The sequence below is a fragment of the Porites lutea genome, chromosome 10 (assembly GCF_958299795.1).
Source record: "Porites lutea chromosome 10, jaPorLute2.1, whole genome shotgun sequence".
NCBI lineage: Eukaryota > Metazoa > Cnidaria > Anthozoa > Scleractinia > Poritidae > Porites > Porites lutea.
In genome coordinates, this window is record NC_133210.1 from 1966192 (window position 1) to 2109501 (window position 143310).

The window sequence follows — 143310 nt, forward strand, 5'->3', positions numbered from 1 at the left end:
TAAAAGCGAAGCTAATGATTTATAGTTTGCTCATACTAAATATAAAATATATCGTGTAATTCTAAGCGGAGAAGGCAACGAGACAGGGCCACCCAACGACTGTTTCCTCAAATACTTTCAATTGAAAACACTTCTGTAGCTATTCATAAAGTACTTTTAGCTCTATAGAAATGCATTCTAAGTGGCGCTATAAAATTTGCATCTCAGTGTTCGGCCATTCTAGAGGAACTTGAGTCTTTTCGAAATTACGAGGAATTCAGAATTATTTTCCCGAAAATTTTAGATGCAATTTAACGTATTACGAAGGAGATAATTTTTCAGATACCTTCTTTCATCACATCACCAGAACTGTGAAAAACAACAATAGGTCTAATTGCAGCACACTCTCTTGTACATTTCCTTGCCGTTGATTTGCATGACTGCAACGTGAAACGTCCAGAAAACTTCCTGGTTTCCACTTTTTATGGAGAAAATGTGGTACATGTTCTTGTTCACTTTTTCCACTGCCGCTCATTTTTTTTAGCTCCGCTATAAGATTCGTATCTGTTCGGTGCTCCTTGGGCAAATTGGATCTTTTTAAAAATTACAAGGGCTTCAATATTATTTTCCCGTTTGATTGACCTGGAAGCAATAGTACCATCCCTCCCATAGCAAGTGCTGCATTGTTGCGCGAAGGCGGTCGCTAAGCTTGAATATTCACGCCGCGTATTAAACCTGGTCGTTTGCAGTCATATCGAAGCGTAAAGGTCAGCAGTGGTTGTTGATGAGCGAGCAATTATTGTGCAGTTGCGATGGGTTTTGTGGAGCAAGCGAGCCAGAAGCAGGAGCACACGTTACCTGCAGATTAGCCGATGGTTATTTGGAGCGGATTCGTCGATTATTCTCGAATTTATAGCGCTTCGTGTGAAGGCGCGTGGAGATGGTCTGTTTGTTTTGTAGCCAGCATTTAATTCTTCTTTAGTGGATAGTACCTACAATTTCAAAACTCAACAAAATGCCACTTAAACCGGCCAGGAAAGACAAGGATACGTTCAGTTGAAGGTATCTTAGCTTTGTTTTGTTATATTTTGACTTTTAGACTATTTTAGTCCATGGGAGTTTCGACGACTCATCGCATTAATTTGTCCATGTGGATATTAATATATTCATTCAGTGACACATACTACGTCTGGGCCGCCTGTGTTCAAAACACTATTTACAATTCCTGTCGATTTAAAAAGCACTTAATTTAGCTTAGAAAGAGTTAATTTAACTAAGAAAAATTTATTCGAATTAAAAACATTTCATTTCAATAAAAAAAACTGTCAGCCTCTAAAATTCAAAAGTTTCTTTCAAGTTTATTGTAATTAGTGTTATTATTATCAGTAATAATAATAATGACGTCATATAGCTTTATATGTTGAAGGAGACGTTGTACTGACCTGACTGATAGCTGCTTCAAACAGGTTACTTGGAAAACAATTCCTAAAAGATATAACCAGGAAATCATGACAGTCAACCCCTTGAAATCGGACAAACCTGGTGTCCACTAGCCGATTATTGGGGTATCTCACAATGATCTCAATCTGTTCGGTATGTCCGGTAGTGTTATCGTGTCACACGATAACTAGCGAAAGAAGCAGTAAGCGAAAATAAAAACGAGTGGCGTAAGGGTGTAGTCCAGTTAAGGACCAATTGCAAGTAGATGACCAAACTGTCCCTAAACTCGCTATGTCAGTTCAACAGGGTAAAGAACCGCTTTGACAACAACAACAAAAACAACTTTATTTGATGAAAGCAATGAAATACATTAAACGTACACACTACCTTCATTTAGCTAAAGCTCTTCGAGGCAGGCATTATGGGTACTCTACATACGTGAACTGATACATTTTAAGACATTTTACAGGGAAAACAGTAGAGATTTACAACATCAAGGAAAAGGAGGTTAAAAAGAATATTAATACGAACGAATAAATGTGTAAATAAGTAGATAAATATAGGTTACTATGCATTGGATTAAGATAATACTTTTTTAATTTCATTAATAAGTGTGTTTATATCAGCATAACTATCCTGTCTTTGATGATTAAGTAGTGATAGATTGTGTATTTGTTTCTTAAAGCCATGCTTTTGGAGTTTTCTCAAACTCCCAGGGATACGGTAACTCATCACGTTGCTGTTAATTATCTCTGCTTTAGACTTTAGTAAGCTTATGTACTGCTCTACTGTCTGGTCGAGAACGTCATCCTCAAACATCAAGAGACTTCAAGCTACGCAGAACTTTGCATTTGCACACAAGGAAATTTTAGCACATCACGCCAATCCTACACTCACTTAAATGGTTACCTCACTCTCTCAATTTGACCAAGTTCTCACGTGGTCCTTCATGAAAGGAATGTTTATTAATACTCTTGTGACTAAGACTTTGCTCGTCTCCAGTCGTTAATATGGATACATTTGAACCTAGTAAGAAATAATATTCAAGATTGTGGAGCACTATTCCTGAAACCGTTGGAAAAAGAACTCCTTCGGTATATTTTAAGCAAACAGTTTATGCATAAATATATGAATGTTAATGAATTTAGTTTTTCATATGTAAAAAAGTCTCACAAAGTCGATTTAAATTTTTAATTCCAATCGGCATAGTTATTTGTATAGCCATTTATCACCCCGAAAAGAGAATCCAAGACAGTCTTGGATTTTGGATTCCACCTCGTGGATTCCCGATTCCAGGAACTGGATTCCAATCTTTCTCAGTGGAACTTGGATTCTGGATTCTAATCTTTATTGGGATTCTGGATTCCAAAGTTCAGTATTCCGGATTCAACCTGAAAAATTTTCTTGGATTCCGGATTCCTCAAGCAAATATTTACCAGATTCCGCAATTCGGATTTCCGACATGGGGCAATATTTGGTGCAGTTGAGGATCGAAGACTGTGAGACTAACGTAAACTGAGTACAAACTGACCTTTTTTTGTAACAGATGTTAATAAATTTAATTCATTTATGTCTACGTGGAGTTTTAAAAACCGGGTTGCCTGAAATCTTAAGTCAAGTCCAGCACATTGCAGGCAATCTTTCAAAGCTTAATTTGCTAAAAGCCGCGATGCTTTTAGTGTAAAAATAAAAATCTCTCTTCAGGACTACCCACCCCCAGCTCTTAATCTTGGGCTCCAAATAACCTGCTGAAGATTGACAGAAATCAGTGAAAATTTCAGAAAAAATGCATCAGGGGAGCAATGTTTCTATCAAATGGAAACTCGTGTATTCAAGAATTTTTTTTGAGGTGAGATTTTACTTTTCCAGTAAGAAGGGGCATTAAATTACCAATCAGTACGAGAGGCTGACATGTTTTAGTAGCCCGGCTTTCAAAAAACCAGGTATATGTATTTATAATTTTTTTGGAAGAGAGCAGAATTATTCCTTCAGTATATTGAAATGTTCATTCAGTATATTTTTAGACTGTTTTAAGCAAACATAACGCTCGCATGAATATATGAAAGTTAATGAATCTAGATTTTCGTGTGTAAAAAGTCTCACAAAGTCGATTTTAATTTTTATATCCAATCGGTACAGTCATTTGTATAGCCATTTAGTGCAGTTAAAGGATCGAAGGCTGAGAGTTTATCACTGAGTGCAAACTGGCCTGTGTAACTGATGTTAATTAATTTTATTCATTTATGTATTTAATATAAAATTTTTGGAAGAGAGCAGAATTGTTCCTAGAGACCCTGTCCTCTCTCTTGCAAAGATTATACGTGTAACGTGTGAATATCATCCATGATATTCTAGCATGGTTTTCCTTGACTTTAAAAATTCGAAACGGCAACGAGACCTACTTAAGCGGACCCCATATCAAATGCCTGCCCAGTATTAAGAAGTCACACGCTTCAGTGGTTGCGAAACTTTTCATTCAGTTTATCTTTGGCTTTTTCGCCTCAAGCCTGCATTTTATTTCTTGCATTGACAGGCAACACCTGAAACTTTCACCTGAGCCTGAGCTTCACATGGCACCGGGACATTTAAAATCACAACTCGTTTTGGATATAGCTCATTAGCTTTCGATGTCAGATTATTATTTTCTGCTAAATCTGCTGTTTCTTTGGTTGATCGATAAATTAAAGCTGAGGAATGTTTCTGCCACCTTGGACTTCTCAACGCCTTATCCAGTTTTGCAAAGGCTGTTGTTTCTGTTTTGCTCTTATTAGAAACGGGACCTATACTTGTCTAATTTTTTTTAACGTTTTGGGCTTCTTCAGTGCACAACAAATTTATATCTATTAATATCTATCTTTTACATATCTTATACAGATAAGCTTAAATCAGGTCGTTGTATGCAGCAGCTGATTAATATTTTATTTAACTTACCTTATCATGTCCAACAGCGAGTCCAGATTTCTATGTTTCAAATTCCTCTCACCATTTTCTTGAGTGCCGTGGTGACCCCTTAAACCAGGACGAATTGCCATCACTAATGTTAAACCCAACAAGGCGGCTAACAACATAGTTGATATGTAATAAATCATTGTACGTCGACCAATTCTTCCCGCAACGTCTGGATTCAAAGTCGATACGGCAGTTATCAGACTGGCAACAACCAAAGGTATGATGATCATCTTCAGCATGTTCATAAACAGCTCTCCTGGAAAGTTTATAAGCATCAGAACAGTAGCCTTTTCCTCAGGGTCAGTGATGCGATTCACTGGATCATTGATTATTGCGCCGATTGCAAAACCCACGACAGCTCCAAAAACCAACAAAACAAGCAAAAGATTTCGCTTGACCATGCGGGAAAGTCTTGCACAACGTCCTTGACGATTCCAAACGCCGAAGACTGGCCTGCGAGAAATTTCAAAACCCATGTTTTATACCCCTTTTGAATTATTTCTCTATGGCCAAGCTTTGCTGTCTCTCATCGAAAAACTAAAAAATCAATTACCATGTATGAAAATTTATTACAGACTTTATTTTATTCATTCTCTTATTAGTCTCGCTCGCGTAAGCGGGTTTTTCGGCCCGGGGGTAGTCCCTTATATAGGCTGTATAGGTATGTCAACGCTAAAGATATGGTTTTTTAGCCGTTTTGGTCTGAAATGGCGTATCAATCTCAACCATTTTGGTCTGAAATAGGATATGGTTTGTGCACTCTAGTCTTGAATTGGGTATGTTTTTTTAGAAGAATTAGGTACTTCTTCATCATTCAGGGGCACCCAACAACTGTTTTCTGTAAGGTACCTGTTCGGAGAAGCAAAAATTGTCTACAATTTTGTATTACTTGAGGAAGGCTAAAAATTACTAGATGGCCGTTCCATTCATGTACAGTTTTTGTAGCTTATCTAATAAATTCCCTACGATTTTCTAAAGTTTAGTTTTTCGCAGAAAAAGAAAATCTAAAATTTTCGGATTCGAAAATGCAATGGAGAGAGGAATCAGAAAAATTCTCACTTCCGTAAAACCTAAAATTGCATCTAAAATTTTCGGAAAAATAATACTGAGGCCCTAAGTAATTTCGAAAAGATTCAAGTTGCCCTAGGACTACCGAACAGGTACAACTTTTATAGCGCCGCGTAGAATGCAATTCTAGAGATTTGAAAGTACTCTGCATAGGCGAAAAAGTGTGTTCAATGCATTTAGGAGGAAACCGTCGTTGGGTGCCCCTGATCATTTGGCGATAAGACCATTTCCCTTTTAATGGTCAACATGACGAGCTTTGCAGCGCGAAAAAATTTTATGCAAATAAGCTGGCTGCACATTAATGAGCAGCCAGCTAATTTGCATAAGTAATTCAAAACCAAGGTCTGACAGCTCTAGGCTCTTGAGGCTGAATACCGTTGGACTTCCGTAAATTGCCCACAAAAGAGTAACTCAAGCTACCATAAACTGAAATGAAAGTAACCGCAATATCCGATTAAAGCAAGGTTTTTAATCTTTTTCTGGGCTGCCTCGCTAACCGCTCTACCGAGGCACTTACTATTTCGGTAATGATAAAACGGCATAAACATTTTACATAGCGCCTTTTTCAGTCTCGGACAGTAAGATAGTATGAAATGGAGGTAAACTCAAGAATTCAGTTTTGAGATAGACTGCAAACAGTCCGTATTTTTTGGTATTCAAGTACGCGCGAGCAGTCAAAAAAAAAGGTCTGGAACGAGGCTGAAAACAGAGAGCGAGACTGGGGAGAGACACTGATTTTTTTCTTGACTTTCAAGACTCCTACGCCACGCTTTACCGATTTCTTTACTGATTTTGAGAAAAAAACTGACTGTTTTGCAGTCTAGTTTTGAGACTGCACTGCAACTTTGCAACTATTTGATCCGCTTCCTGAGAGGCCGGGAAAATGTTTTTCGTAAAATTCGTAAAAGTAGCTCCTTATACTCTAATTTAGCATTACCAGAAACCCATAAGGGGTTTCTGACATTACCAAATTTAACAAACGCGCTAACTACTGTATGGTCCTGTATCAGTATGTAAAGGCATCAAATCCTTGTAAAGCCGACAGAAACAATTAACAGACAAGTACCGATATGATTTAAGATTTTTTTGTACTGTACTGTGTCCTAGCGATATGTCACCATCGCAAAATCGCCAAATTCTGAGGCTCCTAGATCACTAACACAAAATACTACAATGACTTTTCTTATACTGCTCTTTTACTCCGCTTTGTTCAAGGCAACATTCGTGCCAAAATCAATTTCGAGTGGGTGCTGAAAAAATAAGATGGAGTGAGAGAGAACTCTAAATTGGCCATGATGTTAAAAAAGGTTAAGAGCTGAATAAGATTATCACCTTCATAAGTCAAATAAGTCAATGTTATGCATTTTTTAGGTATACATTCAGTGTACATGAGCCGGGATACTACAGCATTGATTAGAGCATTTTTGCGAGTTAACCGTGTTGATTTCAGGTATACACTACCCAGGATACTACAGGAATGATTAGAGCATTTTTGCAAGTTAACCGTAGATTTCAGGTATACACTACCCAGGATACTACAGGTTAATACTATGCAAGGCAGATAACAATAGCTCAGGAAACAAGGGGACCCAGCATGACCCAGCGAGGTTAATTGTATGCGATATTTTTTTGAGAAAACAGTTGACTCTCTCGAGTGTTGACCTAGAATAGAATAATCCGGACTAATAATTTTTAACATGAAATGCTACTGATATAATTATTAAGTGTTCTTACCTGTCTGGAGTCTCTTCCTTTTTCCTTGATTACTGATGTCACTGATCTGGGCGCCAAACAAAACACGCGCGGTACTTATTTCCCGCCAGAAAAAATTAAAAGCGCTGGCATGAGACGGTGATCAAAATACAAAAGGAAAGGGCCAAAGGCCTCTAGGCTAGCGATCGTTTGTTGTGAGAGTAAAATTGATAAAATATCGAGAGTAATACATTATCAAAAATTATGTGAAATACATCATCAGAGAACACGTGCGAAAAAAAATAATTTCCGCTCGATATTTTTCTCTGTATTTCTCATCAACAAAAAACCGAAATATTAAAAATCACGACTTACCAGCAATTGCTCGGCTAAACAAAGCTAAACTTGCCAAAGTCGATAACCAAGTAAGGATTTCCTACAGAAATAATCTCGTTTAGTTTTCGCAAGGGCACCCAACGAGAATATAGTTCAAAACCACTTAAACATAGCATTGTTCAACGTGTTTTAGTATTTAAATGGTAGACATAGGCATATTTTCTCCCCTAAAAATTTTTTATCTGTTCAGATTTCCTAGCTGAAAGTCTAGTGATCCGAAAATGTTAGGGATCAAAACTCACCTTTTCGAAAATTTCGGCCAGAAAAAAGGCTCCCGAAAATTCCAGTTGACCTTTTTAGGGTAAAAATCCGTTAAAAATGGGCAATTACACCAGTTTTTAGATGTTCGAAAATCCTAGGAGAGGCAGGAAAACAAGAAATTTTACAACAAATGTTCCGAAAATTCTAGATCTCAAATCGTCTTTCAAACAGACATTTTCCGAAAATTGACGCTGGGTGCCCCTGTTTTCGGGAGCCCTTTTTTCTGGCTGAAATGTTCGAAAAGGTAAGTTTTGATCCCTATAATTTTCGCATCTCTAGACTTTCAGCTAGGAAATCCCAAGAGATGAAAAATTTTGGAGGATAAAAATATGCCTACATCTACCGTTTAAATACTAAAATACGTTTAACAATTCTCGTTGGGTGCCCCTGATGTTTTGCGAAGAAAGCTAAGGAAAGATTAAATTTAGAGCTTTTCCGAAACGTGTCGGTCCACGAACTCTATCGCTTGAAAGCGTTGATTACTTTGGAACAAGTGAACGCTACTGAGTGGTCGGAAAAAAAATAAGAATCTTAATTAGCAAAACTGCGATGGTCGGGTGTTGTAAACTATAGGTCTTGTGATGAGCATGCGATTTATTTTCGGCGATGAGTGAAATGACGAGCCATGTAAATCACTTCTTTGATATCTGCAATGATGTAATTTCTCTGGAATCGAGGCCCCTGAATTTTCGTGTATTTATACACTCGTATAGCCTGCTACCGCAGAGGTATTTCTGGTCGTCGCTAACACGAGGACTAAATCAATTTAGAAACAAATAAAAAGTATCATAAACGTTGATAAGGTAGGAAGTAAACAACATTTAGCGAGTAAATCATGTTTCTTGTAGAATTAATCGCCTCCTCATTTCTCGATCTAATCTTCAAGCAGGCGAGACTGATACCGTTGTAAGCACGTTCTTGTTATTCACTCAAAAAAATTTAATAGTTCTTAACAACCCGTTACCTCCTGGTAAAATTTCCTCAAAATATTTTTTCGTTTCTCGGCACAGTTTCGTAATACAGATATTTTTTCTCCAGATACTCCTTAAAAATAAGCAATATTTTCTTTTTTTCGGACTGTTGCATTTGTTCCGCCCAGTAATAATCATAGGGTAGACGGGAACTCTGTCATTTTCTTGAGTTCCTTTAGGCCATGACGGCCCTGCCGCGCTGCTGCTTGAATTTGACGAATCTATAAATTGGGGCAATATAAAATCGTGTAAAGGTATATTGCCCTTATATGGAATAGCATCTTGGTAATATGGCATGAGCCTGCTAGTATAAAGCCAGTCAGAAACGGTGAAATCTTTTCAATAAATAATAATCCTATTTCCTACAATATTAACCCAATAAAACTCCGATACACAAGGCTTCTGATGAAAAACAACTGGTGTTTTATGCTCCATGTTCCTTTAGATAGTATTATTGAATCAGTTATTGCTGTTGGTGGAGTCTTGCTTTGGGTGAGCTCTGTTTGCTGGGATACCCAATAATGACATTTCCAGTTTGGGATAAATTTGGCCACAAGAGTGGCCGTTTATTTCATTTAAGCATATCAAGCTAGGAAAGTCCAGATACACAAGAAGATTAATCCCAGCAAAGGTGAGGGCACACCCGCCATCCGGGAGATGAAAATGGAGCAAAACGGGAGGGAAGGGAGGGAAAAATGTTTTCCAACTTTCTTGTTGCCGTGAGCAGAGAGGCCATGTGCCTCGCTTTCATGTCTTAAAAACACAATATATAATGTCCCGGATGGCAGGAACGTCCCCTCCCCAGTAACTGGAGAAATGACACATTAATCAGTCACATTAAGCATAAAACCATTTATTTCTTTCAGAAATAAATCTCCTTTATTTAGAAAAAAAAGCTTGTACAAAGTTCTGGTTCAAAATAGCCCCCGATATCCACAATATCGATGTATTTTACGGCTACCAACCTACAGAGTAGTACTGCCTACATGCAGGAGATTTAAAAAGCAAACATAACAAACTCAAAGGCTATTTGCAGTCAGTCCCTCACGCTGTACAAAACCACCAGACTGGAGAGCAAGATACCCACTGGGAAAAGACAAACAACGGGGTTTTTTCTGAGAGTCCTAGTGCGTCATGGCGGTTTTGTACCACGTGAATGAGTGGCTGCGAAAGGCCTATCGTAGGGTTCCGAACTAACCACAAGGTTTTTTTTTTCATGTTAACATGCGTTGAAAGGACAGTTTCTCAGTGTCTAATCAGACATTCTCCTTCTTAGATCTTCATCCTAGCAAATATATATGGTCCCTGTAAAAACTATGGCTTACGTGAAGGGCCCTGTTACAAAAGCAACTTAAGATCACCTGCGAATTTTCTACCACCATTTTTTTCATCCCGGGCGAGTTTCTTGCACTGTATAACGGATAACTCGGCCGAACGCTGATAAACGAGTTTAGGAAAAACAAACAGAGCACGAGAAGTTTCCTAGGTACCAAGGAATGAGCACCAAGGCCCGATTGTAGCTCCTAAGGCATCCAGTCCTTGCAACCGGTCCCAGGACCTTAGAAAATCAAAAGCGGTATTTACAGTTCGCAAAATTTGATTTGGTGTAGGGCTCTTCAGTTACTAAATTCTCTGGAGTGGTTTTTCTGAGTTTTTCCCAAACTTGTTCCCAACGTCTCTCATCTCTTAAGGAAAGAGAGGTGCCCTGGGAACAAGGCTGGAGCCTGACCATACTAATGAAAACACCGAGGAAACTGTCCTTTTAACTAAAGTGTACAGTTCATACGTTTATCGCAAAAAAAAATTTAAACCTATAACGTTTTACAACTAACTACATGTGCACTGGCCGGTAAGTTAGCACTCTAAGGCTATGGCCCCACATGAGTATAATCAGTAAGTTTCCACGGATTTTGTGGATGGCTGAAAACTGATGTGGACGCAAAGTACCACAGGTCACCCATTGGAGTGTCCTGAACTGCAGTCCTGTAGCCACAGCTACAATCCAGTAAGTTATCCAAACAACCAACCACTAACTACATGTGCACTACAACGTCGTATCAAAATAACACTCCTTAGAGGAAGACCCAAAACAATGACCGTGTTCTACGAACTCTTCTGGTCGCCTGTTATTCATCAACGCAAATAAATGTTTAAAATATTCAAACTAGCATTACTATTACAACAACAAAAGACGTTTACTATTTCCCAGAACTGGTGGCAGCCTGAGTAGGTCTGACTGTAAGGAAAAAATCATGTTTCCTTTTGAACGAATTACCAATTTAGATCGTAGTATTGATGAACACCCTATTCACAAACTTGCCAGTCCAGTCAATCACTTATGGCAAATGGCAAGCTTCCTGTTTAATAAAACGGGCAATAAAAACGAGCAACCTTTTTTACAATAGTGCTGTACAACGAGTTGAAATAGCTACGTTACGCGACATTCAAACTTATCTTGTAACAAATCGGGTTTGCTGAAACAAATTTCATGTTCTTGTTGCCTGTTTTACCTTACGTTTAGCTGCCAGACACGAATAATACCCTATGTAAAATACTAAATTACCAAAATCCTACAAAATATATCCTTGCATATAGACTATAAAATACAAATACGATATAATACAAGTGATCGACGGGAATCACGACTACTAAAAAAAATTACCTTGACAGTGATTATTAATATAAACGAATACAATATCTTCGTGATATCTAAGCATTGCAACTATCAAAAAATATATGCTGTCAAAGTGGACGGTGGTACGGGGGGAACATGGAGAGCCTTCAACATCACATATAGTTTCTCACATCATCAACAGTTCTTGAAGGAATTCAAAGCTAACTTTTCAAAAATGTCATCATGTCATGGTAATAAGAATCCATTATGCTAGCCCTCTTCACGAAAGTGAAAGGTGTTTGGATATCTGCTGAATAACTTTCTTGTCTTCGATATATCTCTATCAAACACGAGAAGTGCTTCAACTGATATCCTAACTCTGAGGGGGGTTATCAAACACGAGAAGGAGTTTCCTGTCTATAGCCAAACAAAATACACGTAAGGGTCAGCAAACCCTTCCCCCGCACCCCCCTATAATAAAACAAAATAAAAAAAAATACAATTGGCATAGGCTCTTCAGACAAGCAGTAAGGGCAAAAGAAAAAAGTGAATTATAGACGGGAAGTGGCCTCCATGTTTAGATCATTTTCCGCCTTATCCTGATTTCCATTGTGACTAAGCGGCAAAGTATCATCTACGGCGCCATTACAAGAGTCATACTTGCGCAGATCATCACGTGACAGGTGCTCTACTACGCCTGCGCCAATGGAATCTCCCAGCACGTTAACGGTGGTACGGAAGCGATCCCTGCGTAAAACGAAAAAGGAAGATAGTAATAATAATAATAATAATAATAATAATAATAATAATAATAATAATAATAATAATAATAATAATAATAATGACTTTTATTTTAAGAGGGTGACACCAACTACTATGAAAAGTCTCCTCCCTAGTGGCCCTTTAAAAACAAAATTTACAAAAATCAATTACAACAGTCGTGATAAAAAGCCTATTCAAACTTATGATGATAATACAGTGGAACCCTACTAACTCAAACGCTGAAGGGAAACAAAAAATACTTCGAGTTAGCGGGGGTTCGAGTTATCGGGATCGACTGAATGTTCAGTTATGTAAATAATTAAAATGTTCTGATCTTTCAGCGCTTCACTGTATATTAACGTGCAAATTTAACTTATTTCATCAAAAGCGGTAACATGATTATGCATTTTTAGGATAAATCGTTATGTTTTCGCTACATCAATTACAATTAACTTGCTATAGTGTTAGTTTTACTGTTTTTACCGATTAAATAACAAGAAGAGTTAACAGGATGACATCCGAGTGGTGTTACAAGAACCAGAATCCGAGTCATGTATCCGAGTGAATTTCAGTGAAATTTTGATCACGGGAAAGAAAAGTTCAAGTAAACCAAGTAAGAAAGGCTGAAAAGTGGGTTGAAATCCAAGGGAAACAAATTGATCTTAAGACGAGTAAGCGCTGAGTACGAGTTATCCGAGTTCGAGTGATAGGGGTTCCGCCCACCAGTCTGTAGTTTTTTTTCTGTTGTTGCTGTTTTGTTTTGTTTTGTTTTTTATGGTTTTCTGAGTTGACACTACAATTTTCAAGGGAATACTACTTACAGGAACCAATCGACAGCCATGATAAGACCAATATCATCCAATGGTAGGTTGACAGCTTGAAGAACAATAATGGTGGTTACAGAGCCTGCAGATGGAATGCCAGCGGCACCAATGGCAATAGCAGTTGCTGTAATGCTGAACAGTAAAAACAGCAACATTGTATTGTGAATATTATTTACTTGCTATTGCAAGACCTTTTCGTCAGTTGACTACCTTGACAGAATATAGCCGCCTCTAACCGCTCCACGCCGCTTGGAACGACTTACGTCATCGGTATGACACTACAGTGTATTTCAGGCTAACACGCCAACGTCTCTCAGCTTTCGAAAAGTCTCCAGCGGTAGACTACGAGTAGTCCCCCATTTTTCCTCAGAGATAGTAGAGCGTGCTAAACGCGAGCGCGCGTGAAAATCACCCCACGTGAGAAAAGGCGACACGCGGTAGGGAGAGAGAAAAATAAGGGACTACAGACAAAGCCCAAGCTTTTGAACTAATGCGTTGCTCTCACAACGCAAAACTCTGATTGGCTCTTCCATGGAAATCTGTCAACATCTGTCAAAAACGCGTCAGCCGCTATCAACACTCGACATAATCACAATTTACAGAACAAACAACTAGAGCAGAACAAATAACAGCACAGAACAATTAACTAGAGTTGCTCTTGTAGAAGCAACTAAGCAGAGAGCCAACCCGGCAACTGGTGAGGTTCGCGTGGGGAACCGAAACCATGGTCTTGCGTGATCACGAAGTGGGAATAACAGAACAGTCGCAAGGCTGTTAAGCTAATTCAAAAGTTATCACCAAGGGAGGAACTACGTGCTTCAGTCCAAAGACTCACATTATCTCCAGAAAAACAAGCGGCAGTTAAAATTCATGAGCAGTCATGACTGAGTCACATCGCAATTCTCTATAGTTAATGTAGTTTTAGTTTAAGCTGCAATCCATTCTTTGAGATTTGGATATCACCATCCGTCCTGCTAAAAACGCTAATGAGCTGGGCCCAGCGTGACAAAACATTGCAGAAAACCGTCACATTCACGGCCAAAAAGAAAATCGCTTAAAATTATTCAGATCCAGGAGGCAATCGCCGGAGAAATTAAACAACCCAAAACCCTTATTTAGCCGCGTTGAAGAACTCTACTTTTCAAAAGAGGTCAAAGAAAATGCTCCTGCATCAGAGGGCAAATCATGCCAACCATAAACAATGACCTCAGAAAATTAATATGCGTGTCACGACCTCTCAGTATGAAATAAGCGGCAAAAAGCACATTTGCTCAGTCAAAACGTTTTCCTCCAGAGCAGAATCTACCCGTCAGAGAAAAAAAAATTCATTGGAACAAGCAGCGTTGTGGCATGAGTTAGAGTCCTGTGTTGCCTACACTATCAAGTTCTTCTCGCGAAACAGCCATGAAGAAAATTAGTATCTGGGTTTTCTTTTGCTTGCAATAAATATCCCCCGCAGTTTACCGATGACAAGAGCAATGACAGCTCAATAAGGGAAGGAATCCCATTGGATCTGCTTAATTGATTTGGAAGGGGATACGAACTTCACACTCCAAAATCAGTCGGCCGTGAAGGGTCAAAAGCTTGGGCTTTGTCTGTAGTCCCTCATTTTTCTCTCTCCCCGCCGCGCGTCGCCTTTTCTCGCGTGGGGTGATTTTCACGCGCCCTCGCGTTTCGCACGCTCTACTATCCCTGAGGAAAAATGGGGGACTACTCGTAGTCTACTCCAGCGGCGGAGAGAGCAATAAGAAAGCCGCTGTATTCGCAGGATTTGATGTTATGAATTACTAGATAAGATAGCCAGGAATACGACCGCCTGTCGTCTCTACTTGTCACGAGGAATGTTTCAGAGACGGAGAGCAATGAGAATCGGCGGTATTCACAGGCTAACTAATACGCTGTAACAAGATTCGGTGGGCAAAGCGATAAAAAGCCACTGGTTTTTCTGGTTACGTCTTGCACACGACGACACGGCTTTATACCGCCAACGTGACTAGACAGCTTTTTGGCTGAGCGGTGTCGTGGTCTTTGTCATCCCCGTAGGAACTCTTTTAAGAAGAGACCATGAGGGTTAAATAATCTTCATCCTTGTTCTATATGCAGATAGAGGAAGATTTTAAACACTGGACGAAAAAAATCAGACATGCGAAGCCTGTATTTGAGCAGCTTCTGGCTAATAAATTACTAACACTCACCAAATGGCGATAATTTTTCCTCCAGACAGGTCATATCCGTTGAGCTGCGCAATAAAAATGGCTGCAATGGCTTCATACAAAGCTGCACCGTCCATATTCACTGTGGCGCCAAGCGGCAAAACAAATTTGCTGATGCGAGGGTCCACCCCGTTGTTTTCTTCAAGGCAGCGTATAGTGGTTGGCAGAGTTGCCGCACTGATGAAAAAACGGAAATTTTGAAACAATCAAAATGACAAATTAAGGGCGTTTTCAGAGTGAGAAAAGTCGGTAAGATCAAAATAACTCTACAACTAATAAGGAGTTAGTGTAAACCCAAGTCTTTTTTAAAGACATTCAAGGAGTCGCGGAAAAGAAACTAATATTGCAACTCAATCAATTCTTAGCCTGTTCCAGGCTTTCATGTTGTGGCACAGGGCGCCCACACAATCTGTTTGTGCAGCCGATTGTTATTTTATAGTAAATGTACTGGATTTACCGTTTGCTTCGCCTATAGCGATATATCGCTAACTATGTATATAAATCAATGATAAGTAAACGTTGAATTACCTTGCCTGTGGTGTATAGTCGTCCTTTTGCCTCAAAAGCGGTTTTTTGAGCGATTTTGAGTGAATTTGAGTTCGCCGTTGACTGTTCCATATAATAGAAGGACAAGGGAGGAATCCTTGTTTTGAAAGGGTTCCAGCGCCGGAGCAATTTTTTCCCCCAAAATTGCATTGCCCCGCTTTCAAACTTCGCAGCATAAAGGTCAAAAGATTCACGATTCTTCTCGTACCTTCCAAACGAAAATCCATCCAAACGGCCCGGAGCTAGCCCTCGAAGAAAATCAAAATCCCACAGTATTCGAGCGACTGGAATACGTAGCAAGATTCATACGTGCCAGCCAGAAACCGTCCCGCTGATTGCCTCTTTTTGATTGGATGTCGTTAAACAACAAACGCTTGCCAAGTCTTCTTCATCAGTTATTATTTAACCATTTGTTTAACTTCATCCAATAAAAAAAAGGCAATCAGCGGGACGGTTTCTGGCTGGCACGTATGGATCTTGCTACGTATTCCAGTCGCTCGAATACTGTGGGATTTTGATTTTCTTCGAGGGCTAGCTCCGGGCCGTTTGGATGGATTTTCGATTGGAAGGTACGAGAAGAATCGTGAATCTTTTGACCTTTATGCTGCGAAGTTTGAAAGCGGGGCAATGCAATTTTGGGGGAAAAAATTGCTCCGGCGCTGGAACCCTTTCAAAACAAGGATTCCTCCCTTGTCCTTCTATTATATGGAACAGTCAACGGCGAACTCAAATTCACTCACAATCGCTCAAAAAACCGCTTTTGAGGCAAAAGGACTTCTATACACCACAGGCAAGGTAATTCAACGTTTATTTATCATTGATTTATATACATAGTTAGCGATATATCGCTATAGGTGAAGCAAACGGTAAATCCAGTACATTTACTATAAAATAACAATCGGCTACACAAACAGATTGTGTGGGCCCCCTGTGGTTGTGGGAAGGACAGTGCAAAGAGATGGAGATATGTCCAGGATCGATCTTGTTAGCAAAAATTTGCTAGCAAATGTTTTTCGCAATTGTCGCAAAAGAAATAATTAAGAAAAAATTATGTCAGAAAATCACTAACAAATATCGCAAAAATCGCAAGAATAACAAATCTAACAAGAATCAAGACTTAGAAAAAAAAGACGCCAAAGAAGGGCCCCGAAATGTCCGCAAATATCGCAAAAATCGCAAATATAACAAGGATTTTTCTTCCTAGCTACAAACACCCATGACAAATATCGCAAAAATCGCAAACATAACAAATCTAACAAGAGACAAGACTTAGAAAAAGAAGAAGCCAAGGAGGGCCCCGAAATGTCCGCAAATATCGCAAAAATCGCAAATATAACAAGGATTTTTCTTGCCAGCTAAACACACCCATGACAAATATCGCAAAAATCGCAGAAATAACAAATGTAACAAAATTGCTGACTTAGAAAGTAAAGAACCAAAGAGGGGCCCCGAAATGTCCGCAAATATCGCAAAAATCGCAAATATAACAAGGATTTTTCTTGCTAGCTACAAACGCCCATGACCGAATATCGCAAAAATAACAAATCTAACAAGAATCAAGACTTAGAAAAAGAAGAAGCCAAGAAGGGCCCCGAAATGTCCGCAAATATCGCAAAAATCGCAAATATAACAAGGATTTTTCTTGCTAGGTAAAAACACCCATGACAAATATCGCAAAAATCGCAAAAGTAACAAATCTAACAAGATTCTAGACTTAGAAAAAGAAGAAGCAAGGGAAGGCCCCGAAATGTCCGCAAATATCGCAAAACTCGCAAATATAACAAGGATTTTTCTTGCTAGCTACAAACGCCCATGACAAATATCGCAAAAATCGCAAAAATAACAAATGTAACAAAATTCCTGACTTAGAAAGCAAAGAAGCCAAGAGGGGCCCCGAAATCTCCGCAAATATCGCAAAAATCGCAAATATAACAAGGATTTTTCTTGCTAGCTACAAACACCCATAACAAATATCGCAAAAATCGCAAAAATAACAAATCTGACAAGAATCAAGACTTAGAAAAAGAAGAAGCCAAGGAGGGCCCCGAAATGTCCGCAAATATCGCAAAAATCGCAAATATAACAAGGATTTTTCTTGCTAGCTACAAACACCCATAACAAATATCGCAAAAATCGCAAAAATAACAAATCTGACAAGAATCAAGACTTAGAAAAAGAAGAAGCCAAGGAGGGCCCCGAAATGTCCGCAAATATCGCAAAAATCGCAAATATAACAAGGATTTTTCTTGCTAGCTACAAACGCCCATGACCGAATATCGCAAAAATAACAAATCTAACAAGAATCAAGACTTAGAAAAAGAAGAAGCCAAGAAGGGCCCCGAAATGTCCGCAAATATCGCAAAAATCGCAAATATAACAAGGATTTTTATTGCTAGCTAAAAACACCCATGACAAATATCGCAAAAATCGCAAAAGTAACAAATCTAACAAGATTCTAGACTTAGAAAAAGAAGAAGCAAGGGAAGGCCCCGAAATGTCCGCAAATATCGCAAAAATCGCAAATATAACAAGGATTTTTCTTGCTAGCTACAAACGCCCATGACAAATATCGCAAAAATCGCAAAAGTAACAAATCTAACAAGATTCTAGACTTAGAAAAAGAAGAAGCCAAGGAAGGCCCCGAAATGTCCGCAAATATCGCAAAAATCGCAAATATAACAAGGATTTTTCTTGCTAGCTACAAACGCCCATGACCGAATATCGCAAAAATCGCAAAAATAACAAATCTAACAAGAATCAAGACTTAGAAAAAGAAGAAGCCAAGGAGGGCCCCGAAATGTCCGCAAATATCGCAAAAATCGCAAATATAACAAGGATTTTTCTTGCTAGCTAAAAACACCCATGACAAATATCGCAGAAATCGCAAAAGTAACAAATCTAACAAGATTCTAAACTTAGAAAAAGAAGAAGCCAAGGAAGGCCCCGAAATGTCCGCAAATATCGCAAAAATCGCAAATATAACAAGGATTTTTCTTGCTAGCTAAAAACACCCATGACAAATATCGCAAAAATCGCAGAAATAACAAATGTAACAAAATTGCTGACTTAGAAAGCAAAGAAGCCAAGAGGGGCCCCGAAATGTCCGCAAATATCGAAAAACTCGCAAATATAACAAGGATTTTTCTTGCTAGCTACAAACGCCCATGACCGAATATCGCAAAAATCGCAAAAATAACAAATCTAACAAGAATCAAGACTTAGAAAAAGAAGAAGCCAAGGAGGGCCCCGAAATGTCCGCAAATATCGCAAAAATCGCAAATATAACAAGGATTTTTCTTGCTAGCTAAAAACACCCATGACAAATATCGCAAAAATCGCAAAAGTAACATATCTAACAAGATTCTAGACTTAGAAAAAGAAGAAGCCAAGAAGGGCCCCGAAATGTCCGCAAATATCGCAAAAATCGCAAATATAACAAGGATTTTTCTTGCTAGGTAAAAACACCCATGACAAATATCGCAAATATCGCAAAAGTAACAAATCTAACAAGATTCTAGACTTAGAAAAAGAAGAAGCCAAGGAAGGCCCCGAAATGTCCGCAAATATCGCAAAAATCGCAAATATAACAAGGATTTTTCTTGCTAGCTAATTCCTGACTTAGAAAGAAAAGAAGCCAAGAGGGGCCCCGAAATGTCCGCAAATATCGGAAATATAACAAGGATTTTTCTAGATGGCTTAAAACACCCGTGACAAATATCGCAAAAATCGCAAATTCAAAGGGAACGGAGGGAGGGGAACGGTGGATTAGTGTCAGGGTTTCGTTTCAAACACCGATAGTAAGGTCTTTATTGGGGTTGTCACGGTATATCTAACAGCAGTGGCGAGTACCCTTAGTTACCCCGGTTCAATAAAATTTACCCATGGAGATTTGTGATAAAGCAATGACCAAGTATTTGAATTTTATGGTAATTCTTTATTACTAATTACCGACTCAATTTAAAATATAAGGTGGGAAATTTTGTGTTTACGCATTTTCTAACAGGAACTATGAATGTTAGGCCTGTATGAATGTATAACAAGAGTGTTTGATCACATTAATTACAGGCATGATTAGTTTGAAATATGCATAAGGTAAAATATTCCATGCTTAACTGGGATATATCTTAAAATGGCTAAATTTAGTTGCATGACTTCTTATTTGTTCTGGGAGAAGAAAAGATCCACGATAATCGAATAAATTGTTGTGTACGTACAAATTAATCCCTTAGAAAGGTATGGCTTATCTTCCACACTGATTTTCATACATCTCTTTAAGAATAGTTGAACTTAGCTTAAGATCAAAGCATAACCCTTTGGTAATCAATTTAGTAACTCCGATAATCTTACTATTAATGATATGCTGTTGTTGTTGGCAGGAAATAGTTTGTGACCAGGAAGGAAATATTTGTGATTTGTAATATTTGGGACCTTAAGGGTTGCTTCATTCCAAATTATACTAAATTCCATTCAATTGGTAATGTTAATACTTTGTTTAACCCGTTCACTGCCAGAGTACCTGACGGAGTTTTGTAATGTGACTCTAACTTTTGAGTCTGTGGACGAAATCCTGTGATGTGACCATTCATGAAACGTCTCTGCCTGTACTTACACATGGTGCTATTTTTTGGTGCTATTCTTTCCCCCAATGTGCTCTTCTTGATATTTTGAACGATGGTTGCGGTGGGTTCTTGGGCATGAAAGTTCTGCTACCACCCCCTTTTATTGCTTAAAATTTGCCCCCTTCTGTGCGCGGCACTCCTTTTTATGCGTTATAGCTGTATGTTGATGGAAGAACGAAGCATACACAGATTGATATGACAGTATTTTGCTACTGTCAGTAATTTCGGGGTCCTTCTTGCCTTCCTTTTTTTTCTAAGTCTGGAATTTTATTACATTTGTTATTTTTGCGATATTTGTCACGGGTGTGTGTTAAGCTAGCGGGAAAAATCCTTGTTACTTTTGCGATTTTTGCGATATTTGCGGACATTTCAGGGCCCTTCTTGGCTTCTTCTGTTTCCAAGTCTTGATTCTTGTTAGATTTGTTATTTTTGCGATATTTGTCACGGGTGTTTTTACCTAGCAAAAAAAAAAAATCCTTGTTACTTTTGCGATTTTTGCGATATTTGCGGACATTTCGGGGCCCTTCATGGGTGTTTTTAGGGAACATGAAAAATCCTTGTTACTTTTGCGATTTTTGCGATATTTGCGGACATTTCGGGGTCCTTCTTGGCTTCTTCTGTTTCCAAAAAAAAATCCTTGTTACTTTTGCGATTTTTGCGATATTTGCGGACATTTCGGGGCCCTTCATGGGTGTTTTTAGGGAACATGAAAAATCCTTGTTACTTTTGCGATTTTTGCGATATTTGCGGACATTTCGGGGTCCTTCTTGGCTTCTTCTGTTTCCAAGTCTTGATTCTTGTTAGATTTGTTATTTTTGCGATATTTGTCACGGGTGTTTTTGGCACATTTCGGGGCCCTTCTTGGGTGTTTTTAGGTAACATGAAAAATCCTTGTTACTTTTGCGATTTTTGCGATATTTGCGGACATTACAGGGCCCTTCTTGGCTTCTTCTGTTTCCAAGTCTTGATTTCTTGTTAGATTTGTTATTTTTGCGACTTTTGCGATGTTTGTCACCGGTGTTTTCACCTAGCAAGAAAGATCCTTGTTACTTTTGCGATATTTGCGGACATTTCGGGGTCCTTCTTGGCTTCTTTTTTTTCTTAGTCTTGATTTTTGTTAGATTTGTTATTTTTGCGATTTTTGCGATATTTGTAAGTCATTTTCTGACATAATATTTTCTCAATTATTTCTTTTGCGACAATTGCGAAAGCAATTTGCTAGCAAATTTTTGCTAACAAGATCGATCCTGGACATAAGTGAAGAGATGTGGGCAGTAAAACAGCGAGGGCTGAAGGGGGGGGGGGGGGGTAGGGGGTACTAACTGAACGCCTGGAACAGGCTATCTACTTATCAACCTCCTTCTCAGGGTCGCCCCCAACTCGTCCTCCGGAGGACGCGTAGAAGGGGACCCTGGGAACGAGATAACTACTTCTTCTTTCTGTTCAGTAAATCCATCCATTAGAGTTGATACGGTTTCAAGCTTAATATATAAAAAAAAAAAACATCATAACCAGTCCGGGTTGTTATTTTTTCCACGTCAATAAACAGAACTTTGAGCTTTGAGTAGTAGTTCTGGTTGGGGACAAAAACACCTTCGTGTGCATTAAAGAAAAGCTTAAACGCTACGGGTTTAAAACAAGTACATTCATTTCATGATTTTTTTTGTGCTTACAGCTGTTTGGGATAACACGCGACCTGCGTCATCAAACACGTTTCAGAATGTGGAGTTTTTCTTTGACGTCAATCAAACCGTTATCATAGCATTAACCTGAGATCAGGCTCTATTGTCGTTTCGCTTTGTAAATAACATTCCGGCGGGCATGGCGAAACGAAAAGAGAATTTTGGCGGTAGCCGTTAGAGAGAATGTATGAGAACCGCTTAAATGGGGCCTGATCTCAGGTTACCATAGCATCCAGTTCTTGCTTATCAAATCAGGGGCGGATCTAGGGGGAGGGTGCAGGGGGTGCGCATCCTTCCCTGAGATGACCTGCGGTTTTCTAATACAACTGGTATTCTGCAAAAAGGAAAAAACTATGTGGTTTATGGGTGTTGAAGTAGAGCAAGAGACGAGTGCACCCCCTCCTAAAAAAAATCCTGGATCCGCCCCTGCAAATAAAGGCGGAAATAACGAGCAGAAGCGGCAAAATTAAATGTTGGCGGGAACATGCCGATTCATTTTCACCCTCCCATATCCGTGTTTCTTGCGGATTTGGGAGCTCTGTAGGAACAATTTCACCTTGGGAATCTAAACTTGTCACGTTTCAGTAAGAAGGTAAAAAAACTTGAGAGCTAAAACGTGAAAAGATTACATCACACAACAGAACATCAAAGTACAAATCCTCCCGATCGACAAGGCCCGGAGCGGGAAAACTTACCGCGCTTTTCCAAAAACACGCGAACTCTGCTGAAGTTTAAAAGCAACGAACACACACAAAACTGCTCAAAATCAACCAATCACAAATCACAAATCACAACCATGATCTTTTGAAACCCGTTGAAGTAAACCTCTGTTTCCTAAGACGTCCGCTATGGTTAAGGTGCAGAAAGCACCGAGCCGCTAGATTTTGATTGACGTCGCAAAAAAAAAATCCAAAGACGTTTTTGACATCGCAGGTCGCGTGTTATCCCAAACAGCTGTAAGAAAAAAAGATAGGATATTGTGCTCACTAAAACTAGAATGATCTTTGGAACGGGAGGGTGGACAATTCTCAGTTACAGGTACCTTGAACTTATGCCAAAGGCAGTCATGAAGGCGTCCTTCATCCCATACATGAACTTAAAGGGATTGGTTCTTCGTACCACGAAGAAAATGAGAGGCAAAATGATAAACGCATGGATAATCAAGCCAACCATTACTGTCACAATGAACAAGGCAAGCCTGCTCATTTCACCACCGATATCTTCCATGCTGGCAACTCGCTGTGCTATGAGACTGCACACACCTAATGGAGCATACCTAACAAAAAACGGAGAATAAGATGGCTGATGTGAGATAAATGATCATTCTTAATCTCTTCAAAAAATGTCACTTAATGAACGCAAAAGTCGGAATTTTTGTACCCCACTACAATAACAAATATTGTGAAGTACGTAAATGAGAATTTCTGACATATAAAATATTGAATAAGCACGTATTGGCGAAAATGCAGTAAACCTTTGCTTCATCAGTCTTTCACGACAAAAAGAAACACTAGGGAAAAAATTGGGTATAATAAAAGCTGTATTAACCCTGCATTAAGCAGCTGCAGACACCCGGTATTTGGTAGAAACAAAAGTAGCTACAGACACCCAGTATTTGGTGGAAACAAAAGTTAGACCCCACTTCATTATATCGAGGGTTAGCGTCAGCCCCCTGTCCCAGCTATCCTGGACCAGCCAACTTTTCATACATTTCCTAACAAAACGTAGAGAACTGTTTACGTAAGCAGTGGCGGATCCAAACCCTCAGATAAGGGGGGGGGGCGGTCATCCAGATCCTGAGATAAGGGGGGGCCCAGTCTCCAAAAAAATTTTTTTTAGCCTTTTGGGCCTCAGTTTGGTCCAAAAATAAGGGGGGGCGGGCCCCTCTCCTAGATCTGCCACTGGTAAGAAACAAAAAGTTGCTTCAGCTAGAGGGATGATCTAGCTGGGTCACCTCTTTGGGATGGTAGGGTCACCCTCCAGGCCATTCCAACTTTTCTCCATATTAACACTTTGGCTCACCCAGCCAGGCCAACTCAGTCCATCATAGGGGTCAAACTTTTTTCTCATATAGACGCTTACTCAGGTTGACTCAGCTGGGAAGGTACCTGACCCTTCTATCTGGGTCAGTTTTCCCCATATTAATGGAGCCTACGTGAATCTAAAACTTGTCTTAAGTTCAAGTTTATTAAAAACACTTTTGATACATGCCATAACTGATCCTTGCCCGCACAGTGGCCTACAGCTAATCCAGGCGGGAAGGAAAAGTAAAAAAGGTACAATAATAGGGTTGAATCATTCCCACATCTTTTTGTAAACGGAGCCAGTAAATACATTGTATTTAAATAAACCTTTCACTCGCACATGTGAACAAAGTCAAAAGTTCACTAAATTTCCAAATTTCATTTTGTCTTAAACAAATAGTACTATTTAAAAGTACTGCCACAAAGGTTCAATTTGAATGATTACACCAAACTTTCAAGCGTCCATCATTTTCTCTAGCAGTAAATGGAAGAAAGACATTAGTATGTGTTAGATAGGTACATGTATATGCTAAGATTTCAAGTCCAAGGGTGACTAAAGTCTACTGCCTCCTAAGAACACATTTATAATCAGGAGAAAAAGTAGTGAGAAATTTTCCTCTAAGCAAAAATGCTTTGATCTTATATCATATTCAGCTCATAATTTATCTTTTAAGAAATGTGTGGACATCTTTCTGGAGAATTTAAATGAGGATATCAGGGCTTGATGGGCTCATCAGGACTAATATCCACATACAAATTCTCCATAATGGTCTCCATACATTTTCATAAAGAATGGGTTGAGAGAATTTAATCAAAGCACTTTAAATTCAGTGATTATTTCATTAATTCTCATAACCTCTTCTCTTGATTATGTAATGATCTTTTAAGGAGAAAATTGATGTTGGTCACTCAGAATTTAGGGTTACATAATGTAATTAAAACTAAACAGATTCAATTGCATCTGTGCCACCTACCACATGATAAGTGTTACTAAAATCATAACAGCATCATTGAGTGCAGAAAAGAAGGATGTCAGAGGTTTGGCTTTGGGTCCCATTCTTCCCAGTATAATTCCAAAAACGATCGAAAACACAGCCAAGCCAAGAATATTCATTCCTCCAGTGGGGTTAGTCCCAACTCCGACAGGTATTGTGTCTGAGCTGGGGTATTCCTCCCGCGATATAGTTGTGATGTTGACTGTGGCATTGATAACTATGGTTTTGATGATCTCTTCATCGTCTCCAATTTTTACTGGGGAGTTGCCTGTTACATTGTACACTTCGTATTTTCCAGGATCAGATCTATACTGTGTTCTTTTCTGCAGGGAAGATAAAAAACAGAGGAAACTAGTCAGACTTTCTCAACTTTCTCTTTTGTAAAGAATAAACCTTTGCCATAACAAGTCCGGTGATACCTTCAGTACCCTCTCAGTCCACTGGAGAACACTGTCATAAAGTCTTTGATTGTTTTTCAGGCGTCATCTCTTTTCAGCTTGTTTTTAATTCTTTTCTTATTTTATTTTTGTTTTTATCTTTCTTTTTTTGCTTACATTTACAAATTAAGATCTCCCTGTGCACCTCATGCCATTCACACACTTGCCACTTACCCAAAACGACCATCACACCCAATATTTCTTTCAGGGAATTGTAAAACAAAATTCTTGTCATGTAAAAATCACTGTTCTGGAAGTAATCTAAATGAGTGTTTTGGATGAAATGAAAGTGTGCAGGATTTTTAATGTAACTGTGACTAAGTGGAATAACTTACTCAAGCTAAATCTCAAAGTTTCTGATTTACAAAAGTAATATTGAACCTACTGTACATCTTGCAACCCTGTTGGAGGCCGATCAGAGTCTGAATCACTCCCGAGACAGAGGTACAGTGATAACAGGACTTTACATAATTTACATGTTGTTAACTAGTTCAAGTTGTGATATTAGCACTTAAAATTAATGGCAATTTTTGTTTAGCTGCATGACCAGCATCATTGAAAGCTTCACAATATTATTGTCATCACCTGACATGCACATGTAGCTGCATTACTTTAGTACTTATGCAATATTGCACACAGCTCATCCTTTTTTATCATTACTGCAAATATAGCAATCCAGGTTACTCTTCTCGATGAAGAAGAAATTAAGAATTAAGTTCCTTTCAAACAGTGAAAACATTTTACTGAACATCAACTACCAAAATATACCGCAGTCATGAATTATAACAAACTAAATGCAAAGATTTTTATTTAGTTCCTGTTAATAAGTTCCTGAAGATATGAATAATATTGTAAACACGTTATAATGGACATCCAAAAACATCAAACTTAATCTTACAGTGTACATACATGTAACAAAAAACGTTCAAATCTACAATTATATTAAAATTGACAATTTCCTTTCTTTTAAAAAATAATGCAGTCTGAAATCTAGAAAAAGAATTTATTTCCATCAGCTGTTTAATTTAACTGTTTCTAAAGCCAAACAAATAAATGAAAGAATTCACCAAAAAAAAACACAAATTTGTTTGCAAAAAAAGCTAGAGAAACAATGTGTGCATGATCCTCTCTGAAGTTGAAAACATACCACATCAAGAAAGTAATAACAAGAAATAAAAACCACACTGTAATTCTTCCATAACAAGAAAAAAAAATTTCAGTGCAAAATAATTTTGTTGTTCAGTTTAAAAATGTTCAGTAAAATTATTTTCCTTCAGTTTGAAAGGCACCTGATTCTTCACACACAACCAACCAACCTGACGAAAGGTCGCCTCAACAAGGTTGCTCGGAAAACAGCTCCTGGAAATATTTAACTATCAGTGTATGACAGGATACATGTATAAAGCAATCACTTACAAAATATGTAAAGAAATACAAAATAGGGTAACCCTGATATCAATAACACCATGTATGGTCTGTCGTTTTTACAAAAAACAGGAGTTTCTTAAACAATAAAGTCTGTCATTATCATTGTCATTAAAATTATAGATCAGATTGCAAAAATTGGAATGTCAGCTGATCTGATCTAAGATAACACATTAATTATCTTACAGGTCAAAATTGACAGCACTGTGTTATATATATTTTAGGTGAAGTAAATCAGAATTGTTGTTGTTGTTAACTTACAAGTTACAAATAAATTTTGTTGAATAAACTGTGTTGAAATTAATGAATTCAGATTGAAATTTTTTAACCTAGGTTGATTCTCAATTTCCATTGTGTCTTAGCCCTAATTCAAAGGTAATTGAGAACCAACCGTGGTTAAAAAATTTAACCTGGATTAAATTTTGAACTGTATACATGCACTTGCAGTGTAGAACAAGGAAAGGACTTAAAGGGAAGGGAAGGACACAATCAAGAGGGAGAGTGAGAACAGACATATGATTTTTGGCTAGCATTTAAGTGGGCAATAGGGAGCAAGTTCAAAACATTTTGCAAATCTGTGTAAGACATTTTGCAGAAGAAATTGTGCAAAAGGAGTTGCTGGGAAATGCAGGGCAGGTAAGGACAAGGAAACAGGAATATAAAATTTCAGGATAAGGAGTAACCATGGGTACCTCCTTTCCCATTGTAGCCCGTGAACAGGCTCCCAGGTGGAGCCAGGTGAAAATAAAGTCGATGAGCAAAGCAAGCTGAGTGTGGCCTGAGGGAGAAAAAACAGCAGAGAAGCCTGAAGCCTTTGTTTTGATGCCGCCCCAACCATACCAGATTCTGGTATCATGATTTGATTGGTTAGATCACTGACTGTCATGCAATGCTCAATGCCCCCAGGCCCCGCCTGAGCGCCTGCAAAGGAGACAACAAAGCTACCAGATCATGGCAATTTCTGAAAAAGGGGTACAATTTAAGGCCTCTATTATCCCTGTTCAGGTATTTTCCCCTCCCTCCTTATGAGAGCAGGGTCCGAAATTAACTTTTTAATACGAGCGCCAACTGACGATCAAGTATAAATTTTTGGTCGCCAGAGGGCAAATTGTGGTCGCCAAAAATTCCCCCTCCCTTTTTTTCAAATAAAAGTTTAAACACGAATAAAAAATGCATGGTATGGACGTTTTTGTGCTTAAAAATTGCAATACTTCCGCTTCCGATACCAGAAAGAAACCGTACGTGTACAAGTGAAGTCTCATTTTTTCAACAAATTACTTTTTGGAGATATACATGTAAAGCCATCTGATCTAGAACGTAGGAACAGAAAGCTGTCTGCCTATGACTGCACCGGATCATATCAAAACTACTTTCTTCCGATAACTACCACGAAACAATCCACAAAACAACCACGAAACATAGCCGCCATGTTGCTCGTACCAGGCCTCATTTTTTTGTGCCACATTACTCGTAATGGTGGCTTGGAAACGTTCAACTCGTATTGATCGTAGCTGTTGCGGAGGTATTATTACAGGAAGCTTTGTTTCACTTTTAATTAAAAAATATCAGCAGGACAAAAAGTAAGACACCTTTTGGCAAATAGCTTTGAGGTTTCAATTCTCCGAACGTTTAAGTCCACAATAACAACCAGCTTTACAAGTCGCTAGCTGGCGACCAGCTAATGAAATTCTGGTCGCCAGGACTAAATTTTTAGTCACATTGGCGACCAGGAAGGCGCAATTTCGGACCCTGGAGAGGTTTGCTTATCTCATTTTCTTAGGTCCACCTACGGTGGCCCACAACTGTCATGGCAAAACCAAAAACCTCACAGCAAAAACAAAATACCCACGGCAAAACCGAAAACCTCATGACAAAAACAAAATACCTCACGGCAAAACCAAAAACCTCACGGCAAAAACAAAATACCTCACGGCAAAACCGAAACCTCACAGCAAAAACAAAAACCTCACGGCAAAAACAAAATACCTCACAACAACAACACCCTCACGGCAAAACCAAAGACCTCACAGCAAAACCAAATACTTCACACCAAAAACCAAATACCTCACGGCAAAAGCAAATACCCACGGCAAAACCAAAGCTATTTTGTTTTTGCTGTGAAGTATTTGGTTTTGCCGTGAGGTTTTTGGTTTTGCCGTGAGGTATTTTGTTTTTGCCATGAGGTTTTTGGTTTTGCCGTGAGGTTTTTGGTTTTGCCCTGACAGTTGTGGGCCACCATATCCACCAATCTATATGTTACCAAATCTTTGAGTGGAAATGAAATTTTAAAAAGCACATCACATACGAATCGTCTCCATTCCCCATCAAATAGCTTTCATTACTTTTAGGAAACCCTGGTTCTAGAGAAAGAAAAATTGTCTGAAATAATTCACTCATAAATTGGCAAATTCCATAGGCCACACCCACTCAGTCACATGGCCATCTACGGAGGGAGAGAGAATTTCAACCCAAAACCCAACTGTTAAATTACGAGATGTCGATAAATATGCTTTGAAGACTGATGGACAACATTTCACAGCGCTGAAGTCTGATAATCTCTTCTGAGAAACAATGGACAATAATAACATGAAATGAACAGTTTTTTGGCACCTGTTTAAGAACTTATTTTGTCTTCGAGGTTATATTTAATAAGTTGTTGCACACAATTTAACTTGTTGGTCTTCAGTTTCCTAGCTGACTAAATTACATTTGAATTTCAGCTACAGAATTCAATTCGCTCCTTTGAAAATCATTTTGTAAACCTCTAACTTGTGGTTGAGTGTCTTGTAACGCTCCACACCTGTTCCTATGTTCCTCTTTTTATTCTAACGAGCATAATTTTGCTGCTGTTTCGATGGGTATATGATCAAAATCGTTTGTTTATATATCTGTGCAAAACGCCTAACAACCGCGTTGAAATCTTGACCATCAATCCGATATATAAAACTTGGTGGGGATTGCGTGCCATGTGTATCTAAAGGTGTGATTGCGGAGGCGTGACCACCGTCGGCAATTGATCAGTATCTCCATGTGATTTATAGTATTTTCCCAAATTTTAGTAAACAAACAATGAATAATTATGCTTGAACCTTACCTGATCAAGTCTAAAAAGGAGTCCAAGTTTCGGTACGGTCTTGGCTTTGCAGCTGTACCAGTAGGATCATCTTTTCTGCCAGGTCTTATCGATGAAACTAGCACCATGCCCAAGATGGCGGCTGAAAGCGTGGTGGTCAGGTAAAACAACAGTGCACGCCGACCGATCTTTCCCGTTGATCTTGCGTCAAGATGAGATACAGCGGTGATGAGACTGGCAACAATGAGAGGAAGAATAATAACTTGCAGCATATTCATAAGTAACTCGCCTGGAAATCCGATAAGCATCGTGGTCGTAGCCTTCTTTTCTGGAACGGTTATGTCCTGAACTGGTTTGTTTACGAGAGCCCCGATCAGGAAGCCGACGGCAGCGCCGACAGCTAGAAGCACCATGAGCAAGTTTCGGCTGATCACACCCATAAATGACGAACAGCACCTGCTGCAAGCATTGTTGCTGCTGCGAAAACGTCCGCCAAATTTGCTCGCCATCACGTTCACTCCGTTTTGAGCGTCGCTGCGGATTGAATGAATGTTAATTTCAGCTGGTAATTTACATGCCGAGTAACACGTGAGTGATTTCCGAGACAAAGCCACAAAAATACCATTATGTAAATAACGTAGTAAGCGATCGGATGTGCATCTACGTTCTAACAGGTTGCCGTTCGATATTATATCATGGTTTCTTGTTCAAAGTCCGTTGCTGCTGTGGCCCCGCGCTGGAATACTGAATACTGAAGAACTGGACTGGACCAGAGTACATATTGAAACTGCATTTGTGATTCAACAGGACTCCCAAGCCCATTGTTGTTGGGAATCATTAAATTATAAGGGGTTCTAGCAATCACTAGTTTATAGGAGTCAAAGAGTAATGGAAAGGCAGCAGAATTCCTTACACGTCTTCTTGTGTTATCCTTTTTTCATCCGGGCATTTGAGACCGTTTCACAGCGATTCTAGCGAGTTTAGTTGAAATAATTTATGTAGAGCCATAAATATTTGGTTCAGATTAACCCTAAGGGGAAAACGGCACAACTAAAACTGACGCGGTCTCAAATGCCAGCAACACCCAATGAAGTCAATGAATGACACATGAAGACGACGTAAGGAATTCTTCTTCTTTTTTACCTGTTGAGTCGCGCAACAGCGATTGCTATAGCATCCCTATACAAACCCGCAACTACAGTTTACACTCATGTGCCTGGGCTATCTGTGGCAACTCGGTGAAAGAAGAAAAGAACAACTACCCCACCCCTCCCTCCCCTTTATCCCTTCCCACCCTAGCCTTTTCAACGCCTGTCACACAGGCTGAGAACAGCAAGCGTGAATTAAAGTTAATTTCTTGTACTGTATGTAGCGTTCATTTTTCTACGTGATCTCTTAGCTTCGAAAGACAGCAGAAGCTCTCGAAGAAGCAGACGTTAAATAATGCAAGGTCATGATGCTGCATCTGACAGGTTCGTCAGTATTGCGATATTGGCAAGTCTAAAGTTTCCTTTTTCTCTTAGTACACGTGAAAGTAATATAGCTTACTAATTCAAATGGTGATTTCTGAAACACACGCGTGTGTACAAAATGCTCTTATGTGCGGCTCCTTTGGCACCCACTCTCGAGCTCCAAGACATGATTTAGCCTGTTATCAGCTCTACTGATGTCTTGATTTGCGTGATGGGCAGAAAGCCAATCAAACTGGCAGAAGAGCCACATATACCGGCCTCATTCCTCCAGTCTAACCAATAAAATTAACCTTTCACCAAGATGTTTTGTCATTCTATCTTTAGAATCTGTGGACGAAATCCTGTGGTATTAACAATTAAATGAAACCTCTCTTTTGTCAGACTTTTTCCACAGTGCTATACTGATGTAGCAAGACAGAATGTATGTAGTTTTTAGAACTATACAAGTCTTACGATTTTTTTGTACTACATTTTCACATAAAGGTGACTTGGCTGAGGAGGACAAGAGAGGAATAGCTGATTAAACAGCATTGGATGTGATACCAAGTGAATCAGCCACATTTTTACATAGGACTCATGTGGACTGCCTCCTACCCACACGTCTTTCCGGCTCTCGATGAATATTTGTCCTTGCGTTTAATCACCAGTCACTCGTGTGTCACTCGTGTGTCACTCGCGTTTCGTGCTTGCCTCTGTACGAAAAATGAAGCGCCTGAGCGAGGCAGGCCGAGGGACATGAAAAGTAACCGGGCAACAGTAGGATATAATATACCATGTAAGAATATGGTTCACCAACAAGGAATCGATCCACGGTACGATTATAGCATACTTAGACAGACTGTGACTCACTAGGGCCATTTATACGAGAAAAAATAAGACGTGTCTTAAATAAGACGCGAACTGTACCATTTATACGAGCATGTCTTATCTAAGACGAGAACAGCTCGTATATATGGTTCGCGTCTTATTTCTGTTCTTGACTCGTTTTCATGTGAATGTTGCCCCAAGCAACGGCAATCCAACGTGGCGCGCCAAAATTAACGCATGCGTACTATGCGTTCGCGTCTTATGTAAGACGCGAAGGTCATTTTTACGAAGTTTTTCTCGCCTTAGCTAAGACGCGTCTTATCTAAGAACAGGTGTTAAGGGCTGTTCTAAAATAAGACGCGTCTTAGCTAAGCTGCGTCTTATTTTAGACGAAATGTGCCGTTTATACGGAAAGTTCGCGTCTTATTTAAGACGCGTCCTATGTAAGAGGCGTCTTATTTTTCCTCGTACAAATGGCCCGTATCGGGCTCCGGTTCCTCGCTGGTGAACGACATCTTCACGTGGTATGTTTCTTGCTTCTGCTGTTCGTTTACCGAATAGAGAGGACCCTGGGAATGAGTTTGACATGGGAGCACCAAATTGGCATCTGAAACATGCTGAAACAGTCTTATGAAAACAAGCGTGGGCTGTGTTGATTCAAGAACGTTAAAACATCTTGAATGATGATCAAAATAGACAAATAACAAAGTTGTCGCTGAAGGTCCCTCATTTACATGTTGTTTCATGACATGTATTAAGCTTCGTGTTCAGAGGTTAACTTCAAATTCTCTTCCTCACGAACATAGACCGACTAGACCTGCGATAGACTTCAACGTTTTCACCTTTTCCCGAGATTACTGCTATTTTCGTCAAAGATACTGTCACGGCAATCTTTTCTCTCTAACATCGCGCTCTAGATCTTAAGCGCCTCTATCATACAGTTATCTTCGAAACTGAGAGGCGGAAACACAGAGATAATCCTTATTTCAAACTCGCCAGTAGGTTACCGATTGTAGTGGAAAACACTTAAGATAACGCAGAAAGCAGATAAGTTTCTACACAGCATTGCCATTACTTCTCGAAATTCTAATCAATTTTGATAAAAAGATCTAAAAAGAGACTCAGGCTAACCACCTTAAAAGCAACTTAAGCTCAATTTGACTTCATAAGTCTACCTACTTCGTTAAAGCGTTGTATCCAAAGCAATTTAGGGCCGTTGCCATCCAGCCAGCCCGGCATAAATTAGGGTTGGCCGAATTGTCTTTTTGACTGAATTAAGTACTTGAAATGTCAGTCGTAATCACATTATTAATAAAGTAGATCTAGATACAATTACACAAAGCAAACCTTGTTAGTTCAAGTGAGGAGCTCATTGCAGCTTTGTATCGACAAAATTTCGTCTTGAAAACGGGCTTTTATCTTCTGCAAAGTTTTGGCACAGGACAAGTTTGGTTATAAACAGTGCAGTGTTAATGACCTCTAATGTCAATCTACTGTAACATGACATTTTAAATCCATTATAAAAGCAGCCAATTGCAACGAAGGAATGTTCTTGTTATCACAAAGAATGTTTAAAGAAAGTTATCCTTTGGGACCTATCTATCAGCGACAACCAAAATCTTGAGATCGAGTTTCGGTTAGTCTTTGAGCTTCTTTGAAATTCAATCATTTCAGACCAGAGGACAGAAATGAATGATGGCCACAGTGTTGTCACAGACTTTACCAAAACCCGGCGGACGGTAAGCAAAAAAGCCGTCCTTAATTCTGGCGTGAATTATTTGAACAAGAGTAATCCACGCCAAGTCACTTAGTGTCCTGGGCGCAACGAACTGTACAAAGTCAAACCCCATTAATAGGTGGTTTTTCACGTTACGTCATCGCCGCCGTGCTGGTGGACGGTAAACAAAAGATCGCTCATTAGCTCGTTTTGTTTGTCCACCAGCATTTGTTCATTTCACCATTGTTACTTGTGTCTCCCGAGATTGCATGAAAACCACCTATACTGCCACTAAAGAGTGCCACAGAAAGTGTCCGTATTATCCGGATGTCCGTATTAAGTGGGTTGAATTCAGAGATAATGTAAGGAAGGGCTTTCCTTGGCCCTAGGGACAAGGCAAACTACCCGAAATAACGAGGGGTACGTATTAAGCGGGTGTCCGTAGAGCGGGGCTCGACAGTACCTTGTCCGAGGTCGTTCGCGATCCCTTCACTTTCCTCGGCTAGAGGGAGGGAAGCGAAGAGACCGCGAACGACCTCGGATGTCTGAGAATCGAGAATCAGGCTAATGGACAAGTAGCCTGTTTCAGGCTCCAAGACGGTGGGAAAAGGTCTGGGGAGAGCGGGTCGAGAAAAACGCGAAAAACGCGTGGGGCTGGGGAGAGACAGAGCAGTGGAGATTCCGGAAAACCTCTTCCTGGTATACCCGATGAATTGACAGTTTACGTCAACACTACATTGTCAATCATTGGATTAAGGCACACAGAGTCTAGCAAACATGAACATGTCGAGCATGAGTAACCCTTGAAATTTTGACATTTGCTTTACAGAAAGTGGGCTGGGTGGACAGATTGAGGTATTTAAAAAGACGCTTAAAGGTTCCTCCCCTTCTCTCCCGCCATTTTTCGCACGTTCTCTGTTTCACTGCTCGCTCTGTTTTTTCGCTCGTCTGCACTGACCGAGAGCCTGACTCAGCCTAGTGCTAGTGGGCAGGCTCCCCGATCGGACTGTCGTGAGGGACGTCCCACGGGAGCCTCTACACTTCTTAGTTCTCGCCCTTTCTAGACTGCAAAACAGTCGGTTTTTTCTCTCAAAATCGGTTAAGCGTAGCTTAAGAGCCTCACACGCTCGAAGCGCGCGAGCCTCGCTCCAGATTCTTTTGTTTGACTACTCGCGCGTGACTTGAATACGCAAATATACGGAGTGGTTGGAGTCTAAGGGCTTTCTAGCTTTCTAAAATATTCCCTTCACCCTATAAACCATAAAGGGTCTGTTCAAAGGCTAAAACTAAAAATATTTACAGCTATGACGACATCCAAATCGTGCTGTTTTAACCCTTTCATACGCAATCGTACGAATTCGTACGATCGGGAGGGGTCTGCAGAAAAATGGTCAGCGTGCATTTGCTTGAGTCTTTGCATGACTTTGCTCCATGTAAAAGCTTTTATTACTTTTTTGGTATTTAATAATTCACTACTCTTGTGTAAGTTATGTCTGCTCAATAACGTATTTTACAATTCGGTAACCTGCATTACAGGCGCTTTATGAGGCAAGCAAGGCGAACGCGGCATTTTTTCGCCAAGCGCGAGTCGAGGGGAGGAAAAAAAACAAATTAATTTTTTCTCCAGCCCTCGCCTCGCCATTCGGGCTCATCTCGCGCGAGGCGCGCAATGCCGCGTTTGCCTCATTTGGTTCCTAAAGCACCTGTTATGCAGGCTAACAATTCGGTGATAAGAAGGTGCAAAATATTATTTAAGATGCATCATCACATCTTTTAGGCTGCAGTTTTTTCGGCTAGACACTGGTCATCTTCAGAGGATCCTCTTCGTCGTCTGCCTCATCTTCAAGCGCGCCGCCGTTGTGTTTCAGCGGTGTTTCGTCGTTTGCATCCAGCTCAGAAAGCTTAATGTCATCACGTGACAAATGGTCCACAATTCCAGCGCCAAGAGCATCACCCATAACGTTAACACATGTACGGAAACGATCCCTAATGAAGTAATAGGGACACATGAAAAAATGCACTTTTTATGAGTTTCAATGTATTTAGCACGAAAGTACTAACTGAAGGCACAATATATTTTTACGTCTCCTACTGGAGAAGGGACCCCCATTTTACGTGGTCATCCGAGCCACACGAAGGTCGAGCCATTTGCAGCAATACCTCCATTTCTCACAGTATTTTAAGACCTTAAGTATTGGTCCGGCCCTGGGAATCGAGCCCGCGACATCCCGCTCTGGAGTCAATCGCTAATCCGATTGAGCTAATCCTGCTAGGTGAGATGAAATAACCTCCTTTTTAAAAGTAACAATACATTTTAAAAATCCACTGGGTTCGCCTACCCAAGTGACTAACTTCATTCCGAATTGATTGTGAGCTCGACAGGGGGGTAGAAAAAAAGTGAAGTCCTCTTACACCTTTACTTTTGTCCTATATTGTCCACATCCATTCGCTTTTAGCTCATTGATTTACTGGATTGTCTACGTGTCTGACTATCGGTTTGACCTTTAAATGATTTGAATTTAATTTTTCAAATAATTCATACACCTCCATCAATTTATCATTACACTTTGGCTTTTGATAAACTTCTGACTCAACTAAAACCTAAACGACTAACTACCATTTTACGACTAACAATCGTTGTACTGAATTCCACCCATCTTTCTTTGTACCCTGACGCAGGGTCATGGAGAGACGAAATGGATATTTACTTAAAAGACTCAAAGAAACCAGTGAGACGTGATTGAACGATATCTATCTAAAAAACTTACAAAAACCAGTCAACGGCCATAATGAGGCCGATGTCCACGGTAGGAAGATTCACAGCTTGGAGAACTATGATCATGGTAACCAGACCTGCTGAAGGAATACCGGCTGCACCGATGGCTGCTGCGGTAGCCGTCATTCTGAGAAAAAAAGGTTCATAACTGAAGTCAATGATGGACAGCTAGTGATAAGCGTCCGCCAAATCCAGTGCTGACGATCGAAACTGTGCTGACGATCGAAACGCAAAACTACAATCTTGGACAGAACAAAATGGAACAGGAAACCCCAAAGTTAAATATTCAGTCGCGCGAACGCCAAAACTCGCCATTTTCCCAACCTTGATTAGGGGAAGAGCGGGAAGGGGTCTAAATTTTCCATGTATTTTTTTCCGAGATTTTAGATTATGTAGCTTACATCCTATGCAAACAAACCGTCTTCCTCCTTTCAGTTGTGGCTGCGTGAAATAAGGTGATTATGTAAAAATGGGGATCTTCTGCAATGTTCCAAGACTTTTGGTCAGGACTAACTTTGACTGAGAAAAACGCTTCGATTGTCTCAGGAAGACTTAAAGCGCTAGCCTGCGTGGCAGGCTTTCGAAAGGGAAGGGGAAGGGAATTAGGGCGCGAGACAACGCGCGAGGGAGGAGGGGAACGCGTTTTCCTCCCTCCTTCCTCGCGCGCCCCTCGCGTTTCTCTCGCGCCTAAAACTCCCTTTCCCAAAACTCCCTTTCCCTTCTCTTTCAAACGCCTGCCACGCAGGCTATTAAAGCGCAGGCTAACACTTACTGGATTGGTCTCGCTTAGGGGTGTAAATTACAGATTTTGGTCTGACTAATTTATGTTTGGGACTCACGGAAAGGTACTATATATTTGCCCATTCAGGTATCGCTTAGGGCTGAGCGTAAAAAAATTTAAAAAAATTGTCGTGATGTCTGTTTTAATATGGTCTCCTTTAGGGATATGTTAAGCTTGAGCCACACCCACATTAGTCTCCCTTTGGGGGGTTAAATTTTCAATTTCCTGACGAGCATCCCCTTCACTTTTATATGGGACTCCCCCCGGGGGGAAATAGGCAGGAACTGACCGACGCGTCCCCTGAGTAACGATCCCAGGAGTTTCTTCGAAAGCTAAATTTTCGCTTCTAAAGCGGCGAATATTCATCAAACTTACACAGTAGTAACAATCTGCCCAGGCGTAAGAGGAATACGGTTTAGTTGAGCAATCCAAATAGCGCTAACACCCTCATATAAAGCTGTTCCGTCCATGTTTACAGTGGCGCCCAAAGGAAGAACAAAACGGCTGATACGGCGATCAATACTGTTCTTTTCTTCAAGGCAACGAATGGTAGTTGGTAAAGTCGCTGAGCTACCGATAAAAGAAACGGCAACAAGAAGTTTGGAAAAATCACCGCCCTTCATCTTCAACCTCACTTATTTTCCTTGTGCCACGTTGAAAAAAAGAGCAGCCTCTATTGAGATTACCACTTTTTCTAGCTGAGGTGCTTTATTTCAGTATCCCAGTGAACGGTAAAGCCATGCCGGACTTCTTCTAGGGCCACCCATGCCTGACAGGTCGAAAGGCGGGGAGCAAACGAAGAGCAACCCCCCACCTGCTTGAACCCCAAGTTGGGCGTTTGACTGAAGCCTGATTATCCTCTTACGTAAAAAAGTACCATAACAGAAACCAGTTCAGAAAAATTAACAAACACAGAAAATTTTCTACTAACTGAAGTTATATTTTGGTGTAACAGTTGTCTAAGAGTGAGTTACATCGAAATGGTCAAAGGAACAAATAATCCCTCTACATGTGTTATAAACGCAATTTCTGCAACTACAGTGGAAGTGAGATTGAAAATGGCTTAAGGGCTGAGCTATAAAGCCACTGATGCTAGGAGCAGGCCAGTTGTTGGTTCATAAGATCTTTTTTCGACACTTAACAAATCCAGCAATACGGAGGGCTTGTAAAAGTAAAGCCGTATGAAAGAATTGGGTCGTTTTCCTTAGTCCCGCCGTTTTAATATGCTTTTAAGGGCAAAACTTTGCAAAATGCAAAATTTCGCCCCCTGGTATCCCGTCCCGATTAGCTGAACTGCTCCTTAGTATCCAAGAAAGTTGCTTTAGATTTTCTGAACACTAACCTAGAGTCTGTACCAAACGCGGTCACCATTGCCTCGCGCAGACCACTCATGAACCTGTACGGGTTTTTTCGTGTAATGGTGACGTAGATAACTGGCAACACAACAAAGACGTGGATCAAAAGGCCCACAATGACTGTCACCATGAACATTCCCAGCAGCCTTAGTGCATTCAGTATGTCGTCCATGGCGGCTAACTTGGCAGCAATCATGCTACAAATTCCAATGGGGGAGTACCTAGAGGAAGTTTTTACATCTCGTTAGAATGTAGCTGAAGAACCATGAAAATAGAACATTTTAGTAAAGCTTTTTCAAAATAACTGGGAGATCTTTTTTGAGAATATAAAATACTGCGATTGTTGATTTGCTTTTGGTGATATTAGAGCGAAAAAATTTAGAGCCCCAGTTTGTGTTTTCTTCCAGGAATCTTCATGAAACGAGGTTTCGTGCACACTTGAGGGTATCGCTCGTTTTATTACTTCAGAGAGAAACAACTTATCAGGTAGCAAAGACGTGAACAGTTTTTTTAATGCTAATTACTAAACCTAATTTTAAACGCATTCGCATGCGTTTGCATTTTTACAATGAAGCTGGTAATTTTCTCGGAAAACTATGACCTTTATTCTTGAAGTTAAAAACTGTATTTCATAAAACTTATCGGTAACATACCACATCACTAAGGTCACCATTTTCATCACAACCTCGTTCAAAGTCTCGAAGAGAGCTTTCAATGGCCTTCCCCGATGGCCCATCCTTCCAAGAACAATGCCAAACACGATCGAGAAGACAACCAAACCAAGCACATTCATTCCACCTTCGCTGGCGATTTTCTGGCCATCAGGTATGGTATCCGAGCCAGGGTAGATAAGGTCAGTGACTGTGGTATAATTGTAGGTTCCATTGTTGTAAATGATCGTGGAATCATTTGGGTTTAGGTTGCTGACATCTACTGTTTTGTTGTAGGACTTGATCTTTGCTGAAAGCGACTTGTATTTGGTGTTTTTCTGATGGAAAAACCAAACGTGCGAAAAGACACCTGATTGGTAAGCCGAAGTGACTGTGCCTATCACTTTTGGCCTGACTGACTGACAGTGACGGTGACTGACTTACTTCCTGACTGAATAGTGACTGACCCAGAACACCCGACCAACTACTGAACTGACTAGCTAGCTGGCCGACTGAATCAGACTGACTATGTTACTGACTGACTGACTACCAGACTGATTGACTGACTGCTTGACTGACTACCAGACTGATTGACTGACTGCCTGACTGACTTCCTGGCTGAATGAATAACTGAACGACTGCCTGCCTGTCTGCATGCCTGCCTGCCTGACTCTTGACTACCTGACTGACTGAATGACTGAACACTGACTGGTCCAGATCGCTCGATCAACTAACTGACTGACTGATTGATGATACGAAAGACTTTTAAATGCCTGATTTCAGTGATTAGCTAAAGTAATTGACTAATTGAAAGAATTGAAATCTGCGGAAGGCATATCTTACCTGGCGAAAGGTTGCTTCGACTATATTCTTTGGAAAACAGCTTCTACAATAAATAAACACAAAATAAAAAAAACCGTAAGACCCGTCTCACAAATCTTTCATTGTTCTGAATCTTGTGGTTCGCAACAGAATCGACACTCGGCTGTTCGCAAAGAGTAGCGGACTCAGACGCGGGTACTGTGGTCAATTTCCACATCAGATTTCATGCAGCCTAATGTAATAATTAACTTTATCAAATAGAAAAGTAATGATAAGAAGATAACAATACTTGAACCGGTGCATGAGAAGTTTCCCTGGTTAGTGAAAACAAGGTGTATGTGTACTGTTAGTATATACATATATATATATACAGCTAGTAATCGGAGGTCGGAGCTCAATCGTCTCAGTAAAGCGATCACACGTTAGTCATACAGGCCGCAGCACATGAGTCTGTGACCAAGCTAAAATGATGAATCTCTTTTGAAGAGGAAATTCTAAGAATTCATAATTACCACCTTTCCCCTTATTACAGCAAGTCTGATTTCACATATTTTGGTACGTAAATTGATAGTCGGCCCTCTACCTCTCTCCTCTTCCCTTAGTTTACAGAGTTAGAATGAAAAATTAATTCACATTTACAAATACGAACGATAATTCATATTAAATCACGGACAAAATATGTTTCAAACTTCAGTATAGTGCTCTCAAACAACTAAAAAATGTTAGTTTTCCAAGAATGCGGGACAGGACAAAAAATGAAACATTTCATTAGTTTTAGGTTAAGATGTAGTTAAATATGTTTCTGTTCTTTTCAGCCTTAAAAGTTTGATATTACTGATATTGAAACTGCGAAAACATCGGTAAAGTTCGAATCTCTATTTTTATACAAAAAAGGTTCATAAAAAGATTTACTTTCTTTTTGTGTGTGAAAAACCGCTTTACTAACAGCTGCTTCACAACACGAGATCTAGGCTCTCCCAGGGAGAAGATTTTAAAATTCTTTCATAAACATCGACATTTACCATGATTTCATTATTTCGTTGTTAAGGTACTTACGCATGTTACAAAAATTTAAATTGAAAGTTCGATTACAACATGACTTCTTCTACTAAGAGAAACGAAGTAGTTAATAACCCTGTTTTCCACCCGCCCTGCAAACATGTCTTTGGTTTTAGGCAAAAAAAAAAAGTAAGCCTTGATCTTTTTATTAGGTCAATGCTTCAATTGAGAACTAGTAGTTAAATATTTAATATTTTACCGGAGCATTACCGAATTATGTAACAAACCAGTCAACTAAGTTACGGCGGATGTTGTACCACTTACAATAAACTTCAAAAACCTAAACTCCTATTTCTTTTCTGAACTATCTATAATGCTTGTACAAGAAAAATTTAGTTATCACTATAACTTTGAGACCATTAAACATGAAAGTTATCAAAAAGTGTTTTCTTGCGGTTCCTGTTTTTCTATATACAAGTGGTGTGCATTGTTCGCTGGCAAAATAAATACTTCAAACTTAAGCTACTAAGCAAAACTTCTGGGCCTTGCTGTTCTTTAAAGTACTATAGACGGGCGAAAGTGTGAAGATTAAAGAAAGTAAATGGTCCACCTTATCAGATCGAGGAATGAATCCAAATTACGATGTGGCTCATTTGCATCTTTTTGTTTGACTTCCCCTTTGTCCCCGGAATCTCCCGGTCGGATACTAACCACCAGAACTATTCCTAGGACTACAGCCAGTAAGGTTGTTGTAAGATAGTAGAGTATTGTACGTCGACCGATTTTTCCCGTTGCTTTCGAGTCCAGCGTAGCTAGCGCACAGATCAAGCTAGCTACAATCAATGGCAGGATCAACATCTTCAGCATATTCATAAACAGCTCGCCAGGAAAACCAATCAATATGATAGTCGTCGCTTTTTGCTCTGGATGCACGATCTCGTTGACGTAGGGGTTCGCCGCGGCTCCGATTATAAACCCGACGACCACGCCGATTATGATCATGAAAAGCAAGATGTCTTGCTTCAGAGCTCGCCAAATTCTCACCCAACACGAGCAGCATTTTCTTGGAAATTCGCCAGTCCCTTTGCGCCTTAAACGAGCCATCTTCTTTTTTGAGACGCTGTCTTTAAGCGATTCGTAATCAACAGATCGAACTGTGGCGTCTCTCCTCGGCTGTATACGAAAGGGCGGATGAGAAACTGTTTTTCAGACCAAGCTAAAATCCAGCTGAGATGGATTAAGCTTTTGTGATTTAAGTGTTTAAAACACGGCTTGTGCCTTTTATTCTACTAACTACGGGTTCTTCATTAAATTTTAAAGCCGGTCTCTGTGACCTAGACACGTGTATATTTTATTGAATGAAAACCTGAAGCCTTCAAAATCTAATGAGGTCTCTAACTGTTAGGATTTAATTATTTCCTAAATCTTTCAAAACAAGTTAGTAAGATAACACATACAAGCTATTATAATTACAATTATAATTATTAAAAATTGTTAACAGGTGACTTGCACGCAAATAGCGAAAATCGAAACAAAATTCATGGGGCTGCAGTGTCATGGCCGTCTAGTTCATGTTGATAATTTGCTAATCAAGCTTCCTTGTTGGTTATGGAACTGAACTAAACTTTAAAAACAAAAAAAATTCAACTTCGTGTCAGACACTAAATTTTTCTCCCAGCGTCATATCAAACCGGTGCAAAACATCAAAAAAGAACTTTGAAAAACTGTTAGGCTAACATGTTTTCAAAAACCGCAATTCACAAAACAAAACAAAAATTCAGGAAAACTACTTCAAAAGCAATTTAATTCCTAGCGATTATTTGTAGTTTTATATTTCTTCTAGATATCATGAGATATGTCACTCCTATTTCAAAAGAACTTTGTTCCCAGGTTTCTCTCCTAGAACCCGACCTGGGAATGAGGTTGGTGACATCCAAACACTTTTTTTCGCGTCAGCTCAGATAAAAAAGTTTTATTGTGGCAATTAACTTTTGATATATTTACTCTTAAATGAATTTTTTTAAAATCCAATAATCGAACTAACCTTTTCAACACGTGGAATTAACGTAGGTGACAAAAGAAAACGCCACGGGAATCGTCAACCAATTGAAAATCAATAATTCAACGAAAAACAGACCAAAAGTAAATAATATATCGTCTTACCTCACGTGATCAGAGCCCTATGTAAATTTCTCAAGGTTTCCGTAAAATTCCGAAAATAAGCCCCTCCATGTATAAACTCCTCAAAATGCAGCTATTTCGAGAAAGAATGTCGGAAAAAAAGTGCACGCGACAATCCCGAAAGGTAATATCGGATATGATCAATACACTGTTCCTGACGACTGTAGCTGTCGAACCTACTTTTGTTGCTTTGCTTTAGCACTCGAAACACATTTCCATGGCCTTTCGTGCCAATTCTTTCAAATTTCTTTGAAAAAAAGAGAACTCAAAACCACCCACAATACCTTTCAGGATTGTCGGGTGCACTTTTCCCGACAACCTTTCTGGAAATAGCCGTATAAGCCTCCCAAACCGGTAACGCAAAAAACCCTCCGTTAAATCGCCCCTCCAAATATAAGCCCGCCGGGGGCTTGTACTTGGAAAATTGCCCTCAAATACAAAGTAAAACAAAGCAAAAACGGTAAATTTAATTCCAACCATAAGGCAAGCCCAATCAATTTTGAAACGCAAATAAGCCCCTTCAAAACTGAGCCCCTCAAAAAGGGCCTTTGATAAATATAAGCCCTGGGGCTTATTTTCGAAATTTTACGGTATTTTTACATCAATCCCCACAGAATTTTCTAGCTACACATACATGGCCGCCATTTCATTGTCACTAATAACGGCCGCCGTGATGTCACGTGAAAACGATCCAAACTTCAACCCGCCGCCGCGCCGGCCATGGCATAAAAGCAAAAGTCATTCATTGAAAGTCTTGTACGGGGATTCTCCGCGCTGAGGTTGAAAGCCTCGATCGATCTCCCCTTTGCATATCACTTTTTATTAAGAGGCACTCATTACATACACCTTCTATAAAGCTAGAAGGGTAACATACCCACAGGCGAACATACAGCAGTGGCGGATCCAGGGGAGGGGCGGGGGGGGGGGGGGGGGCGCCCCCCTTATTTTTCGACCAAAATGAGGCCTGAAGGGCCAAACAAAATTTTTTGGGAGACCGCCCCCCCCCCCCCCCCCCCCCCTTATCTGGAGGGCTGGATCCACCACTGTGCAGTGAAAAGAGAGGACAAAAGAAGCGTACGTTTTGATCAACAACTGAGGACATTTACTCACTTATTTTCGAATGTCTTTTTAACATACTTAAATGTATCGCTCACAGACATTTATCGTCGAACCTTTGAGCTCGTTTATCCCAACCTTTCACTCCCTGTTCCAATTAACCAGGTGATTGTGATGGAGATTTCATTGCTAGCGCTGTGACTGGGATGATCGCTGTAAAATTCAGCCAATTTCAGCTATGAAATTCTACACCAAAGTAAAGTAAAGTAAAAGCTTTATGTGTCGATGTATTTAGTTTTCACAACTAATTGGGGACGCAAAAATAAAAATTATTTACAAATAATAAATTAAAATAATAATGTATATACAATTAAAATATGTAGCATGTATAAATTGTATAATAAAACAGTAGGTATATAAAGGGTAGTCTCTAAAAATTGCAAAGGTTACAGCAGCTATTGTTGTTGTTTAAGAGTGACGTTAGGTCTTTTTTCCTAACGTTTTTTTTGAAAGATTCAATATTCGAGGAGCCTTTCAATTTAATATCTAGTTTCGACCCTATATGAGGTCCTTGATATCTAAGAGAATGCTTTCCATAGTTAATAGTGTTAAAAGTCGGAATATCAAAATCACATCAGACCTCTTCTTGAAAATAAAAACGACAGGTATACAAACACCGTTGCATAAGTAAAATCAGCTGAGCTTTGATTTATAAAGCCGTACTTCTTCTCGATGTTTGGAATGTTAATGAAAGACTCTCCCCAGTGAACAAATATATTTGTTTCCACCCATTTTCAGTTAATAACATGGAACGGTTTCAAAAAAGTAGTGATAGATCTTCCGCTTTCAGAAGTGCCCCAAATAAACCACAATTTCAATTTCTTAAAAATTGAGACTAATTGTATCTTTGATTTGAAAGTGTTAGGTTTTTAAGTCTACCCTCATTCAATTCACCCCTTTTCCACCACTGACGCTGCTGGTTGTAAGTTTTAGAGACCTCTTCGTACGATATGGTCGTTTACAAAGTACATTTAATTCCAAATAGGAATAATAATAATAATAAAAACAATGATACTCAACGAAATGATGATTACGTCAATCCAAACTTTCGAAAACAAGACGTTTCTTCCAATGAAACTTTTCCTATCATGCAATAGACCATTTTACAGTTATTCCAGCCTTTGAATGAATGTGAGGCGGAGATTGACCTTGTTTTGATACAAACCTCCTTCCTTTTACGCTTGAAAAATACAAGTTAGCATAAGAACATGATTTACATAACAAAGAAGGAAGGGTTGTACCAAAACGAGGTCAACTCCAGCCTGGTTTCCACCTGTAACTGTAAAATGGACTATTCGCTCGGAAAGCTTTCTCATAAGTAGAGGGAGAGGAGGGGGGGGGGGGGGGGAGAGGAGAAGGTTTCCCAAAACTAATAACGAAAAGAGATCTTTCTATTCTCAGGTCAAACTTCTTTCTGTTGAGGCTTCAAGAAATTGGTATCCTCCCAGTTGCCTGCTTTGTATGTCTCCCAATAAAGTCCTCGTGTCCTCTTCCTTTTCGCATACCTGTCGAGAATAAAAGCATTGACAATTTTCTTTCCCCCTGAGTAACCATTAATATAGCTTCCAGGCAACAAATTTCAAGATTCCACTGCCCTAATCGAACCACGCGTGACGAAAATCCTAGTCTTTCTCGTAGCCGTTTTTGTCGAGACAGCAACGGCTGCGAGGGAGACTTCGAGAATCCCGCCTTATGTGTAAACCTCGCCACGCTCGGGTCTTCCGCCCCTTACTTCGTGAGAAAAGTGATATTTCCTCTCTGTGAGTGAGCAGGTAATGCGCCCGCCTTTGAAACTTGCCAACCAACTTAGTTTATGAAGTAATACAGTCGACTTCCGATAACTCGAACCTTCAAGGGAAATCGAAAAAAGTTCGAGTTATTGGAAGCTCGAAGAAAATAGCCAGGAGGATGGAAAACTGCACAGTCACAGTAAACATTTTAAACACATGAATAGTAGAAATGTCAAGTGAAAATTAAAAGATACTTCGAGATTATAAATCAGAACGTAACGTAACAAAACATAGCCTAAATAGAGCATGCGTTTTTACTGTTTCGAGAGGCAAACAACACCAACCTCCACTAATAAACTATATGCCTACAACACGTCAATTGGAAATTCAAAATTCAATAGAACAGACTGTTTTATTCCCGACTTTTTAAGGGCTCAAAACACGGTTCGAGTTATAGAGGGAAAAATTATATAGAAGTGATCTGAGGGGAAACAAAAACTACTTCGAGTTAGCGGGAGGTTCGAGTTACCGAGGGTAAAATTGCAGTAAATGTATGACGGAAATTCAGGGGAAATCGATTTTGGTTCGAGTTAGCGCGAGGCTCGACAGGTTCCAGTTAGCGAGGGTTCGAGTTATCGAGAGTCAACTGTATTTGAATGAAATTACTGTTAATGTTCTATCGCAGTTACTTGCACAGAGAATATCATATTTTAATAGACTTAATTCTCCCCGTACTTGGAGGGGTTAAGGTAAAAATTCGTCCAGTAGACTAATTTCCTCTGTTACCCTTTTTAATGAAGAGATGTTATAATCTTGTAAAGCCAGATTAACTTTTAATGACCTTTATCTTACCGTGGGTAGTTGTTGTCCTTGAAACATCTTTTCAAAGAAGAATTTGGTTAAACTTGCCCGAAATGCCGCGCTAAGCAACAGGAGCAAGCTATCCCAGTCGCGCGAGCCTTGCACCGTTCCTCCTTTAACCAGCGAAATACTTAAGGAAACCAGGGCTGTGTCATAGAGAAAGAAACCAAGATTGCGAACAAAGTACGCGCTCAGAACTAGGCGACAGAGAGGTTTAAACACGCGTTGGGTGTTTAACTGGCCATGGAAGCGTTTCTCAACCCAGTCTATATAGGTGTCATGGGCAATGAAATTAACGGCGCTGGCAAGTATCGTAAGAAGCAACATTTCTGCTATCAGAGCCACTGCTTGGACGTTTACTTTTCCAGTGTGATCCTTTCCATGGACGATATCCACATAGAGAATAGACAAAGCGTTGGAAACGCAAAACAGGCACCAAACCCAGAAATGTCCTACTCGAAGGACCGCGCAGAAGAACTCTTTGACGTTGAAGATCTTCCAAGAAAAGATAGCCGTTATTAGCAGAAGTGAATTTCCGTCCTCCACGAGCGTTCCTATCGCATTCACAGCATTGCTGAGTTTTTGTTGACCCAGAATATTGTGCGACGTATTGTTTACCCTACAATGCTCGATTGGGGTCGAATAGTAAAGACAGACGGCGGCTGGGACAAAATTCAAAAGATTCAGAATAAATCTTAAGAAGACTAGGAAAGCTTGAACATATCCCGCAAACCAGAGCATGGTGTTGTTCTGTCACCGCTGTTGTGTGTTCGATTACTGGATCTGTAAACATTGCCCTCAGTCGTAGCGATATTGAAATCGTGAATTCCCGGAACTGGCGAGCGTTTTGGCAGCACTAGAAGGGTAGCGCAAGGTACTACGTCTAATTCAGAAACAAAGGAGCATTTATTATATAGGTAGTCTGGCGAGTGTTCAGTACAAGCATCGAGTACTTGCAATCTTGCTATGATTTTTCAGTGAAATCTTTCAAAAACCACTGACCAATTTTCATGCACTGGTAGAGTGAAAGTGAGAGTTACTACAAAACCGAAATCCGAAAAATGTAAACAAGTTGTCCGACGGCTGTTTATATTTTTGTTACTCAGGTTACTGACCGCGCTTAGAAAACAGGTTTCGGTTTCGAGGAAACCTGGCCCAGGCTGCGACATTTCCGTTTGGACATCTTTCCATATATTCCATCGAAATCAGTACTCAGAATCAAAGAAAAAACAAAGCATAAGTGAAGGAACGTGCATCATCATATATTAGTCTAAACATTCCAATTTGCTTTGCAGTAGTATAGATGTCAGCTTGTCCTTGGCTTAGGAAGGAAGAGTCTTCTTGGAAACTTCCAGTCTCGCGCCACCGAGTTGTGTTTCACTTATGGTGCTTCTCTGCGTCGTTTGCAGTATTTTTTCTTTCTTATGGGTAATAAGAATGAGTTTCACACTTTTTTTCTTTGTACCTGCGATGGTTTGTCTTGCAAATGAAACAAATACCGAGACGTGTGGAAATAAAGTTCTCACCCAGGACGTGAAAGACAAAGTTAACATGGCGGGGACATTTGTTGAAGATGGAAGTTCATTTCTGGCAATTTTGTTGATATTTTGCTGGGATAAATTCAACGTCATTAATCTTTTACTTATAGCTCCTCGTCTGCCCGTATTCTGGTTTTGGATTGGTTTATTTTGTATAGGCACCCTCTCCACTATCAACATGGACTTCGATTCGAACAAGTGGGATTGGCTTGGAGCGAGTTTAATACTTGAAAACGCAACTCTAATTGTACTATCCCTTGCTCTTAAGTTTATCGATAAATCGACCGTAAAGACGTGGATAGAGAGAAGAGTCTCAAACCAGCATTGTGTTAAGTTTATTTACTACCTTTACATCTTAACACTTTGGATGTATTTACTACGCAATCTATCCTTGCTGTTTTACGACATGGCGGTTTTCGCGAAGAAAATCGACCGGCACGCAGGCAGCAAACAAATTGACAATATCATGAAAATTGGAGACATTGCAATAAGGGGCAGTTTTGTGCAGTTTTATTATGCTACCATATTTAGAAATCCAAACTTATCGACGGTCTGTAAAGAACATTCTGGAACACCTGATAATATATTTCCCATTGATGCTAGTGTTTCCGCTGACCAACGCCAAGCATTGGTAGCATGGGAACCGTACATTAGCTAAACGCCTTCGTGGATCTAGTACCGTAAACTGCCACTCACAAGCTCCATCTTCCAAAGGGGTTGTCGGAGGGCTTACAAATCCGAAAGGGGTCATAACCGGAATAGAAAAGGCGGCTCCAAACAGGCCACAGCAGTGCTGATCAAAATACCTTTTGCAATTACTAGTTGTTAACTAAGTAATGATCTGGGTAAGGTGGATAGCAATTTCTTTTGTTATGCGGCAACGGTGCTTTCCCCAAATAGAAATGTTCTCATTTTTACACAGAGAATGCATAAACCTACATGAAGGCTGTTTACGCAATAAAATGAATTTACACTCCACTTTGAAAGGGTGTTTTTTTGTGTTAAAAGATTTTGACCAATCACAAGAGTTGAAAACAATAGCCAAGAAAAGTTTACAATTTTACATGTTCCCCACGTAGGATTTCTTTGTTATTCAAACTGAGACCAGATTTTGTTATATGGAAGATGGTTGGAAAGTAAGGATGAATATATGTACCGCTTTATGAAGTTTTATTAACTTTTGCTGTTTAAGCCAATCAGAAGTACAGACAATAGAAAAGTGCATTCCAACATGTTCGTTGCTGTTGTTGCTATCGTTCTTACCTGGACCGTTTCTTAATCTTCAAAACGTCATAATAAATCGAATTATGAGGGATGCTTATATTCGTAGCTGGAGGGGAGCTTATACCCGGAGTGAAGTTATAGTCGGACGCACTTTTTTGTTTACGGGTAGGTAGGCCTAAAACTGAGGGGCTTTTAACTGATGGAGGGGGGGGGGGGGAGGGAGGGGCACATAAGCGGCAGGTTACGGTATTCAAGAAAGTCTCAAAGTTATTTCCTTCATGTATCTCTTTATTTAATTAAGTCAAATTTTTAAACACAGCCGATATGAGATTTCTGTCTCGTTCTTTGAATGAGGCTTTAAAGTATCCCAGCAAGACCGTTTGTACCCCGCCCCATCAAGAGGGTATCCCGACAACATCTCACTAAAATACATTCAGCTTAAATATTATAAGCGATCGGCTTCAAACAAACCCAATGGGCGATTTGTTTCAAGGGTAAAGGGATAACCTGTCCATCTTATATCAAAGGAGTTGTATCTAATTAGCCGGGGTTTTAACTCGTTTGCTGAATCTGTGGGTCAGAGGACTTCGTAGCTTTGGTTCCCTTTTTTTGTAATGCTCATTGAAGTCGAGTCTGAAACTAAGGAATCTTAAACTGACATCTTGATGGCTGGTTAACATCATTAGAAACTGCTGGACCATGTCCTACGAACAGAAAAAATAAAACGAAAAGTAAGGAAGGATACCATAGAAGGAGGCGTTTTTGTTTAACCCCCTCTACTCCCCCCACGTCCATATTCGTACACCCAAAGGGCGCTGCGCTCATCCCTCTAAAGGTGGATTACAATATTACTGCAGCGTATCTGGTTGTACATGCGTGCGCAGGTCACTTTTACGAGAGCAAATAAAATAGAGGCAATGTATGGTAGGTCGCGCGTGAAGGTAAAAGTTGAACCTCGCTCAACTTTTACATTTACGCGCGGCCTTTCATACATTGCCTCTATTTTATTTACGAGCGTTAAAATTACGCGACAGTGGAAATCCATCCTAACGCGAGGCGATATTTGTTGCAGGACATTTTGCACTAGGGACGTAATTCCGGAAGGAGAACTCTCAGTAATGACGGAGTACCTTTTTTGTTGCAGGCGAGGTTTTATACGCAAAGGAGCGTGTCGCTTTCTTTAATTAACCATGGAGACTTAACTAGCAATGGATATCTTCCGTAATGTAACATCTTGCACTAAGTATCATTACATGTAATTACATCCTTACAGGCAACGCACTCTCTTGTGAGAAGATATTTAGTTCAATAATGTGAAAATATCCGTGTTTCAGGTGTCTGTGTATTCACAACCTACCTGGTATGACTTTGATAGCACCCTTAGCTGGGCTCGGGTATCAGGAATCACATTATCAATAAACTTCACCGATCTTCTCCTCTCTTCCTCCTCATCCCATTCTGTCATACCCCATTCGCCCTGTCCGTCAGTAGGAAAAAAAAAAAAAAAACTTGCGGTTATTTCTACAATTGGCCATTTTAAGGTTACATTTTAGGACTGGGCCGAGGTTGTGACGAATTGCTTTATGGGGCTGTTCTGGGGAAGGTATTTTGACCCAGTTTCCTGTGCGCCCTTGTAATAGCCAATACAAGAAGCGATAGTGTCACCGAAACAGTCCCAGAGTGCAATTCAACACAACACCAGCCTGGTCTGCCCTCTCCATTTGAAACGATCGCTGATCGCTTTCTTTAACTTAGTAGCTCATTCCTCAAAAAGTCAACCTACGTCGCTACTTTAGTGTCTCTGTTAAAGAGAGGCGGCGACGATTTCCCTGTTTTATTAGTTTGCCGCTCATAGCTCGGTATGGACCACCGGCGCGCGCTGTGACAACACTATGAAGCAGTTTCTTCACTTGCTAAGAATCATCTAAGACCAAGATGGTTGCAACACATACAAAGCCTGCAGAAAAGGAGAGTGAGCCTACAAATCATTGCTTTAGTAATATCGGTAGTATCCTATCGGAAATATGAGTGTTGTCTGGCAAATTTAACAGATACTACCTATCTTCTTATGGGGAAAAACCCCTGTTATTCTCGTTACCTATAAGCAGATGTATGGCGTACGTTTGCATATCAGAATGCGCATTTCATAGAATTACTAATACGTATTATTCACTAGCTAAGAATCGTACTCGGTATTTGAACTTCCTAAGCACAAAATCAGATAGGTCCCTCACCTCGTCTGTTCTCAGTTCAACAGCTTTTTCTAGCCTTTGTCGTAACTGTAACTCAGTAGTTGCAGCAGAAAAGAACGACTCTTGAGCATTCTGGAACTGGATGATCAGATCAAATATGGCTCGCAGCTGTGTCAGCATTTTCTAAGAGAAAACAGGTGAAAACAGCTAATCTGAGTGTCAGGGTCTTTATTAGAACATAGGGGAGGGGAGACCGGAAAGGAAAAATTCCAAACTGGTCCCCTTTGCCGCCGTTCTTTGTGTCATCACGCAGTGTTCCTCCAGTTGGGGAGGAGCGTTGCGTGACGACACAACTGAGAATAGCTTCGAAGGAGATTAGCCTGACATAAGCTGCCGTAGTAGCCCTATTGACACTTTCACCTCTCCAAGTCTGTCACGGAGACGTGACATGATGTTCTACATGAATCTGTATTTGACAATTCAGCAGTATATTTTTTTGTTACTGTTTATTAAGCTGTACAAGGTGATTCTAACTTTTGAGTCTGTGGATGAAATCCTATGGTGTTACCATTCATATGAAAACGACTGAGCAATACTTGCCTTTGTAACTGTTTACTATACAGTAACTGTAGAAAGTGATTCTAACTATTGCGTCTGTGGACGAACTCCTTACGTGTGACCATTCAAATGAAGGCTACAGAGCAACACTTTACTATGGTACTGTTTATGCTGCTGTATAAGGTGGTTCTAACTTTTGAATCCGCAGATGAAGTCTTATGGTGTGACCATTCAAATGGACGCTACTGAGCACTTTGGTATAGTTTTCTATGCTGTACAAGGTGGTTGTAACTTTTGGAATCACATTTGAAATTTTGAAATTTTAGGGTGTGACCATTCAAATGAGACCTCTTTCCCAGTACGATGAAGTAATGCTCTTGGTGTTTTTTTAAAGACTTTACCATACGAATTCTTTTCTTTTAATAGACCTTTTTACCGATACGGCGGCCATATTGAAGTAATTCGATTTAAGGAGTATTATAGGATGCCCAGGGGTAATGAGCGCATTTCGTTTGTATTTTCGAGCGGTTTTCGGGACATTTTTTCTTAAAATTTTCTTAAAATAAGATTCTAATGGGAAAAAAGATCCTTGTGCCGTGTTTTGATGAAATAATGATCGCCTTTTTCCAGAGAAATATACAGTGAAAGACCATATTTCTAATACTAAACTAGAAAAAGGCGATCATTATTACATCCAAACACGGCACAAGGATCTTTCTTCCCATCACAATCTTATTCTAAGAAAACTTTAAGAAAAAATGTCCCGGAAAGCGCTCGAAAATACAAACAAAATGTGCTCATGGCCCTTGGGCATCCTAGAATACATCCTTAAATCGAATTAATTCAATATGGCCGCCGCATCGGTAAAAAGGTCTATTACGACTTCGCCACTTCTGGGAGAAGCCAGTCAGGACTGTACTTACTCGTGACTCAGCATCCAGCAAGCACCGGTTTAACACTTGGTCCAGGAATGTCTCATGTGCCGCTATTATATGGTCCAAATCACTGGCCTCTGTTACTTGTTTCTTAAGCTCTGCCCAGCAACACTCTAAGACCTGACAGGATCATGAGACAAACAATTGCTTTCAACTTCATTCTCCAAATTTATAGTTTGCTGCATTACTGCTCGACTCGCTTGGTGGGTAAAACGGGACAAAGAACTACCTAATCTTGTCTCGACTGCCAGAGCTCAGCTTTGAGGTCTCAAAAATGCGCTTTATTTGAGTGTCAAGGTATTTAGCACGAAAGTACTAATTGGAGACACTACTTTTACGTCTCCAGCTGGAGACGGGACCGCCAGTTTACGTGGTCATCCGAGCCGCGCGAAACGTCCAGCCGCTTGCAGTGCAAAGGTAGTACCTTCATTTCTCAGTTATTTTAAGACCCTGAGTATTGGTCCGGCCCCGGGAATCGAACCCGTGATCCCCCGCTCTGCCGTCAAGCGCTCTAACGACTGCGCTAACCCTGCCGCTCATTTTGAATTGCGTAAGTTGTTTTGGTTTTACGTTACTTCCAGGATCACACACCATCATATACCATTTTTGGCAGAAAAGGAACTCCTTTCGTGTACCTTCCTTTGAAAAACTGTAACCCTTCAACATACCTATTTATCAGAATAAATCCCCAACACAGCAAGTCCTTTTGTGTTTTTCGTGACGTGTAACGTTTTAATAAAATGACATAGCCATAAGGCACGTCTTTTCCAAGCATTTTAAATAAAGAACCTTTTAAAAGACTCTAATCTTAGAACTTCCCATCCTTTCATATACTTAAACTCGTAAATTCCCTACCATTTGATATACATAAGCCTGAAAAAGGTACCCCGTTGAGAGTACCCCCCTCGGGGCCCCCTTTCTCTAACCTCGAAAGTGATATAGGACTGCATCTGATGGATAAAGTGGATCATGTCTGTTCCCAGCATGTGACACATATGAAGTGTTGGGGACACCGGGGAACCCGTAGGGAGCACCCCACTCAGGCCCCTTGTTCTTACCTTGAAGGTGATGTAGTACTGCATCTGATGGACAAAGTGGATCATTTTTATTCCCAGCATGTGACACATGTGAAGTATGGGGGACACCGGGATACCCGTAGGGAGTACCCCCTCGGGCCCCTTGCTCTTACCTCGAAGGTGATGTAGTACTGCATCTGATGGACAAAGTGGATCATTTCTATTCCCAGCATGTGACACATGTGAAGTGTTAGGGACACTGGGGTACCCGCAGGGAGCACCCCCCCCCCCCTCAGGCCCCTTGTTCTTACCTCGAAGGTGATGTAGTACTGCATCTGATGGACAAAGTGGATCATTTCTGTTCCCAGCATGTGACACATGTGGAGTGTTGGGGACACCGGGGAACCCGTAGGGAGCACCCCCCCCCCCGCCCCTTGTTCTTACCTCGAAGGTGATGTAGTACTGCATCTGATGGACAAAGTGGATCATTTCTGTTCCCAGCATGTGACACATGTGAAGTATGGGAGACACCTCTGTTATAGATTTAAAGCATTAATATTAGAGACCTTTAGATTCTCTGAAGACGAGAACGACGACGAGTACGAGATTTTCTTAGTAGTGCGCGCGCGTGGACCAGCGTCATTTTGGCGGGAAAACGTGATAGCCGTCGTCATTCTCCTACGAGTTTTTAATAGTAAGGATAGGGAGCTTAAGCAACGACGACGGCGACGGCAACGAAAACGGCAAAAAAGAAATATAATAGTAGTATTAGGGTGGCAAAACAACAACTTTGCAAGTGCGGCACACTTTTTTGTACATTTCTTTGTCGTTGTTGCACGACTACAACGTGAAACTTCGAAGATTCACGTTTTATGTAGCCTGCGAGCAAGCTCTCCTATTTGGGCAAGCGAAGCGAGCCTTGCGAGAACGCGCGAGCGAGGGGCCGAGGGGCGAAGGGCCGCTCGCTCGCGCGTTCTCGCGAGACTCGTTTCACTCGCCCAAATAGGAGAGCTTGCTCGCAGGCTACGTTTTATGGAGAACGTGAACTCAAAAAAACAATTTTCTTTTTCTGTTTCTGAACTTAGATACAGTCATTTAGAGTTAATTCCAGAAAAACTCCCCAACATTTGAAAAATTGAATGAAATGGGATAAGAGTGGCGTAGTTTGAAATAGCGCAAATTCACTTTTAAGTGACGTTTTTGCTGCAGTTGCCGTCGTGGTTGTTTAAGCTCCCGAATGTCGCGGTGACGAAAACAACTTATCAAATGTTAGAAGTTTTATCAATTTTGCGACCGGGAGAGGGTTCATCTCTTTCAATAAAGATAGCAGTGATATCAATGATAGAAGCTTTCAAAGGGTGTCTTTTTTTTTTTAGAATACACGAAAAAAAACTTCCAGTTAAATCTCGTACTCGAAGACGTTCTCGAATAACACGAGAAAGAGTTTCTCTGGCAGATACCCTTCTCATGCCCAGATCAAATAACCAAAGTTGACATCAAAGGTTTAACATCTCTCTTGAACTAAAATGCATCTTGACAAGAGGAGCTAACATTAATGCAGGGCTACAAGATCATATATCCAAAACATTCTTAGGAAAATATATTACGCAAGTTCTCTTTTTTTTTTCTGTATAAAATAATTTCTTAGCAGTTGTCTCGTTCAATGAAATATTGTTCGTTAAATAATGCGTCTCAAACTTAAGACTCTACAGAAATCTGAGTGGACGCAAACAAGGGTTCTGAGTGCCCTATTCTTTTGGTTCGTTTTCTGCTTTTTTTCCCTAACCGCAACATAAAACGATAATAAAACAAAAGAACCATGATTGGCGACCTTAAACAAGCATTTTTTGAGGCTACAATTATTACATTAAAGAATCTCCACAACATCTTTTTTATTACAACAGATGATCTACACAGTAAGCACAATTATCTAAACAAGAGAAATTTACTGAGAAAAATATTGAAAAGGGCATCATTCATGAACATTAAATTATTCACCTGGTAATGATTTCAACATCCTCCGTGTTGTCATTTGTTGTTTCCACATCTCAGTTAAGCAGTATTCCATTCTCTTAGCTCTCCACAGGAAATTAAAGATCCTCAGATAGTGAATCATACATTCTGGTGTAAATACCTGCAAACGAAAGCCCGAACTATCAATTTGTCCATCGCAGAGTTAGTCTAGTCGGAACAGCGCTGCTAGTGGGAGATTTCAAGCGTTTTTGTAACTTCATGAAATCGTTGGCAACGTAACACTGCTACGGTTTCTGATTGGCTACAATCAATTTGGTGCCACTTTCTCAACCAATCAGAATTAAAACAAAAACCAATCGTTAATTGCGCGTTCGCGTTTTCCGCTCTTGGCAGTGGCTCACATATTTGTTTTGTGATCTGATTGGTTCATCCGATAATGTGCACGTGATGTGATTGGCTAGTGGTTTATACTTTGGACTTTGAGAACTTTTTAGCTGGTTATAACCTGGAAATAGGCCATTTGCACGATAACGTCATTTTACTACTACTACCAAAATCCTTCAGGATTTTGCTTTCTTGTGCAAATTTGGGCTTTTGTTATTCAAAACTCACCGGGATTACCCAATTTAAGTATAAAAGAAAAAACGAAATGAATTCTGGTCTTAGTAGTAAAAAGACGCCATCGAGCAAATGGCGCCTAGACTATCTGTTTATCTGTCTGTTAGTTTTATGACGCTCCATTGAAGACTGAGTTGATTTCTAATACAACCTCGTTTGCAGGACATTTCCGTCAGTTTGAGCAGTAGTACTTACTGTACTTATAGGTCCATCAACGTGATAATCCAAACTAAACACATCCCAGCCAGTATCACCAGGAGAAACCTTCAAAACATGATAATAGCGCTTATAAGTACTGATTAACAGTCAACTTTAAAACAGTTCGTCACCAGGTAGTTGTAGACTTCATGAAACAAGAATTGCCAGTTTATGAACGGCTTCAAAACTATAGCCTGCAAGCAAGCTTACCGGGGCGCTCTGGCGGCGGAGTGGGAAAAGGAAGAGAGCTTGCAACCACGTCTCTGGAATTTGAATATCTGCATCGAAAAAGTCGATGCGAAATGATGATTGGCGGAGATGACATTAGTAATGACGTCATCACCCTTGACACGTGTTTTACAATGTTTGCTTACATTCGCGCTCGTTCCGCTTGGCGCTGATCGGCGAAAATCTGACAGCTCAGTCGACAGGGAACCACAGGAGAATTGGAGGTGGAATTCAAATTCCAGAGACGTAGTTGCAAGCTCTGCTTTCTTTTCCCGCCCAGCCACCAGAGCGCCCCAGAGAGCTTGCTCACAGACTATAAAAATACAGTCAACTCTCTCTAAGACTTACACCTTTGAGACCGGCACCAAGTTGTCTGTCTTAGAGAGATATTCGTCTTATTGAGAATCAAATAAGGGAGTAAAGACAGAAAGGAACCAAGTTAAGGTGTCCGTTAACTCTTTAAGCCCCAATATCCACATGCAAATTCTCCAAAAAGGTCTCTATACATTTCCTTTAAGAATTAGTTGAGAGAATTTGTTGAAAGATCAAAGCATTTTCTCTTTGGTGATCATTTTATTAATTCTCATAACCTTTTCTTTTGCCAATGTATGGATATCGTTAGGAGAAAGTTGATGTTGATCACTATTGGGACTTAAAGGGTTAAGAGAGAGTCGACTGCACTTTGGTTTTAGAATACAGTCTACTCTGACTTAACTGACACCCCATAAGAAGGAGACCCCTGTAAAACGGACACCAAGCGTTGACCCCTGCCTTTCTTTACTGCCGTAATTGATTATCAATAACATGGGCGCCTATCTAAGACCGAGGCTTAGCGCAGGTCCCTGAGCTGTCTGTCTTAAAGAGAGTTGGCTGTAAATTTTGATAAAAAATCTGCAAACCTAAATACTCGCGATCATGCGCTGTCAACTAGATGTCTCTACTCTGGCGAAAAAAAGAACAATGTCTGATGGCAGGTTACAATCGCAGACACTCATTCAACATCCAACTTCTTTTGCACTTTTGTGATCAATAATTTACTAGTCTTTAAGGTAGTAACATTAGTAACTGTATTTTGAAGGAAAATGCTGAATACTTGTTGAATGTTTTTAACTGATAGCTGTGATTGGTCTGGTTGATCTCTATTCGAATGGGTGGTGCTTACACACATAAAAGGTAATTGCGTTATTTATTTACAATTTGATGTTGAAAGATCAAGACGAAATCCATTAGTAAATTGAGTAATTTTAATTTTCCGAACGTGGATAAAAACCTTGGACCAGAATAATTTCAAGCATCATGCATTTTTTTTCACACTTTTCAAGGGCTATTAATGTAATAAGTTATATGAAATAACTCCAACCATAAAAAGTTCTTAATGGACTCCAGAAAACAAAGTTCAAAAGCCTCAAATTTCACAAAATGGAATGGCGATTTTACTTGTGTTTTCTCAATTCCTGTGGAAGTTTGAATTTATTTTCTCAGGCTCCCGTAAGAAATGTCTTTGGTGTTATTACAGCAACTAATTACATCTACAGCCATTGAAAAGTGTAAAAAAGAAGGCGATATGGCTTAGAATATTCTGGTACAAGGTTTTTGTCCACTAAAAATTAAAATTACTTAATTTCCCAATGGATTCCGTATTAATAACTTAATTTGGTACTTAATTGAGAATATATGCTATACCTCAAGTAGTCTGCAGTCTAATCGTTCAATGATCTCTGGGTCAGCATACTGAGCGTTAGTGGCCCTGATTGCAGTCTCCAACACACCAGTTAAGTTGTGCATGTACAGTGTACTGGCTGCCTTGGCGAGATCAGACCTACACCACAACAACAAGAATGGTTAGTTACTGAAGTGAACACAAAGGAGCTCGACATATTGAGTGAGTGTTTACATAAACGAAATTGGCTGGGAGCAATAAGAGGTGGCAGTATTAGACGGCTAAACTTGCTCAATGAAGAAGGTTCCAAATAAAATGGCTGAAAAATGGCAATTTGAAGTTTTTTGCATCAACGGTTTCCTTGAGCACACAGCAGATAAATTGTCAGTACAAACAATGAAGCTACTAGGGATATGTCCAGAGAGGGCTGGGACAGGTGCCAGCTATATAGATAATGGAAATCTGGCGTGTCTCACAAACCATCGAGAAACTCAGTGTTCGTAGCACCACTTAAGTTATTCCCTGATGCGCAGGGTTAGGAACTGGATGGGCGACCAGCCACGAAAACATAATACTGTTGTTAGGAACCCCACTTCCTCTTCTTCTTTTCTTTGTATTATTGTCCCGTTTTATTCTTAATTTTGCAATATGCAATTAAAAATAAAACGGGACAATACATGCATAATGATTAATCAATAATGCTGAATATGCTTTGCAATATGCAATTATGTATTGATAGACTCAAAAACCATGAGAGCATTTCTGTTTCCATAAATCAAGGATCTACATTTTAGTGTGAGGGGGGAGAGGGTTGGGGGCGCTCTTGGACCGGCTCTGAATCCACTTATGGATCATGCACTCTTGTGGCTTAACATTGAAGCACTGTCAACAGGATAAGAAAGCAAAATTAACATTCATGTATTTTAAGCTGACAAAGTCACATCAACTTACTCAAGCAGGTCCATAAGATGCCTGATAAAGTCCCCTTGGCCAAGAAGAAGATACAATCGCAATGCCTATCAAATTAAATAAATATATAAACAAATTAATAATTAACAGTGATGGGTATTGCCATTGGTGGATAATCTATTTAGATTTAGAATTAATAAATTAACAGATAAATAAATAAATAGATGAAAATATAAATGAATAAAATAGAGTAGTAGTCAAGAATAAGATTGCTCCCTTGGACAAACAGACAGCTCTACTTAATATGCGAGTCTACTCAAGCGTCAGATTCGGAGATAGGGCAGAACTGAATGTCAGAAGAATAGAAGGTAAAATCAACATAGAAGATTTTATGAACTATCTGAGTGGTGAAGCACTCTTTATCGTTGTGACAAATAATCAAGAGGGGTTGGTCCAAGAACTATAATCTCTGACTCACCACCACCTCCACCAACGCCACAACAACAACACAGAAAAAATAATTGAAGAATGGTCTCAAGACATTTCGTACCCTCAAATGATCAAGGAACTTGTATTTAGAGAAGAAAATCTCCAGCAGCCTCTTGCTTGTTTCTCTATAGGCTATATCAACTGTTTCCTGAAGAGCTGTTCCTCCAAACTCTTCATCAGCTGTTAACTGAGCTGCAGCTGAAAAATTATAATAAATGGATCATATTAACAAATCGAAAATACTTTTCCAGGGGTCTGTACTGTAAACTTACCAACTGTTTCCACCTGCAATTTTGAGATGCAACAAGTTCATCTCTATTATTGCATGGCACGTACACCCATGTTTCTGCTGCTAAAATGGTCCACTGTTAATTATAAAAATTGTTGCTCTCTTGGGGACACAGTCCATAAGTAAATAAGTTTGTATGGCTATAGATGCATTGACAAACTAAAATAGGTTTAGGAACCGTCTTCTAGATTTTACCTGATGCCTCCTGTGACTTGTTATAATCTAATGCCTTCTCCTCTCCTCCTCTGATGGGACTACGATCTTGACAAACATGTCGAATAAAGTTGATGGATTTTCCAATGTTTAAAATCTGTTAAAAATTTTACACCAAAACTAAAATCATTTCAAGAAAAGCAAACACAAGCAACAACATTCTCCACAGAAAACACTGAGTGCAATGTGATAACTTTACGATTTATATGGTTTTAACTAGCTTTTAAAATCATTTTCTCAGTTTTTGCCCGTGAAATTTGAAGGTGTTGCCTAATTAATATACTTGGAGAAGGACAATTATCACTACTCATCAAAAAGAAAAGTGGCTTTTTGGGTTTCCATATTTCTTTTTGTTTATGTGCAATCAGAAACAAAATTGTTGAGACATTATGCTAAAGTAGGGTAACTTTCAGGGAACAAAGTTGGGGCGTTTTTTGTATCCTGCAGGTAGCTCGAACAGTGCCACACAACATTGCATAGAGGGGATAGGGAAGGAGAAGCTTTATTTTAAAATTTTAAAGTTGGCAAAATGTCAAAAAGCCCCGTTTGGGCTAAAATGTCTCGACTTATTGTGTCACCGGTTGTGGTTTTGCTGTGTTGGTTCATTCGTGTAAAGATGCAGTATTAAAAATCGGTCGCAAGGACATCCATACTTCATGTACATGTACAGCTGTAGTTACTATAAAAATGAGGAACTAGCCAAAACAACCCATTACGATCCACAACGACCTACACTGATCAACACAAAGATTCAAAACAACCAACACTAAACAACAAAAGACTCACAACAACCAAAAATCAATTTTATATGACGTTTCCAGGAAGACAGGACGTGTTTTGTCTCATTTTGGATCGTTGTCCAGGGTTCTCAAAATGCGCCGGCAACCGGCGTTATCACCGGCTCCTTTAAGGCTTTCGCCGAATGTAACCTGGGAAAACCGTATCCCTACTAATATGCGTTCTCTTGCCTGGAAAACAAATATCCCTAGTAATAGGTGTTCCCCCACCAGCGAAACACATATTCCTACTTATATGTGGTCCCTCACCTGGGAAAACTTCTCCCTAGTGATATGTGTTCCCTATCTGGCAAACATTATCCCTAACGATATGTCTTCCCCAACCTGGGAAACACGCATCCCTAGTGATATGTGTTCCCCCATGTGGAAAACACAAGTCCCTCGTGATATGTGTTCCCCCACCTGGGAAACACGTATCACTAATAATATGTGTTCCCCTCCATGGAAAATACATATCCGTAGCAATCTGTGTTCCGCTAACTGGGAAACACATATCGCTAGTGATATCTGTATCCCTACCTGGGAAACACAAATCCCTAGTGATATGTGTTCCCCCAACTGGGAAACACGTATACCTAGTGATATGTGTTCCCCTACCTGGGAAACACATATCCCTAGTGATATGTGTTCCCACACCTGGGAAACACATATCCCTTGTGATATGTGTTCCCCCACCTGGGAAACCCGTATCCGTAGTGATATGTGTTCCCCCACCTGGGAAACACATATCCATAGTGATACGTCTTCCCCCACCTGGGAAACCCGTATCCCTAGTGATATGTGTTCCCCCACCTGGGAAAACACATATCCCTAGTGATATGTGTTCCCCTACCTGGAAAACACAAATCCCTAGTGATATGTGTTCCCTCAACTGGGAAACACGTATCCCTTGTGATATCTGTATCCCTACCTGGGAAACACATATCCATAGTGATACGTCTTCCCCCACCTAGGAAACCCGTATCCGTAGTGATATGTGTTCCCGTACCTGGTAAAAACGTGTCCCTAGTGATATGTGTTCCCCTACCTGGGAAACACAAATCCCTAGTGATATGTGTTCCTCCAACTGGGAAACACGTATACCTAGTGATATGTGTTCCCCTACCTGGGAAACACATATCCCTAGTGATATGTGTTCCCCCACCTGGGAAACACATATCCCTAGTGATATGTGTTCCCCTACCTGGGAAACAGGTATCCCTGATGATGTGTGTTCCCCTACCTGGGAAACAGGTATCCCTAGTGATATGTGTTCCTCCACCTGCGAAACAGGTATCCCTAGTGATATGTGTTCCCCCACCTGGGAAACACGCATCCCTAGTGATATGTGTTCCCCCACCTGGGAAACACATATCCCTAGTGATATGTGTTCCCCCACCTGGGAAACACATATCCCTAGTGATATGTGTTCCCCCACCTGGGAAACACGTATCCCTAGTGATGTGTGTTTCCCCACACGAGAAACACGTATCCCTAATAATATGTGTTCCCCGACCTGGGAAACACAGATCCCTAGTGATATTTGTTTCCCCACCTAGGAAACACGTATCCCTAGTGATATGTGTTTTCCTACCTGGGAAACACATATCCCTCCTGATATGTGTTCCCCCACCTAGGAAACATGTATCCCTAGTGATATGTGTTCCCCTACTTGGGAAACACATATCCCTAGTTATATATGTTCCCCCACCTGGGAAACACGTATCACTAATAATATGTGTTCCCCTCCATGGAAAATACATATCCATAGCGATCTGTGTTCCGCTAACTAGGAAACACATATCCCTAGTGATATCTGTATCCCTACCCAGGAAACACATATCTATAGTGATACGTCTTCCCCCACCTGGGAAACCCGTATCCCTAGTGATATGTGTTCCCGTACCTGATAAAAACGTGTCCCTAGTGATATGTGTTCTCCCACCAGGGAAACACATATCCCTAGTGATATGTGTTCCCCTACCTGGGAAACACAAATCCCTAGTGATATGTGTTCCCCCAACTGGGAAACACGTATACCTAGTGATATGTGTTCCCCTACCTGGGAAACACATATCCCTAGTGATATGTGTTCCCACACCTGGGAAACACATATCCCTTGTGATATGTGTTCCCCTACCTGGGAAACACATATCCTTAGTGATATGTGTTCCCCCACCTAGGAAACACGTATCCCTGATGATGTGTGTTCCCCTTCCTGGGAAACACATATCCCTAGTGATATGTGTTCCCCTACCTGGGAAACACATATCCCTAGTGATATGTGTTCCCCCACCTGGGAAACAAATATCCCTAGTGATATGTGTTCCCCCACCTGGGAAACATGTATCCCTTGTGATATGTGTTCCCCCACCTGGGAAACACATATCCCTAGTGATATGTGTTCCCCCACCTGGGAAACACATATCCCTAGTGATATGTGTTTCCCCACCTGGGAAACACGTATCCCTAGTGATATGTGTTCCCCCACCTGGGAAACACGTATCCCTAGTGATATGTGTTCCCCCACCTGGGAAACACAGATCCCTAGTGATACGTGTTTCCCCACCTAGGAAACACGTATCCCTAGTGATATGTTTTCCCCTACCTGGGAAACACATATCCCTACTGATAAGTGTTCCCCCACCTAGGAAACACGTATCCGTAGTGATATGTGTTCCCCTACTTGGGAAACCAATATCCCTAGTGATATGTGTTCCCCCAGCTGGGCAACACAAATCCCTAGTGATATGTGTTCCCCCAACTGGGAAACACATATCCCTAGTGATATGTGTTTCCCCACCTGGGAAACACGTATCCGTACTGATATGTGTTCCTCTACTTGGGAAAGATATATCCTTAGTGATATGTGTTCCCCTACCTGGGAAACGTGTATTCCTAGTGATATAAAATTTTTTTGACAACCCTGGTTGTGGGACTTAGTGCGGGTCATTGTGGGTCACTTTGGGTTGTTGTGGATCACTGTGGGTCGTTTTGGCTAATTCCTTGTTTTAGTAACTATGCCATAATTCCTCACAGGCTACACTGCACATGTATGGGTTTCATAAGACCTTTTTCTGGCTAAGGTATAGAGGAAATCAGCACTGTCATATGAATCCACAACAGTCTATCTATCTACTATTAGTGATACCTTAGTGCCAAGTTCCATGGAGATGAATGATGGCAGCATGGGTTTCCTGATACTGTATTTCTCATACCACAGACGATCATATTTAGTGTCATAATCCACTGCAACAAAAAACTGAAAGACAAAGTTTAACATATAAACAGGAAAGATTAATACCAGTAGAAATGGGCTTTTACATGTGAATCCATCTGTAACAAAAAATTTAGTGATGGAAAGATATGTTGCCTCGCATGTCAAAATAATATACCAATAAGTAAGGTAAGGTGTTGTTACAAAAAAGGCTATAGGCTGATGAGATGATTTACCAACAAATAGTTGCATGCACTGCCATGTAATATGAACACATTAATTAACTATAACATACAAGGTGTAGCTGGGTAACCAACCCAAGAAGGGAAAGAAATCCTTTTGAGGAGCTTTTACATAACGACCTTACCTCATTGTACAAATCATCAAGTTCTCCTTCATAAATCCATCTATCAAGAATGACACGGATTGGACGAGCAACCTGTAATAGGAAATTACAGTTACCAGCGCCGTACAAATGACTTATTGACAAGATCAAGCAAAACTAACTACGAGAGAATGACTGGAGAACTGACAATTTGACTAACAACAGACGACTGTTTAACCGTGACGATAGACGGTTCAAAATGCACCAATCACTGAGTACAAGTCTTCAAAGCCAATAACATCACGGCTTAACTGACAGACGACCAATAACATCACGACATAATTGACCAATCAGATCAATAACCAGAGTATAATACCATCAACTGACGTGATACAACTCACTTTGACTCTGAAGATGACTACCGCACAGGTTGTCGAAACGTCAGTCACTGTCAACAACAACAGTCCTATTCAGGACTACGTTCACATCAAACTCAACCTACTTTTGAAATGACTCCTGGGTTCAAACCTTTCACAGTATAATAAAAGTAATAATGATAATGAAATAATTATAACAGTAGTAATAACGTCTCACTTCATATGGTTGAACATTCCGTTACCACCAATTCAAAATGCAAAGATTTGATGATTGCTTACAGGAGGTGCTTACTTATGAAAGATTCCAAATTTAAACAAAAAGTTTAGTAACTTTCACTGAGAAAATTTTGGTATTTTAGAAAAAAAATTTGCTTGCCTCTTACACTGGCCTACCAACCCCCCCTTTTAATTTCACTAACATTAACTTTACCCTGGCAAATGTTGCTTGGCTATCAGACAACTTGTAATATTATTATCATTTAATGATAGCCTGATGGGTAATTCCTTTAGCCCTGGTATATTGGACAGCACTTTTGCCACTAGCAGTCCTTACCAGATTAAGAATATGCCTGACAAGAGACTTGACAAAGGGATCCCCATGCTGCATGTTAGAATGAAGAGCAGACAACAAAGCTCCTCCTTTCTTTCCTGTATTAAAAAGACAATTATTAATCAATACATTTGACATTAATAAAACCATTTAAACCCATAAGGATGACAAGAATCTAACCCTTCCTAAGTTATATTATCATAGTACTTGTTAATTAAAGATAATGGTCTCAAGAATAACAGGAAAGATCATCAACTAACAAATCCTAATTTTTCACTTTTTTTATTATTATTTTTTGTCTATTGCATTGAATTATTAATTTTTTGGACCTTGTTTTTCTCAAGGGCACTGTAACAAGCCATAGTTCTTAGGCTCCTAGAGGTAAAATAAATAACATATATGTCTCTGTCTGTGTCTAAGTTCTAATTGTTGAACAAATTCTCCTCACCAGTACCTCAGAAAATGAATACATATGGAGTATGGAGAATATGGATGTAGATATAAGGGTTCAAATGGTTAACCAGTGGATCAGTACCTAGAGGAATTTAAAGATTAAGTTTTGGGCCTGTGAATATTTTCAAACATTGTTGTGCATGTGTATTTGCGAAAATCTGCACTAAACCAAAACTGTTTTGACTACTACTCTTAGCCTCGGAAAGCATGCCCTCCACATAAGATTTGTATAGGTAATAGCATGATTTGTAGTGATATTTGGCATAAATACTACGAGTGATATTTCGAAATTGTTGTATGTAAATTCACGAGCTGTTAGGCGAGTGAAATTTGAGACAATTTTGAAATATCACCAGTGGTATTTATTCCAAATATCACCTACAAATCACGCTATTATTTGTTTATACTACTACCCGCAAAAGGTTAAACTTTGTAATTTTCACATTTACGTAGGCTAAAAGAACGTAATCAAATGCAACCGCTCTTCAAATTAAGCTGGAATACCACTGCTCTAAGCCAATCAGATTGCAGAACTTTCCCATGTAGTAGTATAAAAAGTATAAAAACACTTACAAAATGTACTAGAACCATTGTCCATGTCATTTTGACAATTCACTGCACTGTCACAATTATTTCTTCCCTTTGATAGAAGTCCAAGTCCCAAATTCACAATTTCTGCTTTCCACCCACAGTATTGTGCTATTGAGTAATCACCGTACCTTTGCAGGCATCAACCAATGCAGCAAGGGTCCTTAACCTCATCATTGGATCATATGTCCACACCATCAATCGACGTAGTGTCAAACTTCCACTTGCTCCCTCTCCAACAATTCCTGCATCACCAACTTGATGTTGGCCTTCTAGCACAGCTAACAGCCTGTAGTATTCAGTGAGCTCCTGCTGCAGAGCAGCGCAAAAGCTTTGTCCTACTAATCCCATTGCCTTGTCTCCTGTGGGTAGAAATAATGTTGCAGAGGGCCTGTGAGGGTGAAACTCCAACAGCGAAGAAGACAAGTGCAAATACAATACATGTACATGTTTTAACTTTTGTGCTCCTGGGCCGAGTTGTTCAAAGCTGGGTTAAGATAACCCAGGGTTAGTTCGAAATTTGAATTCAGATATGAAAGCTTAAAAAGCAAATTCAGTTTAATTCTTTTTGTTAACAGTTTGATGATCGGCTACTCTAAAAAGAATAGAGAAAATTGTCCGAGAAAATGCTTTTGATGAAAAGAAAAGAGACCCGGGTTAAAATTTAACCCTGGGTTAGCGCTAATCCGCCTTCAAACAACTGGGCCCTGGGTGTTACATGTCTAAATAAAGGATTTGATTTGATTTGATTTGAATAGTAAAAATACAAACAGGAACATTGGCCTCATCCTCAAAATGTGAAATGATGGGTCATCAAATTAAGACTAGGGACACAACTGTAACTGTTACAGGTCAAAATTAAATTGAGGTTAAAATTTTTTAAGCTACATGTAGGTTGAATCTCAATTTCTTTTGTCTCCTAGCTCTAATTCACAAAAGCTGTAATAAATTTACCCTGCAAAGAGAGCCTCTTCACACTCTTGACACACTGTACACACAGGGTTTTTAACATATTTGGGATTTTCAGGGGTTATATAGTGTACAAATGTAAAAATTCCATACAAATACCTGCATGTGCATCTAAGTATTTCCGTATTTTGCGATACAGCCAGCCCAGCTCAGCCACCTTGTGAACAAGTTCCCGGACTGGCTTGGGAACTCCAAGTTTGGGATCAATGCGATAGGCATCATTGGCTTGGTCAAACTTGATTACTTTTCCCTCAATTCCTTGGAAGATGTAAATAATATCTCGGAGTAGAGAAGCTTCAGAAATCTCATACGAGGCTGAAAGCAAAAAAGTGTGTTCTACATGATTGTAGTTTTGAGTTAGTATGTAAAATCTACAGCACATACATAATTTTATGCACCTCGTTTACCCAAATTTTTCGCATTTTCCCCCCAAAAAAATTAACGACATAGTTAAACCACTTTTTCACTTGAAATAATTCTTTTAATCTGAAAAATGAGCATAGTAACAGTGTAGAGAAAAAAAAGGAACTAAAACAGGAACATTTTTTACAGTATATTATGCATTTTGTTCATCCAAATATGTAAATGTTAACTTTTAACGTCGTCCTGGGGTACCAGGGCCTCCTATTCCGAGACTTCTTGTGATATTTTTTTTAGCTTTTTTTTCAATCCAACCGACTGACCCAATATCAGGAAACGCATTCGACGCTAAACGAAAAAAAAGGGGATGGCCTTATGGATCAAGATCAAGATTAGTACCATGTGCACTGGCAAGGACCATGATCAAGGGGAAAATTTGGATCTAGTCTGTTAGTAACTTACTGTGTGATACAGATCAAGAAAACAACGCTAATAGGCGTAATGTGTAAGGTTGTGGATTAGACGACAACAAGACATGCCCTCTTGATATTCTATATTAACATGTTAACAGTAAGCTCAGACATCAGCATACAAGGGCGCCACTGGCAGCCACTATTAGTACATTTTATTAGGTTACTGTAACCCACCCATAGCCCATGATATATGAATGATGTGTGATGTGTGAAAGGTAGACCACACCCCCGGGGAAACTTCCCCTACTCTTTTGAAACAGTAGTGTGGGTTCTTTTACGTCCACTTTGATTTGACTAATGAAAGAGGGATGAAGGAAACAAAGCCAAAGGCTTAACCTCACTGCCCAATGACAAAATCATCTTAGCTGAGACAAACTCCAGAAAATTGTAGGGAATTTATTACAATAAGCTTCAAAAATTGTACACGAATGGAACAATCATCTAGAAATTTTTAGCTATCCTTAAGTAATAAAACAAAAAAACAGGCAATATTTGCTTCTCTCAACAGATATTTTAAAGAAAACAGCAGTTGGGTACCCAGTCTACCACTTGGGCCTTTATTTCAAGCACCCCATCATTATAACCTTCCTGTGAATGATCAAGAGAAAGAAGATGAAAAACAACAATATTTTCCTCCCCTCTAACTGACCCAGCCATCTCTGCACCATTGAGCAAAGGAAAGTAAACTGACAGAATTTCATGACAGCTTAATATACATGTACTGCCTACAAGGAAGTTTTTATTCATCTGGCACCAGTTGTTTAAAAGGTAAATCTAGTGATCCACTTGATAAATCTCTATCCATTAATCCAGTGGATAGTTCCCCTGATACTTACCCACTGGATGACCTTTATACAGTGGAAAACATTGACTCTCGAAAAACTAAGGCTAGCATGTTTACAGTGTGGTCAAAAGGCCTGTTTACGTTTTCTGAAAAGGTACAGTGTAATTGAAGCTTTGTCTGGATTATTGGTATAACAACTTACTATTCTGTGTGTCATATCCATAACTCATAAATCGCACTGCAGATGGCAATGCTGATGACTGTCCAGAAGTTGGTAACCTGTTTTGGGACACACTTAATGACTGTGCCACAAGTGTAGCCAAGCGAGATCCATCACTTCCTTCCTGCATTGAGACTTCATCAGCAAAATGAACTGACGGTGTTGGCCCATAATTTGGGGCAAATGACGCGGGGGTAGGAGTGGGATCTAAGGATCTGGACGCTACACTGCTGACACCCGAGCTGCTTTCAGTTGCATGAGTCATCGAAAGAACACCAGGCGTGTGACTAGAAGGACGCTGGGATGCCTGTGTAGAAACTGCAGGTGTGGACGTCAGGTATGTAGGTAGCCCTTGACCAAAGAAGGATGCAGCCCCGGCAGCCTAAGAAGAAAGCGACATAAACTTCACCAGCCTGTTGGATCATCACAGTTAGCATAATATGGCAATAAAAAAGTTCCTGCAACTTTTGTCCACTATCACTCTGTGAATTCAGCGTGCAAAGAAAGTAGTGTCCGATAGCCCGGGGCTAGTGGATTTTGCTATCGGGCTAGTGAATTCTGTTATTAACTTGCCCGACGGGCAAGTGAATTTTTTTGAGGAATTCAAATTACAGAAGAACTGTGAAATCAATCTGCTCATCAAAACGTTTTGTGGGCTAGTTGAAATGATATTTGGGTTAGTAAGTGTTAGCTTCAGCTTACGCGAATGACAAGCTGTAAAAATGGCTTTCTTTGCACCCTGGAATTGCATGTATGGAATTTCTTTTTTTTTGTTAAAGGAAAATTTACAGTAAATAAATACTTTTATTTGTATTAAAGTTTGGTACAGAACATCAAGGTCAAACTCCTTGGTTAAAATGTTTAACATAATTTACATGAGTGATGTAACACTGTAACCCACATAATTAATTTTATAAGAACATGATCTTGCTGGGCTAAACAGCTTCTTTTATATTTTTGGGTATTAAAACGGCAAATATCTGCCAGCAGGTTCTTGAAACCACCAATCTCTCACATGCGGGTGTTTACAGTATTTTGTTGGGTAAAGCAGGTGGAGGATGAACAGTTTGATATATTATAATGGATGGTTTGAGCTGACTATTGTAAGAAAAAGAAAACAGCAGTGTTTTATCCTTGACCTCTCTTTTGTTACTTACCTGACCATGTGAATGATCTGCCCCTGAGCTTTCGCTGACACTCAACAAAAAATAAAGAATTGCCCATCTGTTTTTAAGAACTGGCTGAAATTCAAATATAAATTAAAGAGATTATTGATGTAAACAACAGTTAAAAATACCAGTTTCCTTTGACAAAGAAAATTTTTACTGGTGAAAGCACTCACTCCCACCAATGTGCTCTGGGTTCCGTTGATCACTGTTATTACATTGTCAATCATTTCAGTTTTGTTAGTTTTATATGGATTTCATGAGTTTTTGGATATTGATGACCAGTGGCTGGTCCTGACCCCTCTACTCAAAAACCCCACATTTTTAAACTTCAGATAAGCCCAGCATGCCCAATCGATGAAAATTGATCATCGAAAACCAATCAATATATTCAATAATAATATTATTAATCAATTAATACTGATAATACTCACAATGCAAGTCGTCTTAATAGCATAAGGGTATAAGCAGATACGTTACGCATCCGTTTGCATGGACTTGAGTCAGTCTTACTGAAGTCTTACATGGGTTTCAATGGATTAGACTTTTAAGGAAGAGAAAAATGACAGTAGGTAAGACTTTCAATTACTATGAGTGCCTAGCTTAAACATATCTGAAATCATTAAACGACCACTGACAAGCAATATAATTGATGAAAATTGATACTCACAGCTCGTTCAATCTTTGATTTTCATCAATTTCCAAAAAGTGAACATCAATCAATTAGTCACTATTGATTAAAATCCGTTACTATAATTGATTTTATTGGTTATCGAATTTCATCGATTGGGCAGGCCGGGGGATAAGACATGGGTTAGGACATGGTTAGATGAGAAGTAACATATCAAAATTTATTTACAATATATAAAGCTCTTACTTGTGAGGCCAATTTACGATATAACTCAGAGAAGACAGCAATGTCCACCTCTCTTTTCTCCTTGAGTACTATTAAAACAAAACAAACACTTTAAGATTTCCTGTGTTTTCTCTTCTACAGTGTGGTAGTAATGGCTCAGTAAATTCCAAGTTCACCGACTGTTAGATAAAACAAAAACTTACATTTCCTTTTTATTCTTTCCACAACTCTGAATTCATCTGTGGCAACCGTTGGAGCAAAACGACTAAGAGAAACATGAAATTAAGTTGCTGAAATTTTTAATTTTTTTAATTTGACTGTTAATACAGGAAGTACCTACATTGAAGAACAAAACAAAGAATACCCCTTTAAACACTTGCTGTATTAAGCTACATAAAGTAGAGGGAAGGAAAATTTATACATGTAATGCATTCGTTTCCTGTTTTGATTAATTATTAACCCTTAAAGGAGCTGTGTCCTGGGGGGTGAAGACTCCCACATAAAAGTGACGGGGATGCTCTTTGTCTCACTTTGGGGTGTAAATTGCAGATTTTGGTCTCACTCAGGGTGTTTGGGACGGAAAGTCACTATATTTGGCCATTAGGGTATCACTTAGTACCGTGCATAAAGAAATTTACAAAAATGCCCTGACACTGACATACAGAAATCTCCTTTGGGAGTCAGTTTAAGCTTGAGCCACACCCACATTGGTCTGCCTTAGGGGTTTAATTTGAATTTTGACAAGTATCCCCTTCACTTTTATATGGGAGTACCCTAAATCTTCTCCCCCCTCCCAGAGGCTGTGTCACGGTGGCTGTCCAGTTCGTTCTGTTAACATTGACAAATATGCTTTCTTATGCCCTATGGAACTTAAAGAAATTACTTGAGAACGACAAAATCACAGTTTCAGCATAAAAAATTATGTTTTACTCAATTTGATGACAGTTCCTACTGTTCCCGGGGGGAGTACTCCCATACATTACCTATATCGGTATGTGCCGCCCAACGGGGTCGTGATTTTGAAGCTCCTAATTCAGAACAGGGTATCCATTTCAGAGGCGTTTTCTAGAACGGGGTATAATATTTCGAACGCACGAAAGCTCCAGTACTCCGGATAATTATGAAGAAGCATTTATTTGATGTATAAGTCGAACAAATAAAGAAATATCTTTTTAAAAAAACAGGGCTATTTCAATTTACAAACTTTCTAGAACGGAGTATAAAAAATTGGCCCATTTCTAGAACGGGGTGTCAATTTGGAGTTCCGGGCGGCACATACCCACCCAAAAAATACCCAAGTGCCCCCCCCCCCCCCCCCCGGGTTACGGTTGCAATTTTGATAATAAAATTAATTCGTTACACAGCTCCTTTAACTCCCAAATTCTAAAAGTCTAATTAAGTCAGTTAATGATTCAATTGAAAATCTGTAGAAAGATTCAGTGAAAATTAATGATTCGTGCTCTGGCTGATGTGGCGTAAAAATGCAAAAATTGATTGCCGACTGATATTGTTTTCGAACACCATCGATCATGTCAGCTGTTTACATGAAATACTAAAAGTCACAAAATTACTTAGCGAAAAAAAGCCACGGCCAAAGTTATTACATACCTTCCAACCAGTCTGAGAGCATACTGAAAATGCTCGGATATTTCTGGAGATTTGTCTGCTAAAACAGAAAAAGAGAAAATAAGTAGGCTTAGTTTCATAATTCGAAGAGCAGCCTTTGGTTCATATTTTCAAGACAATTTCGTATGCTCATACCCTTTAAATCAGTTCCTTTTCCAAGGAGACGGCAGCACAACTTGTATAGTAGGGCTGCAGGAGAATTAGGATCGTCTATCGAGCTGTCTACCGGCATATTAAACCCAAGTCACTCACTTTTTCAGCTGTTTACAAGTCGGCAGCCATCTTGAAAACAGCCCGCCAATAAACCCTCGTACCCAGTCGCTATTTATGTTACAGTTGGGGTGAGACGGGTGAGAGAAGATTGGGGTCATGTTGATATGCGCGGAGAATCATGGGAAGGGGTGAAGAGAAAAGAACTTTTTAGCGAAAACAACTTGCGTGAAATGCGTGAAAACTTTTGCCTTTGTCTTGCGGTGTGTCAAAAAACAACATTCCTCACTTCAAATGGGGCTTTTGTTAAAAAATTTCAATCTTTTGATTTAAATTTTTGAGCCTATAAATGTTTAGAGTAGTTCTTGTTAACATTGTTTTATTTCCATTGTTTTTGGACTTTATAAATATTTTTAGCACTTTTTACATTTTTACATATTTTATCACATTTTAGCGTTCACCACATTTTTATCTATTATAACTTGTTTTTAACTTATTTATGCTAATTTAGAGAACTTTTATACACTTGAAAATGACCTCGGAGAGGTCGAAACGTCGTGATTTTTTATCGCTAATATTTATCTCAAAATAAATGCATACTACTGTAAAATTTGCCATACATGATTAATGGGAGAGATGGGAAATTGGGCTATTGCTTTTAATATCGGTATCCCCCGGTTGAGGACTTACCTTTTCTTCTTATCCCAAAAGATTGGCTACAACTGTATTCACCCCTGACGAATTCCATAAAATATTTGCCTGCGTGCATCCGAGTGCAACAAAGGAAATAGGAGACATCTGAACGCAGGCAATAAATTTTGGTTCCTACCCCTGAAGAATATGGGTAAGAATTTTGTGAAAAATAAAGCTTCACCCCCAAAGAATTCCATATTTTTTAACAATACCCCTAAAGAAATCCTCAATTTTTATAACTTACCCCTGGAGAATTCCATGGTTCCTCAACCTGGGGAGGTGCAGATATTAAATGCAATAGCCCATTCTATATTTAGAGGTGAAGGGTTTGGAGAAAAAAACACATTACGAGTGTTCTACGTTTTCATGAGGTATTTTTCACATCAACGACGAGGTCTGGGAGCTGGGACTAGTAGGACTGCATGCGTGAGTAACATTCGACGGCATCGACTGAAGGAGTGGAGGACTGGAGGATAAGCGTTTAAACTTGGACGTCAGGTGCGCTGGGCATTCTGCAACCTAGCCCGGAAAAAAAGGACCTTACCATTATTCACATTCCGTTCGGAATATTCGAAATTGCTGGCTAAGTGGTAAGCAACCGTCTCTTGTACTCTGACACTCGGGTTGAGAGAGCCTTGGAAAGGTAGGAGTGGGCTAGGAACCCCCTTGGGTGTTGAATTAAATTGTTGAAAAATATTTCACTCGTTCGCCGCGCTCGCTCACGAAATGCTTTTCAATACTCGAAGAGAAATTTCGTATCTTCGCGTGTCGGAGTATTGACAACCCTTCCCCGCGCAGCCATGTAATATCCTCTAAGCACTGTATCATTATTCATTCAACAAGAACAGAAGTAGTTAAATTCAAAAAACGTTTATTAACAAGACTATTTCTTCGTTTACAAAAGCTTTACAAATTGTTTTAAATCCTACATGTTATGATTAAACTACGAAAAGCGAATTTACTTTCAATAATCGACCATTTGTATTAAGACTGTATATTCAATAAAAAAATTAAAAGCGATCCATTTAAGCTACCTATCTCATCTATCAAATTTCTCTATAGCATATATTTTTACCATTATATTTTGTAATGAATATTTTGGCACATATCAACAATAAAGAGAAACAGAACCACCCAAAAGAGCTTCCAAATTTTACAAAACTAATCTAATATTTTTGCAGTCTGATGTGTGATAATGAGGAAAGGCTGATTTGAAAAATAGATAGCTTCAGAGCGTCTGGTAGAGAACAAGTTTCTATAAGCAGAATAATCGTCTTCATGTCAGTTTCAAGCATTTTCCATTTGCTTGCAGCTAGAGATGAAGACGAAAAACAAATGAATATAAAAACTGGCTTTTCTACTGTTGTTTGCACCAAAACAAAGCCATTTCCTAAAACAGAAATTACTACACAATACCCTGTATGTAAATTCCCTTAAACTGACACGTTATCCTATTTAAGTGATGCACAGGCTTTGTGAGGAAAAAGTGAATATCATCAGACTAAAGAAAACACCTCTCTACGCGCTGTAGAGGGGTCCATGGTATAGTCGTCCTTTGAAATTATCCAAATGATTTTAAAATATGATTGTATACAAAACTAACCGAATAACCATTATACTTGCAAACCGGGGTACTGAGTGTTAAAACCAAATTTTGATATTTTCTACGCAATCTATGGTTCTCTTTTTTGAATAAAGAAAAAAATATATATACCAAATAGTGGTAAGACTATTTCTAATCTCGCACTATTGGAAGTAATTAACAACAGTCAATTAAGACAATAATGCACTCTCTTGTACAATGAGTTCAAGATATCATAGAACGTATTCTCTCTCTAAAGAATAAAAAAACATTTTAAGCTTAAAGCAAATAACAAGAATATAACGAAGAAATGAGACGTCTGTTAAACATATTTGTGCATCACAATTAAAAACTGTGCGTATTTCTTCGCATTTTGGTATCTTGTCAATGGAAAAGCTCAGTTGCTTTTTCGTTTGTTTTGATTTTGTTTATGTAATTTCATGAATTTACTCAATTCCACGATGTGCGATCATTGCGAGCGACTTTCAATCGCAGCGATCGAGTTACGATCATTGCGATCAATGTACGACTTGCGTTATAAACTGTAAGAGTGGTTTCCATTTAGGCGCTACGATCGCTTAAGATATTTTTCCACAAATAATCCGGACATAATTGCTGTTTTTTGTGGACGGTTCCTTATATGAGTTTCACTTGGCAAATCAAGGGAAATAAAGACAAAGATTTATCCAAACGCATTTTAAACTATTTTAAATAACACTCAGGATCTAGGCAGTTGTATCTTGAAACGTCATTTCCAGAAAGTGGCTCTTTAAGCGACAATCTCTTGGGACTAAAAGTCTGACTTTATCAAAACAACAATGTCGACAGTGGTACTGCAAATTCCGATATTTAAAACAATAATAATAATAATAATAATAATAATAATAATAATAATAATAATAATAATAATAATAATAATAATAATAATAATAATAAAATTAAGTCGTCCCAACAGCAGAAAGTTTGATTTCGGTATTACTGTCAACGAGCTTTTGTCAAGTCACTAAAAAAGCACTCACTATCGAACTGCCGCTTAAACTGCGAATTATGTGATCTAATTAGTGAATAAATTCTCTTTAGTTAGGTAAGTCACCCCCGCCGGGGGAGAGTGGGTCAACAACTCCTCCCCCTCCGTTACCATTTCCATTTAACGCGTTTTTCATGCAGACGGTACATCTGCTGACATGTTGGCGTTGTTCGCCTGCTTTTATGGTCTGTGGGGATGGTCTCACAAACTGGTCCTGCTCATTGACAATCGATAGCCAGAAACTATAAGTGCTTCCATAGTAATGACATGTTCCACGACCGTGGCATTCTATGAAGGGACTGGTTCGGAAGTCCTCAAGGCAGGAGCCTGGTGACGAGAGAAGCTGCCCCGCCCCGTCGTTACCGGCGCTTGTGTGCTGACGGGGAACAAAGGAGAAATTACATTAGCAACGGCGCTACCTTATTAGTTCCCTCCACGTGATTCAGTTGAAGGACGGAATTCACTCCGGCAATGTTGGACAATTTATTTTGGTATGTTTTGCACCGTTAACGCCATTTTTTTTATATGGATGAATAACTTGAGAGTTTGAATGTTTCATCATTTTAGGGACAAACTTCCTATTAACCCACCCCCGTAAAAGCCCCAAATTTTCTCGTTAACGCTAAAATTATAAGTCTGGAAGTCTAAGCTTTAATTTGATACCAAGGAAACTATGTCTCATGGGGTTGCTACGAAATTGCCTTTTTTGAACTCATGGACTAGCTGCATTTCGTAAAGGAAAAACGCTGAAAAAAATCAACGTTCGAGCGTCATAAACTCTACACAAACAAAAAACAACAATATCCAAAACAAAAAAAGAGGCGAATTGGGTGAACTTGGGTAAAGTTTTTGGTTAAATTTTTTTATTTGCGCGGGAGCAGGCTTACCATGAGGAAACTGTAACCTCTCCAAAGTGGTTCCCAGTTCTCTGGACAATCAGGTTCCACCATACTTTGGCTGTGAACTGCCATGACCATGGCGGGTGCCTCACACACTCGGCAGCGGCTGATGAAAGGCTTGATGGCTTGTTCACTTACAGGCATCATCGGTATGGGTTGAGTGGTTGATAGCCAGAAGCTGTAATCATTCCTCGAAGCTAAGTTACAGTTCTCGTTCAAGTTACAGAACAGGAAAGGCATGGTGCTAAACTTGGGTAGACACGAGCCCGGCTGTCCCAAATCTTGGCCATGAGCGCGCTCGTTACCCTGCACGTATAGCAAGCTATATCCTTCCCACAGGGATACTGTATTTTGCGGGCATGCAGGCAGGTCCGTGGTTTGACTGTGCCTTACTACGTAAAATCCAAAGTCTGCTTCACCTGGGGGTCCCGGAAGTCCGGAACTACCCGGCGGACCCGGTAGTCCCTGTTCTCCATTACTACCCGGGAGTCCAGCGAGACCATCAAACCCAGGAGCGCCTGAAGAAGAAAATGGTTAAATCAATCAATCAACTTTATTGGTACATCTAATTAAAATGGGTTTTCACATACCAATTACAATAAAATCTAATATGAACAATAGAAATCTAAAATAAACATTTGAAAGTGATAAAACATTACCATATTATTTGAAAAATATAAAATATGTATAATTACACCTATTGAGTGTCAATGGCTTAAAAACTCGTCAAGTGCAGGTCCTTTAATCGCATTCTTAAAAACATTAAATGACTCTATGTTTGCTAAACTTTCTGGAAGGTCATTCCAGAGCTGAACAGCCCAATATGAGAAAGATCGCTGACCTGTCGCTGATCTAAAAGATGGTATATGAAGTTTATCTTTATTCCTAGCATTTCTAGTATGCACCTGGCTTCTTGTCGAAAACTTATTACACAAGGATGGTGGGGCTAATCCCTTTATATAGTTGCCTCTGTACAGAATACAGAGGATACTTCAAAGGAGCAGGGATAATCCGGACCATGAAATTCTGGAATACGGGGCCAGGGTCATTTCTTCGCATGCAAATGGATTTTAGTTGTTACAAAATACAGTGGAAGCTCTCTTAACGGACACTTTTTTAAGAGGGCAGCTCTACTTATGGCCACCTTCACAAAACCCTGTTTCAAATCTAATACAAACCCAGCATTTTTACCTTCCCGTAAGCGGCTGCGGACTGGGACACTGACAGGGTTTACAAGTTCGATTTTGGTTTTGTTTTTAAGCTCCTACAAGCGGACACCACCCGAAATGAAATCCCAATCTCCCCTGAATCTTGTATAAATCAACTTCAAATTACTGTTCTTCACAATGAATTGATATCAGTTTCAGTGTATGCGTGTTTGTCCTTTTAACTAAAACATCAGCCAGGTTACACTTTGAAGGCATTTTATTCCTGTGCCGACCAAACTACAACTTTGTCAGAACAACAATATAGCCAAACACTAACAAACAGTTTTTTCGGGTAAGCTCCCATAAGCGGCCATCTATCCCATACACCTCTAGTGGCCGCATACGATAACCAGTCGTAAGTGGACAGCTCCAGGTACGGGACACCCTTTTCGCGTCCCGAGGGAGATCTCGAGGGCGTCCGCTTACGAGAGCTTTCGTTGTACGATGACATCACTGTAGGAAAATGACTATTTAAAACGTTGTGAGCTCTTCGTTTGTCCTGTCCCAGTTCGTTCCTTGCGCGTCCCGGCAAGCCAGTTTTGAACCGTCTGATAGGACTTGGACAATGGCCGTTCAACAAAAAGCTTTGTCCGGACTAAAATCCTTGAGTGACCAGACATTTTGTCCGATCGTTTACGCTGATAATAGCCTGAGAAAACAGCCCACATTTGGCGACACTACCCTTAGTCTCCCCTCCAAATGACGTCTGAGAAACGGGCGCAGAAATTCCATACTGATGACGCGTCACTACCCAGATCTAGGTAGTGCTTCTGATTGGTCGTGGCACGTGGGAAATTTGATTCAACCAATCAGAAGGACTACCCAGATCTGGGCAGTGCCGCGTCATCAGTATGGAATTTCTCTGCACGTTTCTCAGACGTCATTTCGCGGGGAAACCAGTGGTAGCGTCGCCAAATGTCGGCTGTTTTCTCAGGTTACGCTTCTAATGGAAGATTTAATTCAGAACTTCAGATTTTTTAATAAGGTTGGACATTATTGGAGTTCGATAAGAAAAAAGGGAAAAGAAAAATACGACAGACCAAGGAATTTTTATAGAGATATCCGGCCAAGAACAGGTTGTGTCCAAGTAAGAACAGGTTTGGCAGGACAACTTAACCGGTGCCAGCCGGAAAATGATATCAAGCTCTACCACCTGACCTGCCACCTGCAAAGAGCCTATTTCGTTTATAACGGGAAGCAAACTCTCCTCATAATAGCATAAGAAATATATGGAGAATAGTATCAAGAAAATGAATGTTGATATAAGTTAACACAGACAATCACGTACCTTTCTCTCCCTGGACCCCATCAACTCCCTGGTCGCCTTTCTCTCCCTTGGGTCCCGGAGGTCCTTGGGCTCCCCGAGGTCCCTCGCTACCTTGGTCCCCTTGGAGACCGCTAATTCCTTGCTGACCAATATCGCCTTTGTCACCTTTTTCACCTACGAAGGGCAATAACACACTATACATTAGAAAGACCGCTACAATGGTAGCGTCCCACACAGACGTCATTAGGGCTTCGTCACGCGTTCCTTCCTCACGAACGTTCCTCCCTCCTTTTGTTGGGGAGGATTGCGTGACAAGCCAAAAGAAGTCTGCGTACGAGGTTACTACGATGGAAACTCGGAAATTATAAAACTCTGAACGCATTATGAACACCCCGCCAGTCAGAAAATCCTGAAGTTAACATCTTAACCAGTTAAGGCTGGTTTTCACTTGCGACGGAGTCGGAGTCGTAATCAGAAGCGTTGAACTTATGATCTAGCGAAAACAGCGTTCCGATTCCGCTTATGGTCTAGTGAAAACCAGATTGTCGGAGTCGGAAGCAGAAGCGGAAGAACTAAACTAGTCACAAAGCGTGGAAACGTGCATTGTGATTGGTTTAGCATCCAACTCCGACAACCTGGTTTTTACTAGATCATAAGCGGAACGTAAGCGACGGAGTCGTAAGCGGAGTCGGAAGAAATGGAAACGTTCTGATTCTTCTGACTCCGATTCATTCACACTTATGACTCCGCTTACGACTCCGATTTTTGATATTCACTCGGTCATAAGCGCTCTTAGGTCTTCGCTTACGACTCCGACTCCGTCGCTAGTGAAAACCAGCCTTTACGGTGTCCACTCAACACTGAATTTCTCCTTGTAACAACACTGCTCATTTAAAGAACATGATCACGAGAGAAAAAAAAAAAAAAAGGGAAATGAAAAAAAAAAATGTGAAAAAAACCTCTAACCACCAATGAAATGCTAGGTGAGCATTCGCGCGAAAACATTTCATCTTCACATGTTGAAAGACTGATGACAAGCGTTAGAGCCGCTTATTCTTCATTGCACGACTGATAGGGTTTAAGCAGTACGTTACGCTAGTAATTAAGAGAAATAGTCTTGCAAACTGGTTTGGAGAAAAACGCCTCATACTTTGATAAACAATATAATACAAAAACAACTCGGAAAAACATCTTGCTAACCTAAAATATAAGTATAAGCAAGAATTGACACAAAATAAGTAAACGTAATATTTCGGTTCTTATTTCAAGACCATTATCAAACGTGAAATACAAGATGGAAAAGCGCTGAACTTATAAAGAGAGCTAGCCAGAAAGGTGTGACTGAATATTAACAAACTAATAATTGTGACAAGAATGTGGAGGAAGGAACAACAAAAATGCTGAAATTCAAATTAAACCTAAAGCTAAAACAATACAAGCTCTTTGGCAGCTTTAATGCCATAGTTAAGTTGAGGTATGTACCTCTTAATTAATAAAGATCCAAGAAAACAGGAGTGGTTATAGTTATTGTTGCATGCAATAATTGCTGCGTTATAGGAAATAGTTTGGTGAACGCGGGAAGTGAAATTAACTACATCGCCTTAAACCAATGAGGCAAATTATTCCGAGAAAACAAAAACTTAAATGCCTCGGCACTGTGTAAGCGTTGGAACATTGCAGAATTATGGTCAGAGCTGTGTTCATCTAATCTTACGCTGAGACATCTATCAGTCTTGCCCATGTATTTAGCATTACAAGCAGGACATGTCAGTTTGTAAATCACATGAGATTTAAGATGCATAGGGTTTGGATTCTTTGTTCGAGCAAAATGATGAAAGTTTCTTAGTTTGATAGAAAATTTAAAGGTAAATTTTGAAGGGTAAAGGTTTATTGATAAACAACCTTTACGGGTTGTGGGAATGGGTAGGGATGGCATCTTGCAAGGGACCTGAGTCCCGTTCGTGCACATTCACTCTGGGCAGGCCTGTGTCCAGAAAAGCTGGTAAATAAATAAAAATAAAAATAATAAAATAACAAAAAAGGAGTATCTTACCCACACCCTTTCCAGGTTCACCCTTTTGTCCTGGTGCTCCATTCGCCCCGCGTTCACCAGGATCTCCTGTAAGACCGGGTAATCCCTCATCACCCGGAGGTCCAGGATCTCCTTGCTCACCATCCCGACCATCTGCACCCCTTTCGCCGGCTTCACCCTGAAGGCCGTCGGTACCGCGATTTCCTTTAGGTCCCTGGGGACCCTGTATACCAACGGCACCGGCTACTCCTTTAGCCCCAGGTTCTCCTTGCTCCCCGGGTGGACCCATCAGTCCAGGTCGTCCCTCTGCGCCTCCTTCTCCTGGGTTTCCTTGATCGCCTGTAGTTACAAAACACAGGGATTGTCTAACCCTTGTATTCCAAACTGCAGTTACCGTAAACGTCCGTCTATACAGCGCCGTAGCTAGTATGAGGCCAACCGAGGCACTCGCCTCGGTAAAATTTTGACGAATTTCGCCGATCATTTTTATTTTACATAAGCAATCATCGGATATTTTTAACGCATCATGATATTACAAAGAATTCAACAATTCAGTCAATATACTATGAAAAAATTACCATATCATCGATCTCAAGGGGCTACGTACGTTAACTCAAATTTTTTTTGAACAAATACTGATCAAAACCATTGGCGAGGTTAACAGTCACCCAGATTATGTAGCTTGTTTCTGATTATTGCTTTTTAAATTCCACTTAAATTAACTCGAAAAAAAGTTACCGAAAGGCCCAGAAAACGCTGCAAATCACATTTCCGAGAGACTAAAGTTCAAAATTTCTCGGGGGGGGGGGGGGGGGGGCATGCCCCCGAACCCCCCTAGCAACTCCCGCCTGCCTCGGTTGGCCGTTTGGTCTGGCTACGGCACTACTATAATCCCCACCCTACATATAAGCCCCCTCCCCCTAGTTATAGCCCTATCTGCCTGGGCCCAGTTGTTCGAAGGCCGCTTAGCGCTAACACAGGGTTAAATAGAGTACTAAAGTGTGACGTCACAAAAATGAAATTTTCTGAAATTATGGGATTTGTCAGGATATTCTGAAAGAACAATGTCTAAGAGGCCTACTTGCCAAAAATGAGCATTTGGGGGCAAATTGTCTCGGAGATCGTAGCCCAGTTATGCTTACCAAACTCCATACAAACCTTTCTAAATTTTTTTGGGGTCGACCCCAAAAAAAACATTAGAAGGGTTTGTATGGAGTTTTCTGAGTATAACTGGGCTACGATCTCAGAGACAATTTGCTGCGAAATGCTCATTTTTGGCAAGAAGGCCTCTTGGACATTGTTCTTTCAGAATATCCTGACAAATCCCATAATTTCAGAAATTTCACTTTTATGACGTCACACTTTAGTACTCTATTTTAACCTAGGTTTTTTTTCCTTTTCTTCAAAAGAATTTTCCCAGATTATTTTCTCTGTTCTTTTTTGGCCATCCAATCATCAAACTGTAGACGAAAAGAATAAAACTGATTTTGCTTTGCTTTGAAATCTGAATTCAAATGTCGCACTTACGCTGGGTTATCTTAACCCTGCTTTGAACAACCCGGCCCTGTAAACAAAAATACAACCGGTATATAACTCCCCCCTCCGCCCAAGCTTGTATCGAAGTGAATTAGTATTTTACGACGACTTGAAGGTTAAAAAAGCGAGTAAATTCAAAATGTATTTCGATCAGCACTGCTGTGTAGCTTCTTTTAAAACGCCTATTTATTTTTTAATCCGGTTCTAAGCCCCCGCTCCCGGGCCTCCCGTTCATAAACCCTCCCAAAATCCCTTACGAAGTTGTATAAGCCCAGGGTTTATAAGAGCAAGTTTACTGTATAAAAGTTATTATATCGCTAGTTCGAAAAACAAATAGCTCGAAAAGCACAACAAACACACTCACAAACACACTCACACTGGTCATCCTGTTAAAACTCGGTTCCTTGAGCAGCACATTGCTTGGACACTAGAATTTTCTTAAAATTGAACCAATTCACGGGATGCAACACTGATCTCTAACGGTATGTTCCGAGTGAGTTTCATTACCGCTTCCGTCCTCCACACAAGGACGAAGTAACGATCATCGTTACCTGATATTTCCGTAAACTGTCTCCAGAGTAGATAAGTTCGTACTCTAAAAGATATTATTATTATAAAAAATATTTCTTCGTCTCCGACTGGCTTGAATCCCGCGGCTAATTTTTCATAATTAGCTAGCAAGAATTGACAAAAATACCACTTGGCGGATGACCACAGCTATATGAGGAATGAGCATATCTGATACCCAAAAACTACAGTCAATCCCGGGTTCTAGTCCCGCTCTTCCCACCAATAGGTTGAATTGTTAGATTAAGATTAATTATTTGTGATTTTTTGAGTGGAGTGCCTGGAAATTACGGCACTTTTACCATACTGAAAGCTTTTCTTTTATCCTTTGTAATTTTCCTTTGTCGGTGTCCAGGGGTGGATCTAGGGGGAGGGTACAGGGGGTGCGAACCCCCCCCCCCCCCCATGAGATGACCTGCGGTTTTCTAATACAACTGGTATTCTGCAAAAACTATGTGGTTTATTGGTGCTGAAGTAGAGCAAGAGACGAGTGCACCCCCTGCTAAAAAAATCCTGGATGCGACCCTGGTGTCTAAGCCTTTGTTGATATAGCGAAAAAAAGAATTCACCCATTTTCTTGAGTTTTGATATTCAGACAACTATCTTCTTACCCCTTTGGCCCGGTTCTCCTTTGGCACCTTCCTGGCCGATTGGTCCTTCTGATCCCTTCTCTCCCTGGTCGCCTTTATCTCCAGAATCACCCGGAAAGCCTTGAACGCCTACTTCTCCTTTTGCCCCAGGGGCCCCAGCCGCACCAGTCTCTCCAGGTGGTCCCTGGTCTCCATTAACACCTGCCGGTCCCGGATCACCCCTTGATCCGTTTACACCCCGTTCACCTCTTTCTCCGGTCGCACCTGTTGAGTAAGGAGTAAGGCCAATATTTTTTAGCCTGTTCCAGACTCTCCGCTATTGCAAGGGGGTGAGGAAAAGAGAAAATAGACGACCTCGTTCTTTCACTCCGCGCTCATGTGCTCGTCGGTTTTCGAAAAGAAAAAGATGAACAACGTCTGTGTACAGGTTACGAATTATTAGAACGCATACTTGATAAGATCAAATACATGAAGACGTTACTTTGGCTAATCATAGAAGAGCTACCGTCAACGCTCGAATTAGCCCCGACCCGCTTCAAATACGCGTCCCCCTTTTGGCTAAAAATCAAATAAGTGCCCTCCCACATGATAACTAGCCTGTTCCCCCAGATCACGCGCTCATATTTTCGCGTGCCTTTCACTTAGAAGTCATCCCTACAATCTGAGAGCCTGGAACAAGCTACATAACACCCCTCCTTGATGAATATAGCGTACAAAATAAGTTTATCGGATCAAAACCAAAACGCCCTCGCACAAGAGCCTAATATTTAGGCGCCAGGGCTTGAATGACCTTAGCTTGTCACGCAATCCTTGGAAAGATCGTTGCGTAACGAGTAAAAAAACGAAAATAAAACTTCTACGCAGGGGACCATCACCGCGAAAATGTTGGAAATTTTAGCTAGATTTATCGTTTTTTCGAAAGAGCTGTATCAAACACAGGACTCGTTTTTGTGTAACTTAGAACTTGCGACACCGCATGCAGAAGCCTCCTCTATTTTCATTCTTGTACAGCTCACCTTTATCTCCAGGTTTCCCGGGGAGACCCCCTGGTCCAGGTGGACCCAAGGCACCCTTCTGTCCATTGTTTCCATCATTGCCATCGTTGCCTCTTGGTCCGGGCTCTCCCTTAGGACCTTGTACCGTTGTTGTTTCGCCAGTAGTTCCCTTGTCACCTTTCGGACCGTTAGCGCCTATTACATTAATCAAAAACCGTAAATTAACTTCAAAGGCATTGTGTCACGAAATATATCAAAATTCAAACGATGGAAACTGCCATCAAATTTAGTAAAATAGAAAATAACTGCTCAAAACATTAAAAAAAGGAATAATAACAAAGTGAATGCAAAAGAAGTCACGGATGGACAAACTTGAAGAAGATTGAAACGGATTGCAACTGGGGTTTTTGAAAACTTGTTAGCCTAACGGTTTTTTCAAAGTTCTTTTTTGTTGTTTGCAACCTTTGATATAATGCTTGAGAGACATATTTGTTTGACACGAAGCTGTGATTTTGTCATTCACAAGTAATTTCTTAAGTTCCATAGCGAGTAAGGACGTGTGACTGGAATTATTAACAAAATGAACTAGACAGCCGTGATACAGACCCTTCAACTTCCAAGGAAATAATGTATCACAAAATTGGTCAAAATTCAAACGTTGGGAACTGCCACTAAATTGAATGAAACATAAAAACACCGCTCAAAACGTTAAAAGAAGGTATAAAATGACGCCCGGAATGACAAACGTACAGAAGAATGAAACGGATTGCATTTGTGGTTTCTGTGAACTTGTTAGCCTAACAGTCTTTCAAAGTTAATTTTTGTTACTTGTAACGTTTGAAGTAATGCTTGGGAGGCATTTGTGACATGAAGTTGTGAGTTTGCCATTCACAAGTTTTAGTAGTTTCTCAATATTCATCAGTTGATTCATAGTGAATAAGGGCGTGTAATTAGCATTAGAAAGCTTCAGATTCGAGGAAGAGGACGACTACGAGTACGAGATTTGACTTGAAGTTTTTTCGCGTATTCTCAAAATATTAACTCCCCGGAAAGCTTCATTTTACCATTTTTCACTAGAAAAGTTAGCATTGTTATCTTTAGTGAAGGAGGTTAGGCGCTCTCCCGATATCTCGTTTTCGCAACCACGACATTCACGCGAAAAGTCGTAGTAGAATGACGACGGCTACCACGTTTTCCCGCCAAAATGACGCTGGCTCACGGGCGTACACCACTTTAGAAAATCTCGTACTCGTAGACACGGCACAACTTCACATCATGCCACTATTCCGCTTTTACGATTGGTAAAAAAAACGTCATGCAAGTCCAAAACGAACGCAGGCTATGTAAGCAATAATGAAGCTTGATAGAAAGATTTTTATCAGAGCTCGACTGTTCAATTGTTGGATAGCGCTAAGCCTATCCACCGGATATATCATTATCCAGTGGAAAAGTATAACGAACCCAATTGCGTTATCCACAGGATAGAAATTCATCCAGTGGACAGCGTTATCACTTTTTGAACAATAACAGAAGAAAAATTCGACTACAGCTGTTGCTTGCATTGAATTCGTGGGTGAGAAATAAGATGTATAAACTTACCTCTTTCACCAGGGGGACCGGGATCTCCGGGACCTCCCGGTGAACCGTCCTCTCCTCTGTCTCCTTTGTCTCCCTGGGGACCTGTCTCTCCGGCATCCCCATCTACACCCTGGTTTCCCTTCTCACCTTTCACCCCAGTTGCTGCTTGTCCAGGCTCACCTTTGGGCCCTGCAACAAATACCAGTTGATGAGCACCTCACAGAGATGTAAGAGCGTTACATTGAAAACCCGAGGGTAAAACTACAGTTCATGTATGAAGGAAATCAAGGGGAAATCTATTTTGGTTCGAGTTAGCGCGAGGTTCGAGTTAACGACGGTTCGAGTAATCGGGAGTCGACTGTATTTATTTCATAGGAGTTAACAAAAAGAAATCAATTTTTCTGGCAGGACAATCTTTCTTTGGCCACCATTCGAAGTGAAGGCTCAAAACCCTAAAATATCTGGTCTGCCCCCGCCCCCCCCCCCCCCCGGGGCACTTCCTATAATGGCCTAAACGAGGAGGCGCCGCCCGAAAGGGGTACTTTTTCAGGTCTCAGGTATATGAAAGGGGAGGGATCTCACTAGAAGAAGTCTATGAAAGGGTAGGGAAATTTGTCATTTCGACCTAGGCCTCAAAGGGCTAATTAACAGATGTATTTTATAACTGTGAAGGAGTCAAGGAAACCTTCTGGTTTTGTGATCTATTCATATTTAAACTGGTTTTGTGATCTACTCATATTTAAATGACAGTGCATAAACGGCAGTTAAAAGGGATGCAAAATTCTAAAGTGAAAGGGGTACGATTTGTCAATGGAAGGTATACGAAATGAGTACCTTTTCTGTTAAAATTGATATATGAGTAAGGGGTTGGACCTCGGGGCGGAGCCCCCATATAAAACTGTATCGAGTACCCCCCTCCCCCCGGATCTGCACAATCACCTTGAGCACCCTTCTCTCCATCTTTTCCTAGAAGCCCTTGACCACCAGGAGTTCCAGGCTGGCCCTTTGCACCTTTCTCTCCATTTTCACCCGTTGGTCCTACTGGTCCTGGTTGTCCTTTTACACCTGCTTCCCCGGCGGGGCCAGGCGGACCGTTTGTACCTGCATTTCCAGGTTCACCCTTTAGGCCTCGTTCGCCTCGGGGTCCTAATTGTCCTGGCTCTCCTCTCAAGCCTGGATCACCTGTTTGACACAAGATAAGTCTCATCAATTGGGATCGTTTTACCGTCATCTCAAGCTCATATTAGGGACCTTAAGCAAGGACGACGACGACGACGACGACGGCGGCAGTGAAAACGACGGTTAGAGCGGTTTTCATTTGAGTGTCGAAAAGTAATTGGTTTTGCACTTTCTACACGATGCGATTGGCTTAAAAGATTCGCGCCACCTTTTCATCCAATCAGAAGTAAAACCAAAGCCAATTGTGACGCGCTCGCATGCATTTTCCCGCGCTTTGCGTCAGCCACACGTAATTACTTCGAGTTTTGATTGGTTCAATGTATTGTCTGTGTCCTATGTGATTGGCCAGAGTAATTACTTTGGTTTTGGTTTTACGACACTCAAACGAAAACCACTCTAAAAAAATGAATTTGCGTTCTTCCAAACTTAATCGCGTCTATTTGGATCCGCTCAATTTGTCAAATGCAGGCGACGTTTCCTGGAGTTGAATTCTTAGGATTTTATTCGGGCTCAAAAAGATGAAGGGAAATTCGTCGTAGTATGTCCACGTCCTCCATACAGCGTCAAAGTAGGAGGTTTCACGTCGTAGTCGTGTAGTGGACGTCAAAGAAATGTACTAAAAAGCGTGACGTACGTGCAGAGCTGTTGTTTTGATCATTAAACCTATTGTTTTCTTTGAAGTCGTCGTTGTGGTGGCTTAAGCTCCCTCTTCAATTCAGGAAACATGTTTTGGTGATTCAATATCTTTCAAAACCCATTCCAATACAATGCACACGTTAACAGGAAATCTTAACTGTTCTAGGATAATTATAGTTCGAACTAAACACAGACTTTCAAGTTTATTCTAATCCGGGGGGGGGGACCCCGCATACGAAAGGGGTGGGGATGCTCGTCGGAAATTTTGTATTAAACTCCTAAAGGAGACCAATCTGGGCGTGGCCCAACCTTTTTTTGACCCCTAAAAGCGATCATTTTAAACTTTGATCACATGAATCGAGTAAACAAAACGAATTGAAAATATGTAATTTTTTAATATTTCTTCGAGTGCAACCCTAAAAGAGACTTTTACGGCTAAATATAATGGTGTTTTGCCCAGAACACCCTAAGCGAGACCAAAATCCGAAATTCACACCCCTGAGCGAGACGACGAGCATCTCCACCCCTTTCATATGCGGAGTCCCCCCTCCCCCCAGATTCTCCTCCTTGGACAGACGCGATCATGTAATACCTCTCTTCATTCACGCCAACGTTTTACCCTTGAACTTTCCATATTATCAGACTATAATTATTCAACATTATACATGATGTCCATAACAATAATGTACTTACTAGCATTCTAAATCTATTTCAAAAAACAAGTAGTTGCCACTCTTACAATACAAGAGCATCGGCTTCAGGAAATTTTATGTTAACAGTTCCGAGATAGAATTATATCAACTGTCTTTCTCTTGCTTCGGGGCTAAGCTGTGGAATGAGATACCCTGTCACATTCGACAGACACTCCGCAAATTAATTTTTGATATTTCAGAAGATGACTATATTGATACGCCCACTTTTATTATTTTTTTTATAAATTTCTTAAATTAAAATTAGCCAAACATGTCGAAAAGCAAATTCTCGCTTACTCGTTTCTACTTTTATAATTTGTTATTTGATTAATTTTTTCTTCTCCATCGTGTTGTCTAGTCCTCAACTATGTTACGATTTTTATTTCCTTGATTTGTGAACTGTAAACTTTCCTTAGTTAGCCCGCTTAATCAATCACAATTTATTATTTGGCACTCACTGACCCGTCTCAAATAGCCTTGCTAGCTGCGGGCAGTGCTTCTGTTATAATTATCATCCGGCTATTAATCAAGTTTGCTGCTGTTTGTTTTTCTTTACATTACTCTCAACCATGGAACACTCATTACCAATCCATCACCACGAAGAAAAAAGATTTAATGCATGTTTTTCACCTTACTCTAAAGGCTTAACAAATGATAAAGGTTTTAAAATGGCTGAACTCAAATCCTGGCGAGCAGTCCTTCCACTCGAACGCACATTGGGGTGCCCCACAGGACTTTGGAGGGTTGATTGTTTGGCGAATGTAGCAAAGTCTGCCAGCTATTGTTATACGATCACCTATGCTGTCTAGCTTACCACAGTCACTGAAAATAGCACATACCATTTATTCCAGGCGGCCCAGCTTTGCCAGGTTCTCCTTTGTCACCTTTCGGTCCTGGTATGACTGTGGCATTGGATAATCCAGGGGCACCAACGTCTCCTTTCAGACCTCTGTCTCCTTTAATCCCTGGGAAACCTATTCGTCCTTTGGGGCCAGTCTCACCCCTTGTACCTTTAAGGCAATAGGGAAACGAAAACCATTACTGAGTATATCCTGAATGGCACAGTGGTTTTTTTATAGATACACTTTTGTCAATATTTCTTATTGTTTGGATAAAATGGTGATTTTTGCTATACATCAGAACTGGCTCTTCTCGCAATCTTTAAGTGAAAGATAACGTAGGTTAGCCAATCACAATGCGGCATTTATTTTTTGCTTGTTGACATGTAGCCTCGGAATACGGCCGCCTCTCATCGCTCACCCTCGGTTCTCCCTCATCTCACAGTCGCCTCACTCCCGGCTCATCGGCATCGTCAGCACACCGTCGCTGTTGACGTCCCCCGCAATAAGGAGAGATGCAAGATGGCTGTATTCGCAGATTATTTCACATACGACTGAATTTTTCTATGAATGCTTTTCGGCTTTGCTTACAAGAATCCTTTTGTAGGGGTAACCTTACGTTACCCCTACGTACAGGGACGACCTCAGCAGGGGGAAAATTAGTAAATAGGCCTCTTTGTGTTAAAATCCATTTATCTAACTATCTTGCTTTCTCACTGCACTCATTTCGTTCGCTAAAAAAGTGAAGCAGATGTCGCCGGGTCCAAAGGCGATAGAATAACAACAGTTTTCAATAAGCTCTACTTACCAACATTTTAGGCCTGTACGTCCTAAAAGAGTTCCATATTAGGGAGCTTAAGCAATGACGTTTTTCAGCGACGCACGTAAACCGGAAGTGAGATTTTCTTCTCTTTTAATATGCCCTGACGCCACCAAATTTGTATGGCTAAGTGTCTTTACTCTTAGAGAGACGATCTGCCCAAAAGTTTGGTTCAAAATCACGGCTCAAGTGTGCAAAAAGTCCACTTCCGGTTGACGTGCGTCCATCAAAAACATCGCTGCTTTTACTCTCTATTATTGTAGAAAAACAAACCTGGCTCTCCCTTGGGACCATCGGGTCCGGGGGGACCCGGAGGGCCTTGGTTACCATCATCTCCGCGACCACCGGGGATTCCTGGAAGTCCCTTTTCTCCGATGTCACCTGGTGCGCCCTTATCGCCTTTTATTCCTTCTGAACCCGGGGATCCTTCAGCACCGGCCTCACCCGTGTCACCTTTATCCCCTGCGGTACCTTCATCTCCACTACTTCCCTTTGGTCCTTGACTTCCTTTGGTTCCGACTTCTCCCTTTTGCCCCTGTTCACCTGATAAACAAATCATAAAAAGGGAAGGGTTAAAGGCAGACCAGCCTCAAACAAAACTGCTGGGGCACTTACAAAAGATCCCATCTTCCCAGTAACAAAGTTCACATGAAAATGTCTGAGATTTTCATAACTTCTGAATGGGGCGGAGTTCACGCGAAAATAGTGTCAAGTGTTTCCTCCACGGACTCAAAAGCTTATAAAACAACCTTACAAGACTACATCATTCACTATGGTGGTGACAGGGTTAAAGCAGTCGATATCCTCGTCAGTTTTAAGCATTACCAGTTGATAATTCAAGTGGTTGCATTACACAGTCTGGCCAATGCTAATGACTTGTTGCTCCTAACTTCATGTGTTTATAAACTAAGAACGAATGCACTCGTCCAAAATCTGGGACACGGTTTCTTCGACGGACATGTCACTATATTAGAGAGATTAAGAGTAACGTTTCCGACAAATGGCAAACGTCAGATGCAGGTTGAGAACTTCTCACAGAACATAAGCACATAAAAACAGCTCATAACAATTCTTATGGATGAAACTGGCGTGAAAATCATAAATCATTTTTTTAGAAAAGTAAGGAACATCAGACGACAAGTTAAGGTCACGTGGTACAAACTTGGTCACGTGGTACAAATTCACGTTTGCCGTTTGGCGAGGTTTTCTTTTTCAAGCCAAAGCGCTACTGCAGCGATCTACGCGTAAGTGGTTCTGACACCTGATTGATACCCTAAAGGAGTTCTCACGGCATTTATCAAAATTCTCACAGTACGAACTGTCATCAAATTGAGCGAAACATTGAAATAACCGCTCCAAACATTTGAACAGAAGAAGGCACAGATGGACAAACTTTAAGAAGATGTCAACGGATTGCAATTATGGGTTTTTGAAAACGTCTTAGCCTAAGAGTTTTTCAAAGTTCAGTTTTGTTTAAAAAGGGCATGTTTATAGTGGAAACTGTACTTATCCAGCTAGTTTACAAGAACTCCACTCGAATACTTAGAAACAAATAATTCAAATACAACATAACAGGATTAAAACCCCCAACTGACAGCAAAAAACTAGTTGGCTATTTGCAAGCGTGGCCGAGTTCAACTCGGGACGACCGAGAACAAATCCAGCAAGTGGCAAGTGGTACTCGAACCCGAGACCGCCAGACGGCGAATCAGACACACTGACCACTCTGCCACACTGCCTCCTGTTGCTTGTAACGTTTGATATAATGCTTGGGGTGTATTTGTTGGCCAAGAAGCCGTTATTTTGTCACTGATTTACAAGCAATGTCTTAAAGGCGCTTTGTCACAAAGATATTGCTGTTTCATGTCAATTCTGTGCTGGAATCATTACTTAGTGTCTTTGTCTAGATGTATGCAAAAGTGCTGCTTTAGAGTTATGAAGAAGATATAACGCAAATTGCATTGGGGAGCCTACTCCCATAATTTTATGGTCGATTTTTGCAGCCATAGCATTAAAACTTGATAAAGTTGGCCCAACTTTTTCAAGTTTCAATCCATGTCCATCCTTGCCATCCGTCCCAATGGTGACCGACATCAATTTTCTCCTAATGATACCAATACATTGTCAAGAGATTAGGTTATGAGAATTAATAAAATGATCACCAAAAAGAAAATGCTTTGATCTTTCATCAAATTCTTTGAACACATTCTTTAAGGAAATATATAGAGATCAGTTGGGAGAATTTGTTTTTGGGTGTTGGGACTTAAAGCGTTAACTAACAAAACTGGACCTTTATTTTTGGAATTCATTTGATGCGAAAAACGTTTTAGCCTGTTAAGAAAAAAAGCAAATCGCGCGACGTAAGGTGACAAAATGAGCAAGACAGTCGCGACACAGCCCCTGATTAGTTGTGACCGGTTATCTTACCAGGGGGTCCTGGAGGTCCTCGTTCTCCTTTGGGGCCCGTTATTGACTCCCCTTTCATTCCAGCCTCTCCTTTCTGTCCCTGCGGACCTGTATCGCCCTTGTCACCTGTCAATTAAAAGTTGTGACAAACTGTTGCAACAATTTTGAACATTAACTTTTGATTGTTCTTCTTCGCTTACTACAATTTTCCTACTCTTCTTAGCCTGTTCAGCTTATTTGGATTATTTGAGGCGGGTCGTTCTCCTACCAGCACGTCAAATTTTATAGTTTTATATTTATGCGTGCACAAGATCTCCACCCGGGTGGTTTGTGCAAATGGCAAGCACCCACGGTTACGTCAACCAAATTGACGGTCTTGCACACCTTATAACCAGTTTATTACAAAGATTTGGTTTCGCACTTGAAACATCAGCTTTTCTATCTCCCTCCGGTGACCAGTGTACCTAAATCTTTTTCTTCCACTTCCCCACCGAAGCAAAACCACAGTCCATTCATTCATCTGTTATAACTAGTCATAGTTTTATCTGTTGTTAGGTTAAAATTTGCTCAACGAATTACCGTTCATTTGGTTTTGGTAAACTAGCCCAGGGCTCAAAAATAACGGCCGGTCAACTGACGATGTCCAGCCAAGATGACCATTTGTGTGGACAAACTTTCAGATTGCCGGTCATTTTGACCCGTCAAGTGGATGGCTTTCAATCAGTAAACAACTGGAATTTATTAATTCTGTAAATTACAAAAACACTTTAATCATAAAATATTTTTGTTGCTTGCAGTTATAAATTTGGATAATACTTTATGAGACGCCGTCTGCAACTCGTTCTAAGGCCTAGCATTGACCGATCAGAAACGAGAAATGACCGAGCTGAAACTTGTTTGGCCCGTCAACACGCCCAGCCAGTATCCAAAATTATTTTGAGCCCTGTGGCCCCGGTTTATAAGGCACTCTGATCAGCTCCATTACCAGCCCCTGTTCGGGAAAATAAGCACGAACTCACCGACCGGACCCGGCAGACGGCGGAAATTGAGCCTAACACTCTACACTCTAGCAGTGTCGGGTGCCTATTCCCCTCCTCCCTGCCTTTTTTTCTTAGAGCACGGTAGGCCTTTGTACATTATTCTTTTGTTTCCCCACTAAAATGTTCCACCTTAATGCTCCATTTTTCCCACTAAAACGCTCGCTAGTCCCCAAAAAAAGTCACTAATATACTCAATAATGCTCACCATAGAGAGGCCTTTTTTTTTATTAATTCTAAACATTTTAAGGAGGTTTAAGGCTATAAAAAATGTAGAAGAGGTATGACAACAATGTGTACAAATAAATACTTTCTATATAGAGCGGTTTTCATTTGAGTGTCGAAAAGTAATTGGTTTTGCACTTTCTACACGATGCGATTGGCTTAAAAGATTCGCGCCACCTTTTCATCCAATCAGAAGTAAAACCAAAGCCAATTGTGACGCGCTCGCATGCATTTTCCCGCGCTTTGCGTCAGCCACATGTAATTACTTCGAGTTTTGATTGGTTCAATGTATTGTCTGTGTCCTATGTGATTGGCCAGAGTAATTACTTTGGTTTTGGTTTTACGACACTCAAACGAAAACCACTCTAGCAAAAGATCAGCTACGTAGCTGTATTAAGGTGAAATTTGAATATACTTTTTTAAACATTTTAAAAGACGTCAAATCTCTTCAAAAATGTTTCAATTTGTATTGTCTGTGAGAAAAAAAACCTTACTTAAAATGCTCGAATAATGCTGAATGCTTTTGCCTCACTAAAATGCTTAAGACAATGCTGGCATAACGTACAAAGGCCTAGAGCACGGTTCTATCAGCTCCACACTGCACATACCTGTTAATCCAATAGGACCTATTCCGCCTTCGCTTCCTGGGTTTCCAGGTAACCCATCCATTCCTTTTTCTCCTCTGTCCCCTTGGTCACCTCGTGGTCCATTGTCTCCTGGAATTCCTGGTGCCCCAGGGTTGCCTGGCGGGCCAGGGGCTCCTCTAGCACCTTTTGTACCATTTACACCAGGAGGTCCACGGGGACCTGCAGCTCCTTTTCCACCAGTTGGACCCGGGTCACCTGTTGAAAGAAACATGAGCAAAAAAAGGTGATTGTTTTATCTCTCTTTACATTTCCTTAAATAATTAGTTGAGAGAATTTGATAAAAGATCAAAGCATTTTCCCTTGGGTGATAACTTGATTAATTGCCATAACATTTTCTATGAATCATGTATTGATAGTGTTAGGGGAAAATAGATGTTGGTCACTCTTGGGACTAGGGTTAAAGTGACCAACAGATAAATGATCAACAAGTGGAGAAGGCCTGGATTCTCAGATAACAAATGTGCTCTTGTTATTTATCTTACTAGATCGATTTCGTATTTTTCGTATTTTCTTTGGCGGGAAAACAAAGAGTCCATGTTTTGATCTTTTCATCCATTGGCTGATAAAACAAATAACGAACACTTACCGAAACCATTTTTCAAGGTCATACGAAAATCGCTCTATTATCTAGTGTTCACCCTAGAGATTCTCCATGAGACACCTGCCCCATTGATTATAAAAAGTGGGAGCATATAAAGAGAGAGAACAGCTTTAACCCTTTAAGTCCCAATATCAACATACAAATTCTCCAAACTGATCTTCATACATTTCCTTAAAGAATTAGTTGAGAGAATTTAATAAAACATCAAGGCATTTTCTCTTTCGTGATCATTCTATATATTCTCACAACCTTATCTCTTGACAATGTATGGACATTGTTAGGAGAAAACTGCTGTTGGGCACTATTGGGACTGAGAGGGTTAAGTCTCCGCCTAATCTCAACTGAATGAACTAGAGGTCTTCATCACGGCCAGCGTGATCTTAAAAAACATCCTGGTCGGGGTACACAGTAGGGGTTGAACTCGACACCTCGTCCTCAATAAGCTGGCACTCTTCCAACTGTGACAACAAGGGGGTGGGGTGGGGGGTGAAAATTTATGGTAAGAGTTAACTTACCTTGAAGCCCATCCTGTCCTTTTGAACCTTGCGGTCCAACTTCTCCCTTTGGGCCTGGCAAGCTCTTACCAGGCTCGCCTTTCTGTCCTTTCTCCCCGTCAGTTCCATTGTTGCCTACCTGTCCCTTAACACCAGGCTCTCCTGTATCACCCTTTGGTCCTTGAGGTCCAACAGTTCCGTTATCTCCCTTTATTCCTTTCACTTGACCTTCAAATGACCATGGTTCACCTTTGAAAGAGTTAATTGAAGTAAGGCCAGTAAGTCAAACCGCAAATGGTACTGTAGGAACTTAAAATTCGCCGAAAATATCAAATTCTCTTTTAAAATAGCTGCATTGCAGGCACATTTTTCGGGCAAGTGAGCACTTAATATTTTCTGTAGCTTTGATAATTGGTTACGAAAACAGACAAAATCGCGGATGTTATGAAAGTGATCAAGGGGGTGAATAAAGACCACAATAAAGGTATCTGGATAAAATCCTATGGGATTACCAGGGCATATAATTGAAACTTTCTCAACAGCACTTCAGTGGTTCCATTTGTTTTTCTCTGTGTCACAAAATTAACATACCTTTTGAACCCTTAGGGCCTTCATTACCCATCTCTCCCTGCGGACCTCTGTCTCCTTTCTCTCCTTTCAGTGGCTCTGGTCCGGGTAAAAACTCTCCAGGTGGACCCTTCATTCCTTTTTCGCCTTTTTCTCCCTTAGATCCAAGAACGCCATCAGTTCCGTTATTTCCCCGTTCACCCTGTGAACAAAATTCAAACAAAGGCCATGAGCTGCACCTTTTTCTGTTCAACATAACAATTCAAACTTGTCCCCAGGGTCTCTCGTTTCTTTCTCTGGAGCACGAGTTGGGGCAAAAAAGGAAGTGGAGCGGAGACACTCTATAAAGAGGCTGCAACCATGTACTTGAAGTCTTGTCACCTGAGAAGTATTAACCACCAACGATAATCATTGTAATGGCTAAAACGAGCCTATTTAACAGGGGCACCCAACGACTGTTTTCTGTAAAATATCTGTTCGGAGACGCAAATATTGCCTAGAATTTTCTATTACTTGAGGACGGCTAAAAAATTCTATATGACCGAAGCATTCGTGTAAAAATTTTCGAAACTCATCTAATAAATTCTCTACGATTTTCTTAAGTTTAACTTTTTCATATTTCACTCCTCAGGTTAGGTTATTTTTCTTAGAAATAAGAAACCTAAAATTTTCGGATTAAAAATATTGATAGAAAGAGGAATCAGAAAAATTCTATCCTTCGTAATACGTTAAATTGCATCTAAAATTTTCGGGAATATAATACTGAAGACCTTGTAATTTCGAAAGGACTCAGGTTCCGAGAGGATGACCGAACAGATACAAATTTTACAGTGCCGCTTAGAATGCATTTCTATATATCTAAAAGTACTCTAGATAGCCTGAAAAGGGTTTTCGATGAATTTAGGAGGAAACCATCGTTGGGCACCTCTGATTTGAGATACTCATCACAAGAAATATTCCACGTTTTTGTGTTAATTCAATGGCGATTTCACAAGATGCAACACTGAAGATGACAGATGTACCGTCAAAATATGTCTGGTAAATTAAAGAAAATAGTTTTGTTTATGCAGCTATTGATTTTGTTGCGAATATCTAGACCTTTCGAATATGATCACAACTTCAATTAAACTTGTCTGAGTGCAATTCAGTCTAATCAATAACTCATAACTGAATACCGTAAAATTCCGAAAATAAGCCATGGGGCTTATATTTTTTAAAGGCCCTTTTTGAGGGGCTTATTTTTGGAGGGGCTTATATTCGGAAGGGCTTATCTACGGAAGGAAATTTGCGTTTCAAAATCGAAAGGGCTAGCCCTTTATTTGGAAGTAAATTTTACCGTTTTGATTTATTTTACTTTGTATTTGAGGGCAATTTTCCAAGTACAAGCCCCCGGGGGGAATTATATTTGGAGGGGCGATTTAACGGAGGGTTTTTTGCGTTACAGGTTTGGGGGGCTTATTTTCGGAATTTTACGGTATGTGATCTGCAGAAAGATAACCTTTTTGCCAGGTGGTCCAGCTGGTCCAGCTGGTCCGGGATCACCATCGGCACCAGTAGCACCAGGTTCACCGTTATCACCTCGCATACCATCACTACCCGGTTCACCCTTTTGTCCTTTGTCACCTACTACTCTGATGACCTCTCCCTTTTCACCTTTTGGTCCTTGTGATCCAGCATCTCCACTGTCACCCTGAGCACCCTATAGATCACACAAGAACTGGTTAGCCTATTCCAAAAAATTTCTTTGAGCAATTATTTTTGGGGGAAGAAACAAGCAGTAATACAGAAATTTTGCCCCGGGCATTCAATTTTCTTAAACACAAGATTGTTTAAGCCGTTCACTCCTATACTGTGTGCAAGCAATACTCAGGTTACGGCTAATTACACACTAATTTAAATCCTTTTTTTTTAATATCCAAAGTATCTGTCATCTACGTTCAAATTAAGATCTGAGACTCATGAATGAGGAACGCCACAAACTTCGATAAGTAGAGCAAAGTTAGCTTGACAGTCCTCTTAAAGAGCTGTCACAGTCTGGAACTCTGTTCACCAAAGTACCACTCTGATGAACTCATGCAAAAAATTTGTTTTGCTTCTGGGTGTGAACATTAAGCATAGGATCAGGATAAATTTGTCATTAGTCTTTGATCTTTTTCTTTATTTCTAACAACCTGTACGTCGACTCACCTTACAGAGAAAAATTTCATGGTATTTTTTATTGATTAAGAGTTTACAGGGTTCTCATTAAGTAATAAATTATAATAATAAATAATAATAAACTTTATTTATATAGCATCTATATAATTAACTGTTCTAGGCGCTTTACAAAAATGCATTAAAACTCTAAAAAATCTAATAACTACATATATAAGTATGAAAAATAAATAAAAATCTATTTATAAATTAAGAAAAGCTTAGTGAAATCATTAAGTGTTTTTTGAAAGAATTCAAGGAATCGGTATTCCTTAAAGATGCGGGTATGCTGTTCCATAATTTAGGTCCTGCAATAGAAAATCTTCGATCACCATAAGACTTTAGCTTAGACCTCGGGACTTGAAGTAACTTATTCGAGCAAGAATGCAAAGAGTAGGAGCTGCTACAAAAACTGAGAAAATTGGATGTATAACTTACTGATCAACACTGGGATGGAGTATCACTCAAAGATTATGAACAGAAGAGGACGCTTGAATAGTTTCACCCCCAACACGAACAAATTCCAATGAGGGACTGGGCCGATAATGTGAACCGAGTAGAAGCAGCTCGGTTTCTGTAAGTGTCAGGCAGAAGCAGCTCAGTTTTTGTAAGTGTCAGGAATGGGCTTAAAAACTGGCTGCTTCTAACTTTGAGCCATCTACTTTGGGGAAAATTGGTTAGCCGAGAAAGTGAAAGGCTAAAACTTGCCTTCAGCACTCAACTGCCAAGCCACCTACTTTTGCATCCTAGCTGTCTACTTAGAACTTAATGAGAACCCTGAGTTTAACTGTCCTTACTGGATCTCCAGGTCTTCCACTTGGTCCATTACTTCCTTTTGCTCCAGGGTCCCCTGGGGAACCTTGAGCACCTGGTTGACCTAGAGCTCCATCCTGGCCTGCCTCACCAATGTCACCTTTATCTCCCTTTGGACCTGCTTCTGGTACTGGACAAGCATCACAGGTATCTCCTTGTTCACCTCTAAGTCCTTGGGGTCCAGCATCTCCCGGTGGACCATCGCTTCCCTTTGGTCCAGGGGGACCAGGAGGCCCACTATCGCTTTTACCTGAAAATGCCACAGATGATCTACATTGACTTGCATGTTACTAGAAATACGTTATCGGAAAAACCTCGCAAGGCTGTAAAGGGTAAAGGGAAACGAGCCAAAGGGAAAAACATTAGAAAACAAAAAAAAAACAGAAAAAATAAATTGTACAACAAAGAAAAAGAAAACAGCTTCACTGACAAATCACTATATTTTGCTCCACTTCGTCCAATAATAGCGGGACTCTCATGCGCGAAGCACGCAAGCGGAGCACCATGGGTAAGAAAATGAAGTAATCTACCCATCCGAGAAAATTTGGTTATCACGTAAACGTACAACGACCGACCGACCGCCCGCCCAACCCCGCACCACAGGCATAACAACGTAAAATAACTCAATCAACAGGTATGGCAACCAAAACGTAACTCGAGGTTATTTTGGCGGGAAATCGCATAGCCACCGGCGTCTTGTAAAGCAGGGACAACTGAAGAGCCGATAAAGACGAAAACGGAAAGCGGAAATTGTTTCTGTATCCATGTTCTCTAAAGTATTTTGTTTAGATTAATTGTCATGTGCACAAATTTGGAATATAGAGCAGGAGAAAGACAGAGAAAAAGAGAAAGCAAGCGGCAGGCCAGCGAAGCTCAACGAGAAAAAGGGCGACAGAGCTGGAGGTCTAGAGCGAGAGATAAAAAAACAAAGGAGACATTTTTTTGTTGGAAGAACATGAAAATTTTGCAGCTGCGGTGACAAAATGGGAAATGCTAGCGGCCACCAATGCAAGGTGAAAATGAGCGGCAGTGAAAAAATAGTGAAGGAGAACACGTACGACATTTCCTCCATAAAACGTGCAACTAAGAAGTTTCTTGAAGTTTCACGTTGTAGTCGTCCAAAAGAACGGCAAAGAAATGTACAAAAAAAGTGTGCAAAAGTGCTTGTTTTGCTAATTAGACCTATTGTTGTTTTTCAACATTCTGCGGCGTTGCCTTCGCCGCTTAGCATTACACAATTTTATATTTTGTTTGAACAAACTATAAATATTATCGAGAGCTTCGCTTTTAGCCCTGGCTAAATCTATTTAGTATATACTAAAACAGTGGATAGTGTATTTCGCGCGCTCTGATTGGCTACTCAATCAGTGAATATCCTGCACTATTCACTGATTCACCTCCAGTTCCTCCGAGCGAGCGTCGCCAAACTCGCGTAGGTTGGGAGCAAAATGCCTTCCCGTTTGCTGCCGTAACAAACTAAGAAATTTCACAACTAATCAAGCAAGCTATTTCCGAAATACATGAAGAAAGTGACAAAGTTCGGTTTGGAAGTTTTAACAGGTAAAGCTTTGTCTTTTTTACTTGAATTTATTGATAAATCCGGTGAAAAAGTTTTTTGTTTACAAATGCAAATTAAGCTTATAAGTCTTGCGTTACTTTATTTAGTTGACTTGTTCATAAATAAGCTTAAAACTAAATTTAATAATCTTTTTTACAGAATTATTTTAAATACAAAAAGAATTCACAACTCCTTTTGAAGAACTTTCCAGCAAGAGCTAAACAAACGCCTTCAAAAGTTTTATTTGTCGCTAAGAAAAAGCAACGACCTCGGCCGTTCGGTCATCGCGCGCCAAAATAATATTGTAATCGTTGGCAACAGTAAATGAGTTAAAAATCATCATTTTTGTGCTCAATTATCTCACTGTTTTAGTATATACTAAAACAATTACTCACCTCAGTGTCGATGGCTAGTATTGGATATTTACCTCGCCGCTTCGCGGCCTCGGTAAATAGCCAATACTAGCCACCTCCACTTCGGTGAATAATTGTTATATATTATTTTTAGCCCTTTAAGTGCCAATAGTGACCAAGAACAATTTTCTCTTAATAATATCTATACATTGTCAACAGATAAAGGTATGAGAATTAATAAAATGATCACCAAAAGGAAAACGCCATGATCTTTCATCAAATTCTCTCATGTACGGAGATCAGTTTGGAGAATTTGTATGTAGATATTGGGGCTTAAAGGGTTAATTGCCTAATTGAATCCATTCCTACCTGGAGGTCCTGGAGGTCCTGGCGCACCCTTTTCACCTGTTTCTCCTCTATCACCCCTGCCTCCATCCATACCAGGAGGGCCTTGAATGGAGACGCCACGTGGCCCTTTCTCACCAGCAGGGCCTTGCTCTCCAGGTGGTCCTTGTTTACCAGGAGGGCCTTTCATGCCAGGTTCACCTGAGTACAGCAATAAGAAAATACATGAACGCACTGACGAGTCCAACCCTCAAATTTATGTTGTGTTACCTAACACATCCTGGCCTCATTTGTTTGTAAGGGGGGATTCAACAAATAAACAACAATTTTCCATGGTCTGTACTCTTATCGACAATAGAAATGAGGTCAAAATGATCTGTTGTTGTGGGTCAAAATCAAATTTTAACCTATGTCGATTCTCAATCTCCTTTGTCTCCCAACCCTTATTCTCACACACAACTGGGAGCCAAGTCAAGCCGAACCACAAATTAGGGTTGTAAAGAGGCTCTGTAAGATAAATGAAGAACCATACATGTACCTTGTATTCCAGAAGATCCAGGGGGTCCTATAGGTCCTGCATCACCTTGGGCCCCTGGGGGTCCAGGTGGACCTGCCTCACCAGTTGACCCTTGAGGTCCAATGTCACCTTTAGCTCCCTGTTTCCCAGGTAAGCCAGGGGGTCCTGTGTCACCTCTGGCTCCATCAGGTCCAGGTAGACCAGTTCCATTTTGGCCCTAAAAAGCAACCGAGATGAGTATGACAAAGACAAGCAGGGTTCATACAAAAAATTGCAACCACTTTTAAAAGACTTTTCAAGGACTTTTCAAGGGCCACCTACCACAAATGTAAATTCACAGACTTCCCAAACATACATATTCCCAGTCCATTCTAACAGGACTTTACGGCTTGAACTGTTTGCTCCGCTAACTTCTCTACATTTTTCATTTTGTCTTAAATTGATAGTTAATTATTGCATAAAACAAAAAAAGCTTTACGTAAATCACCTTTAAGTTCTCTGAGCTATGATTTATATTCTGTCTTTGACTACCAAAAAGCGTTAAAAAACACTTTTCAAGTTACTAATTTCAACGTTGAAGAAAATTCAAGGACTTTTCAAGAACTCCCGCTAAAATCATGAACTTTTCAACACTGTGCGAGCCATGGACAGGGACTGGTAGCTTGACAACCTAGCCAAGTCTAGATGTCCCGTTTAACTTTGATTTTGATTGGTGTGGAGTAGACCTATAATCAATGTAGGTTACAAAAAAAGGTTACAATTTACAGTTACAGCAAGATGATGACATTAAAGATAACAATAAAAGCAATAGATTGGTTCATGAGCAAAAAAAAAACTCTGCATTGCATAACTACATCATTAAATTCGCTTCCTTCTCTTTCTGAAGGGATGTCATTAAGTTCTGAATCAGCCGTACATCTCACAAAAAAATTAACAGTGTCATCTTGAGCTTTCCACTTTGATCACTGGTAAAATCAAATGTGGTCAGCTGTAACAGGTGTTCCAGGTTATGGCCCTCAATGACTGCTCTCCACTTTGCACAAATGTACTAAAGAAGTGATACTTTTGCTGCCACTGCTGTCACTATCAAGTTCAATCATCAATTTTTATTATTATTATTATTATTATTATTATTATTATTATTATTATTATTATTATTATTATTATTATTATTATTATTATTATTATTTTCTTCCAAATCAAAGGACATATTTTTATTTCACTTCATACTTACACGCTCTCCCTTATCCCCTTTAGGACCAGCATCCCCTGGCTCCCCAGTCTGTCCATTGGAACCTGCATTCCCAGGTGGGCCTACATCTCCTCTCGGACCAGTTGGGCCCTGTGAAATAAACACAGAAGGACATGACAAGTCTAAATAGTGCGCTACATGAACACCTCTTCCACAACTCTTTGACTCACTTGCTAAAACCAAACTTAAATGTTTCCAGTTGGGTTACACATACATAATGCAATAGATTGGCAAGTACCCCACATAAGCTCACATACGAACATCAACTCTTAATATTTAACGACTAGCAATAACTAAAAATTGGGAAGTGCATAAGAGATTAATTGAAGGTCAAAACAGTTTTGCCCCAGTACTGTGCTTTGCATTAAGTTTCACAGGATGGAAGGTCAGAATGCACACAATGAAGTAACAAGTGATAGAAGGTCCAAATGTGTGTGATCAGGTTGGGTTCTCAGGGAAAGTAAAAAACTCAAATTTCAGCTTGTCCTTTGGGTGAGCAGTTCACTCATTATGCTTGATCAGGGCCACTTATCCGTCTTATTTAATGAATCACCTGGATTAGTGCCCAGTAGGCACGTAAGCTTTAAAAGTTACTTGCCCAACAAGAAAATCTACTTGTCCCAGACTAACTTACGGGCTGGGAGCCCTGGTTCTTTGCTGTATTTCATTCACTCATTCATTAATTCAGACACAGATACAGTTACTGTTTATTAAAATGTAGGCTCTTATTTTCAAGTCTCCAAATATGGCTGGTTCTCTTCTGGCGTATAAATGCATAAGAAGTAGAACCCATGTCGCCAAATTTATCTCGATTTATGTCCTTCATGTGCTTAATTAAACAAGGAATTATTGGGCTACCTCAGACCTGAGAATTTGTTTTGTTTAACATAACAATGCCACACGAAGCAAAGCTGTAATGGTGCATAACAAAAGAAAAATCTTTCCCTGCTTGACGTGTTCGTCTGACGCATGTACGCGTCAGTGCTGACGCATCGATGCGTCTGAGCTGACGCGTCCATGCGTCTGCATCGCGTCTGCATTGTTTGCTTTATTCTGGCCTGCAATGTACATGTGAGGGTTGTGTATTCCTCTGGTCACCTGCAAAAAGACATTGTAAAGGGCAAAGGAGATTCTCAATTTTTTCATTACCTGTTCTCCTGGGCTTCCTTTTTCACCCTTAACACCAGTTTGACCTGTTTCTCCCTTTTCCCCTTGATCACCTTTGTCTCCTGTGACTCCCTGAAGACCACCTGGCCCCTGAGAAAGAAATTAAAGCTAAATTAGACAGATAACAGTCTCTTCTTTTTTAACAGTTGGTTCAGTGAATGGATTTATATGAAGACAGAGTTTCCAAGAGGTTAGAGAGCTGGACAGGAAGCCCGAAGGTTCAAGCCCCACCCTCAACACTAGATTGATTTGTTCTTGGTTGGAAGTCACAAATTTGACCAACACTTTGTTCTCTTTACATGCTATCTGCATATCAGTAATAAAACCTTAAAAAAAGTAAAGAAAGAATTAATGGTTTGGGGTAAACAGCGTGAAAAGAAAGTAGTGTCCAATAGCCCGGGGCTAGTGGATTTTGCTATTGGGCTAGTGAATTCTGTTTTTAACTTGTCTGACGGGTAAGTGATGTTTTTTGAGGAATTCGAGTGACAGAAGAACTAGGATATCAATTCTGCTAGTCAAAAAGTTTTTGGGGTTAGTTGAAAGGACATCGGGGCTAGTAAATGCTAGCTTCAGCTTGCCCGAATGGCAAGCTGTAAAAATGATTTTCTTTGCACCCTGGTAAAGCATGTACTGGTTTGTGAGGCATAGCTTTTGAGCTAACAATCACTGGATTAAATTTGTGATTAGCGTGATGACACTCAGAATTAATTTAAGGCTCCAGGACATTTTTCTTGAATTTTAGCCATTATTGAAAAAGAGCTAATAGTAAAATTGGTTTCTTTGAGTGGCAAACACAATTTTTAACTGTATTCCTCCTGAGAATTTAATTTCCAAGGCATTGCTCTAAGAAAATTCTAGGGAGCTCAATGTTCTCAACCTGTGAAATCCATGGTGCACAGCATATGATTTCAATGCAAAACCTGAGATTTCCTAGCCACCAAAGAGCAAAAGTAAGCAGGCACAGCTAGAACACAGCTCTGATTAATTTGGTACAGTGTTCAATCATACAGAATTATTATTGGACAAGGCTGGGTACCATCTGAAGAATTCTGGAGATTGAGGAGGGTGTTATCGGCTGAGGCGGATAACACCCTCCAAGATCTCCATAATTCGTAAGATGATACATGGAAAGGGTTGTTCAGTTCTGGAAAGAATCTCCAAATAGCAGATGTCGTCCATCGAGTTGTCTTGCTATGTTTTTAGCCAATAGTTCACCTATTTCTTCCTCATGAAATGATTGAAATGTTCCGCCATTTTGTACTCACTAACAAAACAACTCAACCTTGTCCCCAGGTCTTCTCAGTTAACTGTTCAGTTTTCTGGCAATGCTGCACAATTGATGTCATTTTCGCGTATCAACAATAGCTTGTTACGATGATTTATGTATGGGATTTTAACCAATCAGAAATAGAAAAATATTTTGAATGAATGATAAATTTATTTAATAAACTCCAAATTTGACTTCATGCATGGGTGTATAATTCTGGGCATACTGGATGAACAACGTACTGCATAGCATGTTTCTTTTATACTTACAGTATTTCCTCGGTCACCTTTATCTCCTTGTGGGCCATCTTTTCCTCTTTCACCCTTAAATAAAAACAAGATATTTTACTCTCAAGATATTATTCAGTTATTACGCAACCTGCACTTTGAAACAGAATGGCACCAAAATGTTAAAAAATAGCTTTACGTGCAGTGTTATTCTTTTTTTAGCAAGCACGGTGGAGCCAAACAACCCCCTAAGTGTTGCATCAATGCATGGGTAGTTGTGTTATTTTACAATAACTTTGTTGGCTTTTAAGTTTTTTCGCAAAAGTTGGCCTGGAAATGCAAAATGCCAGGCCAATGAAATTAATTGTTAGCATGTCTTGAAATATTCAGTTATGATGTCATGTTTGCTGACGTCATAATTACGTCAATTTAAATTTTTGAATCTCCCAATGTTTCTGGTTTTTTCTGAAAGATCTGATAAAAGGGAGTTGAAAGCTGAAAAAATTTTGCAATATCTCATATAAGAGCTGAGATATAGCAGTTTGAATTTCAATAAATTTGTAGAACAAAAGCTGGAAACTCCCCTTCAGGAAATAACTCTAAATTTAAGTGTTTTCTTGTTAAATCCCCCTTGCTATTTAAGTTGCCTATAAAACATCTTGACTGTCAAAAGCTAAAAGAAAAAAAAACCTTGAAAAAAAGGAAAATTTCCAACTGCGCAGAATCCTGGAAAAACGAATTTGTGATGTCAGAAAATGTCACATGATCATTTTTGTACAGCTTAAATTAGCGTTATTAAGTCAAAAAATGAAAATCTAAAATCATTTGATTTTAGACCACAATGAAAGGTTTGGTATCACAAAATCAGCTTATTTTGTTTAAAACTGTAAAAAAAATTTCAGAGCAGTCATTTTTTAAGAAAAACTATGGATCTGGGGGCACACTAAAATATTTTTGAAGTCCCATGACTCTGCTCATAAGTGTTGTACCGCAAAGCCGTTTCGGGGTGTTTTACACCTCTTCTAATGCTCTTAAAGATGATTTAAGTTTTGAAAAGTGAAAAGAAACAATTTTCCCCATTTTGGCGACGTCAGCCAGTGTGACATCACAATTTGTACTTTTAACTAAAAAGATGCCAAAACGTTTTCGGTCATAAATCGTAGTCCATCAAGCAAGTTGGGTTTACAAATAACAAAACGTAAGAAATACATAAATGTAGCACTCATGAAACATTTGAGGGGTGGTTTGGCCCCACCATGTAGAAAGAAACTTTTGCCCCTTAGAATACTGGGCATGAAAAATAGAGAAAGTAAGAAAACAGTGCAAGAAAAGTTAATCAATCTAACTTCCCAGAATGAAAATTTTGATTTTTTTCAACAGTCGATAAATAACATATATGATACCTTCTCTCCTTTTTCACCTTGTGCACCCTTGAAAAAAAGAATATTTCCAATCAGTTGATAATAAAATTGAGAAATAGTTCTTGAAACATTTAAAAATATTCAAGGGGCGGGTTAAATATCGCAATTTATACCTCCACTAAACTTGGGAAGGACACTGTAATAGACCTTAAAATACAATGGGTGCAGCATAGACAAACTTCAATTGGAACAGCTCCTATGGCTACAACCATGACCTATCCTCAACCTATTGTCATTTAGTGAGGTCCCAGGGATTGATGATCTCATCCAGGTTTTGATGATGTCTCATTGGGTGAGCTTGATTAAACAAATGGTGTAGATATCTTCTAAGTATTCTGGTTAAAATGGAAAAATGTGTTGGAGGGTTTAATTTACAGGTTTTAGGTGTGACTCAAGGTGTCATGGAGCTTACAAATTGCGATACTCTGCTCGCCCTCACCCAGCCATAATTATTCACTCTCACCTTTATGATGGTCGAGTCATTCAATTTGCCAATTTCGCCAATTGAAGCTGGTTCTCCCTTCTGTCCAGGCACACCCTTTTCACCTTTATCTCCTGAGGGACCCTTAAAAGCAATGCCCATAGCTCCCTGTAAAGGAATAAAAACAAGTCATTATAAAATAATAGTGTTAATAACTGATGTATTAAACACACACATCGCATTGTATGAGAATTAAATCTCTGACAAATGACTCAGAAATGCCATGATCTACACTAATATTTCCAAAGGAGTTATGCCCAGGGTTCTCAATAGAAGGCGGTACCCGGCGATTGATCGCCGCTTACTTTGGGATTTATAGCCGCTTACTTTGTGTTTAGGTCGCTTTTCTTTGCTTTGTTTTGACACCTCTGGCTTTGCTGAAGAGCCTCCTACTTTATCAGTGATCACCTCCTACTTAAAAATCTATTGAGAACCCTGTATGCCAGACATGTGTCGTAGGGTTATGGCTACAAGTAAGGACAATGTTGACCTTTTAAGCCCCAATATCCACATACAAATTCTCCAGACTGATCTTTATACATTTCCTTAGAGAATGTTGAGAGAATTTGATACAGGATCAAAGCATTTGCCCTTTGGTAATTGTTCTATTAATTATTCTCATGACCTTTTCTCCTTATCATGTATTGCTAGAAGAAAATTGATGTTGATCACTCTTGTGACCAGGGCTTCTGATAAGTCACAGAAAAAAAAGTCAAATTTTGCAGCATTTTTTGTGATAAAATTCGCGGACAAATCGGCCAATTTTGTGGAAATTTTGCAGGAATTTTTGAGGCAAACTTCGCCAAAAAGCAATCGGTAAACAACAGCTGATTTTGTGGTTATTTTCAGGGCAAATTTCGCTAGAAATTGATTGGATCTGCGCTGATGAGACCAGTGTTTTTAACGTTTTTCTAACAGAGGTCACCATTTGCTCTTTCAACATTAATACCCAGCCTCCAGAAATGAACCAATAGCAAAGCCTTTACAGTCAAACCAGGCCAAACGTTCCCGTCGCTAACACACTAATGAATTCATTAACAGAAAAATGATTTCGTTCCTTGTTTGAATAATCCATTCATAAAATGAACAATTAAATATTCATATTTACCCTTGATTCCATAATCGAATGTTGATTCGATTACCCTTTTTTGAAAAACTACACTTTCTGCAAGTTGACCAAAGAATTTTGTTTTTTCTTCTTTTTTTCTAAGAGTCGAGTGCAGGCAAGTTCTGAAGTTCAAACCCAAACAGACTGTTACATGTACACCATTTTGCTGCCATTAATCAGTGCAACAGACCCCTGACCTCTTAGAAAACAGGATGGTCAAACTAAGGTCAGTGTATGTGCGGTGATTGGTGGATTTCGATCCCTGGCTTTTGTCAGTTTCTTTGCGTTTGCGGTCTGTCTATTCTAGCTGTTATTTTGATTAAAGGCAATAAAAAACCCAATTGTAATTATACGGCAGGAAAAGGGAAGCAAATACAGGTAGATTTTGTTCATAAACCAAATCAACATTTAATTATCGAATCGAGGCCCAATTTGACTGTTGGATTATTCATTTTATGAATGGATTATTGAATCAACAAACGAAATCATTTTTCCATTAATGAATTCATTACTTTGTTAGCAACGGGAACGCTTGACCTGGTTTGACTGTAACATCATGGCTAGTGCCCAGTTTTTCACAACATAATCTACAACTGGTAGTTTCGGGACATTGTTTGCACATTTCAGTGACAAAGTTTCAAGACAAATTTGTAAGTTTACGGCAAGTAAACAGCCCCAGCAGCTGAGATAAGTTTCAAATATGTTGTACAGACATGTATTTGATAAGATTCCTACTGAATTTCACGGTATTTTGCGTGTTTTTGTGAATTTCATGGTATTTCGTGGATTTACCTGAATTTCGCAGCCCCGTGACTGCACGAAATATCAGAAGTTCTGTGTGACTTAAAAGCTTCAAGTACTGTAGGTGATTCAAGACGGGCTTTCATTCACACCTTTTCCTTTAAAAAATCAAGTGCATTGGTACCTTCTCTCCTCTTTCTCCAATCGGTCCCTGAGTTCCATTTGCACCTTTGTCTCCTTTAGGTCCTTGTGATCCAGGACTTCCAGGGTCCCCACGCATTCCCTGTAGAAAAAAATAAAAAAATAAAAAGGTGATACGTGTAAAGAGACCAAAAATGTAAATTTTAGAGGCTTGGTCATGTAGTATTAAGGATGCCACAAACATGGGAGAAAAAATGAGCTTAAAATCCTGTTGGGAGTTGAAGTGTAATACTGTGACAACAAGTAGAGAGGCCATTTCCATCTATGGGCTAATATAGGTATATGCCAATGTGAAAGGTAAGGTTTTCAGGAGCTTAGCCTGAAATGGGGTGGAGAAATAAGAGTTTTGGTGTAAAGTAGAAATCACTTACGGAAAATTGTCATGGATAAGTGTTAGAAAATGTAATGTTCTTATTCATAGTTAATCTGGTGGCAAAATTTTAAATGAACATTGTTTGGTAAACATATGCTTGTAGAGGAAGGCCAAGGGTTCGAATTCCAGGCACACTCCCCACTTAAAATTCTAAGAATGAGTACAGTGTATTCCCCTCCCACCAACCCTACAGCAGTGATGCCAACTCTCCCGCTTTTTACGTCCACTATAAATATTGACCACTTAGTAAAAGACAAAACAGACTTAGTTTGAGATTTAGCCCATTTTTAGCTCCAAACTTGAATTTTTCTTATTCGCAGTACGGTTTCTAGGGCATTTTTGCACGTATTTAGTCATTGACAAAGATTATTTCTAGCATCAAAAGGATGATTTCGAATTTTGATAGTATGTACATCATTGGGGGCTGGGTCAATTTTTCGGGGGGGGGGGGGGGGGGGGTTTCGTTGAAATTCCAGGGGAGGGGGTAGTGAAAAAAAGACAGTCTCCCGATTTTAGGCAGGGTTCTCAGTAGAAGGCGGCACCCGGCGATTGATCGCCGCTTACTTTGGGATTTATAGCCGCTTACTTTGTGTTTAAGTCACTTTTCTTTGCTTTGTTTTGACACCTCTGGCTTTGCTGAAGAGCCTCCTACTTTATCAGTGATCACCTCCTATTTAAAAATCTATTGAGAACCCTGTTTTAGGTCTCCAGAGGTTGGCATCTCTGCCACAGGGCCCTGAACTACTGCTATTAACCACAGGATAATTCGAAAAGAACTAAGTCATTAACAATGTTCTGTGACCAATTGATTTAACTCTATTGTAGGTCACTAACACTATAAAACATGACGATAATACTTACAGTATCTCCTGGAGGTCCAGGGGGTCCTATATTACCCTTCAAAAAAATTGTAAATAAAAAAATCAAGATACAAATACAATTTGTACCACAGGTAGAGCAGAAAATAAAAGTCAGTTATCACACAACATCCAATGAAATCCTACGTGCCCTGATGGCGGTACAGATCAAAATACTTTTCACTTTTACCATTAATTTTCTAGTTCACGATTTTTATTATGGCAGTTTAAGAAATTACAAGACAACATATAGACTCTGAAGAACACAGAATTCTTTTGAAAACAAAGCGATCACCTTGGTTCTGTTGGTGAAAATGTTTTTCTTTGCACCCTGGGCTGAGTTGCTCGAAGCATGGTTAGTGTTAACCATTGGTTAAGCAGTATCAAAACCAATACGTTGTCATGATCTTAAACGCTGGTTAACGCTAACCATGCTTCGAGCAACTGGGCCCTGATGGTTAATTATGGTAAAGGAGAAGGGATAGGCATGAGTAAACAGTAACTAGATTATACAGAGAGCTTGTCAGCTTACCTTAGCACCAACAGCCTCAGTAGCAGACGATCCCTTTTCACCCTTTATGCCTTGAATTCCAGGAAAGCCCTAAAACAGGAAAAAAAATATTGGAGAACTTGAACTCAGCTCCTTAGGTAAAAAAAAATGGCTGCTTGCAACAATAAGCTTTTTATATCGCTATTTGTTATAATTTATCAGCAGAAACTATTACTAGGGGTGTAATGATTCATATATTCCTTGCAATTCGATTCGATTTTGATTATTGCCTTTTGATTTTGATTATTTTGATTCGATTATGTAAATGTTTCTTAATTCTTATGACATAACGCGTAATATAAACAACATGCAACCCTAAACCCTCAATTTGTGAATAGTAACAGCGACAGGAGGATTCACAGTGGCTTGGTCATTTGTCACCATGTTTGAGAACCTGACAAAGAGCATGTGGCACATGATTTGCCTTATTTGGGAATTCTCAAGGGGTGGTTGAAGGACAGAATTTTACTGGCTAGTCAACACAAAATGGCACATGAGCTGCTATCATCTTTGCTTGTCAATCAAAAATGCACATTTTAAAGAGTTCTGCATTCTGATTTTACAATATAATAAGTCACTGCAGGCACCCTGGAAAGGTTTGCAATCGAAACATGAAAGTATAGAATCATGAATCAAACTGAAAGGTCATAATTGCGATTAATCAAGAATTTGATTAATCATTACACCACTCACTATTACTGCTGTTATTTCCATTATATTTATTTAGATTTGGAGGCACAATGTTGCTGAAGGGTGTGGTGCTTATTCAAGGATGGCATTTTATCAAGTAGGGTATTCTGATTTTACCTTTTCTCCTTTGACACCAGGGTTTCCAGGACTACCGCCGCGACCTCTTTCACCCTATCATTTAAAAAAGTATCAACCATGAGTGCTAGAAGCATGCATTTATCAAGGAAATGAAATACTATTGAACCTCTCAACAACGGCCATCTTGGGGACAGAAGAAAGTGGCCATGGTAAAGTGGTGGCTGTTGTAGAGAGTTTTTTAACAGGAGTCAATGTATGGATGGGGACAAAAAAAAGTGGCCGTTCCAGAGAGATGGCCATAAGCAGAGGTTCAACCATAGAAAGAATACTCATCGTAACAGATCTTGTCACGATTTTTGACACCATCTTGACAAGTAAGCAAACACGGAGAAATTACAGTTTTTGTATGAGAATCTAATGTCGAATAATTTCTGTAGAATGGCTGTTCTGAAAAAAATATGATTTGTAAACTAGAGCTTCACTCTCAAGGGTTCTCCTGAAAAAATTTGAGGGCGTTTACATGCACTAGAAGACCTAGAACCAAAGGTGAATAAAAGAAAAAAATTAAGAAAGCTAACATTCTAACCAAGGATTTGATTAGCATCAACTTTGCCTGCTGAATACCAACATTAAAATGTGCTTATATATAAATTACTATATACTACTTACTTTTGTTCCATTACAGCCAGGATCTCCCATCATGCCCATCGGGCCATCTTCCCCTGGTGTTCCCTATACGATAGGAAATATTATTATTATTATTATTATTATTATTATTATTATTATTATTATTATCATTATTATTATTATTATTATTTTATCTATCAACATATAACCTAAGAAGATAATAGATTGTTGATTACCAATAAAACAAATAAACTTTTTAGCGGAGCTCCTCGCGTGCGCAAAGCGCGCGCGGAGCGGAGCACCATGGGTAAGAAAATTTGGTAAACTATATCCATCCGAGAAAATTTGGTAATGACGTAGAGTACGCCCACCCGTACACACACTTCATGTAAGCCGATGTCAAATGTCACAATAGATCTTGCACAACTTGACTAGCCTCTTAGTTATGTAAGCCATCCGTATGAGTGCGATTAGATTGACAGCTGTCAAAATCAGACATCCGCTGACAATTATCACATGACCATCTCGCGGGCTCAGATGAAAGACCAGTCGTTTTGCCTAAACATATAAGCTGACATAATATGTCACACTTACCAATTCAACATAAAAACGAAACTACGCCGGGCAAGGCTGTCAGTTGGCTGACAGTCGTTTAAAGTTATATTGGCAAGCCAAATTAAGGTCAATTGACAGTTGTCAAAATGGGACATGTGCAGGCCACTATCAGAAAACTAATAACGTGGGCTCAGGTTCGTTCAGGTACATGATCTGGCATTTTCCACTACATGCCGGACGGATATGTCTTACTCACATTCGTAGTCTGTTAATTCGAATATTCGCCCTTCTAATGAAGGTTAATTGACAGCTGTAAAACTAGAGTATACGCTGACCATCATCACCTGAGTGTATCGCGGGCTCATTTGTCTGTCCATTGAGGTCACGTAGTGTTTAAAGTTTTGCGCTGATATTTTATTTGATCACTGGCTCAATTCGAAGTCCCATAGCGGAGAAAATCTATCCATCTTAAAAAATTCGGCCATCACGTGACCGTACACCGACCACCCGACCTTCTGTCCGTCCGCACCACAGGCATACCAACGTTTAATCTCGCACTTTCTAGCTAGTTTGGGAGCCTACAACCTGATATTGTACATCCATGTTTTGATTAATTGACAGCTGTCAAAATAGTGTTTCTGCTGACCAGTATCGCCTGACCCTATCGCGGGCTCAGGTATCGACCCACTGAGTTCTAGTGTTTTTTTTAAGGTATCCGCTAACAAGTTGCTACTTTTCAATCATCGCAGGCTCAAGTTCAATTTTTTTAAAATGCATATGAAATAAGTCGAGTTCATGAGCCGCACTTTTAAAATGTTGATTTCGAACTGACCTCGGACGCGAAAATTCAACCGGCTTTTACATTTACATGCAGGGAAAGCAATAACTTTTGACTTTTCTCACTGTCACGCATTGATCACGCTCTACGTCCAATTTTTATGTTCTGATTGGTCAAAATTTGACAGGTGAGTTCATGCGGAAAATTTATGCAGCGTCTGGAAATTGCTTACTGATAGCTGGAGCTTACAGAGTTTTGTGTCATCTTGTGATGTTTTAAGCTGTCTTTTTCTACTTGGTGTACAAAATGAAATACAGCTGCTATCAAGATTGTTCCTTAATTCATGGCTGGTTTGTTTATTGCGCTTCTTGTTGACAAATGCACCGCTTGTCAAAGTCATTGGAAATCCGATTTCAGATGGCATCGTTTTCAAACTGAGCTTACTCACTTGCCCTTGCTTGAGGCGTAAGAGGGTTGAAAATTCTAGAACACTTGATGACCTTCAGAAGCAGCATCTCGACTGGTAAGCCTGAGAAATTGTTGTCTTTGATGTGTTTTTTTTTTCCGGTTTCCTGAAGTCGAGCGTATGGTTTATGCGGCTTTAAGTTTATCAGCTGAGTTTATACACGAGCAATGATCTAACCTACAATAGTATCAGGTTTAAAAAGCCTTTCGTCATTTTTTTTGACCGCAAATTCAAAGAAAATGTTCCGAAGATTATTTAGTTATGAGTTTGGCTGTAAACAGAAAGCTCTGAGCGATTTTCTTGCCTCCAGTTCATCTTGAAAAAGAGCCAACACCGGGAAGCCGACTTAAAACATAAATAAGCTTATGCTTACCCGACTCATGATTTTCAGAGATACTTTACTCTCAATACTTCTCTTCGTGAATGAAAATTATTGTCTCTGTAAATGTTTCACCGCATTATATTTATTTTATTGATTGTTAGTAGTCCCTCTCGCAATTTTTATCGCTGCACCGGTTGTATCCAGTCGAACATAAACATCGCATGCAGGAATACTCAAAACGCCGCGCGTAAATATCACTCGCTTTTAAAGATTACACATAGCAAAACCATACGCAGTTTAATAAAGAAAGGGAAATAAAACCTAAACATAACAATTTATCTCTCATGTTGAAGCGTAAATGGTAACTCTATTAATCGCACTGCAAATTTGGTGCCTGTCAAAAGTGAGACCCGTCCGGCTGGCCGAAAAGTGATTTTGTGAATTTTTTTATCGTTTTCATTAAAAGCCCATAATATTATTATTACCCTGCATATCACATAGGACCAGATTTTTCTAACTGAAAAGTCCCGGCATTATAGAATTCTCTCTCCCTTTTTCGCTTCCATCTTTCCCCTTTCCCCCAGAAGCGCCTGATACTCAGGCTAAATTCATTGCTATAATTTGTTGTGCATCTGATCGTCGTGGATATTGAATGAGTGCAAATTGTGAAAAACTGCAGAATTATAGGTTTAAATAGGGCAAAAAAGAACAAATTCTGTCCAAGGTCTGTATGATAAAAACAAGGGCCTCATAGTACTGTTTACCTGAGAGGTGATGAGAAAAAGTATGTTTAAAAGGCTGGTTTATACGCCACCAGATTCGTCGCCAAGATTTACTAGTAAACTAAAATCCGGCCTGATTTTTTATTTTGGCCTCTCTTTTAGACAGAGGAATGTAATGTGTAAATTTGCTGCCACCAAGGACTATCGTGGCGCGTGTGTTTCTTAAAATTATATTTCGGGGTTGTCCAATTATCCATAGTCTAAACGGAGCAATGTTGGAGACAGTGGTGAATGCCACATTAGTCTATGATGCAACAGCTAATGCAAATACAATACACGAATAGGTAGGTCTATTTGTTTTCCAGGCCTAATCTACTGTGATTGCAGGGGCACCCAACGACAATTTTCGGAAGAATATCTGTTCGGAAGATGATTTTAGATCTAGAATTTTCGGAACATTTGTTGTAAAATTTCTTGCTTACCTGCCTCTCCTATGATTTTCGAACATCAAAAAAATGGTATAATATTTTTAACGGATTTTAACCCTAAAAAGGTCACCTAGAATTTTCAGGAGCCTTTTTTCTGGCTGAAATTTTCGAAAAGGTAAGTTTTCATCTCTATAATTTTAGGATCACTAGGTTTTCAGCTAGGAAATGCGAACAGATGAAAAATTTTTAGGGGATGAAAATATGCCTATATCTACCGTTTAAATACTAAAATACGTTTAACAGTGCTATGTTTAAGTGGTTTTGAACTATATTCTCGTTGGGTGACCCTGTGATCGAACATGATTGCTATTTTTGGGTGTACAAATAAGACTATTTAATAACTTGATGTAAAAGCTGTTTCACTCTTGGACTGTCAAATTATTTTTCTCTTAAATCACTTAGCCTTTGCCTCAAACGTCAAATGAATGTGTCCTGATCTGTGGATTACAAGTTTATTGTTTGATTTAAATTTGCATTTATTAATGGGAGCTTCGCTTTTAGCCCTGGCTAAATCTATATATTATTTATTCACAATTGTATCACTATAACCCTAACAAAACTGTTTACTCAGTTCATATACGGTTTACTACAGTATGTTCTTGATATACTTAAATTTACAACTCAAAATTACACTCCTTTGTTAAACTGTTTATTGCAAAAACCGTAACCCACTTACAAGAACATGCTTGATCTTGCCTGGCTAAACAGGTTCTTATATGTTTGAGTATCAAAGTGCCAAATTTCTGCCAGGAGGTTCTTAATCCACAGATTTTTATTAGCAGGTGTTTATTGCATGTCAATGTCACACCATTTTTCCCAACCTATACTAATTTTTTAGTTTATTATTTTAATTTTTTGTCCATAAAAGCACGAAATAAAGTGAACAAATCATTTAATAAAGTTATATTAGATTTGTTTTATACTTAAGCTTAAGTTTAATTATAATTAAACTTAAGCTTTATTATAAAGCTTAATATAAACTTATGCATCAGTCAATTCCACCTGCGCCCAGGCCCCCCCCCCTCCGGGCTACTGCGGGGCATTTGCACGCCTTGTCAGTCCTGGGTGTGGGGCATTTGCAAATTTTGCACTGCCCGGGGGCCGGGCATTCGCCAACCCCGGGGCCATTCCGGAGGTTTTGACACGCACGCGGTTTCCTATCAGAATATAACTACACAGAAGGTTTTACTGGAAAAAACAGATTGGCTCATCTATCAAGGACAGGAATAAATTGAAGAGGGTTGTAAAGGCATGTTCTCAATTTTATGCATGTGTTTCTTCATTGCTTATCAAGCCAGAATTACATAGCGAAATTGGAGCTATCGATGTGAATAAACATTTTTTGGTCATTGTATCAAATTTCTGTTCATATTATTTGAAGAACACCTTTTCACATTTATAAAACTATTCATAACATATAACTTTACAGCGCTCTATTAATTTTAATGTCAATAATTTTACATCAATACTAAAACCATACACTGGTGCATGTCATCGCGGCGTGAAGTCTTAGTTAGAATCCTAGCGCTATTACAAAGGAAGATGTTGAAACAAAAAATCGCATATTAAAATGCTTAAAATGGCACTATTCGACTGTGCGCAGGTGGAATTGACTGGTGCATTAATAGACCAGAATTAGACATGTTTAATACTTACCGGCTTGCCATATTCACCTGTCAAACCAGGAGGTCCAAGTCGTCCCTGTCAAAATGAATAAAACAAAAACCGTTGCAAAATGTTTGCCACTAAATTTCTAACAACTTACCTTTGTTTGTTATATGAAAGAACTCAGCTGTTTTGAATTGAATAATCAAAGTTGAGAGATCAGCTGAATCTGAAAAAAACTGCTTAAAAATTAAAATATAAAATGATTTTCTTACTCTATTTCCTTTTTCACCCCTTGGACCATTTTCTCCTCTGTCTCCCTGAAAAAGAAAGCTCTTGAAGTCATGATTTGGCAAACAAAATGTCTGGAGAGATGGCAAACTCTCCACGAAAACAGCTTCACGTCCGCCATGTTTAAGTTATGCAAGAACATTGTAGCCAAGCCTGGATGTCAAAAAAGAGCGGGAACAGCTGATATGCTGACAAGCATTGAGCTTGTCGAAGTTTTTCTAGCTTCTTCGTTCTTCCTTTAACGTCATCGAAGGCTAGAATATCATAGGCATTGATTCAAACTAACAGCTATTCAGATCCGTTCATTCCTGTGACAAGAAGACGGTAGATTTGTTGGTCATACATTTGTCTTGAGGATCGATCAGTTAACGTTGAATGTCAATTTAACCTCAGTTACCTTATAGCCTCTTGGCCCAGGAAGACCTTCAGGTCCTTGAAAGCCCTAGAAAACACAAGAAAGGTAGGAAGTTTACTTTGTAAATATACTTGGTGATTGTAAACAAGCTGCAATTCTTACGTAGCTAACCTCAAGACTTTAATTTTTATCAGCTGTTTTTGGATCTTTAGACATGTTACACTTTTTGAACATTTGTTTTCTTAAATTAAGCTTCTGATCATTGCAAAATAGGGGCATGCTGTACGAAAAACCTCGATTTAACCATCAGGTACATTTATCAAAGAATATCGTTTACTTTGTTCATCTTCCCTTTTAACATCCAACTAGTAAAATACTGCAGTAAAAAATATATTTAGGATTTATTGATCATAGAAAAAGACAAAAAACCTGAAATGTCGTGGCATTTTAAACCCTCCATTTTTCAGGCATGGCCTTGTGAAGCCATGGATGAGTTTCTGGGAATTGTATCACTTATTAACATGCTGATTAAGAATAGAAACTAGACAAAAAATCTGAAAACATGAAAAAATTGAGCGAGTCAAAACGTGCCTTAACAGCTGTCATTCTGACAGAATTTGTAAAATGACACTTCATTAAATTAAGGACAGAATTTGTAAAACAACTCTTCATTGAATTAAGGTTCAAAGTGAAAAAAACGTTAGAGATACATGTAGCCGGTTCCAGGTTCCAAGATAGTGGATCGAGAAAAGTTGTGCAATGACTGTGAGGGGTTGGGGAGCATGTAAACATTTTTTTCAATATCTTATTCCAGTATACCAGCTCCCGTATACCACCACCCTATGATTGGCAAATGGGACCATCACTTCAACACTTACGCCAATCATTTGGCTTTATGCACTCAGAGCACACATGTCAAGCATAAGAAACCCTCATACACCGCACCTTTTGCAGGGTTGTCAGAAAGTTTTGAAGTAGACAGCTGAGTTGTCAAAGTAAGCGGCCAGTGCAGGGATATTTTATTTAAAAAACGCCATCCGTAAAGAAATCCCAAGCAGAGTAGCCAGCCGATACTAACCAAGTAGGCGCGATTTTCGCCAGCAGCCGGCTACTATTGACAACCCTGCTTTTGACACCTGGACATTTGACATTTTGACACTAGAAATGGTTCTTCAGTGGTCGGGGTAGTGGGTCAATTGATGTATTAGAAAAGATGCTTACAAGCTCTTCCCTTCTCTCTCCCTGCTGTTTTTTGCTTGTTCACTATTTCTTTGCTCATTCACTTTTTTTACTAGTCCATAATGACCTAAAGCCTGGCACAGGCTAGATCATGGAAAGAAAGTGAATTTAATACTCCTAAAAAGTGTGTGAACACTGTAATGATTATTATTTACTTACTGGTAAACCTGGGGGCCCAGTTTCTCCAGTTCTTCCTCTTTGACCCTAAATTGAACAGTCAAATAAACAGTTAAATGCTGTTACTTTAGCCAAAAAGTCATGTCAGATTCAGTCAACCTTCTAAGAGTCAGAAAATTATAGCCTGTGAGCAACTTGTCGCAAAATCAAGAGAAGTGAAGGATACTGGCAAGCAAAGCGAGGCAAAAGGGTGCGGTTTTTCCTGCACCAATATTTCCTGGCCCACTTTCAATTCCCAAATCTTGCTTTCAGGCTACTAATAAGAACCTGGTAGACAAGTTGGCCATTTTTAAAACTTGTACAAAGAGTATACTGTGAAACAACTAGATGGTATTCATGGGGACCAGTACAATACAATACAATATTCTTTATTTAACAAAGGTGATGTAATAACCCAATGAGTTATCTAACTTACAGCCTTCACAACAATACAAAATACACATATAAAAACAATGTCTAATCAGTAATATACGACTACAACAAGAGAAAAAAATAGAACCAGACAAATGTATGGTTTAACATAGATATAAGATGATATAAACTAATTACTTTCTAATACACATGAATCCCACCAACAGTTGACTCCCAATAACTCGAACCCTCACTAACTCGAACCTTGGGCTAACTTGAACTAAAGTCAATTTCCTCTGGATTTCCTACATACTTTTACTTTAATTTTACCCTCCGTAACTTGAACCCTAAATAACTCGAACCTCCAGATAACTCGAAGTAATTTCTGTTTCCCTTCAGATCATGTCTATATAATTTTAAACTGAATAGATTAACTTGAACCATGTTTTAAGTGCATAACATGCTGGAAAAAAAACAGTGTACTGAAGTTTGAAACATTTAACTTATTTCAAAACAACTATGTTAATTACTTGTCTTTCCCTTTTTGTCACTCCAGTTCAAATTCAGTGTCCATCCCTGTATATTAATCAATCTTTGTTGCTTCATTCTAATCTCTTGCTGCTCCTTGATTGAAGTGAGCAAGATACTTGCATTCCCTCCCCATCCATTTGGTTATTTCTGTATAATTCCAGTTATTTGCTTCAAACTCCCGATAACTCAAACTCTTTTTGATTTCCCCAGAAGGCTCCAGTTATCAGGAGTCAACTGTACTTGAACAAACCCAGCACTCTCACCACATCATACCATGCCCTACCCACTCATACAAATTTACTCCCTCAGCAGTTGTGTTTCTGATTCATGTGTTGTTTTAGGTGAGAGACAAGGAAAAACCATCAATGCAAAATGTTACAGAATAAGCCAATGACTACAAGGACAAAAGGTGCACTATAACAACTGACTTATTTTACTTGTCAGAAATATAAATATAGAAATACTGACTGCTCAGAAGGTGGGGAGCTTTAAAGGAGCTGTGTCACAAAATTCAGCCAGATTAGGAAATTACAAAATGCCCGTTAAATTAAGAGAAACATAAAAAAAAAACACTTAAAACTTTAAAGGAAGGTCAAAATAACATAACAGAAACAACAGACTGAAGAAGATTGAAACAGATTGAAATTACGGTTTTTGAAAACTGTTCAGCCTAACAGTTTTTCAAAGTTGATCGCTGCTGCTTGCAACTTCAAAAATAATGCTCAGGAGACATATTTGTTTGTCTCGGATCTCTGATTTTGTCATTTACCTGTAATTTCTTTGCTTACTTTAAGTTCCATAGCGATTGAGGGTGAGTGATTGGCAAATTAAAAAAAAATTAACTGGACTGCCGTGACACAGCCCCTTAAAAATATCTATCCCTTGCTCACATCTGAAAAATGACATCTAAATAATATGCCATTTAGATGGCTTTTTCACTTTCCTGGAAAATGCAGTGATTTTATTATTGACAATTTAATGAAACTGAGAAACACCTGTTAAAGCCTCTGTACCTACCCGATCACCTTTAGGTCCTATACATTTTGGAACACAAGACTGGCAGCCTTGACACTGTTCAGAAGAGAAGAAAAAAATTGTGGTTAAAGTGGAACCCCAATATAACAAAGGGTCAAGGGATTGACAAAATATGTTTGCTTTAAGGAGGGTTTGTTATATCAAGGTTCTCTTCCAAATATTTTACTGTTACTAGGGCTGGCAATATCGTTCTGTATACTGCAAAATTTATGATGGCTTATAAGTTTGTCACGTTTTTGACAGCAACTTTCAAATTAAGATAAAATTTATCAAAGAATACATGCTTTATTAAGAGATGTCCCAACAACAAAAAAAAGCAAAACAAACAAACAAAAAGGAAAAAACTATTTTGATTGATAATTATGTTAACTACTAAAAAGAAAACACAGGCGATTGTTTGCTAAACTACTTTTAGGGTAAAACAGGAAAGGATTGGCAACCGCATCACCTAAAAATACAGTTTTATTACCGGTTTATTACAACCTAGTTTTGATGCAATGCCAACAATTTTACAAGTCATCTTTTTGTATATCACGTTCTAAAATGTGGTTCCAACTCGCGCGTTTTACCACCTCAATAAATTGATGTATGTGCGTTTTCAATGGTTAACTCGAGCTTAGTTACAGTCAAGACTTGTCGTATCGGTTAGCAAACTTGTAGGAAACGTTTCCAAAGCCCAAAGGTGTTACGACGTGATGTGTTCTTTGTTATGCCAAAAGGTTTTCCAAATGATTAAACGTGGGAGTGGAACTATAATGCGCCGTAAAAGTGTATAATATTTGATAAAATTGAGAGGCTTATGACTAAAACTCAAAAGTCAGTCGGAGGTCTTAAGAAATCAATTCCTGTATTTAACCCAGAGCGGAAATTTAATCGTTCTGAAAGCACGTGGAAAAAGAAGCTTTTTTACTGCAACACGTGCCTGCAGTACGCGAAATCTACAAACGATGCGGGAAAATACTCGGAGAAATTCTAGAAGCCTCGCCTCAAATTGCGGTTTAACTGGCGTGACAAATGTGAAGACCATGCAATGTTAAAAGGGTTGTATGTTGTGAGAGCAGCTTTGACGCTCGAGATAAAAATAAGCTTTTAATTGGATAATTCCATTCTTTTAATCTTTCCTTTTAATAGGGCGACAGTCGGAAGAATTTTCAAATTCAAACTGAAAATTATAATTTTGCGAACGCTGTGAAAATACAAAATACAAATCAGCTGACGGGATGGGTCTGCTTAATAGCTTTCATTGAAACTGAATTACATCTGTGAGAATGAAAATTTGGAATGAAGTTGTTAATTAAAGAGCGGAAATCGATCGACCCTGAGAAGTTTACGTTAGTCCGATTTTGTTGGGCTCACTTTGGGAGGGGAAATTTAATAAGTTAGAATTGGATCTTGGAACAATTAGATTCACGCAAGTTTATATTGTCTTCTTTCTTTTTTTTTTTTTTTTTTGCGTCGCTTGCATCTACCCTGGCTTCAAGCGCATTAAATTTTAGCAGGCGATAGGCGAGATGGGGCCAGACAGCGCGAAAACAGTGGACAACAGCTCGACGCCAACCGGAAATGGGTAAAAGCTTCGAATCTACACTGCAGGACGATTTGGAACCCAATGAGTGAAACCTTGCAACGTCAAATTTTAAATGTCGCATTTGATTTTGTCTTTCTTTCCTGTTAGTATGAAACGTTAAAACAGCCTTTCCAAAATTTTGTGGTAAACCGCAGAGAAACAATTGATCCCTACTTAAAAGAAAGCCGCGTTTTAAGGGCAGTTCCCGCGAATACCCGCGAAGCCTTAAATGATCTTAAGGGTTCTAAAATTACACAACACGCAAAATATTGTTGTTTTTTCGCTGTATTTTTTTACTCAAGTCAAGATCAACAGTGTGGGATTTGTCCTTCACTCTTGCAGAAAACTGTCGCCATATTTTTGGCAGGTCAGTCCAGAGATCTTACTGAGTATAATATTAAGCATAGATTCCTAACTGCAGAACTGTTAATGAACGGTAGAGTGCAATTATATCAAGTTCCTTCAATGTAAATCAGCCTTGCTTTTCTTTTCGTTTATCGTCATAAACACTCGTGCTTGTCTTTCGACGCCTTAAAATTCGCGCACCCGGAGAGAAGTGAACCCACGCGTGTTATCGCGACTTTTCTTAAACCTCTGGCGAATATCACTTGGAACAAAGCAAACTAACAAAGGGCTGGTGCCGGCATTTTTTTCTTCTTTAAAACTGAACGAGATATGTTCTTTTCAACCCCGCCATGAACCAAGAATTAGTTCGTGAATCTATGAAGGCTGTTTATACGAAAACGCTTACTGAAACCAAAGAAGAGGTGTTTCGATTAGCGCTTTCCCGTCGCATTTTTCCGTGATTTTTTTTCTGTAATTTATTCCATCGTACGAGACTCGAAAAATCGAGTTAAAAGTTCTCGAGGGTTAAAGGTTAATTTGGTGATATCTCTCTACACGCGAGCGTCGTGTGCGAGGGTGTACCCGTGCGAGATGCCGGCAACCCACGCGTGTAAATCCGCAACCGAAAAACGAGCGAAAGACTGAATGATTTATCCGGCAATAAACTCCCCTTGTTTTCACTTTTTCGAGACGTGAACCGTTTTCCAGTAAATTGTAACAGTTCCAATATAAAGCACTTTAGGCTAAAGCGCTAGTTGTTTTGATAGTCAAGTTTTTAATTAATATAGTAAGTACTAAACTGGTCTCTAACTTGTGCATATTCAGACCAACTCTTACATTGCAGCCTTTAAACTATAGAAGCGAATAAATGAAAGTTTTAAGGTTTCCCCGAGGTGATCATTTTTCGTTTGTAAGTTTATCATGGGTACTCAATTATTCCTCGTCTATGAATGGGACTAAACTGGAGCTCAGTTAGACCACCGATTAAACTTACCGTAGCGTCTGTAACAGGACAAGGCAGCAACGTCCATCCAAAAACAACGACAAAAGCGACAACACGCACTGGAAACCTAAGAGGTAGCAACAAACCAAGAGAAAACTTCAGTGGATGCATGATCGCGCGCGGCGGCTCGCTTTCTTGAGATCTCCCCTGGAAGACTCAGAAAAACACCAACGAGAAAACGTGATCCCAATTGGTGTAGCTTCAACGTACCACATGGCTAATAAATAAATCCAGAAAGAGATACCAGTGTGTTTAGTTACTGTCTATCTGATCATGCTATGCCAGCCGACGAAATTATTTGTGTGCCAAGAGAGATTTCTCGCTCGATGATCAGTGAATGTGGCTAGCAGACCAAAATGCTGCGATTGAGAAAGCGGCTTTTGTTTCACGTGCCAGAGGTGACAGAGTTTCATGTTTCATACGTCAGATCGCGGCATTCCCGACGTGTCAGCTTTGATTGAATGGGGGAGGGTTTCGCTTTCCAGGCACTTGAGAACAATAGTCATCTGTCCCGCCCGAGCTGCCGAGTCCGTTTAAAACCATAAAATTAATCTAATAATTCATCGGAAATTTCGAAGAATTTTCTGAAGGCGTGTTCCCAGCCCGAGCATTTGATTGTGTTTGATCGAGGAGTTGAGCACATATCATGAATTCATTCTCAAGAGGCTTTAATTTGGGAATGAATCGTGATGAATTTTTTTTAGCTTGCAGGTGTGGGCTATTTTCAGACTTGAAGGTGAACAACCACTCCAAATTTACTTGAAAAAGGGCTTCAAATGAATGGTTCCTAATTTATCTTGTGTTTTCAGTCACTGTTTCCTTTTTTTATCAATATAAGGAAGTGATTGTGTGGGTTATGGCCCTCAGGTCTCTGAATTGCCTTCAAACTTGCTACTTCTAGCGGGAAAATATTTGAACATACCGGAACTGTTCACTCCAAGTATCCTAACCGCAAATGTTTGACATTCCTGTCCGGTGATCTCCCGAATTTCATCCAGACAGGATAAACAGACCGCGCCCAGCGAATAAGCGGCGAATTATCACTGAGCTGTAATTCTTTCTGCAGATTTTCGACCAAGGGCTGATTGAGATTTGGGATCAATTATGCATGGTCTCTTGACCCGACGAACGTCCTTCAAGACCTTAAAAAAAGCACACCACCAAAAGTCATTGGAAAGAAAGACCCCCCGATGAAACCTTTCTTATTTGTTGTCGACAAACTGCTGTATAGTGAGACAGAGAAGACGTTATCGGAAAGCAAAGCGTTTGTAATGATGTTTCCAAAAATCATTTTTATCTGCATGCACGTTGGGTTTTCGGCACGCGAAATTTGCCAAAAACTGCAGACACGAATTTAACATGACTACATTGATTTACGACTGACCTGAACAGATAACTCATTAATCCTCGTTCTTTTTCATTTAATCTCTTTTATTAGTCCCAAGAGTGCCAATTATTTAAATTCAAATTTAATAATCGCTGTTTTTGGTTGCCAAATAGCTTTAGAACAAAGAGTAATATGGGAGAGTAGTGCTATCGAAAAGATGTTTCATTTGAACGGCGGTCACACCATAGGATTTCGTCCACAATTCTGAAGTTGGGTTGGAACCGATGTCTCAATACACTGAGCGTATAGAAAATGTTTTAAAACATTATTAAAAGTTGAATTTGTCCTCGTTGTCTCATCTCTGTAGCTGAGGAAGGAATTAAGTTCATCGAGGAAAGCACGGTTGTAAAAACAAGCTTGCCTCTCGAAGCATTTTTTCTCTTTGACGGTCTGTCTGCCTGTATTTTCGATTCTCTCTTTTTTGCAGGGAAATTAGAGATTTTCTAAGTTAGGGCAAAAATTTGGTACGTTTTCTTTAATGCTCCATACACCCTCCTGATCAATTTCAAACAAAACTGACCAATACATGCTTGTTTACCGAACGCGTCATTCATTTCCTGCGTGTGGTCTTGAGAAAACCCAAATGATTTTCTGGAAAAAAATACAAATTGTTTTTGGAACTTTGAGTTTATTTGTTTTCGCGATTCTTGTGAAATAGTGGTCTTCAGCTTTGTTTGAGATTTTCCGGTTCTACGTATCAGTTTTAAAACAATGTGTGATATTTTCAAAGTGATTTCTACTCTACAACATTCATTTTTCTCAATGATTTACTGAATTACAGTTGCAAGATGACACGTACGATAAGATGCTTGAGCCCGATAAATTAGCTATAACTGAAGCGTGAAATAATTTATCGTTACCATTCTATTTCTACGTTATTTCTTGCCGATGCTATTTCGTCAATAAGATGTTCTTGAAACGCATGTCGACAACAATGTTCCTTTCATCCATGTTTTGAAGTTGGATCACTCCTCCCGAATTGTCAAGCGGTTTAGAACATTTTTCACGTAAACAGTTTATTACCATTTCATACTATACTATTAACGAATAAATGGTGTCTAAGTTTTAAATCAGTCAACAAAAGTTCGAATTAGAGCTACCGAATCCTCTGGCTCTTTCCTCCCGTGTGACTTTTCACGGCAAAAAAGATGTTTCCAAAGTCTTCTTCGAGCATGGACATGATCAGTTAGCGTGACCAGAAAAAGCTGTTATCGTTCGCAGTTCCTTTCAAAGGTGGTGTCTTTTTAAAATTTTTAATATTTTCCAGAAAGACTTATAAAACTTAAGCGTTGTTAAAGTAAACATGTCGTTGATACATTTCCCGCGAAATGGGGCAATCGATTGACGCCAAGGTGGGTTAAACTATGTATGTTATTGAGGTGTGATTAGCTAGACAAGCATCAATTTCGTTATTTCCTCTTCATCGCACTCCGCCTAAGCAGACAATCCCCAAAAATTTGAGGTCACAAATAGGCCTGTCATCTGTCGGGCTCGCCTTCTGTCGGGATCGGATTGCATCACAGTCAATTTTCCCACTTCCTTTGATATTACAACTGGCTGCAGCGGCGGCTCAGATAACAAGCCTTTGTACGCGTTAGGCCGCGAAGCGTTTCTCTGGTGGACGGCGGTTCAAATCTGTATGCTTTAGCCTCTTGTTTGAGCTTATCTGAGAGTTGCTTACCATGAGGCGAGGGTAGGTTTTTGCAAACATATCCTACGTTTTGCGAAATTCAAAATTTTAATACTGCGAAGTGTTTTACCCGGGTTTTCCGAGCGGATTGTCTCACGTTTTCCATTCTCGTTGCATTTTTCCTTACAGGGCGGCCTTCTTATTCGTGCTCCTTCTTCTTATTTACACAGGAGCGAATTCACAGGTAAGTTTTTTCTTCCAAACTCGCCTTTACAATTGTGCTGGGCCATTTCCAAGTCTGTAAGAATTTCACGTTTCTTCAACGTGGGCTATTACGCGTGTTTCCCTTCCTCGCACTCGCGTTTTTTACGCGCGTGAGCGACGCGAATGAGATTTGCGCGTTGTCGAAGTCAATTGCCGTTTTAGCTCTGTGTTTTATTTGGAGTTTTGGTGTCATTCAGATAAACAGAGCACTATTTTGATTTGCCAGCACAAATTTTTCCTCTTTCGTGAGTAAATGTAAATTCAGAGATATAAATTTGTTTTGAAACATTTGTGGCTTGAATGGAATTTGAATAGTTTCTATTTGAACTCTTCATTGATACTTGCGGGTAATTTATTTTGCCGGGATAAGTTTTTCTTTTTTCGTGAGTAAATGTAAATTCAGAGATGTACATTTGTTTTGAAACATTTGTGGCTTGAATGGAATTTGAATAGTCTCCATCTGAACTCTTCAGTGATTCTTGTGGGTAATTTAACATTTTACATCCCAGAAAATTTCTTAACTACGATTGCTGAAATCAGTTTTTCTGTAGCACAGTATTAAACAGGCCTTGCAGTTTAGTTTAATAATACTCATTTATTTTAATCGTCACACTTCAGGTTGTCATCAATGTCTACTTGAAAGTTCATAAAGCACTTGTGCAGGGTAACAAACAGCACTGTCATTTCAATTCCTGTGTCACCTGAATTTTTCCAGTGAAGGACTTTTTGTTCTTGACTCTTCACCTAATATGAAAGTTTTAAAATTGCCAAATTAAAAAATTCAACTTCTTCAGGTGTGGAGGTCATCTGAATGTGGCCAAACCTATTTTATGGTCATATACATATTTAATGCCACAACCAAACATCTCTTTGCAGACAGCCCTTGCAGTTAAATGTTTTCTGAATACACAACAAATTATTAAAATCAGTGAGGCCCCATTAGTGTTGAAATTCCTTGAAACAGGGGCATTTAAAAGATATGGGGGACGAAGAACATAAGGTTGGATCAAAGCTGCAGAATCAAAAAACACATCTGCAAGCACAACAGGGGGCTTAAGCAACTACAACGACGACCACAACGATGACTGTAGGTTTAATGATCAAAACAACAGCTCTGCACATGCATCATGCTTTTTAGCGCATTTCTTTGACATCCACAGCTCGACTACGACGTGAAACCTCCTAATCTGACGTTTATGGAGGACGTGGACATACAGTACAACGGCAAATCTTCCTTCCTCTTTTTGAACCTGAATAAAATCCTTAAGAATTCAACTCCAGGAAAAGTCGCCTGCATTTGACATATTGAGCGGGTCCAAATAGTCGCAATTAAGTTTGAAAGAATGCAAATTCATTTTTTTGGCGACAATTTCACTGCTGTCGTAGTCGTCCTTGCTTATAAGGTCCCTAATAAGTTGTTGTGGACAACCCCATGGCAAGCCTTACTTTTTTTCCTTACTTGGGAAAAAGCTCCCCTTCTCAGTACGTGAAGCAAAGGGTTTGGTTTTTTAATTTTTTTTCAAGCTTGGGAGTTTCAGTAACATGTGGCAAAGGTTACGCAGATATGTAAGCCAGTGTAGGTTAACAAGAATTTTTTTTAAGCAGGCGCTGTGCATGTCACGTAAATGGATCATCTTGCTCAGTAAAAAAAAAAAAGAAAAATGTCAAATCACATTTATAAACTCTTCTTTTATGAGACTTACTTGACATAGATTCAACACTTGACAGTCAGGAAAAGCTTGGTGCTTTGGGTTTATTCTGATCATGAGTTAACTATCAATTTATTCTTAACTTATCAACAAACTTTTTGTGTCTCCTTTCCCATTTGTAAACATGCCCACAGCAAGGTAGTGTATGGCAGGACAGTTTATCATGCATGAGTTCGAGTTATCAAGTTTGTACAGACTGTAATAAAATAATGGTCCTCAAGTGATCTTAATGAATAAGCTTGGGTAACCAATCTGCTCCCCAGCATCAATTATCAGGCCTTGAAAATGCATTTCATTACTTTTACACAACACTTTTGGATGACAACCTAGATCAGTGGCCATTTAATTGATGTCCTTTTGTGAGGTTTTATTTCACTTTTTAACATTTTTACGAATGAAATTTAAGATGTCTGTGTTGTATTTTGATTAATGACCTTTGTGGAAGTGGCTGGGTTAGCCTGATAGACAACTGGCTTTTCAAGCCAAAATGTTGCTTGTAAGTCAAAAAAGTGAAGAATTTAACTTCAAGAATCCTGGTGAAGTGTTATAGGTTACAGCAAAAGAATTTAAGAACCCAAACAGTCACTTGGCAGGTGTCACTTGCATCATTACTGTCCTCAATAGTTAATTGCAGCTTCATAAAGGCTGGATGCCAATTTTTCCCCCAGTTTAATGAAAAATGTTAAATGTATTTATTTGATTGTGTTTCAGGACCAAAATAATGAGGAATGCAACTGTAAACCTGGGCAGAAAGGTTCACGGGTGAGTTAACATTCTGTGGCATATTAACCCTTTAAAGCTGGACCAACTTGAATTTCAATCTTCTTATAGTAATACTGTTTTACCAATAACTGAATAATCTGTATACACTGATTGCCAGAAATAACTGTAGTCTGTTGGCCAATAATCTGAATAATAATAACAGTGTATAATAAAATACAATTATATGCCTGCACTTTCAGCCATGTAAGCATGCAGTCAGATTTTGTTTGAATTTTTTTTATGGGTGAATAAAGGTAACATTACATTTTGATAGTAATTTTTTCATTGTCGACAAAATGTTACTGATTTTGTGGCTTTTGTACTGCTGCACAGGATTGGTACATGATTTCAAAGCTATTTTATTTTTCTTTTTAGGGAAGGCCTGGTCAAGTTGGTGCCCAAGGACCCCAGGGGGCAGAGGTTTGTTATATATTTTAAGCATCTTTTGGCTTTTTGACTTTCAGCTGTCAAACACTTATGAATTGGCCTCTGTAACTAGTGTAGTTATAATAATTTTAAATTTTGACCCTGCTCGCAATAGAGCCTTTAGCAGCGTCTGAACTAGAACTTGGAGGTTTGTGAGTTCAATAGTCCAGTTTCAAATTAAAACTTACCTCTGAATATAAACATTAACGACACATTCATACAGGGTTAGCCTCGACATAAAGAAAAATTATTCAGAAATTATGGCAAGTAAGTGCTTGAAATTTGAATATACACAATAGACAGAGTAATAAACAGGTCTTTTTGTCGTTGGAATTTGTGAATATATTACTTCAGATTGAGGCTAAGAATGTCAAAAATGCGTCTTCACCTCTTTAATTCAGCGGTCATAGCGAACTCAAAAATGGACTATTCTCACCTGGAGCTTGAAATTTTTTCTGAACTTTCTGGTATAAGAATTCGTCTTCTTTCAAATTCTAAAGTTTGTACCAATTGTTGTCGCAGTGATGTCATTGATTGTGCATGACGTCGAGTTGCATTAAGGTTTCCAAGCAACCTCACTTCCACTAGGTGCACTAGGTTATTTATCCTCTGTGCATGAAAAAAAATTTTTACTGTTTGTGAATCGCAACTGATTCCCTCATGCAAATGCAGGGAACTGCAAACTGTAGAACGTTGTCAGCAAGAGACAATCTCGACGGTTTTGCTAGACACTTAATATTGCTTTGTCCACTGTATTGTTCTTCAATTGCGGCAAAATGAGTTAAAGTACGGCTTTTACCATCAAAACCCTGCTTATTTTCCTCGAAATTATATATGCTTGAATTCTTGATGAACACAGCTCCACCAGATTCAAACAGCATCTACTGGCAGAATTTCATGGGCGGAAACTTTAGAGATAATAATTTAACTCTTCTGATTAACACTTGGTAAGGTGACGCAGTCGTCCAGGAGATCACCTTGCACATGGTAGGTCCATGGTTCAGGGTTCCAGCCGAGAAAGTTTTTTTTTACTTTTTTGGCCATTTGTTAATTTGTTTGTTTGTTATTTTTTTACCATTTCCTTTTTTTTTTACCTGTTGGCTGGTTTCAGTTTTATTCATATTGCTGTCCCGTCACAGCTTTGGGAGTTGTTGCAGTAAACATATTTCTAGTTATTTATTGTTTGTACATATGCTAACTGCTGGTTTTTTTTTTTCAAAGGGCCCTAGAGGATTTGATGGATTTAGAGGCATGAAAGGAAGCAAGGTATGAGTCTTAAATATCTATGTAAACAGTACATTGTAGGTTATATTTATTGATAATGATATGGATGTTGAGTGTCTGGACTATCCACCCCAGCCATGAGCCCCTACAAAAAGAAAAAACAGGAACCTTTCACACTGAAAAACATCAGGGGAGAGAAAACAAAGGTAAGAGGAAGGGAGGGGAAAATGGCTGAATGAAACTTTGAGGCAAAAAATGCTTCACAAAGAAAAGTGCTCACATGCTAACAATAAGTATGTCAACAAAGTTGAAAACTGCTGGCATGGGCATGCACTTACAGACCGACCACAGACCACTAGTTCTGAAGGTACTCTTTGTTGTTAATGTCTTTCAATTGCATGAAAATGAGTGGGCACTTATTCAAGAAATAATGTATCATACACTGTATCTTAAAACTTCTTTCCTTATTTTTAGGGGGAAGCTGGAGTGGCTGGTGACGTCGGAGAAAAAGGAGAGCTGGTATGGTAGACATTTAGTCTCATTTAAAGCCTTATTATGATGAACAGTGCAGCAACCTTTATTTTAAAAAAAGTGAGCTGCTTTTAAATCACTGCTTCCTAAATTGGGAAAGACTAGTCTAAAATTTAAAATAATAAATCAGGTAGAAGAATGAGTCAATTATAAGCAGGCTTGCAGTTAAAGACATGACTTCAGTGGAACTGTTCATGGTTTTTTGCACATAATATATACTAGTCCATGGGAGAAAAATAAGTGTGAGTAAAGAACACAGTCACACACAGTCTTTGTGCTTTAAAATTTCTGCCCCCATGCAATTCCTTACCCTAGAACTCTCACAAAACAGATCCTCGTTCTCCTTAAACTGTCCGTAAGCTATTTCTGCAAACAGCCAACAGCACCAAAATATCGCAAGCTGCATGTTTTACAATCTTTTAATAATTCTATAAGAGAAAGTTTGATTAAAAGCACTTAATGTTACTGCCAACTGTTCGTTTATTGTTGCTTGTGTTAATTGCACTTCATTTGTTTGTTGTATTTTTTTAGGGTAGGCCTGGTCTTCCTGGATTTCCTGGACTTCATGGAATACCAGTAAGTATCATTGTTATACAAATTTCCACTGCTTTATACACATTTTAGCTTTCAATTTCTCTTATCCTTTTGATTAAATGTTTAACATAATTTTGGTAGGTAATTCACTGGGTTTTCTTTCCTAATGGTTTTTGTGTATGATCTTTTCAGGGCGTTCCAGGTATTCAGGGACCTAAAGGCATGATGGGTCTTTGTGGATGTGATGGAGAAACTGTAAGTACTACAGACTGAAAAATTACGATGACAAATTGCCTTATGCAGATATTTGCTATTTTCAAATTGCCAATAATTCACTTTGTTAATTTGCCCCTTCACAACCCCCCTCCCCCCCCCCCCTTGAAAAAAATTTTTTACATGTATTGTTTTCAATTACTCATGGGACAGTACGTTGGAAGTCCCAGTAGACATTAGAAACAATGTTTACATATTATGGACAATTTGAAAATAGTGAATTCTGGCACTCAGATTGTGAACAAACATGATGACAGTGCTGCCATGTGCATGGAAGCCATCCACTCTCACACGATCTGCTTCCTCCTACAATTAATGTTATTCGAAGTACATCAAATCATCAGTAATGTCTAATGAATTCTATGTGTATATTCAAATACACTGTAATCAGCCATGGGCTACAGTAAATTATCAAAACATAAAAATAAATTTGTTGTTGTGGTTCTATCTTAAAAGGGAGAGCCTGGACCTGATGGAACTAATGGTACCCTTGGGACAACAGGAGATCCTGGAGATAGGGGAATAAAAGGAATTAAGGTATTAATTAGCCTGCAAAGGATTTGGTTCCTCCATAATCAAGACAAGACAACACAAGACACTTATTATCATAATATTGCCTGTACAATTTCTTGGCACGCAGTTAGCCAAAAACGCCAGTCAAGGCGTGCCAAATTAATTCTATTACAAATCAGATAAATTACAGATAATAAGTAAAAAGCAAAGAAAAAGAAAAGAAGAAATATGTGTAATAAAGTCAAAAGCAAAAGAGACAAATCTGTTTAGTACAACCTGTGAAAGAAGCTAAGGTTTAGGATTTCGCGATTTTGTTTCTTGTGTTATCATGGTTGCATCTAGGTAATCATCTTTGTCTTTTAATATTTCAAAGAGCACACTGTTACCCAATCAGTTCAAGTATCTGCCTGCTTAGTGTGCCAAGCTCCCCCATTTTTCTTCTGTCACAGATTGTTTCTGAAATGTTGACTGAAATAATGTATTGTAATCTGAATTGTTGTGAAACAAATGAACTTAAATATATATACATTTGAATACTGATCATTTGTTTCAAAAGTTATTGTTTAATTCGCTTATTAATTTGGCAAATTTCAAAAATGACTTCAACGCTCAAGAGAAAGTTTTCATTCGTTCATTCATTCTCCCACCAATGCGGCTTGATTTCAAATCCTGAAAGGTAATGCTATACATGTTGTTAGAGTTCGTTGTTGGTTCTTAACCACACTCCAAGGGGTTTTTGTCTCCAAGTTCAGACGAGTTTCCCCTCTCCTACAGCTCACACACTGACACTTCCAAATTCCAATTCGATCCATAATGGTAAATGGAGAACAGCAGTGTGGGTTTGCTACCTCTATGTCACTTTATATTAGTTGTTAATCAGTCAATGTCATGTTATTTTGCAGGGTGAACCATATGATGGACCAGTCAATGCCACAAAAGGGATGCAGGTAACTTACAAATTTTTGCCTGTCTAAAATGAATATAGCTGATAATGACAGTATTAATTGCATCCAAGAAGGATGCATTCCTAGTCTGTGATCTGTCATGAAACTTTTTTCTGTAATGGACGCACTTCTAGCGGCCCTGCAAATTGTCTGCTCTTAACAGATTGAGTCCTATTTACAGTGATTTACTGGCATTTCTGTCTGCTGGGACAAGTAACTTACCTTTAGATGTATCACGTTGATAAACATATGAGATTGGACTGTAATAACTTTTAACCTAGTTTAGACTACAAAACATGACTGTAGGCAAGCCTTGGGACAAAGACAGCCTTTAATTAATAATTAACTACATTTTCAAATATGCATTGAATAAGAAACTAATATATTTTTTTAAATTATACTCCAAGCAAAGTAACTAACAAAATGACTTGAAAAAATAACAAGGAACACTGATTAACCATTCCTTTAAAAAAAATTAGGCTGTCCATGCAGTGTAAATTGTCACACCCAAAACAATTGTACATAGAAGATTCAAGTTAGAGACCCAGTGAAAGAAGGGAGGGAAAGCACCCAGACTACTAAACACCAGCAAGGTGTTGCTAGTTTAAGCCAGCTATGCAAAGAAGCAACTGAGCTCGCAGCTACAATGGGTTATACTGATTTTGTACCTAACATAATGGTACTTCTACTAGCACGAGCTAGTACATGATAAGTCTTTAGGAAACGCATGAGATGATTAATGTAAAATTTTATGTCAAAGTATTACTGGTATCAAGTAATCGGTATGAGCGTACCAATCTATGAGCTATGATGCAAGACTGCCTGTGTCCCAGGGCTGCTAATAACAGCCGGTCAACGGACAATGTCCAGTCAAAAATAGGTTTTGTCCGGTCAAATCCTTGGATGGCCGAACAATTTGTCCAGTCGTTTACGCTGGTAAGGAAAAAATTTAGAGCTTCAAGTTTTAATTATTAAGATATGACGATAAGACATAATCAATGTTTGTCCAGCCAAAAATGGGATATGTGCAAGCATAAATAGGTTTGACTGGACAATTTGACCGGCGCCAGCCAGGAAATTATTTGCAGCCCTGGTGTCCCACTCCCTCTAGCTATGTTTGTAATTTAAAATTATATCACCCATGACAGACTGATGTCCCCTGTAAAAATTTTTATTAGGGTGAGAGGGGACCTAACGGAGAAACGGGAGCCAAGGTAAGATTTACCTTTATTTATGTCTGAGATGTAGCAAATTCTTTTGATACAAGTTTGGTTTTGTTTTATGGAACTTTGTTTTGCCAGCTACAGTCTTGTACTACAGGCCCCAGTTGTTCAAAAGCTGGATAGCCCTATCCACCGGATAAATCACTATCCAGTGGATAAATATTAGGAAAACCTATTGTGCTCTCCAGTGGATAGAGTCTTATCCGGTGGATAGTGCTATCCACCTTTTGAACAACTGGGACCATGCCTTTATGGAGCCCTTGAGTTTTATTCATAAAAGTGATACCATTGTCCCCTGTAAGCAAAACTGTGACAGTACATGTACCTGGGAACTGTTTCTGGAAAGTCCCAATAACTTAACAGGACTAAAAGCACAATAATCTTGGGAATGGTAATGCTGGTTTTAAAACCCTAATAATCTCTTTTGCAAAAACAATATTAAACCAAATTTAAAGAACTATTCTAATGTATCAAAATTCATAATATACCCTCTGCATTAGAAAAGAAATACAGCAAATGCATGTACCATCAAAGTTTGATTTAATTAATTCTCATAACTCTCTCTTAATTATTTGTTGATGTACTGTTAGGAAAAAATTGATGTTGATCACTCTCAGGACCTAAAGGGTTCCCTCAGTTGGGAATGACTTTGGGTACTGCAGGAATATTGAGACATAAATAAGTTATTGCTAATTGAGTTTTTTATAAAATACTGTTTATTATCAGGGTCCAGTTGGTTCAGTTGGTGGCGTAGGTATCGAGGTTAGTATGTTTTTACTTTAAGATGCATGTAAGCTTGCATGTACTAATGCGCATTCACACAGCTTTTGAAGGATTATTTGACAATAATTGTTGACGTTCATTTATTACTTTTTCAGGGAACTCCAGGGGAGCAAGGCTCACAGGTAAAACATTGCTTCTTTATACATTTTTTTTCTGAAAATAAAATTGCTGTCCAAAATGTGGTGTAAGGTACTGATTAATTATTTCCTCTAAAATCATTACCCCAGCCTATGCCTTATTCAGAGGCCCCAAACCTCTAAAATAGCTAGATACCACCATTGTTTTAAAAAACCAGCTGATAGATATACATAATAGCTGCTGGATGGGAAAAAATTGTTGTGGGAGCAGACTTTATAGTTTTGGTTTATCATTGGTATAACCTAATCAAGCTGATGAAGTAAAATAATATTGGCATCAGTCACATTTTGTAAGAGGTTAAAAGGTCACCATGTCTTGATTCTCGATTCTTGCGAGAAGTGATTGTCAACTTACTTTTGAACGGTACATACTGTAGGCCTTTCTTGGAATTTAATCGGACCGTTTAACCCTTTAAGCCCCAGTATCCACATACAAATTCTCCAAACTGATCTCTATACATTTCCTTCAAGAATAAGTTGAGAGAATTTGATATAAGATCAAGGCATTTTCCCCTAGGTGATCATTTTATTAATTCTCATAACCCAATCTCTTGACATTGTATGGATATTGTTAGGAGAAAATTGACGTTAGTCACTATTGGGACTTAAAGGGTTAAAGGGCTGATCTAGTCTCCCACAGAGCGTCTTCAAATGTGGGGAAAGAATGTATGACAAAGCCCCAAGAATGTCTGCATAGGAGGCTACTTCTTCAGTGCTCCATCTACAGCACTCCCGCCGCTAATTATCACCTTTTGAATCAGTTTGCATTTGCCAATGTCACCTTTCAGTTGCAAGTATTAATGTACTAAAGCATTTAACTTTCCCTTTCTGTGTCTTTTAGGGTATCCAAGGAATACAAGGCCCGAAAGGAGAGAAGGTATCTTTTAATAAAAGCTTTTTAGTAATTTTTTTAGCTAAGAAATTAAGATTTTTTAAAATGATGAAAGGGCTATGTCATGTTAATTCATCGCAATATTGGATTAAAAATAAGCGGAAAGTTTAACCAAGTATCTTCAGTCATGTTTTGAACATACTTGGAACTCTGAAAAAATGATACCAAGTGATCTGATCAAAGGGGGAAAGCACTCAAATCCATGTTATAAAAAGAACGCTGAAGCTGAAGACGCTATTGGTTAAATCTCCTTTAAATTGGATTGAAATGCCACAAGACTGAAACATTATTTGTTTTTATTTTATTTATGGTTACTTCTAGTTAGGCAGTGTACTGCATGCCATTCAGTCAACTTTTTTTTAAGGACATATCCACTTATTTAAGTCTCTAAACTTTTATAGGGACCTCAAGCAAAAGGAGATAACGAAACATTAAAGGGAGATAAAGGAGAAATGGTAAGTGGCTTGCTGCTCTACAAAGCAGAGTTCATTTAAGATATCGATAATAAATTAGCACAATCCATTAAAAATATTGATAATAGTGACGGGCTTTGTATAAAGCTCACAGACTGGTTTAAACAGGTGCATAATTATTTTGTATGAAGCCATTTTTTATGCGAGTGGCCTGTCTGCAAATAATTTTTTAAAAAATGTTTTTCAAATTCGCAAAATAATATTGCTCATAAAGCCCTTATCCATACGGTCTGTGTAAAATGCAGACTGCAGACTACATGTGTTGTTTACACCATGCAAATGCAAACATGACAACAATAATCCTGTTGTTTTCTGAACCTGAAAACAACAATCTGCAGTAACTACACAGTCTTCATCTTACACTGCCCCCATATCCATAACTGAAGTGGGCTGAGGTAAAGATTTTTTCATAACTTAAAGATTTTCGGGAAGCAAGAGATTAAAAATCAGTGTTATGATGGAGAAGAAAATGGCCGATTTCATATGGTTAATACATGCAGTCCAGTTGTTTGCTGACAATTGCTTCAAACTCTTTTTTATCTACATTTATTATATGGCTACAATAGTACACATGCTCTGATTGCCTGTTTTTTTTTTAATGACTGGGCATTACTAGCTAGGTGTTCAAGGCGTATACATTCTGTGTTTAACTTGATACTGGACATCCATGTTATGGTCATTAATAGCTCTCGAAAAGGTACCTGCTGACCAATGTCATCTGACTGTATTGCAGGCTCAATTGTACAATTTATCCAGGTGACGTTTTTTCTTAAAGTTATCCACTGACCAGTTGTTTTGTTTTAAATTGATTGCAGGCTCAAGTCTATAGTGAAAAGGCCAGAAAAAAAATAACTTACTAACTTCATCCGTTCGGTTATTACAGGGGAATCTCAGACCGAGGCCTTGATGTATTGACCGAGCGATAGCAACATGCTGTAGTTGGGCTAGTTAATAACAAAATCATATATGCACAGCCATATATGATATACATGAATCATGACATTAACTGGAAATACTTTTGATTGATTAAGTAGTTGTTATTGTTGTTGTTTTTTCCCTCAGGGATCGCCTGGTGTACCAGGTACTCCTGGTGCATTTGAAGTAGTAGGACCAGTTGCAGTAAGTATTAACATGTTCTTCAAACTGTAAAAAACTTGCTCTTAGTCAGTTGCACCAATCACCAACTTGAGTCTGTTTAAAAAAGTCAATGTTCCTTAGAAGTGTACAGAATGTTAAACTCATCACAAATGGATGAGCTTGGGAACTGATGCCTTAAAGGTTAGCGGGGTGCCGGATGCCATAGCCGCAGGGAGGTATCCATGGCAACCCTGGAATGCAGGAACCACCCAAACGAGCGCTTGCTAACCAGCACCGTCTCACTGAATATCAGTGGAAATAACTTACCTGAAAAGATAGTTACCCTGGGAAGCAATTGCAAAAAAGCGAGGGAGGAGTCAAGGGTGCAAGAATCCGCAATGATTCGCAATAGCTAAGCTTTTAATCCGCAAAGATCAGCTGGTAACACTGCAAATGTAAAGCAATGAACCTTGAAACCCTACAAAACCCCTGAAGGCCACCCCAAAGGTCACTGCATTTACTCAAAAATATTGCAACAGCTGAACTCCTTTAAGAAATGGCATATTTGCGTACAATACCTTAATAGACCGTTTTCACTCAGGTGGCCAGCATCTGTGCAAATTTATTGGAACAAAAGAAACTGTTTACATTAAAGAAAAGAGTTGAACTCCCACAGAACTGGTTTGGAACACCAACAAGACTGCTGTTTTATTGTCTTGGAACACCAATATGGCAGCAGCCTGTGACGTGATATGAAAAAGCTCTATGGGCGGGAGCGGGGGATTGTCTCCACTCCGGTTATATCTCTCCTGTGTTAACTTCTTTCTCAACTTGTGTTTTAGCGACAAATTCTTGGTGCAAAGGGAGAAAATGGATCAGTGGTAAGTATATACAAACTAACTCATATCATCACAGTGTGCAAAGATAGACATCAGTGGTACAGTAAAAACCCGCAAGTAAGCACCTGCATTTAAGTTATAATTAGCCTGAACAGGTTCTTACATAAATGATAATTAGGACAAATTTAGGCTAAGGTTCTAAAATAGGTTCTGATTTTCTGAAAAAAAAAAAAGAGAAAAGCATGGTAGCTATCAATGGGTATTTTGTGGTATCCAGCTTATATTCCTTACATACTCTGTAAAATCTGCATCCCAAATTAGAATTTATATAGAAGTGACTTTGAGAAGAAGAACTGATGTTCTGACCACATGAATTTTGCTGTCTTTTTGCCCAAGCATACAGAATTTTGAAAATAACGGCCTCTTGTAAATTGTAGACTAAACAGGTTCTTTTCTAGAGGGGGCTTAAGAAAACAGTGACATGCAAGTTTTAACTGTAGCCTGAGTCTAGTAGATTTTTTTGCTATCAGGATAGTGAACTCTGTTCTTAACTTGACCAATGGGCAAGTCACGTTTTTGAAGGGAATTCAAATTACAGAAGAACTGTATTCAGTCCTGCAGGTCAATAATTTTTCGTGCTAGTTAAAATGACTCGTACATGCTACCCATTGACTTTCTTTGCACCCTGTGTCATT

At 39.5% G+C, this 143310-nt stretch overlaps 8 protein-coding genes across 11 annotated transcripts in view; 2 read left to right on the plus strand and 6 right to left on the minus strand.

The window, feature by feature from the left end:
* The window catches only part of LOC140950204 (excitatory amino acid transporter 3-like), a 21927-nt gene extending 17037 nt beyond the window's left edge, over positions 1-4890 (minus strand). Inside the window, exons 1-2 of the mRNA XM_073399403.1 lie at positions 4351-4890; positions 1422-1464 (exon numbers count right to left, since the gene is read on the minus strand). Coding sequence (XP_073255504.1) covers positions 1422-1464; positions 4351-4844 — 537 coding nt within the window. The 5' untranslated portion in view covers positions 4845-4890. The remainder of the gene's footprint in view (positions 1-1421; positions 1465-4350) is intronic.
* Positions 4891-10523: 5633 nt separating this feature from the next.
* On the minus strand, positions 10524-33721 carry LOC140949915 (excitatory amino acid transporter 1-like). Of its 3 annotated transcripts, none has more exons than XM_073399069.1 (8): positions 33597-33721; positions 29992-30504; positions 26789-26831; positions 25015-25358; positions 23059-23292; positions 15152-15346; positions 12954-13088; positions 10524-12117 (listed from the first exon to the last, which is right to left on the minus strand). In XM_073399069.1, the coding sequence occupies exons 1-8, from the start codon at positions 33620-33622 to the stop codon at positions 11922-11924; spliced, it is 1686 nt and encodes a 561-aa protein (XP_073255170.1). In that variant the 5' UTR covers positions 33623-33721; the 3' UTR covers positions 10524-11921. The 3 variants fall into 3 exon arrangements, with proteins under 3 accessions (XP_073255170.1, XP_073255169.1, XP_073255172.1); XM_073399068.1 differs by lacking the exon at positions 33597-33721 and adding an exon at positions 33429-33487; XM_073399071.1 differs by lacking the exon at positions 33597-33721 and adding an exon at positions 30884-30969.
* Positions 33722-35643: 1922 nt separating this feature from the next.
* Positions 35644-42514, minus strand: LOC140950374 (excitatory amino acid transporter-like). Its single transcript, XM_073399585.1, has 7 exons — positions 41960-42514; positions 40372-40414; positions 39532-39866; positions 38866-39099; positions 37899-38093; positions 36735-36869; positions 35644-35952 (listed from the first exon to the last, which is right to left on the minus strand). The coding sequence occupies exons 1-7, from the start codon at positions 42451-42453 to the stop codon at positions 35760-35762; spliced, it is 1629 nt and encodes a 542-aa protein (XP_073255686.1). The 5' UTR covers positions 42454-42514; the 3' UTR covers positions 35644-35759.
* Positions 42515-46005: 3491 nt separating this feature from the next.
* Positions 46006-48058, minus strand: LOC140951048 (uncharacterized). The gene is made up of 2 exons (XM_073400269.1): positions 47229-48058; positions 46006-46151 (listed from the first exon to the last, which is right to left on the minus strand). The coding sequence occupies exons 1-2, from the start codon at positions 47976-47978 to the stop codon at positions 46044-46046; spliced, it is 858 nt and encodes a 285-aa protein (XP_073256370.1). The 5' UTR covers positions 47979-48058; the 3' UTR covers positions 46006-46043.
* A 504-nt stretch (positions 48059-48562) lies between these two features.
* Positions 48563-49433, plus strand: LOC140950267 (uncharacterized). The gene has a single exon (XM_073399478.1). It carries the CDS (start codon positions 48621-48623, stop codon positions 49431-49433), a length of 813 nt encoding a protein of 270 aa, XP_073255579.1. The 5' UTR covers positions 48563-48620.
* Positions 49100-74310, minus strand: LOC140950265 (gamma-tubulin complex component 3 homolog). Of its 2 annotated transcripts, none has more exons than XM_073399477.1 (22): positions 74154-74310; positions 74001-74055; positions 72596-72657; positions 72414-72481; positions 71528-71611; positions 70353-70752; positions 68633-68848; positions 67696-67926; positions 66527-66621; positions 65639-65710; positions 65206-65316; positions 61261-61375; positions 60838-60974; positions 60330-60394; positions 59402-59537; positions 57488-57556; positions 56699-56834; positions 55145-55233; positions 53673-53804; positions 52234-52374; positions 51357-51476; positions 49100-50703 (listed from the first exon to the last, which is right to left on the minus strand). In XM_073399477.1, the coding sequence occupies exons 1-22, from the start codon at positions 74248-74250 to the stop codon at positions 50536-50538; spliced, it is 2799 nt and encodes a 932-aa protein (XP_073255578.1). In that variant the 5' UTR covers positions 74251-74310; the 3' UTR covers positions 49100-50535. The 2 variants fall into 2 exon arrangements, with proteins under 2 accessions (XP_073255578.1, XP_073255577.1); XM_073399476.1 differs by having other exon boundaries at positions 74001-74058.
* Positions 74311-75775: 1465 nt separating this feature from the next.
* On the minus strand, positions 75776-124599 carry LOC140950863 (uncharacterized). The gene is made up of 34 exons (XM_073400084.1): positions 124560-124599; positions 124062-124198; positions 122145-122189; positions 120789-120833; positions 120376-120420; positions 120152-120196; positions 115207-115269; positions 114577-114630; positions 113752-113820; positions 113224-113259; positions 111973-112071; positions 109922-110047; positions 109441-109467; positions 108080-108133; positions 106526-106633; positions 105359-105466; positions 104146-104341; positions 103632-103808; positions 101336-101601; positions 99844-100044; positions 98370-98547; positions 97800-98027; positions 96645-96878; positions 94796-94900; positions 92642-92911; positions 91549-91719; positions 89142-89384; positions 88224-88391; positions 86646-86819; positions 85651-85893; positions 82958-83275; positions 80926-81078; positions 78418-78947; positions 75776-77906 (listed from the first exon to the last, which is right to left on the minus strand). The coding sequence occupies exons 1-34, from the start codon at positions 124597-124599 to the stop codon at positions 77580-77582; spliced, it is 5283 nt and encodes a 1760-aa protein (XP_073256185.1). The 3' UTR covers positions 75776-77579.
* Positions 124600-129922: 5323 nt separating this feature from the next.
* Positions 129923-143310, plus strand: part of LOC140950864 (uncharacterized) — a 48124-nt gene continuing 34736 nt past the window's right edge. Inside the window, exons 1-17 of the mRNA XM_073400085.1 lie at positions 129923-130074; positions 130201-130255; positions 132696-132746; positions 133122-133166; positions 134394-134438; positions 134871-134915; positions 135459-135503; positions 135654-135716; positions 136191-136271; positions 137150-137194; positions 138370-138405; positions 139141-139176; positions 139293-139319; positions 140176-140211; positions 140628-140681; positions 141762-141818; positions 142619-142657. Of these exons, the coding sequence (XP_073256186.1) occupies positions 130064-130074; positions 130201-130255; positions 132696-132746; positions 133122-133166; positions 134394-134438; positions 134871-134915; positions 135459-135503; positions 135654-135716; positions 136191-136271; positions 137150-137194; positions 138370-138405; positions 139141-139176; positions 139293-139319; positions 140176-140211; positions 140628-140681; positions 141762-141818; positions 142619-142657 (771 nt within the window). The 5' untranslated portion in view covers positions 129923-130063. The remainder of the gene's footprint in view (positions 130075-130200; positions 130256-132695; positions 132747-133121; positions 133167-134393; positions 134439-134870; positions 134916-135458; positions 135504-135653; positions 135717-136190; positions 136272-137149; positions 137195-138369; positions 138406-139140; positions 139177-139292; positions 139320-140175; positions 140212-140627; positions 140682-141761; positions 141819-142618; positions 142658-143310) is intronic.

Excerpts from the sequence above, each read along its gene's own strand:
- LOC140950267 (XM_073399478.1), top strand. The coding sequence starts at position 48,621 with ATGGTGCTTCTCTGCGTCGTTTGCAGTATTTTTTCTTTCTTATGGGTA.
- LOC140949915 (XM_073399068.1), bottom strand. The coding sequence starts at position 33,472 with ATGGCAACGGCCCTAAATTGCTTTGGATACAACGCTTTAACGAA. Across the intron at positions 15,347-23,058 it reads GCCTTTGGCATAAGTTCAAG|TGCGGCAACTCTGCCAACCA; the intron begins GTACCTGTAACT and ends TTTTTTCATCAG. Across the intron at positions 13,089-15,151 it reads GGAAAAATTATCGCCATTTG|CATTACAGCAACTGCTATTG; the intron begins GTGAGTGTTAGT and ends TTTACTGTTCAG.
- LOC140950265 (XM_073399476.1), bottom strand. The coding sequence starts at position 74,250 with ATGCCGGTAGACAGCTCGATAGACGATCCTAATTCTCCTGCAGCCCTA. Across the intron at positions 72,658-74,000 it reads GCTCTCAGACTGGTTGGAAG|TCGTTTTGCTCCAACGGTTG; the intron begins GTATGTAATAAC and ends TGTTTCTCTTAG. Across the intron at positions 52,375-53,672 it reads TGCTGGATGCTGAGTCACGA|AAAATGCTGACACAGCTGCG; the intron begins GTAAGTACAGTC and ends GTTTTCTCTTAG.
- LOC140950863 (XM_073400084.1), bottom strand. The coding sequence starts at position 124,599 with ATGACTTGTAAAATTGTTGGCATTGCATCAAAACTAGGTT. Across the intron at positions 112,072-113,223 it reads CTGGACCTCCAGGAGATACT|GGAATGCGTGGGGACCCTGG; the intron begins GTAAGTATTATC and ends TTTTTTCTACAG. Across the intron at positions 85,894-86,645 it reads CGGGAAACCTGGAGATAAAG|GTGCGACCGGAGAAAGAGGT; the intron begins GTGAGCTGTACA and ends CTTACTCAACAG.
- LOC140951048 (XM_073400269.1), bottom strand. The coding sequence starts at position 47,978 with ATGCTCTGGTTTGCGGGATATGTTCAAGCTTTCCTAGTCTTCTTAAGA. Across the intron at positions 46,152-47,228 it reads AAGGACAACAACTACCCACG|GTATGCGAAAAGGAAGAGGA; the intron begins GTAAGATAAAGG and ends TATTCTCGACAG.
- LOC140950374 (XM_073399585.1), bottom strand. The coding sequence starts at position 42,453 with ATGGCTCGTTTAAGGCGCAAAGGGACTGGCGAATTTCCAAGAAAATGC. Across the intron at positions 39,100-39,531 it reads ATGGTGACCTTAGTGATGTG|GTACTCCCCCATTGGAATTT; the intron begins GTATGTTACCGA and ends AACTTCCTCTAG. Across the intron at positions 38,094-38,865 it reads GCGTTTGGTACAGACTCTAG|CTCAGCGACTTTACCAACTA; the intron begins GTTAGTGTTCAG and ends TTTTATCGGTAG.